We start from the raw sequence: 121,896 nt of genomic DNA, 5'->3' as shown, positions 1-121,896 counted from the left end.
AACCTGAAGGTTTGTTTTTTTAAATTTTTTTTTAATCTTCTGGTGTAGGCTGTGTGAACTGCAGGAACAGATGTTGCCCGGATTGAAAGCTGTTATGCCCAAAGAGGATAGAGTGGGACATAGTGGGAGTGTGGAGAACCTTAGTTCATTTTGTAACTTAGTAAACTGCCGACCGTATCTGTCAATAATTGGAGTACCGGTATGCTCTATTAGTTTATACAGAGAGTAGGTAGGCCCCCTACCTATATTTCTATATAAGTTATCGTAACGTATATAAATGTAAATAAACGTTTTAGTGATTCAATGTTGTACTATTACTTCGCGGTGAGGTTTTCTTTTCAGGGTATCATAAAATCTTAGTCGATGGTGACCGTCTTACACTGTACGGTACCGTACGATAGTCGAGGAAGATACAGTGACAAAGTAGTGAACTTTGCCCGCCAGCTGTATAAGATAAGATTCGGACCTACCAGGATCCTAATGTCATTGCGCCGTAAGATGTGTGTCGGAACAGACTTAAGGTCTACTATAGCCTACATGTGTTTCAGTTTGTAAAATATTTATTCACGGCCAGGACGGAATAGGTATAAATATTTAGTTCCCAATATTAGATTAGTAGGTACAGCTTTAGATACAAGCAGTTTGCATCGGCTAGCTTCTGCTACTTCTTTTTGAAGTAGAATTCTTCAAAATTATTATTATTATTATTATTATTATTATTATTATTATTATTATTATTATTATTATTATTATTATTATTATTATTATTATTTGTTGTTACAGAATTCATCTTATACTTTATTCATGTCAATAAGTTCATAAAGGTGGTATATACAGTATGTTGGGTACGGTACTCAGCCTGAAGGCTGTTTTGATCTTTAACAGTTCTGTCGTCAGCTGTTGTAGATGGTCTATGCATCACTGAAGAGGCATTCTAAGGAAGTGAGAAGTGAGGTTGTTTGCCGTTGTTTTCCTCACATATAAATTATACACATATGTTTATGATGTTATTAGTACCTACTGGTAATTCACAAAATGTTCAACATGCTCTCTCAGAATGTTCCAAGATTTTGATATCACTTGCTTTACATCGCACCAACAAAGACAGGTCTTATGGCGACAATGGGACAGGAAGGAGCTAGGAGTGGGAAGGAAGCGGCTGTGGCCTTATTTATGTACAGCCCCAGCATTTGCCTGGTGTGAAAATGGGAAACCACAGAAAACCATCTTCAGGGCTGCCGACAGTGGGGTTCAAACCCACTATCTTCCGAATACTGGATACTGGCCGCAATTAAGCGACTGCAACTATCAAGCTCGGTAACGTAAGATTTAAAGAAAACTCAGATATCTGTGGTACCGTAACGTATGAATGCTCAGAATAAAGAAGGAAGATTTCAGATTAAAATGTCAGGACCTAGACAGACTTCATTCAAACTATGGAGAATAAGTGATCTCCAAACCTTTGCTGCTTATGACCATCATCATAAATACCTAGGATTTGGTGGCATATGCTGAACCTGGAGTATGGATGTTCTGTTTTAAAATATATACGGTAGTCATACAATTCTTATAAGTGAAATATTGGGTCTACATTAACTGCCATTTTAAATATGCATTTAGTAATTCAAATTACATACCTCATTCCTTTAAACATTAGCTGTACTCTTCTTTCTTGTGATGTAAACTACTCAATCACAGCAATTTAAAATGAGTCTTTGTCCTTCATTTTGTGCACTAACTCCTTTTCAATTAATAACAAACTTAAGTTGCACAGTCCTTCTTGAATTTGAGTACTTCTTAAGTAAGTCTTGATTCGTCTTAATGCTGAAAACGAACACTCCAAAGAGCTTGTAGTACAAGGAATGATCAGTATTAACCTAGCAAGTTTATACACTTCACTGAACGCAGAAGAGAGAGAATTTTCATGTATAAAACTAACAAGTTCATGAACATCCTTTCCATGAAATTCAGGTGAAGTGTAGAGAACACTTAATTCATTCTTTAGTCCAATGCAATCAAATAAATTTCCATACTGAGTCAAAGGTTTCTGTACGAGTGGTTCGGAAAATGTTTTTCTATATTCAAAATACTTCTGGTAATGTAACAAATGAAAATATTCTAATTTATGAAGTTGATAAAATCTGCAATCAATCTGATGAATTAGGCAATCAATAATTTACAAGTACAGCCAGCGATAATTATTTTCATGTTCCACTTTATCTGGACAGTGTCACTTTGTTTTCACCTGACAGATTTCATCCTTATTCGAAATGGTATTGTTCCAAACTGATAAATAACAATGTTTCTATCATATTAAAGCTTATCTTTGATGTCAGTTACTTTTCTGCTACAGTAAAGAATATCAGAATGTTTTGTTTGTAAAATATTGTATAATATATCTGTGTAAGGAAGCAACATCAAAAATACTTTCAATAGAAATATAGTTTCAAACTCTTAAAGGAAAGCTAGGAAACCACATGATTTTATGACTGTCTCACTATCCTAGTTAACCAGAATGTTTGATAATATTTTCAAAGAACTGTCTGGCTCCATGGCTAAATGGTTAGCATGCTAGCCTTTGGTCACAGGGGTCCCGGGTTCGATTCCCAGTAGGGTCAGGAATTTTAACCATCATTGGTTAATTTTGCTGGTACGGGGCTGGGTGTATGTGTCGTCTTCATCATCATTTCATCCTCATCACGACGCGCAGATCGCCTACGGGAGTCAAATAAAAAGACCTGCACCTGGCAAGCGGAACATGTCTTCGAACATTCCTGGCACTAAAAGCCATACGCCATTTCATTTCATTTCGAAGAACTCACAAAGTTCAGATCTGTATTATTTTACAGTATGGCAAAGTCTTCATGTAATCTGGTTGCTGCTACAAAGGGAAATTTCTTTTGCACAAATTCATGCAACGCATATGTCCTTTTAGAGGATTTAGAAAAGAAAGCAGAGAGACCACTCAATGTTTGGAAAAATATTTTACATTCTTTAATAACTGATACACTCTGCTGGAGAACAAGATTTAGAACATGGGCATAACAGTGGGTGAAGATTGCATTTGGATAGGCTGATAAGACTTCAGATTGTAAGCCTTTCACACGACTGCTCATTACAGAAGCCCCATCATATGTCTGAGCACGACGTTAGAAGAAATTTCAAATTCATTAACTACTTGTGAGTAAATAAACCATCTGCTGTTCTATCAGCACTAACATCTACAAAGCCCAAGAATCTTTCATAGACAGTATCGCCCTTTACATAGCAGAGAACCGAGCTCGGTAGCTGCAGTCGCTTAAGTGTAGCCAGTATCCAGTATTCGGAAGATATTGGGTTCAAAAACCCTGAAAATGGTTTTCCGTGGCTTCCCATTTTCACACCAGGCAAATGCCGGGACTGTACCTTAGTTAAGCCCATGGCTGCTTCCTTCCCACTCCTAGCTCTTTCCTGCCCCATCGTCGCCATGAGACCTATCTGTGTTGGTGAGACGTAAAGCAACTTGTAAAAAAAGAAAAAAACATAGCGAAGAACTGTAGATAGTTGTGATTTGTTTTCAATATCAGAAGTTTCATCAAGGAATATAGCTACAAATGAAACTGAGTTAATTTCATTTTTTATTTCTTCTTTTACTATATCAGTAATAGCTTTGCCAGGCTGAGTGGCTCAGACGGTTGAGCCACTGGCCTTCTGACCCCAACTTGGCAGGTTCGATCCTGGCTCAGTCCAGTGGTATTTGAAGGTGCTCAAATACGTCAGCCTCGTGTCGGTAGATTTACTGGCAAGTGAAAGAACACCTGTGGAATAAAATTCCACCACGTCAGCATCTCTAAAAACCATAAAAGTAGTTAGTGGGATGTAAAGCAAGTGACATTATTATTATTATTATTATTATTATTATTATTATTATTATTATTATTATTATTATTATTATTATTATTATTATTATTATTATTATTATTAATAGCTCAGATGATATCATTTTGAATCAATGGAGAAGTTCCTCAAAACACTGTGGACGAATTTAGATGGTTTACTAAAAGTGAATCATATTTTTTTTCACACATTCAAAAATTCTAAAATATTTCCTTTGTTCAAAGACCTGTCTGATTCGTCATGTCCCCATAGAGGGAGCTTCTGGTTAGCTAGAAGACATATAGCATCAATAATTCATATCAATACAGCTCTATTTTTCTTTACCTCATCGTTGTGTTGACTGGTATCAGTTCTTCATTGATCATCAAGTAAAGTATCAATTTGCTGTTTGCCAGAAAGTTTTTATTTCAGGAAACATTATACTGATACATGAGTTCGAGATTTTGAATGTTTTTGCTGTGCACTAGATAAGTGATTGAAGAGACCAAGAAATAAAAACTGTAGAAAAATTTGAATATTTAGGTGAAATAATCACATATAACCTGAACGAGAAATCAGCATGGCAAAATAGAATAGATAAAGTTACAGCACAGCATGTTACAAGGAATACATATAATAAAAAATGTCTCTCAACAGCAACCAAATTGAAACACTACAAAAAAGTCACCCGTGCATGTGAAACATTATTCAAAACAATAAACACAGTTGCAATAGATAGAGCACTCAAGTTATAAAGGAGAATAGTGAGAACCTGTTTAAATAAAAATTATCAAGTAAACAGAATATGGAGACTAGCTTCCAATAAAACAGTTTATAAGGAAATAGACCCTGTGACTAGCACAATGAAAAGAAACAAATATCATTCTTAGGGCATCTAATACGGTCACCAGAAAATGGAATCAGTAGAAAAATAATAGAAAAATTATGGAAGAGTATGAATAATATTAGATGGATCACAGAACTTAAAGAAGACATAAGAAAGTCACATATTACAATAAAAAATTTAAAATAAGAAACAAATACACTCAAGATATTGAAAGATAAACACACTAGACTGCAGGCAAAAATCAACAAGTAGAGAGTAGGAAGAGTGATTCTAGAAGCAGAAAGAAAATTATGTTCAGAAAGGATGTAACGGTATTGGGCTGACAAAAAGAAGAAAAACCTCTATAAACCTGACTAAAGAAGTCCTATGTTGGCTAAAAAATTAGAATAATAATATGTAACCAAGACTATATGTAACTAGTGACTGAGAAGACAACAGTTTTGTAAAACATCTTTTACAGTATACATTTTTAAGTGCTATAATTAAATAATTAAAATCATTCACCTGCACTGGCTTACAACTATGAACTCTTAATAAAACCTAAACATGATTAATTCATTCAAACAAACAAACAAACAAACAAACAAACAAACAAACAAACAAACAAACAAACAAACAAACAAACAAACAAACAAACAAACAAACAAACAAACAAAAAAACAAACGTCAAACACCGTAGTCTATAACACTATACAATTGACGAGTGGAGCTGGCCGAGCTGCCTGTATACAGGACGACCTGCCAGCTTGAGGGAAGTGAGTATCTCCTACGCACCACCGTGCATGTGCATAGAGTTATAGCAGTAACTCACAACTGAGGATGTTCTCTTGTTTGGGCAGGATAAGCAGACCAGATACCTCATTCCACTTCGTCCGGCAGAGGCAAAGTGTACGTTATAAAACAAAAGCCGATCTGAGGTTGGTGTGCACATCCAACCAGCAGGCATTTAAAATATTTAAATGATAATTAAAATTAGTCTTGAAATACTGTATACACGTCAACTTCCAATGATATTACCACACATTTAAATTGTGATAAATTAAAATCTTGTTGCATCGCATAAAACAACTTAAAATTAAAAAATTATATTACCAAATTTACTGGGTGTCCAGCGCCCCCCTTAAACACCCACAATATATGCCCTTGCTAGGATTAACAGTAGCTATTGGTTTTTCATTACACCGACTCAGTCAGGTGTTATGGTGAAAATGGGATCGGATAGGGTTAAGACTGGGAAGGAAGCAACCACGGCCTTAATTAAGGTGAAAGGTGAGAAAATGGGAAAACATGAAAAATCATCTTTAGGGCTGCTGACAATGGGGTTTGAACCACCATCTCCCCCATGTAAGTTCACAGTTACGTGATGTAAACTGTGTAGCCACCTCACTAGGTTATTAACAATCTATATATATATAAAATTATGCCTTTGTAGGCAGGACCTAGTGTTTACAGTTCACTATGTCTTCTGGTATAGGCTAGAGCAATTTTGTTACTTTCATAGATCTGTCTTTGTCTTATCCTTGATTTTGACAATATGAAAGTGACTGAGGTATGAGCGATGCTAGTAATGCCAATCCTTATGCAGCCAGTCCCTGCTATGAATGGTGTGAAAATGTTGCTCATAGGGTTGGTTGGTGTAAGCATTTCAGTGGGCTCAGTGAGAAAAGCAACGGGAAACTACCTCACTCCTCATTTCCCTAGTACGCCTCTTCAGTGATGCCTAGACCATCTATGACAGGTGATGGCAGAACTGTTGAGGATCCCACCAGCAGAATTGCTGATTTACTGAACATACATACATACATACATACATACATACATACATACATACATACATACATACATACATACATACATACATACATACATACATACATACATACATACATACATACATAAAATTACATATTCTGACTGACTGACTGACTGACTGACTGACTGACTGACTGACTGACTGACTGACTGACTGACTGACTGACTGACTGATTCATCATCAGGGTACTAGTTTCGGCATCTGTAATATACCATCATCAGCCTCAGATGCAAATTGAAAAATTCCATATACATACCTAAAGCAACCTAAAACACATTATAAAACACATTACTAGCATCTCTAATGATACACGAAATGAGTTAAAATTATTGTACAATTTTTAATGAGTTAAAATTATGGTACAATTGAAATGCTGCGGTATAAACTGTACCATAATTTTAACTCATTTCATGCATCATTATAGATGCTAGTAATGTGTTTTATAATGTGTTTAAAAATGTGTTTTTGGTTGCTTTAGGTATGTAACTTATATGGAATTGTTCAATTTGCATCTAGGGCTGATGATGATATATTATAGATGCTGAAACTAGTACCCTTGACATGTGATTGACTCACAATAAAATATTACTGATCCATCATCGCCAGGTTTTTAAAATTCACCCCCCTTTTCACCCCCTTAATGACAGAATATCCTAAAATCCTTCCTTAGTGAGCATATACATTGTAATATAAATGTATCCTCAAAATTTCTTTTCGCTATATCCAGTAGTTTTGGCTCGGGGTTCTTGTCCTGAGAGGCAATTGATCAGAGTGATAAGTCAAAATCAGTTGAAAGTACTCCATCAAATAGTAAGTTTGGTTTAATTCTTTATAATTGTTATTTTTCCTTAGTTGGTTAACTTTTCATTCTGAAGGTTGGTTGGATTCCTGTCAGCAGTTATAAAGAGCCTGGGCATCACTGTAGAGCTTTGCTAAGGAAATGAGAGAAACGAAGTAATTTTTAGGTACTTCCTTAAAAGTATTATCATCACTAACATTCCTCATACCTCAGTCAGTTTATATTGTCACAGTCAATAGATGGTCAGACTGATGCAGGTCGATTACAGTAACAAACTTGTTCTCTCATACCAGTGGTTTACGTGGGTGGTAACATTCTCTCTGTAATATTGAAGATCCACCCTCAAAATTTTTGACCTCGGAAACCTGGATTTGCATGTAATCTCTGCAATGCTGTGACCCATGCGCCGTGCGGCGATGATCATCCCCATTCACAGTCGATTAACTCATGACGTGTGTCCATCTTCATGACACTGGTATCTGTGACAGACTTCTCAGCTATGCTGCAGCTAGCCGCAACGCTCAGGGATCACGCACGGCACATTTTCTAATGGAACACCCCTTCCCATGACTTTTGTCCACTCAGTGTATATCTCATCAGAGATTGATCTGAGTCATCTCAATGTAATGGATGTTGAAGTATTTATTTTCCTATTCTGGTTTTCAGACATTTTATCTTAGTACATAGGTTTGGTAAATCATCTTTTTGCTTCTCTGAGGAATATCCTAATTCCAGACAAAGATTGTACCACCCCTCAAAAATGCTTCTGCTTATCACCCACACTCATTTATCTCTCGGGAATTTCTTCCATCTTCTTTGACTACAGTTCATTGGTATCAGTAGGCCTACATGAAACTCTCATCATACTATTTCACCACTGAATATTGCATTACTGATGGTCCTTCAGGCTCTGTTCACAGTCTCACTCTTTGTTGCATTGAACCTTATTACTTACATTTCTATAGTTTGATCCAATATGTCCAACTGTTCTGGCCTTCTTCTTACCTATTTCCAAAATTACTATTTTCTTCACCTATTTTTCCTACTATCAATCTTATCCATAATACCAATAAAATTTCAATCTTACCTGGGTATTTGCACCAACCAAGTACCTACTACTGAATTATGATATTTCAGATAACATTTTATCTCATCCATTGACTAACCAGTTATTGATCTCAGAATTTTTCTTTTTCAGGTTAAGAAGTACTCCCAATCTATACTATTTTCTGCGTAATACATCAATATGGCACTTAATTTCTCTAAGAGCTATGTTAAATTTAGCTCTGTGCATTCATCAAGATTTGTTTCATCTGTGCTTATCAAGGATGGTTCTTCAAGTGTTCAGACAAGTTCTGGGGATGTAAAATCATTCAGTGAAATACCAGGACCATTAAGAATACCATTGTGGGGGAATTTACTACATTATAAATTTGGTAAGTACCATCTGGGGTCTTTCCTTCTATGAGCATGCTTTCCAGGATTTACAGAAATACTGATGAACAACCCATCCCACTTCAAGGTCAGGAAAGCACAATGTTGTTGATATCATTGAAAGCACCACACAATGTCCTGTCGGCATGTTCCACAGGTGAACAATGGAAATTTACCTTTGAATGGTGCAAAAAGCCAAAAGGACATATTTAGAGGAGGGGTCCAGGGGCTCCAGACCCCCTCCAAAATTTTCTCAGTCTGTTGGAAATTTCAATGTTATTTACAAGTACATACTTCACATTGCAAGCTGAAGTTACTAGCTTATCAATCTGGATTAGGATAGGCTTGTTTGTATAATCATAGGATGATTAACTACATTATTTATTTTACATTTTATGGCCTACATTGGACCACTCTAGTCTATTATATAAAGGATTTTTTTTTATTTCCTATCAGCCCAAAATTTTTTCATTCTGAGAGATGCTGCCTTCCTTTGTTCTGTTGGAAATACCCTCCGATTAGACCTTGCATTGATCTTGGTCTGTTGCCTGGTACGGTATGTGTGTCTTGAAGTATCTTAATTTTTTCTGTTTTGTTTTCGATATCATCTGTTGTTATTTGTAGTTCTTTAATACCTCCTTAATTTCTGTGATTCATTTAATCTTGGTCTTGCTTTTCCTATTATTCTTCTGCTAATTCTGGTGTCAGATGTTCTAATAAGATGCCCAAAGAATGATATACTTGTTTCCTGTTCATGCTCAATACTGGTTCAATTACCTTATAAACTGTTTTATTTGATGCTATTCTCCATTATCCATTAACTTTATACTGTTTATATATGCATGTTCTAATTATTATTTTTTCTGTCTTAAGTATTCTTTCTGTTTCAGCTGTATTAGTAGTTTTAAAAATGATTTCACTAGCCTAAGTTATTTCTGGCAGTGTGACTGTTTCATAATGTCTTAATTTTGCTGCTTCTTCTTCTTCTGTTCGATTTTGGCCACTATGGACCACGGAGTAACTACTATGGTATCCTGGATCATCTTTTCCCTCCTCTGGTTTTGCTCTTCTGCCAATATAGCTTCATTTGTTGGCTTATCTACTTCCTTCTTTCTTCTGAAAAAAAATCACTTTTGAAGATTTCTTTTCTCCTTCTTCTCAGAAGTCTCTGAAGTCTGAAACTAATTGTCGAAAGTCGTTTCTGTTTTGGATGTCTTCATGACTGATGTTCATTCTCTCCATATCAGCATGTACCTCCCTAAACCACTTGGAACAATCTTTTTCCCTTCGAAATGCGCAACGAGTTTTCGAGTCAGCCTTTCTTGATTTTGCTGCTATCGATAAGCTTTTTTTATTGTATGAAGTCTTGGTAATATAATTTGCTTTGTTTTATTTATTTATTCTGTTATGCCAAGCTGGTTTCTCATTAAGATTTCTCCTAAATACTTAAATTTATCAACAATTTTGATTTCTTGCCCATAATTGTTATTTTAATTACCAGTAGGGAATGTGTAAACATAGTTTTTTCAAAGGATACTGTAAGTCCTATTTTTTGTGCTATTTCCTGTAGAGATTTAATTTGGTGTCGAGTTTCCTGAATATTGTTGGACAATAGAGCAAGGCCATCAGCAAATCCTAAATAGTTTAAACTTAAATTTTGTTTGGAGCTTGCAACTTTTATATTATTATAAATCTAATGCACAATTAAATAGTAATGGTCTTGTCTTAAATCTGTTTTAATAAAAAATGGTTCAGAAACCTTTCCTCTGGAATTTCTATCAGTTTAATTAAATTAGGATGGAGTCCAAAATTCCATAACATTTTTAATATTGAAGGTCTATGTATACAATCATATGCATCCTTAAAGTCAACAAATGTTATTACTATAGGCTTGTTTTGTTTTCTGTAGTAGGCCATTATTAATTTTAGAGAGATGATCTTTCAGCACAAATTCTCCAGGGTCTAAAGCCTCCTTGGTATTCTCTTTTTCTAGTTGATCTTTAATCCTTCCATATAAGATCTTGGAAAAAATCTTGTATGTGCAGTCCAAGATAGACAATCCTCTATAATTATCCGGATTGCTCTTATCTCCTTTTTTATGAAGAGGGTGTGTTAAGGCTGTTCTGGAAACTGTTCATTGATCCAAATTTTTGTTAAAGTACTGTGTAAGGAAATCCGAACCATATTACTGGAATACTTCCACATCTCTACCGCATGCCTTATAATTTTTAAGTTCTTTTAGTGCTTTTTGTAAATATTGAAATGTTGGAGGGTCTGAGTTATTAAATTTAGTTTTTATTGGAGTATTTGTATTAATTTGTAATAGTTCCTTAGGTTCTTCACAGTTCAAAAGTTTACTGAATGTTTTTGCCATAATCTCAGCATTTTCACTACTGCTATGTGCCATTTTTCCATTTTCATCTTTCCACATTAATGTAGGAGGAGCATATTTCTGTAGTTGTCTTCAAAAAGTTTTATTATAGTCCCTAGAATTGGTGTTATGATAATTAACTTCACTGGAGTTCATTATATCCTTATGAAACTCTCTCTTAATTGTTCTAATATTTTGCAAGAATTTCTTCTTGATATTTTTTAGGTTAATAGCATTTTCTTCTGATTTATGGGCTTGGAACTTAAACCATGCCTGATGTCTCTCTTTATGAATTTCATCACATTCTGTCATCCACCAGGAATGTTTTTTTATGAGGGTTCAGTGGAGCTCAATTTTCAGCTTGCTTTTGAGAACTGGGATCAATTCTTCAAGATCATCTGTCAGTTTTATTGTTTGCGTGGCTTCCTTATATTTGCCATTTATTAACGGGTGTGGGTCGTAATTCCTCTTTACTTTGTTAGCTTTGATATTCTTCTTCTCAGTGGTGTGAATTTAAGTTTAATTTTGACAATGCAGTGATCAGTACCAGTATCTATTCCTCTTAATACTTTTACATTATAAATTTCCGTATGGAAAAATTTATCCATTCAAACATGGTCAAACTGCCATTCCCCTTTCCTCCAATCAGGATGCTTCCAAGTTTTAAGCTTGTTTGGTTTCCTTTTGAAATATGTTGACTTATATATAAGGTTGTGCTCTCTGCAAAGTTCAACAAGTCGTTGGCCATTCTTGTTTGTAAATTTATGTGGAGCCCATTTTCCAATTATATCTCTGGACTTTTTTCCCTTCCTAATTGGATATTAAAGTCCTCTAATAAAATTTTAACATTAGTTATTTACTTTGTTTATTATGTGTTCAAGGAGATCCCAAAATTTTGTCACTTCTTTCTTTGTTCGTGTTAGAAATTTTTTTTCATTAGTAGGGGCATGGACATTTATTATTGTATAAATTTTGCTTGTTGTTTTAAAGATGAGAGTAGAACACCGAACAGACTTGTCAGTCTTGTTACAATCAACTGGTTCACAAACACACAACAGTACACTTTTAACCCAGATCCAAGATCTTTCTTAAAGTGCCAAGTGTTTCATGTCATTATGTACATAATTTGTTATATGTTTTGGGACAACCTGTTGATAAGTATTTTAGGCAATTTCCATTGTGTGTATAATTGCGTCATGATTTTTTGTCAACCTATGGAGATGTATGTAGGCAATCCTCATGATGACTGTTATCAAATTCCCATTGATTTGATTATCTACAAGAACTGATGATGACTCCAAGGGAGTAAAAACTGGTCTTCACTTAATAAATTTCAAATATTTTACATTATGTTGAATGGTGGAACATCCCTCAAACTCTATTATATTAGTTATAAGTCAACACGGAAATGAAAATCATAACCTACTTGGGCTTATGGCCCGACGTTACAGAGGCTAAGCCTTTACTACGGAGGTGATGAGATGGAGAAAAATATTTAAGTTACAGAAATTACTAAATAGATTTTAAAGGTTACAAAATCATAGTCACCTCAATATGAAGTTGAAAGGGAATACAAGAGGGTTCCTCACTCTTTATTCCCTAGGTTCGAGTAAGTTATTAAGAAATAAAAGTTACATTGCAAAGGAAATTTTGAAACTTTCCTCTCGAGCTAGCTTTCAAAGACTATTATGTTGTTAAGCAGGATCTGCCATTACCTTGAGCTGCTGAACCTCCTGAAGATGGATGAGGGAGCCTTTCCCCCTGCCTCCGTTACGTACACACTCTAGACTGAAGTGATCACAAAAGACAACATGGCCCAAAATGTGCCAGCATTTATAGCTGAGAGGAAGGTTCCAGATTTCTCTGGACTGAAACCCTGACACACCCACAATTCCTTTAGGTTAATTTAATAAATATCAAAATTTTATGATTGGTTACTTAAATAAATGTACAAATGTTCTTATCTTAAGTTGACATGAAGATATAGAAGTACTGATAACTTTTGAACACCAAAAACAAAGTATTAACAATTCAGTTTAGGAAACCTTAACACACAAAATTTATCCTGAATTTTAATAGTTCATCTTCACCCCAGAGGGTGCAACATAAGTTGATAGTAGCGACATCTGTCGATAAATGTCCAAACTTCTTGTACTAGTAATTTCAAGATTTACGTTACAGATATCCTTGTACAAGGCGCTTAATTTAAATGCGCAGGGCGGGTGTACCTCCGGTACAACAACAACAATTCCAGTAATAATAATAATAACAACAACAACAAATGGTTCGTGGTGTGGGTTACTGAAGTCGCGTCCTATTTCGTGAACGATGGGCAATAGCTGAGTGGCCTAGTAAGTGGACCTGAGAGTCAGGATACCAGTTGCTACAAAATGGGAGTGGGCATCTTGGACATATTCTGAGTCCTGGCCCTCCTTGTCCTCAAGCGGCTAGGAATATACAATCCACCGTGGTCCCTAAGCTGTAAGAGGAGAGATCCTCATTTGGACTATTTGTAAGTAGGGTAGCATCCTGCTTCACAAATTTACCGAACTCAGAACATTTTAACCAAGCCTCGGACCTACTGTATGGGAGTAATTGAGTAAGGGGAGATAACAAGGAAGAGATAGGAGATTATAAAGTGTACTTGACAGGTGTTAAAAAGCAAAGGGCAGAGTGAGGGGTAGGAATGTTCATCAAGAATACCTTTGCATGCACCATAGTCTCTGTTAGGCATGTAAATGAGTGAATGATGTGGGTAGATTGGGCAGTTGGAGGAATTAGGACGAGAATTGTCTTAGTGTATTCACCATGTGAGGGTGCAGATGAGGATGAAGTTGACAAGTTTTATGAAGCATTGAGTGACATTGTAGTCAGGGTCAACAGCAAAGATAGGATAGGATAGGATAGTGCTAAAGGGCGATTTCAATGGAAGAGTTGGAAATAGAACTGAAGGATACCAAAGGGTGACTGGTAAATGTGGAGAAGGTATGAAAGCTAATAGGAATGAGAAGTGTTTGCTGGACTTCTGCGCTAGTATGGGATTGGCAGTGTTCAAGCATAAGGCTCAGGGGGGCTCATTCCTAACTCCTGCGCTTTTCTTCCCGCATAACATCGCCTCATGCTGACGTTACATGGAGGGCTGCTGTTGGCAGCTGTTGCGGTGAACTATAAGGAGCTTGCTTTCAGAATGGGTCTGCATTGCGGTACCCGGTCTTATAATATTTTCTTTATTTTGTTGATTGTTGTGTTAAACATGAGTAAGGATTCGAAATGTAGAGTTAATTGTGCTATGGCACAATGTACTAACTGGGGATAAAAAACAACTGGTGTCTTGTACCACAGATTTCCAAAACGTGTGACCAGGCAAATGTGGGTATTGCGCTGAAAGCAAAGTGACAAATTTAATTCTGATAACGCCAGAGGATGTTTCATACATTTCTGTCCAGAGGATTATGAACAAGATTTGAGAAATGAACTATTGGCATTACCTCAGAGAAAAATCATGCAGGCAGATGCTGTATCATCTCTGTCCATTGTAAATTTCCATGGTGTTAAAGCTTCGTGTTCCCAGCCAAACAGCAAACAGCAGAGTGGGTAGGCCTATTTGTCTAATACTTTTAATACAATATTTAATAAGTCGTAATTAATTTGACCAGCTACGTGGAAGTATGCTTGTAAGTCAATGAATAAACCGTTTCTGCCGTGCTACGGTGTTATCGAAAGCAACTTCATCGAGCTAGTCTATGTCACCTTCGATGCGTTGAACTCCTAAAGATGAAAAGACTCCCCTAAGGGTGCTCAAAGCTTTAAGTCACCATCCGACAGACGAATCACCATCAACAGTGTCATATGCTCTCACTCCATATGAGCATTGCAGAGAGGTTTGAAATTTAATCCTGTCTATTGGCACGCAATCTAGTGATTAGAAATTGTATACCACTACCTCCACTACGCTGCCTATCAACATTCTGATGGTGACATTTTTTCGACCAACGGGACTCAAACTGCTTAACCAGCTGCCATCTCCGGAAGTCCGGATTCAATTCCCGGCTCTGTTACAAAATTTGAAAACGTGGTATGAGGGCTGGAACGACGTCCACTCAGCTTCGGGAGGTCAACCGATTAGAAGGGGTTCGATCCCCACCTCAGCCATCCTCAAAGTGGTTCTCCGTGTTTTCCACTTCTTCTCCAGGCCATGGCCGCTTCCTTCCCTCATCCTTCCCTCATTCTTCCTTCCCTCATTCTTCCTTCATCCTTCCCTACTCCTTCCAATCTTCCCATCCCTCACAAGGCCCTTATTCAGCATAGCAGGTGAAGCCACCTGGACGAGGTACTACTGGTTCTCTTCCCCAGTTGTATCCCCGACCAGATGTCTCACGTTCCAGGACACTGTCCTTGAGGTGGTAAAGGTGGGAACCTTCACTGAGACCGCAGGAAAAACCAACCCTGGACTGTAAACTGATTATATATATATATATATATATTCTTTTTTTACAAGTTGCTTTAGGTCGCACCCACACAGATAGGTCTTATGGTGATAATGAGACAGGAAAGGGCAAGGAGTGGGAAGGAAGTAGCCTTGGCCTTAATTAAGGTACAGCCCCGGCATTTGCCTGGTGTAAAAATGGGAAACCACATAAAACCACATCTTCAGGGTTCTCTACAGTGGGGTTCGAACCCATTATCTCCCGAATACTGGATACTGACCGCACTCTTACGACTGCAGCTATTGAGCTTGGTGATTATACATATATTTATAAATGTGAAAGAGTGATGTAGACTCACTTCTACAATTAAATCACAATCTCCGGAACTTGACGAGACTATCATCTCTCTTTACGTCAGAACTATGACTTTCATTTAATACATCAACTCAACAAAAAAAAAAATCATCAAATAGATGTAGGCATCTTCAGCTTCTTCAACAACTTCTTATGTCATCAAATCATGAGTTCTGAATACAATTAAACCAACAACTATTCTAGTTTTTCTATGTATTGTTCTTAAGTCGGCTTTTAAGATGGAATTACTCAGGGTTGTTTCTATTATCTATGTACAGTATTATATGATGAATTGCAAATGGTAGGTAGTGTACCATTTTATTTGAATAAGGCCGACCTTTAAAATATTTATTACACATTGAATTTATTTATGGCATACAGGGATGCTGCAGTAGAAATAGCAAGGGAATGCCTAGGAACAACTGTGTGTAAAGATGGGAGAAAGTGAACATCTTAAGGGAATGATGAAGTGAGAGCAGCTTGTAAACTTTAAAGGAAGGCTTATCAGAAATGGCTCCAAACAAGGGCTGGTGCAGACAGGGAATTGTACGTAGATGAAAGAAACAGAGCGAAGCAAATAATTGTTGAATCCAAAAAAGATAAGAAGTCGTGGGAAGATTTTGGTAATAACCTGGAAAGACTAGGTCAAGTAACAGGGAAATCTTCCTGGACAGTAGTAAAGAATCTTAGGAAGGGAGGGAAAAAGGAAATGAACATTGTTTTGGGTAATTCAGGTGAACTCATAATAGATAGCAGGAAATCAGTGGACAGCTGGAAGGAATATTTTGAAAATCTTCTCAACGTAAAAGGAAATCTTCCTGGTGGTGTTGCGAACAACCGAGCTCATGGGGAGGAGGAAAATTATGTTGGTGAAATTACGCTTGAGGAAGTGGAAAAGGTGGTAAATAAACTCCATTGTCATAAAGCAGCAGGAATAGATGAAATTAGACTTGAAATGGTGAACTTTAGTGGGAAGGCAGGGTTAAAAATAGAGTAATAAGATTAGCATGAAGTGTTGTAAGGTACCTTCAGATTGCACAAAAGTAGTAATTGCACCTATCTATAAGCGAAAGAACAGGAAGGATTGCAACAACTATCAGGGTATCTCATTGATTAGTATACCATGCAAAGTATTCACTGGCATCTTGGAAGGGAGGGTGCGATCAGTGGTTGAGAGGAAGTTGGTTGAAAACCAGTGTGGTTTCAGACCACAGAGGGGCTGTCAGGATCAATTTTCAATCTGCACCAGGTATTTGAGAAATGCTATGAGAGGAATATACAATTATGTTTATGTTTCGTAGATCTAGAGAAAGCATATGACAGGGTACCGAGGGAAAAGATGTTCGCCATACTGGGGGACTATGGGATTAAGGGTAGATTATTAAAATCAGTCAAAAGCATTTATGCTGACAATTGGGCTGCAGTGAGAATTGATGGTAGAATGAGTTCTTGGTTCAAGATACTTACGGGGGTTCACATTTGTTGTTCATAGTTTACATGGATTATTTACTGAAAGGCATTAAATGGCAAGGAGGAATTCAGTTAGGTGGAAATGTAGTAAGGAGTCTGGCCTATGCTAATGACTTGGTCTTAATGGCAGATTGTGCCGAAGCCTACAGTCCTCTCGTAGCATTTTTCAATTACCTGGTGCAGACTGAAAATCTGATCCTGACAGCCCCTCTGTGGTCTGAAACCACACTGGTTTTCATCCAACTTCCTCTCAACCACTGATCACACCCTCACTTCCAAGATGCCAGTGAAAATGATTGCTAGAACAAACAGGTGGGAGCAATGGTATAATATAATTTCGTGTGGCTATTTCTAGCCGAGTGCAGCCTTCGTAAGGCAGACCCTCCGATTAGGGTGGGCGGCATCTGCCGTGTGTAGCTAACTGCGTGTTATTGTGGTGGAGGATAGTGTTATGTGTGGTGTGTGAGTTGCAGGGATGTTGGGGACAGCACAAACACCCAGCCCCTGGCCACTGGAATCAACCAATTAAGGTTAAAATCCCCGACCCAGCCGGGAATCGAACCCGGGACCCCCTGAACCGAAGGCCAGTACGCTGACCATTCAGCCAACGAGTCAGATGGAGCAATGGTAGGAGCACACTTCCAATTAGGAGATAAATAATAATGTTATTGTGTTTACGTCCCACTAGCTATTTTTTTTGTTTTTTGGAGAATTAGGAGATAAAGGTTAGTTAAGGAATGAACTTGATGGATAAAGCTGCGTGTATGAACTGACTTTGAATTGAATTGAATTGAATTTAATTGAATTGAATTGAATTGAATTGAATTGAATTGAATTGAATTGAATTGAATTGAATTTATTGATCATGATTACATGCCACTGAGGCTGAAAAGCCCCTTTATGTAGCGTCTTCTTATAATACAATACAGATTTATGATCACAGTAACTACATTTTTATAATATTAAAGTATTAAACTAAACATGAAACATAAAAAAATGAAAATACAGATACCAAATCCAGTAAGGTTAAGACATACATTATATAATAAGTAAGAAAGTAAATCATTAAGCCCTTCTGTTATTTTGGACTACATGGATTTAAAGAATGTAAAGCTAAGGCAGAGAAACAATTTTCTTCGAAATATACATATTTCTGATTGTTCGACACAAGAATGCCTGATCTCAGCCTCTTGCGTACTCCTCCAGAAAGATAGATGTTAAGAACTGCTTTAGTTGTGTACAGTTAGTGTTATTTGCGAAACGGTGAAGATTAAAGACATTAAAGATAGATAGGCTAGGAAAACAACAGATAGGGAATCTGCCACCTGGGCGACTGCCCTAAATGCAGATCAGTATTGATTGATTGATTGATTGATTGATTGGTGATGCAGTGCAAACAAAGGATTTGTTAAATCTAGTGGTACGATGAAGGGGAATTTGAAGGGTGGTTTTTGTAAACCTATTATCTCTGTTAGGTACCGAATCCATAGGTTTAAATGCATTATAAAGGTAGGATGGTGTCTTCAGTTTGAGAATTTTCTGCGTGGCAGATTTCTCGACGTTCATGGAGCTTCAACCATTGTAGCTGTATGTAATAGGGTGTTATGTGTTCATCACGCCTGGCATTTGTAACGTAACGAACACATGCGTTTTGTACCCTCTGTAGTTTTATGTTCAAAGTTTCAGATAAGTCGTTGTATACGACTGCACCATAGTCAATTATTGGAAATATAAGACTTTGAACAAGTAGTTTTCGCATGAAAGGTGGTGAACATGACACGTTACGTTTCAAAATATGCATGGATGACACAACTTTTCGGATTACATTTGACGTATGATCAGACCAGGATAAGGTTCTGTCGAAAATTAGACCTAGATTGTTAACAGTGTCACTATAATGAATATCTGTCTCTAGAATTTTTGTTGCTGGGAGGGATATGAGGTCAACAGTTTTCAGGAGTTTTGTGTAACCTATGCAAATAAGCTGGGTCTTAGCCACATTTAATTGGAGGTTATGATTTGCGCTCCATTCAATCAATCGAGAGATGTCATGGTTAAAATGCGTTATACAAGAAGATGCGAGAGTCAAGTGAAATACCTAAGAGGATAAAAGAGCAAAGGGAGACCTAGGCAACAATGATTAGACTTTTTTAATGATTTCAAAATAAGAGGTGTAAAACTAGGTGAGGCCACAGGGCTAGTTGCAAACAGAAGATTGTGGAGGCGCATAGTTCATTCACAGTCTGTAAGGAAGATGTGTGTTTATTATTTGCCAGACTGAGTGGTTCAGACAGTTAAGGCACTGGCCTTCTGACCCTAACTTGGCAGGTTCAATCCTGGCCTATCGTGGTGTTATTTGAAAGTGCTCAATTACGTCAGCCTCATGTTGGTAGATTTACTGGCACGTAAAAGAAAATCTGTGAGACTAAATTCCAGTACCTTGTTGTCTTCAAAAGCTGTAAAAGTAGTCAGTGGGACATAGAAACCAAAACATTAACATTATTATTATTATTATTATTATTATTATTATTATTATTATTATTATTATTATTATTATTATTATTATTATTATTATTATTATTATTATTATTATTATTATCTATATATTAAAAGAGTTTACTAAAAACATCTTTGGCAAATTCACCCATCCATTCTACTGGACCAATTTGCTTCATTTTTGTTCTAATCTCTCCTGATTACCTGCCGGTGAACCATGAGACATTGATAGGTCTCTAAGTTCAACCAACTTTCAGTAGTCATAAAATCAAATCATTAAATGATCACTCCAATAATTACACATGAAGGCTTACCTTAACCCGCAATACATTCCGTACTTAGCGGTTGCTAAGCGACTAACCCTTTCATTAATATTCTGATATAGCCTATGTGATTTTCATCCGTAGTAATGTCATTGCATGCAGCCATGTTTGATTACTACCTGTCAAGCCGGAGTGTATACACTTCCTCTAATCATGGAAGAATACTATACCCTGCTAGATACTCTTTGATTCTCTAACCTTTCCCAACTAACAAATATATTCAACAGATGGCAGAGCATTCCTAATAAGTTACATGCTGCTAAGAAAAAAAAGCGTATGTATATAAACAGACCCCATCATGACATATGCCTTCGACATTATCTGAGAATACCTACTGAACGATGATCTTGTTGCACTAGAAAGAGTGAAGGACATGTATCTAAAAATAAAATTAAAAAAAAAAAAAGTTCTCTGCCTGGCAAAAAATGCTCCTTCAAGATTAACCCATGAGCTCACAAAACAACCGTTCTATAATAATAATAATAATAATAATAATAATAATAATAATAATAATAATAATAATAATAATAATAATTTATTAACGGAAATACCATTTTACATAACAGTAGAGAAGTATAGACAAAATACAGCAAAAAGAAAGTTCAATGGAGTATAAGTAGAAAAAATATGTACAGATATATACACAGGATATATTACAAGTAAGCACAGGAAAGTAATACAAAAGTAATACAAAACACAGTAAAAAGAAAGTTCAATGGAGTATAAGTAGAACACATGTACAGATATATACACAGGTTATACTACAAGTAAGCACAGGAAAGTAATAGTCAGTTCTGGAGATTATGTAAATGAGTTCTAAATTTTGACAATGAGCAGTTAAATATATCAATATCCACTTTGTTTAGAGATCTTGACATTCGTTCAATTGGCCCATTGAATGCATAGTTAGTTCTATGCCAATTTGTAGACAATGTATTCTTGAACCTTGTGCGTCTGTCTGGTACAGGTTCGTTAATTTTTGCAAGGAGTTGTGGACAATTCACCAAGGAATGAAGCAATTTAAAAATGAAGAGTGTATCCAATAATTCACGGTGTTGTGACAGGCTATGCAGATTTAAGGACTGTTGTAGGGATGTATAATCAACATTATCATATGAGAATCCTGCTCTAAAAGAATATAGACAAAGAAATTTATGTTGTACTGAATCTAATCTATGGATGGAGGTCTGATGAGAAGGGTTCCAAACAGGTGTACAGTATTCTAGTATAGGGCGTACCATAGATACATACAGCAATCAATAGGTAGCTAAGTTTGAAAATTCCCTAGAATATCTAGTAATGCAACCCAATCTTTGAAATGCTTTCTTACAAATATTTTCAATATGTTCATTAAATGATAGGTTATAACTTAATAAAACACCAAGGTCATTAACTTGTGAAACAGGAGTTAGAATGTTGTTATTACTAAATTTGTACGGAAATGCTATTTTCTTCTTGTTTTTAAAAAACGATATTATTTTACATTTCTCATGATTAAGTTTCAACCCATTTTGAATACAGTACTTTTCAGATGATGTAAATCTTCTTGAAGTTTTAAACAATCAATGGACAATTAATTTGCATAAAAATTTTTGCATCGTCGGCAAACAAAAGCAATTTAGAATTCTTAAGTATATTTTTAATGTCATTTATGTAGAGAGTAAAAAGTAAGGGCGCAAGGTGAGACCCTTGAGGAACTCCACTGGTAACAATAATAGGCGCAGAAAAATGATTCCTTATTTTAACAATCTGCAGGCGATTTTTAAGATATGATTCAAACCATGAGAGGAGAGGCCCATGAATTCCGTACCCCGTTAGTTTTTGCAGCAAGATATCGTGATCGACAGTGTCAAAAGCTTTTGAGAAGTCTGTATAAATGCAGTCCACTTGGGAGTGGTTCTCTATTGCATCCAAGAGAAACTGATAGAATGAAAGAAGATTGCTACAGGTTGACCGTCCTGAAAAGAATCCATGCTGCTCATCAATGATGATGTTTCTAAAGAGAGGTGTGATTTTGTCAAGAATTATTGAGTCAAATATTTTGGAAACATGAGAAGAAATTATAACTGGTCTATATTGTTTTATGTCAGTTTTATCACCATTTTTGAAAACTGGACTAACAAATCCTTTCTTCCATTCCACTGGAAAAACACCTTGGTTTAATAATAAGTTGAACAGATAAAAGAGTGCTTCACATAAAATAAATGAGCAGTACTTGAGCAGGTAAGTTGAAACACCATCAGGTCCTACAGTTTTCTTTAATTCTAGAGATATCAGTTTGTTGTAAATTTCTGTCTTACTAATGTTTATAACTGATAGATTGACAGAGAAAGGATAATCATATGACATACTACTACTACTATTCTGATAAGAAGAATAAACAGATGAAAAGTGGTTAGCAAAAAGATTGACAATATTTTCTCCAGTATCTGCTGTAACTTCATTAAGATGCATTGTTAAAGGAATATTATTACATGACCTTTTAGAACTTAGATGTTGCCAGAATTTCTGTGGATTGGAAGTAATACTTCGTTCACAGTTGGAAACATACATTGTATAGCAAGATTTAGATTCACACTTGCATTCATTTCTTAATTTCGAGAAATGCTGATAATCACTATTGAGACCTGATATTTTGTATCGCTTATGTGCTTTCTTCTTTTCAATAATCAGTGACTTCAATTTATGATTAAACCACTTTGGGAATTTGGGAGCCTTAAAATTTCGTATAGGGATGTAAAGTTCCATGCCATAATGTAGTACTGAATAGAAGGTTTCTACGGCTTTATCAATTGATACATTTTGAAACATTACCTTCCAGCTGAACTGTGACAGATAATAATTTAGTCCATTGTAGTCACCATTTAAAAAGTCAAAATAAAAACTATCAGCAGGCAAGGAAGTGTATAGCTCATTTATAGGTAAAGAAATCTCTAAAGCTGGGTGGTGTCTATCGAGGGGGACAATGCTTTCATTACTAGATTTTACTTCAATGGAGCTGGAGCTACTGAAAACCAAGTCAAGAAAGTGATTCAGAAAATTTGGGATAGCATTAAACTGATTTAAACAGAGATAAGAAAAAGTGTCTATAACTAAACTGGACTGCATAGTGTGGTTACCTACTGACATAAGGCCAGGAGATGTTTCTTCATTTACTATCCAATTAAGATGTGGTAGATTGTAGTCACCAACAATGAGCAATAAATGGTTGTCGAGATTTGACATAATTTTTTCAACAGCACTGCAATGTTCGAAATATTTTTGGACAGGAGACTTTGGTGGAATGTATACAGCACCAATGATTAATTTTGTGGTGTTAAAAGTCAGGGACACAAACAACTGTTCAACTGTGTTACTGTACGGTATCAGAGTAGGTTTAAACCTTTTGCTAATGCAGATCATTACCCCCCCCCCCATGGGATGCCTTCATACTCATTAAAGAAGACCTATCACATCTGAAAATTGAATACGTTTTGAGTCCGAGTTCCACATCACTAATTTCATCATTTAAGTTTGTTTCGGTTAATACCATGAAGTCATAGTCAGCTAAACATGAAGAAATTTTAAGTTCAGTTAGTTTACTTGTAGAAGAACTGCAATTAAGAATAACATTGCCTTCTATGACACAATACCAAGCTTTACATCAAGAACTGCAGGATAAAAAAGCGAATATATGGATAGATTTTTACCAAACAGATGGTATGATGACGCCAGAATGGATAAATTCTGACTACGAACTGTGCCATACCATAACATGCTTCTTATTGAATAATATTACTTTATTAACAGTGATACCATTTTACACAACAATCGAGAAAAATAAACAAAACAAAACATACTAAAAAGAAAGTTCAGTAGAGTATAAATAGATAAAGATGCACAGATATATACACAGGTTGTATTACAAGTACGCACAGGAAAGTAATAGTCATTTCTGGAGATTATGTGATTTCTCAAGATGTAAATAAGCTAGAAGAAGTGTATGATGTGAGTAAGAGCAGACTGAAAGATACGGGAGGGGGTGCGGGAGGTATAAGAAGTGAAAGGGTGGGGTGGGACAGACCTACCCCAAGGTTAAAAAGATTAAGCATGTCCGCACGTGGGGAATCAGGAGGAGCAAGGGTGGGTGGTGACAATGTGAAAGAAAGGCGACTCGTATAAAAACAAGCTGGTCAGTAGATAAGAATGTGATGGGTCACATGATGGATTGGCTTCCACCTCATGTGATCAGCCACGCAAAGAATGGGAGAAAAACACATTGTCAGCTAGATACTGGTGGGGAAAGACATCTGACCCATGAGGCATGGCTGGGAGTGGTGTCACGGGCAGGACGGGCAGTTTTCTTTACCACGGGGATACCACAACCAGCCAGTTCTTTTAGATTAGTAGTAGATTTAGTTAGGGGTAGTGCCTCACATGGTGTCTGGTATTCCGCCCGTGTGGGGGGCCACCAAGTTAGTTGTAAGATTAGCGGGCGGTAGGGTGGGCCCTAGCATGTGGACTGGTCATCTGCCCGTGTAGGGGTCTGCTTAGTATTTTTAGACTAAATTAGTTGTAGATTTAGTTGTAGTTAAGCAGTTAATAAATTAGTTGTAGTTTTAGTTGCAGTGAAGCAGTTAGTCTAAACATGTAATATGTTTTCTTTATTTCCTTATACCGATGGTTTGTAACCATGGTGGGGTAATAAAGATGTAATGTAATGTAATGTAAGTTATCTCTAAATTTTGTCAATGAGCAGTTAAATATATCAATATCCTCTTTGTTTAGAGATCTTGACATTTGTTCAATTGGCCCATTGAATGCATAGTTAGTTCTATGACAATTTCTAGACAATGTATTCTTAAAACTCGTCTGTCTGTCAGGTTCATGTAGGTTAATTTTTTCAAGGAGTAGTGGACAATTCATCAAGGAGTGAAACAATTTAAAAATGAAAAATGTATCCAGTAATTCAAGGCGTTGTGACAGACTATGCAGATTTAAAGACTGTTGTAGGGCTGTATAATCAATATTTTCAAATGAGAATCCTGCTCTAAATGAATATAAATGAAGATATTTATGTTGTACTGAATCTAATTTATGGATAGAGGTCTGATGAGAAGGGTTCCATACAGGTGTACAGTATTCTAGTATAGGGCGTACCATAGATACATACAGCAATCGATAGTAATCTAAGTTTGAAAATTCTCTGGAACATCTAGTAATGCAACCCAATCCTTGTAATGATTTCTTACAAATATTTTCAGTATGTTCATTAAATGATTGGTTATAACTGAATAAAACACCAAAGTCGTTAACAGGAGTTAGAATGTTGTTATTACTAAATTTGTACTGAAATGATATTTTGTTCGTTTTTAAAATACAATATTATTTTACATTTTTCATGATTAAGCTTCAACCCGTTTTGAATACAGTACTTTTCTGGATGATGTAAATCTTTAAGTTTTAAACAATCAAGTGGACAATTAATTTGCATAAATTTTTTTGCATCGTCAGCAAACAAAAGTAATTCAGAATTCTTAAGTATATTTTTAATGTCATTTATGTAGAGCGTAAAAGGTAATGGCACAAGGTGAGACCCTTGAGGAACTACTCTGGTAACAATAATAGGCGCAGAAAGATGATTCCTTGTTTTAACGATCTGCAGGCGATAAGATACGATTCAAACCAGAAGAGGAGAGGCCCATTAATTAACGTTCATAAAATCATTTAAATGGGCAGGCAAAACAATACGACTACGACAGGCATATCAAGACAAGTCATCTGACCTATTTATATTGAACACAGTTGAGAAGGATGGGTCCTCTAGTTGTTGTTGTTGTTGTTGTTGTCGTCGTCGTCGTTGTTGCTGTTGCTTCTTATTCTTCTTCTTCTTCTTCTTCTTCTTCTTCTTCTTCTTCTTATTATTATTATTATTATTATCCAGTTCCTTGGCTGAATGGTCAGTGTCTAGGTCTCCTGTTAAGAGGGTCCCAGGTTCGATTCCCAGTGGCGTTGGGGATTTTAATCACATACGGTTAATTCCTCTGACCCTGGGACTGGGTGTTTGTGTTTGTCTCAGTATTCTCTCAACACATTACACTACAAACCACCATGGAAAACACAGAATAGTGAACACATCCCTTTGCATAGGGTTGGCATCAGGAAGGGCATCCAGCCATAAATCTGGGCCAAGTCCATATGTGCAACACAGTTCACACCTGCAACCCCACTAAGGTGTGGGAAAACTGGAGGAAGAAAAGGAAGAAAGTTATTATTATTATTTGAAGCAGTCCAAAATATATAGTATTATGTTCTTATATAACAGCTTGTTAAACTGCTTATTGTGTGTTAAGGATTCATTTATATTTCCATAATTGTTTGTTATTGTTTATGATGATGTTGATAATTTCCATTTTCAGGGTTTTACAACAGTCAGAAGTATCACAAAGTGTTAGAAGAACTTCACAAAAAGTATGGACCACTGGTGAAACATTTTTTGGGAAGAAGAACACAGGTGATTGTATTTGATCCTGAGGACATAAAGACAATCTATAAGCATGAAGGACCCAGCCCTCGAATTGCACCACTTCAAGAAACAACAGCTCTCTACAGAACAGAAAATGGTCTCTCCTTAGGTTTAGGAAACACGTAAGGCCATTATATCTACACATTGGAAAAATGTACACTTAGAATTCTTTTTGAAAATTCGTGATACACCAAATATTTCTGTATTTAAATATTTGGCTGTCCTTTCCAAGTTATTATAACTCATGAGTAGTATAATATAAACATACTGCTAATGGATATTGGCAGTATGGTCAGTGCTCCCCAGCTAGGCCAGGGCACCACAGATCAGATACTCTTAGCCAGTGCTGCAGTTGCGATAAAATGTTTGGGGGTTCTCACCCTACTTCAAGATCTTCCATGTATCCTCGTTTGTACGGTCACTCATATTTCACATTTCTGTATGTAATTTCATCTGTTGTTCTCCTCCTCTTCAAATCAACATAAACAGCTGGATCAAAAGTAGTTAAAGGTGGTCTAAACACAAGAAGGTTTTTTCAGTCTGAAGACAGTTCCTATTCCTTGTCAGTATGCTGGAAAATCTCTTGCATTCTGATGTAGAAGCAGGAACTGTCTGAATAAATTGTACGCTCACTAGCAAATTCATCTGGACACGAGGCAGTGACTCTGTTCTCACAGCAAGATATTTTGTCAAATTTCATTGGAACTTAATATTTTCTGGCTTGTAAAAAAATAAACATCTTCTTCTTCTTCTTGTTGTTTTATGACCGTATAGGATCACTTTAGACAGTCCATCGTTCAAGTCTCTTTGAAGGGATTATTTGGGCTTTGCGGTCCTCCCAGTACTTCTTCAGATGCTCCAATCTTCATACCCTTTCCTTGGTTGAAAATGTACATGTTGTTGGTTTGTTTCAAGTAAGGGTAAAGCGGAGGTTGGTATTCTTGTATTCAATATTATCTTATTTGTGGTGTCTTCTGTTGTAAGGTCTATTTATTTCAGATCCTCTCTTACTTCTCTGATCCATTTACATCCTGTTGTGGTATTTTTTGAGATTAGATTGTGCTGTACTAGTTGTTTCATAAGTCTCAAATCCTGCATCCTCATGATATGTCCAAAGAATCCCAGTCTCCTCTTATGCATAGTATCTGTAACGGGTTCCGGCTCTTCGTACACAACTTTGTTAGGTATTATCCATCACTGTCCATGTTTGTGGTATTTTTTGTTGATGCAGGTTCTTCCAATCCTCCTTTTAATTTTCTGAAGTCTGTCAGTCTTTGATTGTTTATTCAGGGCAAGGGCTGATGTTCGCAGAACTATTGCGTTTGCTCTCCAGCCAGTTCCTCTGAGCTTGTGCAAGATGTCATTCCTCGTTCTTAGCTTTGCAGTGGTATTTAAGAGGTGTTGCTTATACGACAGTGTCCGGTCTATTGTGGCGCCCAGATATTTTGGGCAAGGATTATATTTTAGTTGCTGGCCTTTGAATTCCACTTGGGGTACACAATTGGCTCATCAACTGTCTAGATGAAAGCAGCTCACTTCAGTTTTGTTCAGGTTAGGTTTAAGTCTCCAGGTGTTGAAATATTTGTTCAAGTTGTGGAGATCCTTGGTGAGTGCAGTTTCTGCTGTTTTAAAATCATTGGACTGGGCAGTCAGAGCTGTGTCATTTGCATATATGAACTTCCGAGAGACAATTGCTGGAAGATCTGCAGTGTAGGTGCTAAAGAGTAGTGGAGTGAGAACTGATCCTTGTGGTAGACCATCATTTAGTACATGTGGCTTGCTTACATTGCCATTTAGATGTACTTCAAATACTCTGTTGCATAACATGTTGTTGATAAGTGTTGCGAGGGTTTTACAAGGAATAATATTTAAGAATTTCAGTACCATTCCTTGTCGCAACACCGTGTCATAAGCCAATGTTAGGTCCAGAAACACTGCGATGGTTTTCTTCTTCTCCTGAAATCCATTCTCAGTGTGGTTGGTGAGTGCCAGTACTTGGTCACAGTAGCTTCTGTTCCATCGGAATCCAGCTTGTTCAGCTGGTATGAGTTGGAAGGCTGTGGCGGATATTCTGTTGTAGACCATTCTCTCTATTAGCTTGTAGCATATGCTTAAGAGTGTGATGGGTCGATAATCTTCTGGACTGTTTCCACTTTTCCCAGGCTTCAGGATGGCAACTATTTTTGTTCTCTTGAGCAGGGATGGGAGCCTACCGTTCTGTAAGATGTCATTACAGAATTTAACTAACCGGTCCAGAGTTCTAGGACCATAGTGTTTCAGGAACTCTGGATATATTCCATCTAATCCAGCTGCTTTACCTGTTTTTATTTCTTTCAGAACTGCTGAAATCTCTGCAACACTGAAGTCTCCCAAAAAATTGTGTGGTTGGTTCAGTCAGGAATAGTTTGTTTCTTAGTTCCTTCTTAAGTTTCTGAGTTTCAACTTTGTTGACATGAGGAGGTCTCTTGGAAAGACTGACAATTCTATTGGCTACATCTGCTGGAGATACATTTGAGCTCTTATTAACATATCTTGGAGTGCTACTTCCGAGTTTTCGCAGAAGAGCCCATGCTTTTCTACTCGAGTGTTGGAAATTCATGCTGGATGTCACTGAATTTCATTTTTCTTTTCTGGCAGAATCTAAGCAGTACAACTGTTTGTCGCAACTTCTGTTCTGTTACTTTGTTAGTATTCCTCATATAGCTCATCACACCATCTGTTTCACCTAGGGATATGTTCTTTCCTAAATCTTCTGGGAGTGTGTTTCTTTGCTACAGAGCACATTAAACCAACAAATCGCTCATAGTTGTCAAGTTTTGGTGGAATCTGCTGAGTGTCTAGGAATTCAACTTGGTCAATATTATTTCGTATGCACGTAGTGGTGTCATAGGTTTTGTGGAAGTTAGCCATAGCAAGGTTGAATCCTGGTGATTTACGTCTGGAGTGAAGTTGGGTTTCGTCTTCACAATGCATTTCTTGTAGTAACACCACATCTACATGATTGTTGTTTAGCACTTTTAAAAGGTAGTCACATTTAGATTGGCTTATACCCTCAATATTTAATTGGAGTATATTCAAAGAGGGGCTGATGTTTTTACCGATGTTGTTGTTTGGTTGTGAGAAGACTGTTTAGATTAAAATTATGTACCAAGATCTAGGTTGAAGTGTAGTGTATCCTCTGTTTCCTGAGATACCCATAAAGCAGAGCTTAAGGTCCAGCAGCCAAGTGCCGTTGCTTACTTAGCACCACCCGAGATACACGTGAAGGGTATTTTAAGGTTATACCTACAGACGTGAAGCAATGATTGTCTCCCAGACAAGTTGTTGATGGAGGGCAACTTTTGCTGATCTTCCTGCATATTTCCAGATTTCCGCAAAGGTCTGATCTTCTCCTGGCACTTTGTAGTTTTTTAATTTATTCAGTGCTTGGTAGACTTCCTTTGTTGTGCGGGGATTGATGTTCTCTGGCGGTGTTTTTATTGGGGTGTTGGTGTCCAAATGAAGGAGTCCTGTAGGTTCCTCAAAATTTAGAAGCTTGTTGAAATATTTAGCCACAATTTCTGCATTGTCTTTATTGTTATGAGCCAGCTTACTATTTTTATCCTTCATCAGTAGGGTCGGGGGTTCATATTTTTGGAGCTGTTTTCTGAAGGTTTTGTAGTAGTCCCGTGATTGAGTTTTATTGAATTCTTCTTCATTTAATTGCAGTGTGTCCTTATGATGCTGTCTTCTTATTCTTCTTAAGACTTGGGTAGTTTCTTTTCTCTCTTTTACTAGAATCTGATAGGATATTTCTGATTTTTGGACTGATGTAATACCCATGCCTGATGTCTTTTCTCCACTGTTTCATCACATTCACTGTTCCACCATTGGTGTTTTTTACATAGTTTAATTAGAGCCAGGTCTTCTGCAATTTGTTTAAGGTTGTGTAGTAAGTCTTCAAAATTTAATCTGTGATTTTTATTTTTTCACTTGCTTTTTGGTAATTTTCCTTGTTGATTATCTGGATAGGATCTATTTTTCTTTTAGTTTTAGGGGCTAGCTCTTGTTGTCTCCTCTGGAGAGTGAGTTTAATTTTAATTCTAACTTCATAGTGATCTGAACCTGTGTCTATTCCTCGGAGGACTTTGATGTTATAGATCTCTTTGTGGTGTATTCGCTCATGCAGATGTGATCCAGTTGCCATTCTCCTTTAGTGTAGCCAGGGTGTTGGAATTTTGTGGTTTTCTCATAAAAATGAAATGTCATGTATCATATCCTGTATATATTTTAAGGAATACAACATTGAGGTTATGTGTCGGTAACTTAGATAATTAAGTGGTTTATCTTTGTTTGTTTTATTCTTTGAACATTTGAATTGCCTGGTGTGTGTGAAAGCGTTGCGTACGTTATAATACAAGGCCTGGAAATAGAGCCCGCAAAACGCTATCGAAGTGGTCACACTGAAGTTCAATGCCGGACCGCTAGGATCGCTTTCTTGCCCCCTGTTAAAAGGTTCTCACCTTTAAAGGTATTAATTAACTGAGTTGGTTGTAAATGTATGGTCAGTAGATGCAGAGTGGGTTGCTGTCCCATATGCTCTGTACTCTGACCGGCCAACCGAGCAGAGCAAAGTTGGCCACAACTCTACCGTGGCTCTACGCCTCTGCATTCAGGATTAAGTAGATAAATTTCATAATAAATTTAATAAATTTAATAAATTGTAATCTGCATTCGGGAGATGAGTCTGGGGCACAGTGCTGAACTACATGCCTGGTCCCACCTGTCGGCTGTCCTGAGAGTGGTTTTCCGTGGTTTTCCATTCTCCTGCACTAAGGCGAATGCCGGGACAGTTCGTAGTATAGGCCACGGCCGCCCACCCTCTCACCTCCTCCACACATCTCCTTCACCGCAACAAATTTGATCCGAGTTACATGATAAGAAATGGGTGATCCCAAAATTTGTCACTGGACTTTTTTGTAAACAATGCTACCATGACCGGCGATCATTTGAGAGGCCTCTTCAAACACAGAAATCTTAAATTAGGAAACCAACCAGAAAAATAATTTGCCCAACAAATTTGGAGAAAATGAATGTAGCAAGAGCTAAAAATATTGTATTTTCCCCTAAAACAATCTCTGGTTTGAAAAGTACGGAGATGGTTTGTCCCGAGAGCATTAAATACAGTTTAAAATAATCTTCTATCTTCTTCTATCTTAATCGGTTAAGCCTTAATCAATTTTCCTCGGACTCAGCGAGGGATCCCACCTCTACCGCCTCAAGGACAGTGTCCTGGAGCATGAACAATTGGGTCGGGGGACACAGCTAGGGAGGAGGGCCAGTACCTCGCCCAGGTGGCCTTACCTGCTATGCTGAACAGGGGCCTTGGTGGGGGGATGGGAAGATTGGAAGGGATAGACAAGGAAAAGGGAAGGAAGCGGCCGTGGCCTTAAGTTAGGTACCATCCCGGAATTTTCCTGGAGGAGAAGGGGGAAACCACGGAAAACCACTTCCAGGATGGCTGAGGTGGGAATTGAACCCACCTCTACTCAGTTGACCTCCCGAGGAAAATGCCAGCCCTCATACCACTTTTCAAATTTCGTGGCAGAGCCAGAAATCGAACCCGGCCTTCGGGGTTGGCAGCTAATCACACTAACCACTACACCACAGAGGCGGACCAGTTTAAAATAAACCATTTGTTTTATGGAGCATTTTATGAAATTGTTTGATGCGCATGATATCTGCAACACCTCATATGGGACATATTCCAGGAATGAGAACAAACGGGCATCTTTTAGTACCGAAGATGAACGCCTCAGTTGGTTAATTAATGATTTCCTGTCATATATTAAGAAAATTCAAATGCATTCAGAGAAAGTAAAAATAAGATTAATGAGGGAAATGTATCAGGCATAAATCTTGACTACCCCATCCACCGTGGCCTGTGTAAAATACCCCATAAGTATACATTTGCATTATGCATTGACAAGGAACCTAACAAGCAATGGCATCGAACTCTTCTTCAGCTACCTAAGACATGTAGCTGTTTAGAACATATCTCTTCTCCAGCTACTCAAAGTACAACTTTGTGTCTTATTCGTTTTCAAGATCGAGGACCCTCAGATACCAAAAATCATTGTGTGTGGCACTTCTGCAGTGAGCGACGAAATTTGACACCTCCACTGCGCAGTACTTGCATCGAAGAGAGTTACAAAAAGGTGTACTTTTTTTTTTCTTTTCGAAAGACATGTTCATCAGTTAAATTAAGTGTAGAAAGTGTAAAGACGACAAGTCACCTCTTTTTCTACTATGAACATTTCTGAGACCTCTATTAGACAATATTGCTTCGAGCCACTCAAGTAAAAGAGAGAAAGTTTTGAAACTTGATAAGGAGCCCCTCAAAAGGAAGGTTTTGAAACTTCAGTGAAATATCCAAGTCAATGAAGCACCGCTCTGTAAATACTGTCAATACTCGCAAAAACATTCAGTTCTTTTTATTTAGGATATAATTTACTTAATGTCATACACGGCCATGCGAATACAAGGGGGCAAGAACGCGATCCTAGCGGATGAATGGTGAACTAGGATGCCACCTGTTTCCTTGAGTGCATTTCAAGGCCTTGTATTATAGCGTAGGCAATGGTGGAAGTCTGTTGTAGTCAACAGCTCGTAATAAGTGGATGTGTGTGAGGAAGTTGGTGTTTCAGTGGTATAATTTGATTACCTAAACCAGTGTAACGAGCAGAAATGAAGATATATCAACACAGGGTGTTTCCATGTTTTGAGTTTTTGAGATTTTCTCTTAAAACATGTAGATTTTGAGAAAAAGTTATGGTTTCTACACAGATCAACTAGTCTCTCTCCATTTTTATTTATTTTCTTGTGTGCTGGCCATTTTCTGATGATGTCACGGTATTTTCTTTCTCTGCCTAGTTGAGCGTTAAAGCCACCTATTAATCATTGTACATGGTGTTTGGGGATGTTATCTATGGTCTGGTCCAATAGGTTTCAAAATTCTTCTCTTTCTTCATGATCTTTTGACGAGTTGTTTTTATCATTAGTCAGAGCATGGGCATTTGTTATAGTATAGATTTTATAAGATGCCTTGAAGGTGAGTGTTGAGAGTCATGGAGACTGAAAACTTGAATTGAGTTTATTATTTTAAGGCTGACCAAAAATCCTGTTCCAAATTGTGGGACATTCTTCATCACCCTTTTCCCAGGTATACCTTTATAAAATCTGTACCCTTCTGATTCTAAGGCATCCTGGTCAGGGTTTCTCATTTCCTTCTAATCCCATGATAAGAATTTTGTGTTGGTCCATTATGTCCATTTTTAGTTTACCAGTTTGCATGAGTGAGTTTGTATTGTGTGTGGAGAAGTAGGTTATCTGCTTTGGTTTGAGTCTTGATTTTTTCTCATTCATATATGTGGTACTGGAGTATTTCCATGCCCCTGACTTCACGGTATCTTTAAAGTGGCAGCCCACTGTATCTGAATGCTGCCGTCTCTGAACTCTTTGTTCAGCTGGTGGAGTATTCCTTAAAAGACCTTCCATGGTTGACTGTGAAGGTGTCACCCATGTGGGACTAGGTCCTGAGTTACAACTCTGGATGTGATCCAGTGAGGTGATAATGAGGCCGCTTCTCTGGAGTACAGATGCCTTGTACAGCCACCCCTAACCTGGAGAACAGACACTGCATAATGGATTCCAGTGAAATTTCCTCTACTGTGGGGACCATAAGCCCACCTAAAGGGGCTCATTCGCCCAAAGCCGTTGGCCCCCTTAGGGAGTCAGGTTATTTCCTGCCGCCCAACACTCGGCGTTGGCAGTTTTACAGCTGGGTGCCAGACCAGCAAACCGCCCTCCTTTCTCAGTCCGGACTTGGGACCGGACAATGGCGGAATTAGTAAACACTTTATTCATAATTATCATTAATCATGGTTCTCAAAATGTACTGAAACTTAAGTTTATCATATTTTAAGAAAATAAAAAACAATCATAACACAAACAAAAATGTAATGCTCAATGGAAATGTTTCTATACCAAAGGTTAATCAATGAAATTTCAACCTACACAGATTATACAAGCACTATGCCACACCAGTAGCGTGTGTTGCCTCCTCAAGCTTGGTTGACAGTTTGTATCACTGTGGCATACTTCAAACTAATCACCAGATGACGTCCTATGGCAGGGCTTCCCACTCCTCCAGTATAACTGCTCACATTGAAACTCATATTCATTTACACTCAAAGTTCCACTCCTTCTCAGAATTTTAAATGAGATGCAATATGATCAAAGGCAGAAACTTGTTATCAAACTAATTAACTTGTAATGAAGCAGAGCATTGCTTCATGATCAGGTATCAGAAAAATTTGCCAATGAATGTGGTAGTATCTCTAGTTATCTTTTTTTTTTTTTGTTTGTGCCAATGAATTCCCTAAAAGAATTAATGTATTTTTGACTCTTTGGTAGTTGGAAGATTGCAATTACTTACATCGCTATTACCATATGTTTTGCTGGTTTCTGCTGGACATTATATATTTATTAACTACATATTTTCAAATAAAATTTTCCATTTGTGATTATTCTTGGCTGCTAACCCTATTTATGATTAGTCTTGGCTACTGAACTTAGACAAGAGTCCTGACTCTTTTCTTCTTCTTCCTGATACGTTTCTGCTTATGCAGGAGGCCTGACTAACATTATCAAGGCTTCAGATTTTCAACTAGACTTCTAACAAAATGATCCCTTTGTATGTACAATTTGACTGTGAGAATGCAATTGAACACCTTTGAAGATCTTACACTCTGCAGCCCTGTTGCCTCAATGAGAATTTTGAATATTTTTGAAAACATTTTATTTTTTATGAAACTAATCTCTTGAGCAAGTAGGCCCCCTATACTCAGAATATTTTGAAGGTAGTCTGGAGTATTGATGTGTATTCTTTCCCACTACAGTGTGCTCAAACGAGTGAGTTGGCCGTGCGGTTAGGGGTGTGCAGCTGTGAGCTTACATTCGGGAGATGGTGGGTTCAAACTCCACTGTTGGCAGCCCTGAATATGGTTTTCTGTGGTTTCCTATTTTCATACTAGGCAAAGTTGAGGCCACAGCCACTTCTTTCCCACTCCTAGCCCTTTCCAATCCCATCATCGCTATAAGACCTACCTGAATCAGTGTGACGTAAAGCAACTTTTAAAGAAAAAAAATACAGGCTCAACTAAATCACAGCTCTTATCTGGAGTTTATTTGTGATAGAATGGCCAATTCCTTTCCACTCCTAACCCTAACCAATATTTCTTCTCCCTTGAGCATTTTGAAGTGGCTACAATATCCAGTGTTGCTTAACTTCAACATGGATATGCCAATGATGAATATAAACCTTTATTAATTAAATGATTCTTATAAGCACCTGTGTCTTGTTGGAAACAGACTGCAATTTTCAAGTTGTAGATGTATGATTTGTCAGTGGGGTTGTGATGGCACAGTAGTCCAGCCATTTGAAACCGAACCCAAGTGTCCCAGGTAGGATTTTCACTTGAATCAGCATATTGGGACAGGGAGAGCACCTGGCCAGGTCCCAAATCGAACTTTGCTGCTCTACTAACCGCATAGAAATGTGAGAATGTACAATGAAAATGAAGAAGTGATTAATTTGTCACTCTTTTTTACTGATCAGAAGAGTCCATTAGATGACTTCACAGGGCTGTTATTGCACCAGACAAACTGTTAACAGCAATTTTACCCTCTCACTCTATTTACTACTATCCTCCTCTTCAACAAACTCCTGTGGATCCACTCTTGCTAGCATTTACAATCTGAGAATGCAGGTGCTAATATGTATCAGCTTGCTGATGGACATATTTCTCCATCACGCACCAGATGAGCTCAGTTGCAGTCAAGCCAGAGCTTCTTACCAGCCACATGAGGTGTTCCCTGAAACCCACTCAGAACTTAAGCTCTTGGAGTATGCTTCTCAGGTGCTCAATATGGACCACCTGTTTGGCTTTTATCATCTCCTGTCAAGGATGTGGACATAGAACTGAATGAGACTTCAAGAATAATTATATTCAGATGTCTCTAACCAATATCACTTGAGAAGATCTACCTTCTGATTAGAATTTATCCACCTTACATCCAAAGAAAAGTAGCTGCAGCATTTGAGAAGAAATTGCAAGAAAATAATCCATGATACCCACTGTTCAGAATGTAAAAGTTTCAAACAAATTTTACTCCAATACGGCTATCATAATGAGACTCACAACCCACTCTTCAACCGCCAAACTACCCAACAGAGACTTAAGTATGTAAGTATCTTGGCCCCTTTTTAAAAATCTGTATCTTTCCCCTTTTATTATTTATAGTTATCATAAACATATATTTTTTACATTTACTGATTTAACTTTCCTCTTATTCAGGAATGGTGAAGATTGGTACCGATTAAGAAGTGCTGTCCGACAAATGATGCTCCGTCCCAAAGAAGTTTATTATTATCTACCATTTATACAAGAAGTGGCATCAGATTTTGTTCAACAGATTGAAATAAAAAGAAATTCTGAAGGAGAGCTTGATGATCTAATCCTTGAAGCATCCAAGTGGTCTCAGGAATGTAAGTTCTACTGAATTCAATGTTCACCATACAAAACATAAATTTCATTATTCTGGTTAAATTATACAACTATGAAGTACATTTAAAAAGGGCTGAGTGGTCATTGCCAACAAGAAAGGAAGTTAGCAATTATTCATTAGTGGCTACAAACACTTGCAGTCACATTTTTTCCAAGCTCTTTTCATATAATGGGAACAAGCATTTTTATACCCTCTGGATAATAGTTGGCTGCCTCCTAGTTTAGACAGTCCTGCACTGCCATTTTCAGTACCTCAGTTTCTTCAGAATATTGATATACAAGCCACTTCTTTAGGTGCTGGAAGATGTAATGGTCACGGCTGTCAGAGACTAATGTAAATGTTCCCATCTGAACTTCTGAATTGTCTGGAGAGTGAAGATAGCAATGTGTAGTCTTGTGTTGTGATGGAAAGGAACAAATCCTGACATCGGCATTCCATGTCCTTAGTTCTGTATGGTGCATCTAAGTTTAGAGAGTAGTGTATTTCCCAGTTCACCTAGTTCCATGAAATCCACCAGAAGCATACCTTTTCAGTCCCAGAACACACTTGCCATGTGTTTTTGAACAAATGTTTGCTTGAAGTTTTTCAGTGGTAGTGAGTGAGAATGATGCCACTGCAATGGTTGCTGTTTGGACTCAACACTGATATAAAAAATCCATATTTCATTACTTACTAGTCACAATTTGAGGACAGAAATTCATCACCTTCTCTTGCCAGTTATTTCAAAAATGCCTGTGTTGATGTTATTTGTTGTATTTTGTGAGCATTTGTCAACATTTTTGCACACATGTTGCACCCAGTTTTCATGCGTCAGTACAATTCAGAACAATATTGTTGGTGAAGCTTTAGGAAATTGCATACCAAGAGCACTAATCGTGAATTGATTTTCTCTGTGACCTAACATTAGACTGTACTTTCTCAGCTAGTGGGATAATTTAATGCCTTGTAACACATATGAAACACTAAGCTGACTGATGAAGGTATGGTTGCTACATGTGTTAGCTTGATCTGCTTACTACTGTTCATGCCCAAGACACAAACAACACTGACTTGTTGAAATGGAGACGTGCATTAGAAGGAACTGAGGAGGGACGAGGCAGTAGTTGGAAGGGAGGGGTGGTTACGGCGGGATAGACAGATGAGGGGAAATTGGAGAATGCCAAGGGAGTGGCAGAAGGTTAGACTTAGAGTAAGAGTTTTGATTTTTATTTGAACCATGTTTATTATAAATAGGAATAATTATATCATATAGGATGTTAGATTTTTCTGAGATTTTCTGAGATTAAAATTAGGGTTTGCATATTGCTCCAGGTAGATGAAACAGTTTTCCAATGATGTTGAGTGAAGCACCCTTGTTAGCTACTTTGAGTATTTCCAAACCTCAAAATTTCAGCAGGTCATTGTTGGGGTGGGAAGACTTGGGAGGAAGGGGATCAGGACAAATTTGGGCAAATATTCACTGAAACATGCCTGGGATGCATTGAGGAGGTGAATTGCATCCCGCCAGCCTCCACCAAGGACCCTCCAAGACCTTTGCATTGCCCTTTCGGAGGAATGGGATCAACTGCCACAAGAGCTCTTGGACCATCTGACAGAGAGCATGCCACGTTGCTGCGAAGTATGTGTGGCCATTAAGGGTAACCATACACCCTATTAACAGCATATTTTGTTGTGGAAGACATTGCCAAGTTTTGTTAGTTGTTGTCAAAGGTGTATCTTAGCTCTCAGAACCTTTCTGACACTGGTTTTTTTTTTTTGGACAAGTTGTGTGACATATGGTGTGTGAGACAGCATCCATTTGTTCAGCAATCCGTCTGACATTCCTATCAGGCGGTATGGCCTCATTTAGTGATTATGCTTAACTTTTGGACACTAGTGTAGAAAGCTTATCAACAGGGTGAGAGCATGCATAGTGACATCAAGAGCTAAGGTCAAATATCAAGGACAACTGTCTAGGAATTTGACATTCACACAGGTCTGCACCAAGGAGATATCATATCACTGTCACTGTTCAACATCATCCTGGAGAAAGTCATCCAGGAGGGAAAGATTGTTAATCTCAGTGAGAAAGCACATTTACCAGTCTATGTGAACCTCGCCAGAGCTGGAAGAGGAAATGGTCGAAATGATTTTCAGATCTAGCCTAAGAAGGGTAGCAAATTTGGGCTGACAATAAATGCAGAGGAGACAGTGGTGATAGAACTGTTCAGAGTAGCCATACAGAATGGGCTGATGCAAGAAGGAGACTAGAAACTTACCAAAGTATAAAACTTCAAATACGTAGGAACGTGGTACAACACTCGCAATAACCTGAAAATAGAAATAACCAATGCATTGTCAATACATCTAAGATATGCTGTGGCCACAAGGAAATTGTATCACAAGCCAAGGAAAACTCATGGCGCAATAGCCATGGCCTAACAAGTGACTACTGTTCAACCCCAAGACCTACAGATTACGAGGTGTCATGTGGTTGGTATGACAAATCCTCTTGGCCGCATTTCTTGGCTTTCTAGACTGGGGCCACCATCTCACTGTCAGATAGTTCCTTAATTGTAATCACATAGGCTGAGTGGACCTCGAACCAGCCCTCAGATCCAGGTAAAAATCACTGACCTGACCAGGAATCGAATCTGGGACCTCTGGGTAAGAAGCAGGCATGCTATCCCTACACTGCGGGAGCGGCTCATATCACAAGCATTGTCAACAAAAACAGAGCTCAAGGCATATAACACCAGTTTTGTTCTACAGGACAGATCACTGAGCACAACAAAGAGTGATGAAGCAAAACTAAGAGCTTTGAGTGAAAAATCATGAAAAAAAAACCCATCAGACCAATGCAGGATGAAAATGACTTGAAGTGTGGGAAGAACCAGCCCAATGTAGTGCAAAATATGAAGGCAAGGAGATTGAGATGGGCAAGATATGCAGCACGCAGGCCCAAGAAACGATGGAAGGATGGTGTGAGAATGGATCCTAAACAGCTAAAGGCCATGATAAATGGATGCAAGTAGCACAAAATCAAAAAATCTGGAAGCAAATTGGGAAGATGTAGCATGATCTTCAAGGTCCTTGAGTGCAGAAAGTAATGTAGTAGCAGCAGTAGAAGAAAACAATTAAGACCAATATTCAAAGGGTTACTATAGTTATTATAAATTTCTAAGTCCCTTATTAGATTTCCATTTTGATTGATAGCATCTTTCCCAAATGGTGCTACTATATTTGGTATCGATGTACTGTAATATCATTTCTGCCATTCAGATCTCCCACAATCATAAACAGTCATTGTTGTTACACTCATTCAAAACATCTTGAAGTTTCTTGAAGTAACTTTCTGATTCATGTTCATCCTTCTTCTGAGTATAAATTCATAATATTCCTTAGGATTTTATATCTTTACTGTGATTATTCATTCACTGTACCTTCTTCTTATTATTTCACCCTCTTTGGGGTACTTTGAATCAATTATTTCTCTGGGTGTTGTTCTTTTCTTAGTGCCCAGTATTTTTTCATTCTTTCTGATCTTTGTTTCCTCTCATCTTCTGAGATAATAGGTTTGGCTTTTAATGTAGATTTGTCTTGGAACCTTATATATTTGTCTTTAGTTATTACTTTCACTGTTTGATCGAATAGTGAAATTTCTGTAATTTTTTATTCTACTAGGTCTTTGCCAGTTTCTTACACCAGTTGGGTTTTGCTTTGCGGTTATGGAAGAAGCCAAAGATTTGTTTGGTTAATCTATTAGAGTTCATTCTGAGAAGATAACCATAAAAATGTATCCTTCTTTTTTGCATAGTATCTGAGAGTTTTTTCAGTTTTCTTGTAGAGTGTTTCATTCTTGATGTACAGTATATTATCTTATTATCCTGACATTTTGGTTCTATTATCTTGCTTAAAATTTTCCTTTCTTTTAGCTCAAGTTTCTCCATTTGGCCTTTGGAATCCATGTTTAGTGTTTCAGCTGCATGTAGTGCTTCTGGTTTAATCACTGTTTTATAATGTTTAATTTTGGACCCCATGAAAGGGATTTCTTGTTACATGTAGTTTTTGTTAGCTGGAAGGCCAGTTCAAGTTTATTTTTCCTGGATTCCATTAGTTTGCATTCCACAGCATTCCAACTAATCCATTCTCTGAGATATGTGAATTCTTTTACTCTTTTAATCTTTTGTTCTTGGATTTTGAGGTATTCATGTGGGTATTTGTTGTTTGCCACAATTTTGTTTTTTTCAAAGGAGATGTGAAATCCTACTTTAGCTGTTTGTTTCTCTAGTTCAAGGATTTGCTCCTTTGCTTCCTCCATTGTTTCAGCAAACAAGGCCATATCTGCAAAACCAGTACAATTGTTTTTAAGGTTCTTCTTTTTGAAACCCAGTCTAATTCCACTCTTTAAATTTTTGTTCAATTCTCTAACTACTTTCTCAAGCACACAGTTGAACAACAACAGGGAAAGCCCATCCCCCTGTCACACTCCCATTCTTATTTTGAAGGAATCTGATAATTCACCCATGAATTCAACGTTTAAAAACATATTTGTGATAGTTGCTTTTATAATATTAGATGTTTTCTTATACAAACCCATTTCCTCCAAGACTGATAAAATGAATTCTCTATCAATCAAATCATATGCCTTTTTGAAATCAATGAAGGAGATTACGTGCGTCTTTGCCCTTAATTTTTGGTATGCCATAATGTTTTTGTTTTTTATTTTTTTGCTGTTTGTTTTATGTCGCACTGATACAGAAAGGGCTTATGGCAATGATGGGACAGGAAAGGCCTAGGAATGGGAAGGAAGTGGATGTGGCCTTAAGGTACAGCCTCTGCATTTGCCTGGTGTGAAAATGGGAAACCATAGAAAACCATCTTCAGGGCTGCTGACAGTGGGGTTCGAACTCACTATCTCCCGGATGCGAGCTCACAGCTGCATGCTCCTAACCACATGGCCAGCTCGCCCGGTAGAGCATGACTTACCCTTTCTAAAACCTCCCTGGTATTCCCCAAGTTGCGGATCCAATTGTGGTTCTACCCTGTTTAAAAGGACTTTAGAGAAAATCTTGTATGTTCCATCCAGCAATGATATTCCTGTATAATTGTTTGGGTCTGTTTCCAAGCCTTTCTTATGAATAGGGTGGATGGTACTTGTTTTCCATTCTATGGGTATTTCTTCTTCTTTTCATATTTTATTGGAAACACATTGAAGGGATGCAATTGCGTTTATTTCCACAAATCAGTCACTATTTGGTTTTCTCCAGACACTTTGTTGTTTCTTAGTTCTGAAATGGTCTTCTGTAATTCTTCAGTTGTCATTGGTTCTGAATCAGGCTCTTCAAAGTTATTTGCTGTACCATCTATAAGAGAGAATTATATTTTTTTTACAAAGACTGCAGCTACTCTTCTGTCAATAGAAAAGAAGTTCTTGTTACAATTCTTGAGTCTTATTGGCAAGTCCACATATACTGTACTGCAGGTTGCTATTTTCAGATGTTCCTCAATAAGTTACCGGTACCAAATTGTTTATCCAGTCCATTTACCAATGACATCTTAAATAATCCATCTGGTCATTTTATCTTGGGAGCTCCACAGGATGAGCATGATGACAGGGTTACCAGCCTCACTGCCTCCAGCCTGTACAGCTGTTCTTTAGGTTGCTGTTCCCTAGGTGCATTGCCTTCAATACAACTACAGAGTTGCACCTACCCTATTTCTTAATTTATATCAAGAGGACTGAAACTGCTGTTAATGTCTTAACTGTAACCCCAGCAAAGGGACTTTCATAAGGTGCTATAAGCTGGAGCTAACAGAACCAAGGCTTATTTCAGTCAGTCATCAATCTTCATCAATAATCTGCATTTAGGGCTGTTGTCCAGGTAACAAACTCCCTGTCAGTTGTTTATCTAGCCTTTTCTTAAACATTTTCAAAGAACTTTATTTATTGAACATTTCCCTTGATAAATTATTCCAATCCCTTACTCCTTGTCCTATACCAGTAAATGAATATTTTGGGGAGGTGTTACTTCTCTGTCACTCACCATTTGTGCTGGCTTGTGATAGACAGAGCATGATTTCCAAACTTGGGCCCAGGTTGACAGAATCAGTGCCTGCAAACAATTGCAGCTGTACCAGATATTTCTTTATATCTTTTTACTTTTAAAGTTTCATTATAATGCACAAAATAAGGATCAAGTAATGAAAAATGTTTTACTTATTTACTATGAATAATAATAATAATAATAATAATAATAATAATAATAATAATAATAATAATAATAATAATAATAATAATAATAATAATAAAAAAAATTAAAAGCAACTATTAAATGGGTAGAAGAAACAAGAAAAGACATGAAGGAAATCTTTAATATAGATACATTTCTAGCTAAAATTGATAAATTCAAGGGGTTCCAGGAAAAGCAAAATGAAAAGTCCAAGAACATGTGGCCAGAGGAAAGGAAGAGGAACCACAGTGAAATGATGAAGAAGTTCTGGGAGAAGAAAAAAGGACTAACCAGCAAGTCAGTTGTTTACTGTTGTCAAAAGTAGGCAAAAATTAAAGAAGAGAAATAATAATAATAATAATAATAATAATAATAATAATAATAATAATAATAATAATAATAATAATAATAATAATAATACATAATGATTAGGACCCAGAAGTTCATGCTCTAAAATTCCAGGAAATATGCATGCACATATGCTCTTAAAAATCTGAAAATTTGCCCAAAACATGCACCATTATTATTATTATTATTATTATTATTATTATTATTATTATTATTATTATTATTATTATTATTATTATTGTAGTAGTAGTACAGAAACTGTAGTAATAGCTACCTTAAAACCTCTTCCCATTTTGTCATGTGTGCCATAACAGAAATAATAAAATAAAACAAGTATTTTTACTGTTTCAGCTGCTGGTATAGTATGTTTCGAGAAAAGACTGGGATGTATGAGTGGTGGAAAGTCTGAAGAACTTGCACAATTAATGATTGAAACTAACAGAAAAATATTTACGTTAGCGGGAGAATTGAAATTTTCTCTTCCGATTTACAAATATTTTATGACACCAAAGAAGAAACAACTAAACAATGCAGAAAATGTGTACTACAGGTACGTGTCTCACTTTTGCCTTCTTAAGCAGGATAACCAATTCCAGCATTGTTGGGTTTTCTGACAATCTATTTTTTCATAGTGCATATTCTTGGATACAAAGAGGACTAATTCTTCATTTGCTAGCCGGTAGTGGGGATAGAAATTGGCTGTCCTAAGATGACTTGAACTTAATTCTTTGGTAACCTGCTTTCAGTTTTACCTAATCTCCTTTCACTTTTCTGTCCATGAAATATAATGTAAATAACCAAGTTGCCTCTACCTATTGACTGCTTCAAGTATTATATACAGCAGAGTTCTGTAATGCCTAAACTGCTCACAGACAAGATTGCTGGTAGCTAGCTGAACACTGTACTTGATGACAAACCTTAAGAATTTTGAGTGACAGGCAGTGGTGAGTAGCATTACCATGCAAGGATCTCATGCTACATTGCGATGCAACTGTAGAGGGATGACATGCAGTGTCTCAGGATGTCTTCAAGTCATAAGCGGTATGACATCTGATTTGAAGCTATGTGGAAATCCTTCATTGGTGATATAATTACAAAATAAAATCTAATTGTTTTTTTCATTGATGATTTATTGATAAACTGTATAAATCTGAGGTAAGATTTTTGCTAATGTTACAATACATAATGATTAGGACCCAGAAGTTCATGCTCTAAAATTCCAGCAAATATGCATGCACATATGCTCTTAAAAATCTGAAAATTTGCCCAAAAACATGCACCATTAAACTGAAAGAATTAATGTCCCTTGGCAGTATAAAAGACATTAGATTAATAAACTTACATTGTTCTCTTGAGGTTGAAGGACAAGTGGTTCCATGTTGAAAAACTTATCTTCACATCAGAGGAGGTTATTGGGGCATAATTAAATTCTGTTAACTGCTCCACTGAGAGAGATGAACCTCCTTTGGCATGACATATGTTTTTCCTTTGAAAATATCTCTAATAATGCAGATCTGTTTATAACCAGATTTTTTTGAAATTCTCTTTTCCTTTTTGTCCTATACTAGAACATAGATTACACTGTTTCTTCCTCTAAGGGAAATCCCACCACTTCCAGTAACGTTATGGCTGTAGATAAGAAAGAAAAATGGGCAGGTTTGAAAAACGAGAATCTCTTCCAACTCTACGCACGGCAGAATAATTTGAACTGTTTCCTTTGATGCAGCACCATTCAAGTCGAATGAATTAACAATCTTTTTGACATTCTATGTGCTGAGCATAACACAATGCCGCACCCAGCCATGTTCCCCAATAAGTTGACACTGGCACAGGAGAAAGTGGAATATAAGGTGCTGTTGATCTAAACAACTGGACTCTCAGAGAAGATATAAGAACAGTTTTCTTTTTAGAGGCCACAAATTGATCTATCAGTGGGAACAAAATGCATATTGTCTCAGCAATATAATGTAAAGCATGTGCTAAGCAAGTTATATGAATTAAGTTGGGAAAAAATATTTTTGAGCGTTTGTCGCGATTTTATCACGTAAGTACCTGCATTTGTAACAACTAAAAGTAGCCGGTAGTATTTGATACCAGATGGCCATAATAATTTCAACAAGTTCATAACAAACTGGGTCACAGTTATATTGATAGAGCGCCGGGCTGAGTGGCTCAGACGGTTAAGGCGCTGGCCTTCTGACCCCAACTTGGCAGGTTCGATCCTGGCTCAGTCCGGTGGTATTTGAAGGTGCTCAAATACGTCAGCCTCGTGTTGGTAGATTTACTGGCACGTAAAAGAACTCCTGCGGGACTAAATTCCGGCACCTCGGCGTCTCCAAAAACCGTAAAAGAGTAGTTAGTGGGACGTAAAACAAATAACATTACAGTATTATTATATTGATAGTGGCCAGCAATTCACACACATTAAGAAGATAAGTTATCATCTTTTGTTCCTTATTCAAGGCACCAACAATCACATTAAGCAATAAAATGGCCCTCAGAATCATCAACAGACAACCACACAAATTCATCTGCTAGTTCATTCTGTAAATTTGAGATTACGTTATTGTAACAATGTCTTACGTAAGTCTTACACTTGTATTTTCTTCAGGCATATGTTGTTGAATGTATTTGGCAAGAAAACATTGTAATATGGGGTTATTAATGTTTGACAAGGGAATATCAGCAGCTAAAAATGCTTGACACAAGTCATAAGAAAATTCTGTAACCCTACTTCCTACTTTTGAACAGACTCTTTATTTGTGAGTTTTCTGGTTAAATTCTCCTTATGTTTTACTGTGTTTATGTGCTTAACTACTAGAAAACTTTGCTCACTCCCTACATTTTCCTCACATGCTCCACAGAACAGTATCCTATTGTCTGTAGCATATTAAGTCACCTGAAAACTCTTTTTGTAAATTAGTTAATCTACCTCTTGAAGTCATCCTACTTTCGGCATTTAAAGGACTTTTAACACACCACAACAGCATTACTCCTCTCCACATGATGAGTTGCTTCATCGCTTGCAACATTACTGTCAATATGGTCCAGATGCAAAAGAATAAAATACCATCAAATTGTTAAAAATACGCCATAAAAACATTTAAAATATTGAAATATGATACATGTATCAGAATCACAAAATTAAAAAAACTCAAAACTTAAAATATGTCATATAGGCAGGGAAATATTGAAATTTATTGATTTATCAAAATCACAAAAATATGCAGTTATATGCACCATAAAATCATGTTCAAATAACTGAAAAATCCATAATTCATGCACATATATATAAAATAACATGTCCTGACTGACTGACTGACTGACTGACTGACTCATCATTGCTGAGCCAAAACTACTGGACATAAAGAAATGAAATTTTGGAGATACATTTATATTAGAGTGTAGGTGCTCGCTAGGAAGGATTTTTGGATATTCCTTTGCTAGGGAGTGAACAGAGGGGGTGAATTTTAAAAAAGTATCTCAAGAATTTAACAGTTTACACGTGTAAAAATTGATATTTGGAATCTCCTTTAAAAATAAAGGAACATGCATTTTTCTGTTTTTGGAAAATCCCCTTAAGGGGGGTAAAAAGGTGGAAAAGTGGTTGAATACCTTTTATGAGGATATTTACAGTACATTTCAAAAACTGAAGATGTTACAGGCATGATAATTGGTATTTGGAATCTCCTTTAAAAATAAAGAAACATGTATTTTTAAGTTTTTAGAAAATCCACTTAAGGGTGGTAAACAGGTGTGACAAAGGGGGAGAATTATAAAAATCAGTATATCTACAGTATATCCCCAAAACGTAATATGTTACGGACATGAAAATTGGTATTTGGAATCTCCTGTAAAAGTAAAATAACATGCATAATTTGTTTTTAAAATCCACTTAAGGGGAAGAGAAAGAGGGTTGAATTTTTAAAATGAGCATATCTACAGTATATCTCGAAAACTTAACATGTTACAGACGTGAAAATGGTTATTTGAAATCTCCTTTAAAAATAAATAAACGTGTTTTTTATATTTTCAGAAAAATGAGGTCTAATTCTTTTTATGAGGATACTTATATCTCAAAAACTGAAGATGTTACAGACATGAAAATTTGTATTTGAGATCATCTTTAAAAATAAAGAAACACGTAACTTTTCGTTTTTGGAAAATCCACTTAAGGGGGTTTGTATGAGGGACTGAATAAGGGGTTGAATTCTTTTACTAGCTACTAGCTAGTTGCTTTACATCGCACTGACACAGATAGGTCTTATGGCGATGATGGGACAGGAAAGGCCTAGGAAATGGAAGGAAGCGGCCGTGGCCTTAATTAAGGTCTGGTGTGAAAATGGGAAAACCATCTTCAGGGCTGCCGACAGTGGGGTTTGAACCCACTATCTCCCGGATGCGACCTCACAGTGGTGCGCTCCTAACCGCACGGCCACCTCGCCCGGTTTGAAATTTTTTTTAAAGAGGATACTTATATTTCAAAAATTGAAGATGTTACAGACATGAACATTTGTATTTGCAATCTTCTTTAAGAATAAAGAAACACATATCTTTCTGGTTTCAGAAAATCTGATAATGCATCATCTGATGGCCAAGCAGGCATCAATTTTTGGTAATGAGACAAAGTTTCTCATAGTGCATTGGCCTCCACGGTATGCACTAGTCATGCGTCTTGGTGGGTGGCTAGGTACCAACTGATGAGCCCAACTTAGCACACAGCAGCGAAACGCTGGCCACCAGGAATGAGTTCGCTGGAAAATTTATAATGTCCAATAACGGACCATTTATATTGGTATTATATTCTTGACATGGAAGAGGTGGGACATTTGTAAGCTACTTTTCCCCCTGAGCTACAGATACCTTTTGAGGACTTAGAAATTTTTGCCTGTAATATGATTCAAAGACAGTCCTATGAACATCATCTTTATCAGAAACATCTAACTGTGTTGTCATGTGTCTTCTGGAGAGGTCTGGTGCAGGTCTTTGTAATTGAAGTCCATAGGGAACTTGCATATCTCAGTGTGTGTGATGATAATTAACTACATAGCTTGACTGGTGTGCATGACTGTGAAGTGGCTAGGTGGCTCTAGTGCCATTGGTGCAAAAACTTTTCACCATAAGAATGTTGGCCAGCAACGTAGTAGAGGTGGTGGTATACAATTTCTAATCACTAGATTGTATACTGAAAGCCTATGCAATTTTTTTACATCACACACTTTAGCTCTGAAAATTTGACTCTTGGAGTAATGAGGTTTTGTTCGGTATTCTTCCCCAAAGGATTCTTCAAAACTTTTTTTAACACAAAAAATGATTAAGTAATAATAATAATAATAACTTAAATGTTTCCACCTTTTCAATACAATATATTCACAAAATTACAAAATTATACGGTACTAGTTTCGACCCATCTAGGGGTCATCATCAGCCGTATTGGAGCAAAGATCATTTGTGGCGAAATCCTAAGACAATATTATTTTAAAGAATAACAAGTGAAATGAGATGTTATGGTAATAGTTAATAATACAAGGAATATACATAATAAGAGGTTTTTAACAAAGAATAAAGTATAAATGGGGTGTTGTAAAAATTATAATCATGGAAATCAGTAAGTTCTTGTATTGAAATGAAATATGGCTTAGGAAGAGGGCTTAAGGTGGGGCTGAAGGGTGCGGGAGAAAGTGTAATTGTCTTGGAAAAGTACCTTTGATTAAATTTAGGATTGAGTTTAGGTTGGCTGCATTATTGTTTCTGAGGAAAGTGATAAATAGATCGAAGAGTATGTTGGGTTTCTCTGAGATTTCACTGAGATTGTGACTGGCATTAAAGTATTGGTCTAGGTGTATGTAGTAATTTTCCATTATGTTCAGTAAAGGGCCCTTGTTTGCTACATACACCTAGACCAATACTTTAATGCCAGTCACAATCTCAATGAAATCTCAGAGAAACCCAACATACTCTTCGATCTATTTATCACTTTCCTCAGAAACAATAATGCAGCCAACCTAAACTCAATCCTAAATTTAATCAAAGGTACTTTTCCAAGACAATTACACTTTCTCCCGCACCCTTCAGCCCCACCTTAAGCCCTCTTCCTAAGCCATATTTCATTTCAATACAAGAACTTACTGATTTCCATGATTATAATTTTTACAACACCCCATTTATACTTTATTCTTTGTTAAAAACCTCTTATTATGTATATTCCTTGTATTATTAACTATTACCATAACATCTCATTTCACTTGTTATTCTTTAAAATAATATTGTCTTAGGATTTCGCCACAAATGATCTTTGCTCCAATACGGCTGATGATGACCCCTAGATGGGTCGAAACTAGTACCGTATAATTTTGTAATTTTGTGAATATATTGTATTGAAAAGGTGGAAACATTTAAGTTATTATTATTATTATTATTACTTATATATTGTTCAATACGGACCAAAAACATGAAATTCATAACCATCAACAAAAAATGATGTTTTGAGACTGCTTACATAGCATTACTTTCCTTTCTTCACTTGTGTTACCAGTGTTCGTACTTTATTTATTCAGCAATATGTTTATGATTCAGACATACAAAATACTAGATCACTAAAATGCACAATACTTGCAAGAAAATTCTGTTATTTCCATTAACAGCAGTATTGCAGACTCTCTTGATACAGATTGAGAAACAGACCGAACCAACGGATGGTACCCCATTACCATAAGCAGCATTACAAGAAGTTATTAGAAGATGAGGAAGGATATATGATGACTATCACTTACCATTTATTTATAAATCTTTTATTGCTCACTGGTGAAACATAATGTGTGTCTGTGGACTTTCAGTCTTCATGTCCAGTTATCTCTTAGCATTACAGGGCTATAAGTCACAAAACAATGAACAAAACAATTTGGTGATTTCACCACTCCACTCCTTGAACTGTTCTCTATACTGATACTCCTCATTTTTCTTGTTATAACTTACCATTACTCTGTCTGAACAGGGATGATAATCATAATTATGCTTTGCAGTGAGGCACATTTCTCCATTCAGCAGGGCAACACAATGAACTTCCAATTCGTGAACACTGGGAGAAGTGTCAAGGTCAAAGCACTCAAGGTTTGACATATAGTGTTACCCAATGTAAATCATGTCAAATAAGTGTGGGAAGAGGGAACAACATTTTAATTTGTTTTTATAATGTAATAATTGAACTACTGAGGATGGCCTTTAGATTAGGCCAAAACGTATATAGATATCATCCCATCTAATATAGACGGTTGTTTTGTATTGAAAAGGAGGATCATATAAACACTTTTTTTATTTCTAACTTCATGTTAAAATATGTCAAGTACAGGCTTTTTTATAGATGGAATAATATTTCACTTCTGGCCTTTAATTGTATACTGGCCACATATATAACAGAAAGAGTTGGGATTGTTCACACATTTTCGCCTCCAAACATCACTGCCACTTGCCATTTTAACACAAAGTAACTCATACAAATTTTAGTGAAAAAATGGAAGAGTATGTATAGGTACTTTAAGGCAGAAACAGGTTCCAAGAAGGACATTCCAGGAATCATTAATGAACAAGGGGAATGTGTATGCGAGGATCTTCAAAAGGCAGAAGTATTCAGTCAGCAGTATGTAAAGATTGTTGGTTACAAGGATAATGTCCAGATAGAGGAGGTGACTAATACTAAAGAAGTATTAAAATTTACCTATGACAGCAATGACATTTACAGTAAGATACAAAAGTTGAAATCTAGAAAACAGCTGGAATTGATAAGGTTTCGGGGGTTATACTAAAGACAGTAGGTTGGGATATAGTACCATATCTGAAGTACTTGTTTGATTATTGTTTGCATGAAGGAGCTTTACCAAATGAATGAAGAGTTGCTATAGTAGCCCCTGTATATAAAGGAAAGGGTGATAGACATAAAGCTGAAAATTACAGGAGGGGGCCGATGACCTTCGACGTTAGGCCCCTTAAAACAACAAGCAAGCAAGCAAGTAACCAAGCAAAATTACAGGCCAGTTAGTTTGACATGCATTGTATGTTGTTAGATACTAATAGCATTAAGTTATGTAAATTGATAATATCTGTTGATAATGGGGGTTACATTGAGTGTGTCAAGGTTACAGAGTCAAAGGTTAACGATAAGAAAATGCGAATGCAAGGCCAAGTTATAAATCGGTATGTGCCTAGAAACAAAGCAGTGAGCCCAAGGTCGCGTGCAATAGAAAACACCAGGCAAGTCGTTCGGTGCGCACCTATAGCATTGGCAAGCTCCAGTACCAGGCGACATAAGGAAATAAAGTGAAACATATAATCAGAATAAACTCCAAGACATCAACAGAATTAGCGCAGGGATTTCTGGACCTTTGCCCAGGAGGTGTATCGTGGTTAGTACATAAGAAAAAGGAAGAGGGGAAGTAGGGATAGCAAGACAGCTCAAACAACAAGGTTCAAACCACAAGATGTATTAACAAAACCACCAAAAGGAAGCATTTTCACAATCAAGAAATTCTGATAATTATCAAAATCAGTTTTACAGTAATTGATCCATTTTCAAGCATAAGCTAAAATTTGACAGGTTACATGGGACTCATCAAGGGAAAAGTTGATTTGAGATCGTCACTAGAATTTTTCAACATTGCTTTGGCAATACAAAGAAGAATTTAAAGGGACGATCATTAAACTGTGACTAGACCTAGGTATAACCCTGTAACTGGAAATAACATATACTCCTGAGGAAACACTTTGTGAAATAGTAAGTAGACTCGATTGAAGTTAAATTATCTATCGACAATTAAGAAAGGATCTAACAGTAATCTATACACATTAAGAGAAAAATCACCATAATCACACACCATGTACAAAATAGTTAACAATGCGTAAAGGCTACTATTACAATTTAGAACCACGTAAAATTTATGAAATAGGAAGGAGGTCAGAGGGACAGAAAAAAATGGAAAAGGGAATGGGAAGCAGTGTTGACAGTGACAAGGAAGACAGGAATGGCAAGGGTGAGAGAGGGTAAAAATCAGGCTGCTATATCTATTTCAGTGATTTTGAATCACACGCACACAGGACGTATACAAAGTTCCGTATCAGTGAGAAAAGTTCGCCCAAGCACAAGTCCTTTGCACAAGAATTATGACCAAGTCTGAAGGATATGAAGTTGTTTAAATAAACAGTATGAAGTGCCCAGAATGGGCCAGAGTTCAAAAAATATGCAAGTTAAGGCCTGAGGGGCCAAGGAGTGAAGAAGCTCCAAAGTATCAGAATAATATAATACAAGTCTGCTCACCCTGCACAGAGATGAAATGATGTCACGTAGAACAAAAATTATATAAAATCGCTATGGGCCAGCCGTGCGAAAAAGTTTGTGCTTCCAACGCTCACATAGACTGAGAAAGCCTGACCAATAATGGCAAGGCAGCGGCGACTTTTATACCGGAGCATACGAGAAGCTGGTGACGTAGTAGAGTGCAGGCCAGGAAGGCAGAACAGCAAGCAGTCATTGGTGAGGTGAGTGAGCAGACAGAGCACAGTGAGTCCAGTTGGAATATTTACGGCAGCACGGTGGCAAAGTAGGCAGAAAGTAAGATGAAAGATGAACATAGTAGCTGTGATTTAGGGAGCATGTAACAATGTAAGCTTTGAGAAAGCATTCTTTCTGATTATATAAGACATGTTTGCGAAATTAATAACTGGTTTGATAGAAGGCAGTTTGGGTTTAGGAAAGGTTATTCCACTGAAGCCCAACTTGTAGGATTCCAGCAAGATATAGCAGATATCCTGGATTGAGGAGGTCAAATGGACTGTATCGCGATTGACCTGTCTAAGGCATTTGATAGGGTAGATCATGGGAGACTACTGGCAAAAATGAGTGCAATTGAACTTGACAAAAGGGTAACTGAATGGGTGGCTCTGTTTCTAGAAAAGAGAACTCAGAGAATTAGAGTAGGTGAAGCCTTATCTGTCCCTGTAATAATGAAGAGGGGAATTCCTCAAGGCAGTATTATTGGACCTTTATGTTTTCTTATATATATCAATGATATGTGTAAAGAAGTGGAATCAGAGATAAGGCTTTTTGCAGATGATGTTATTCTGTACAGAGTAATAAATAAGTTACAAGATTGTGAGCAACTGCGAAATGACCTTGACCTTGATAATGTTGTGAGATGGACAATAGGCAATGGTATGATGATAAACGGGGATAAAAGTCAGGTTGTGAGTTTCACAAATAGGAAAAGTCGTCTCAGTTTTACTTACTGCGTTGATGGGGCGAAAGTTCCTTTTGGGGATCATTGTAAATACCTAGGTATAAATATAAGGAAAGATCTTCATTGGGGTAATCACATAAATATGATTGTAAATAAAGGGTACAAATCTCTGCACATGGTTATGAGGGTATTTAGGGGTTGTAGTAAGGATGTAAAGGAGAGAGCATATTTGTCTCTGGTGAGACCCCAACTAGAGTATGGTTCCATTGTATGGGACCCTCACCAGGATTACATGATTCAGGAACTGGAAAAAATCCAAAGTAAAGCAGCTTGATTTGTTCTGGGCGATTTCCGACAGAAGAGTAGCATTAAAATAATGTTGCAAAGTTTGGGCTGGGAAGACTTGGGAGAAAGGAGACGAGCTGCTCGACTAAGTGGTATGTTCCAAGCTGTGTCTGGAGAGATGGCGTGGGAGGAGATCAGTAGATGAATAAGTTTGAGTGGTGTCTTTAAAAGTAGGAAAGATCACAATATGAGGATTAAGTTGGAATTCAAGAGGACAAATTAGGGGAAATATTTGTTTATAGGAAGGGGAGTTAGGGATTGGAATAACTTGCCAAGGGAGATGTTCAATAAATTTCCAATTTCTTTGCAATCATTTAAGAAAAGGCTAGGAAAACAACAGATAGGGAATCTGCCACCTGGGCGATTGCCCTAAATGCAGATCAGTAGTGATTGATTGATTGATTGATTGATTGATTGATTGATTGATTGATTGATTGATTGATTGATTGATTGATTGATTGATTGATTGATTGATTGACTTATTCCCTCAATCAGCTTCAAGTGCATGTTGTAACTTGTAGACAAAAGCGTGATACACGTTCTCAGATTCTCCTCTCAGATTAAGGAGAAACGTGATCTTGGCATTTTGACCTTGTCTGACACTGCGCATGCTCGAACTGCAACTGTTCTAATTGTTCCTGTATGATTACCTACTCCCCTCTAAAACAGAGCACATACAATATTTTTCTCAGACATGTCCATACCTGCATTCCATACAACCAATCCAAACCTCATTTACAATAACGAAGCTGCATTAGCATAAACATGAGATGGACATGTGACAAATCTGTATGTGATACGGAACGACTGGTATTATTTTTTACATAAGGACACTAAATGTAACGTATATCACATACAATTACTTTTGCCGGAAAATCATCGCAGGCTGGTGTAATCTGCCACCTGGGTGACTGCCCTTAATCCAGATCAGGATTGATTGATTGATTGATTGATTGATTGATTGATTGATTGATTGATTGATTGATTGATTGATTGATTGATTGATTGATTGATTGATTGATTGATTGATTGATTGATTGATTGATTGTATGGGAAATTGTTAGTATAATTAGGAAATTAATATAAAATGAAACCTTTATGGGAATAACTTGTGGTATATTGGGGTGTACAACAATGCATCAGGCACCAATTCATTGGAGATAGTTTCAGAATAATTAACAAGAATGCAATTAAGAGAAAATTATAAGAGTAAGTATAATGTATTTAAGATACAATGAAGGTTTATAAGGAGAGAGTATTAATGTGTAAATATTGTATGTATGCAGTCTTTCTACAGACATTCAGATATACAGCATGCAGTACTTGCCAGTTTTCTTTGTCCTCTTTCTCATTATTGTTCTCCATTCTCCAGTAATGTTGCTCTGTCTGAAAGATACATCATGATAATCTTCATGTAATTTTAGTATTCTGACAGCAAGTTGTTTTTCCTTTCTCACTGTGGTACTAAAATGATAAAGAACTGTCCTACATGTGGCTACAAAGATGTAATTTTAGGCAGGTCAGTAATATGTAATACTGCACCTTTCAACAGCATACTTCAGTCAAATTCAAAATTTAAAATAAATAAATTTAAAAATAAAAAAAAAAACAAGAAAAGACATGAAGAAAGTTGGCATCAATCAAAAACAAATCTTGAACAGAGATACATTTTGAGCTAAAATTTATAAATTCAAGGGGTTCCAGAAAAGCAAAATGAAAAGCCCAAGAACATGTGGTCATAGGAAAGGAAGAGGAGCCACAGTGAAATGATGAAGGCGTTTTGGGAGAAGAAAAAAGGACTAACCAGCAAGTCAATTATTTACCACAGTCTAAAGAAGGTGAAAATTAAAGAAATAATAATAATAATAATAATAATAATAATAATAATAATAATAATAATAATAATAATAATAATAATAATAATAATAATAATAATAATAATAATAATAATAATAATAATAATAATAATAATAATAATAATAATAATAATAATAATAATAATAATAATAATAATAATAATAATAATAATAATAATAATAATAATAATAATAATAATAATAATAATAATAATAATAATAATAATAATAATAATAATAATAATAATAATAATAATAATAATAATAATAATAATAATAATAATAATAATAATAATAATAATAATAATAATAATAATAATAATAATAATAATAATAATAATAATAATAATAATAATAATGGATCTGAAATTGCTATATGATGAAATATAAAAAAATTAAAAATCTAAATTATCTTGTATACTATTTCTGATATTGTTATAGCCACCATGAAGGAAGCAATGGCTTTTCACATCTTCTTTGTGTAGACTTTAATTTTTCTTGTTAATTTGTGGCGTGTATCCTCCAGAGAAGTCAGATGCACGTCTTTCGATTTAATGCCCTGAGCATCTGTGAGGATGGAGCCCTATATAAGATGAATTCTAATTATGAAGACAGCACAAACACCCTGCCCCCAAGCTACAATAATTAAGCCATGAAAGTTAAAATCCTTCAACCAGCTTGGAATCAGACCTGGGATGTCTTGGAACAAAGGCCAGCACACTGACCTTTTAGCCATGGGGACAGATGATTTTTCTTTTGAATCATGCAGATTCTTCAATATGTGAGAATGCCTGCTATAGTGTAGTTATTTTCAGTATTCAATTGAATAATACTTAACCCAGGAACACTGGAGTTTTCAATTTTCAATTTTTTAATTTTTATTTAATATTCCAAATTTCATATATTAGAGAATATTTAAAAGTAATTTTTCTAAAAGTTGGATGGTTGGTGTTTGACATAGTTTGAGGACCTGATACCTATGGTACCACACGGCGCATGACGTAGCTTTTGCGTAAAACATCACAATTGTTACCTCGTTAGAAAACTATGAAATTTGATGCTTAATATTGTTACAGAATATCACTTATATTACTTAGCAATAAATACAAGAACAAATGGTGTTTATAGGTTAATTTGTGTCATCTATTTAGGAATTCCAAGAAATAACATTAACACAGACATGAAATTGCTTTACGAAATAGGAATAATACTATTATGTACTTCAATTTTTTCATTTAGTCACCTATTTTCCCTTATCACTAGTGTGGAATGGCAAAAAGCAGTTTACACAGACGCTCACACTACAACTGACACATTCTGTGCGGACACGGGAATCATATCCCGTGGCCGCACAGCACTGCTGTTGGTTCGTTGGAGTGATGTAGTGATGTAGGCCATCGAGCCTCAAGGTGTCAGATACCAAGTGAGAACAACTACATTTGTTAGTCTTCAAAATACTACCAAAATATATCTAAATCATAATTAATATTTTGCACTTACCTTATTCTAATGGTGCTTCCACAGTCTCTCTCCTAAATTCCAGCTGCTTGATTTCAGCGCCTGATTTCCTCAACAGCATCCAGGAATTGTTTATCATGATGTCTAAAGCCATGTAAATATTGGCCACCACCACTTTTTACCACAGATACCAAACCTGTAGAGAGCTACATTTTTGTCCATATGATCAGTGCCAGCCATACAGCTGATGTACTTTCCAAATAGGTTTGGACTTGGCACTGAGATTTTATTCTTCTCAGCTTGACTGTACTGACTAACGTTTGACATAGATTGTATAAGATTGCAGGATGATACCACAGTAACAACCATGTTGTCAACCCTGCATGTGACAATTATCCCTCCTGCCCTTCCTCTTTATTTGTATTGTACTTGAATGTTCCTCATTTCTTTTTCCACTTCATTGGAAGAAGTCAATGGACAGTCTTTCGGGATTTGATTTTCTCGAATGGTCCAAGTAAATCCATATTCTCAAGAACAAACATGATTCACTAATTTGAAACTGGTGAACAAATTGTCATAGTAAGTTCTACAGGGTAAACTTTGAACAGCATCAGGTAGCTGATCAATCGTAGATACTATGGGAGCTGTAGCTTTACCAAATTTGGTTTCATGCTGTGTATTCACAAAGGGATTTTTCTTTGATAAACTTGAAAAGACACTAAAGTATCCAGAAACTGTGTTCAAACACCAGTTTGAAGCCAGATCTGATTGGGTTCCTCCTTATGAACTGTTTGCACCTCCGTCTCCCGTACTATGGTATCACGCACTCGTTGTAGGCAAGTTCTGTTCCACTGTAAAATACTGACTACATTTTTTCTCTACAATATTTATCAAAGGTCTGAATTTCCATATTTTGTCAAATGGGACAGTGAGGGATTCAAAACTCATCTGATTTAAACTGTCCCTCTTGAAGTAATCTTTATTAACATCCCTGTTAAAAATGGATAACCTTCGTACAAGATCTTTTGAAGTAGAATACTTTATAATCCATTATTTTCTTTTCTCTTTTTCTTTGTTAGGAAAGCTTTGGCATTTGTGAATGAAGCCATTCATAACTTAGAAGGATATGTGAAGGAGAATGGAAATCTTGGTGACAAATATAATTTCCTGGGATATCTCATGTCCAGAAAAGAACTAAGTCATAAAGATGTTCTCATCATAACTTTTTCTTTGTTTACTGATGGATTATCAACAGTGAGTATACTATGTGATTCTTTTCTGCTTTGAAATTGTTATAAAAATTACTTGCTATGTAACTCAGAAAGTGTACAATCACGATCACAAGAATTCTGGGTGGAAAAGGAAACTGGTAACATTTGGGTGAAGATTTTGGCCAATCCTGAGGATGAACGAGAAGTAACCAAGGCAACGACACATGTGTTCATCGTCCAGGAGGTGTGATCTGTCCCGTTAGGCACTCAGAGGTCACTCCCAACACTATTTTCTCACGAACTGATTAAGATGTTTCTATGGTTAAATATTTTGGCTATACTGGCTTCCCCTAATCAAGGAAAACAATTAATTAACTGTAATTTACTTGTGAAAAATGTGCACGATGTAATCCCACCCCAATACGTGTGGGATTTAATTGTTTGACCAGCGTTGACAATAAATCCATGGGAACAGTTTTCCAAACACCCTTGCTATTAACAAAGTAATGAAGACCATTCTTTCCATTTTCCCCTAATTAATTTCCTCCAATCATTTGAATTGATAGAAAATTATTATTTTTATGGAAAACTAGTGCACTGTTTAAGAGTATACAAATACAATTATTTTCGTGTTCAGGAAGCGTTTATTTTATTTTACATTTTTCTTACAAAATGCACTCCTTTGTTTCTTTTAAGACATTTTACTGTGATATTATGAGAATATCTTATTTGTATTATTACCTACCATTATTTTTTGTATTGTGAATAATATTCTTCATTTACATGTCTTTTAAATGTAAGCACTGTTTCTGTCTTGTATTTTTATATGTCATTTTATCCCATTTAATTTCTATCCCATTTCCCACAATTATATGAAGATAAATGAATGGTATAATGTTTCAGTAAAATGGTAGGCGCTAAATTTTTTACATGAAACAGTTACCTTCTTTCATCTTAATTTCTTGTGTTCAAATTTGATATCCGCATATATTTTAGTGCAAACTATATTAATTCTTCTTTTGACAGTGAGTGAGTATTAAAGTAGTTTCATTTAATAGGGCCAATATTGAAAAAAATGTGGGTCATTCTTTCTTACAGTCATTGAGCGCATTGATAATGAAGTCATGGTTGAGACTGCTATCATTTCAGCCAGCCTTCGCACACAAGAATTATGAAAAAACAGGGGAATTTGACCCTCAATGAGTTGATGTACACATTATGCTTGTTGCCTTCCAGGACTCCCCTCATTCCCCTCTCTCATCGTTGTCAAGCCAGTGGGGATGTGCGGGCATGCATGTACAAAGTACCGTTCCCTCCCCGTGTTTCGTTCATGCTAGATATCCGGAACTTTACTCTCTCCACCTCCCCTTCACTCTTCAGATATGTGCAAGTGTTGTGTGTCTAATGGATGTGACCACTGAGAGAGAATGTGTAAGCAGGTACTGGGCGGTTCTGAGGCCTGTACTGATTTCTTGCATGAAATGAATATTCGTGGCCATGAATTACTAAAGTTCTCAAGTGTACATGGGACACCTGGAATTAACACCACACAAGACAAAAGTGACCTTTACACATTCACTCTAAACATTGTCGTCATATCCATGTCGTTCCATCTATTCAATGGATCAATAAATAACGCCAATCCACAAAATGCAGTCCCTGTATTTACTGTTCTTACCATGTCATTAGCTGCCTCTGTGGATCAGTGGTAGAGTGTCGGCCTCCAGATCCCAAGATAGCAGGTTCAAACCCGGCAGAGGTAGATGGGTTTTTGAAGGGTGGTAAAAAGTCCATTCGACACTCTGTGTCGTTCAGTGTTGGCCTGTAAAAGATCTCTGGTGACACAATTGGTGTTTACCTGACAAAATTCATTAAATCTCAGCCATAAACTCCCAAGAGAGTTTCAGTTTACTCAGTCTGCCATCTAGTGGGCCTAGAGTAAAACAGAACATCAAAATTGATGAGCAGACAGCCAGATGGTGTCATATTGAAATGTCTGCACATGGTAGCTGAGGCCATATGATTATTATTATTATTACCATGTCATTGTAACTCTCATACATCTATCAGAGGATTCTGTCTGCATTAATTTATTGTATATGTCCAGATCATACAATCTCTGAGATGATATTACATTCTTTACCTTGTCAACTTTGGAACTTTCTTAACTCCATATTCTGGATCTTATCTCACCTTGTTTTGCTCTTGACAGACCTCATTTCTAGCTTCCTGATTTTATGTTCATTTTTTCCCCCTTAGGGTCCATATTTCATAGCCATATGAGATTAAAAACATCACTAGAATTACCATAAATTGCTTCTTCTTTTTTTCTCCCTCAGTTTGGTAGTGCATTTCTCAATAAATAAGAGGATCAAATGTACTGGTAAGTGTTATTTCCTTAATTGTTGGTATATCATTTTAGGGGTTTGGGACAGTTTGATCAACAACCCATTATGGTTAGGATGTGTGCAATATTTATAGAATGGCCTATATTATTGTGGTATCATACTATATAGCCTATATATTTGTAATTCACTGGGGATAGGATTGAAGTGATAGCAGATGTGGCCTAAGAGGAAGACACTGCGTCAGAATTTACCTGGGGTTAATGAAACCATTGAAAATAATTTCTAGGATGCCTTGGCCTGAGCTTTCTGAACTAGTGGCTCAGCCAGGCTTCACTGAGACCCCAAAGAATAAGAAATTTAACACTTCAACTGCCAAAGGTATGTTCTAATTCCGACCATGTGCATCATAGACAGTTGCATGCCATATCGACAGAAAGTGGTCTGTGCATCATACGAGTGCCTATTTTGTATTCAAAGGCACATGATTATCAGCCAGTCTAGAAAACCAAGAATAACGGTCAAGAGGATCTGTCATGCTGATCACACGACACCTCGTAATATGCAGGTCTTCGGCTGAGCAGCGGTTGCTTGGTAGGCCATGGTCCTTTGGGGCTGTTGGATCAGGGGGTTTGGTTTTTTAAATGAATATCAGTTTCTGGCTGGCCAGTGGGGTACAAGTGTTGGTGAATTGATGATAATGATGCTTGTTGTTTAAGGGGGTCTAACATCTAGGTCATTACCATTGAAGTGTTCAGAATGCCCTGTCAGTTTTTTTTGCAACACATGTTTTGTTTTAAACCCACACTGCTGTGAAATCATAGCAGACCTACTAATGGAAAATGCTTCTGTTCTTTTTCTTCAGAATGATACTAGTTTTTCCTTTGAAATGAAAAAAGCCAAACAAACAAAACTGGGCAATATTCTAATAATTATTAATTGTGGGGTAGGAGGAAACTTGCCATATAAAACTTTCTTCATCTTAGCACTTGTTCTTTCACACCCAGAAATGAATGATATACCCTATTTGGTAATTTAATTTCATGTGGCTATTACTAGCCGAGTGCAGCCCTTGTAAGGCAGACCCTCCGATGAGGGTGGGCGGCATCTGCCATTTGTAGGTAACTGCGTGTTATTGTGGTGGAGGATAGTGTTATGTGTGGTGTGTGTGAGTTGCAGGGATGTTGGAGACAGCACAAACACCCAGCCCCCGGGCCATTGGAATTAATCAATGAAGGTTAAAATCCCCGACCCGGCCGGGAATCGAACCCGGGACCCTCTGAACCGAAGGCCAGTACGCTGACCATTCAGCCAACGAGTCGGACCCCTATTTGATAATACCATAACTATATTCTGTTAAAGTCATATATAGAGAGATAGGAACACATCATAGGATGAACAAAATGCCAGGTAAGTGTTGAAAGAGGGAGTGACTGGAAAAGTACACAAGACAAACATGAAAATGCAAAAGGACAAGCACAATCTCACCTCTTCATATATTGCCATCTTCAAATAGATAGCCTCTCTCCTCATCAATCCCAGTTCTTCTGCATCCACCCTTCCCTTCTCAGCCCTGACAAGCTCAGTTCTGCTTCCCAGATTAATCAGGAGGGTGGGCTTCAACACTCACCGAGAGGCCATCTTAGCAGATCTTCAGTCTTGATGTGGGAAGTGTAGGATAAGAATCAATCAGAATTCAATTAATCACCCCTGATCTGCATTTAGGGCAGCCATCCAGGTGGTAGATTCCCTACCTGTTGTTTACCTAGTCTTTTCTTAAATGATGGCAAGGAATTTGGAAATTTATTGAACATCTCCCTTGGTAAATTATTCAAAACACTGCTCCTCTTCCTATAAATGAGTATTTGCCCCAATTTGTCCTCTTGAATTCCAACTTTATCTTCATATTGTAATCTTTCCTACTTTCAAAAACACCACTCAAACTTTGTCGTCTACTAATGTCATTCCATGCCATCTCTCCACTGTCAGCTCGGAACATTCTCTGTGGGAATCAACATTTATATCACATACCACTTAGTCGAGCAGCTAGTCTCCTTTCTCCCAAAACTTCTCAGCCCAAACTTTGCAACATTTTTTTTAATGCTACTCTTTTGTTAGAAATTACCTAGAACAAGTTGAACTGCTTTTCTTTGGATTTTTTCCAGTTCTCGAATCAAGTAATCCTGGTGAGGGTTCAATACACTGGAACCATATGGTAATTGGGATCTTACCAGAGACTTATATGCCCTCTCCTTTACAACCTTACTACAACCCCTAAATATCCTCATAACCATGTACAGAGAGATCTGTACCCTTTATTTACAATACTGTTTATGTGATTACCCCATCGGAGATCTTTCCTTTTATTAACACCTATGTACTTACAGTGATCCCCATAAGGGACTTTCACCCCATCAAGAAGAAAGCCAGATAAGTACTGGACAAAGATAAATACAAGTGTTATAAGATTAGGAACACAAAAAGAGAATAATGGGATAATGTAAGTATTGGGAAGGAATCTGCCTGCTGTCATTTCTTGATGGATGCAGTACTTTTGCATCCATCTCTTGGCACAGGCTATAACAAAGTGTAGCTTCCACTGAAGTCCCAGTCTCATCCATGGCTGTGACAATAGGGAAGCTCCTGGGGTATGGGTTATGCTGAGTAATGACATTCAGAGCACATCCAGTGCATCTGAAGGTTATGAAAGGTGTTGCTCATAGGGTTAGTCTTGCTACAATAGCACTGCCTGGCCCAGTGAGGAAAGCAATGGCAAACTACCTCACACCTCGTCTTGCCTAGTACGCCTCATTTTGGTGCTGTCATTGGTTTTTGTGGTTTTCCTATAGCTGCATAGCCTTTGGTGGCGCTGTTTGAGGATCCAACCAGCCTCTGGGCTGATGACCTAACAGACTGGGAAGGAATCTCTTTTTGTTGCTCCCTCTTCCAACATTACCTGCCATTTTTTTCATCATATTATGTGGGTTTTTTTGTTCCTCTCTCTCTACATATGACTTGCTTTGACATTTCTCCGTTCCTTTCCAGTACTTATATTCTGTAAACAGTAATTGTATTATAACCATATACTTTTACACCAGAAACTAATGATGTACCTACCCTATTTGATTATATTAAAACTACATTTTTACAAAGTCAAAGATTTATACTGTGCCGTGTCTCAGTTCCATTCTCCTGAAAGCTTAAGTGCATGTATATCACAGCCGATGTTTATGGCCAGGTTGAATCTCTGTTTGCACATTCTAATGAAAATTAGTCATGTGTATCACATTTAGTCACATGATTTTTAAAAAATATAGCAATTTTCTTCATCTCTGCTTTAATCTAAAGCATTAAATTCAATAAAAAGAACATGGTAAAAACATAAAGTTTACCAAAAGTGTACTGGCAATGAAAGTGTTAACAAATAAAAGTTTAGATAGATTTTTGTCATTTTTGTTTAGTTGTATCAAGCAAATCAATATATTTCTTTAGTAGGTTAACTGATTTACATATCAGCATGTTGTCTTTTTTATTATCTTTTGAGGATCAAGTCTGTACCTAAAGCAGTACCGGACTGAGGCACACTCACAAAAAATAGTAATGGATGACAAATGAATTTCTTGAGATAATGGCACACAGTTAAATTGATGAAGAATGTTCCTGAGATATACAAAAAATTACAGTGCCAGAAGCTTTCAAATTAAAATGTGTAGAGTTGAAGAAATTGCAATCTAAATATTATTTATTCAATATCCACCCAAAATAAAATTCTAGATTTTAGATACATAAGAAACTGTCAGTGCTTTTCTGTAATCAGAGGAAAGAGAACAAAAGTTCTCTGAAGGCCTAAATCAGAAGGGGGCTATGCTGAGAATTTTGCAAAAAAAGTAAGAAATCACAAGGTCCTGATACCATCCGTGTGGAAATTCTTAAAATAATCAATGAAAATGAAACTCAGATTTTGGGGAAGCTATTCATTGCCATGATACTGGAGACATTCCTTTTGCCTGACAAAAATCTATTACTAATATTACATTCCCCCCCCCCCCCAAAAAAGAGGCAAAAAGCACAAAACTATAGTGATTACATGTTAATCAATATCATGCGGCATGCATTTTAAGTGTTTCTGTAAGTATATAATGACCTTAAAGAGACACGGTTTAGTTTTGTAGTGAGTGTTACATAAAATCTTGAGAAGGTTTTAGCTTGAAGGGATATTCACTCATAAAACACAAGAAAGAAGAATGATGTAGATACTTCCCATGTTAGGTTGCAGAAGACACAAAACAGCCACAAGTATGCTGGAATTATATAATTCAACAGATTACCCACACATTTGAAGGATTAGCCCATAGGTAGTTTCAAAATGTCCCTTAAAAAGTGGTGAACTTTAAACAGTGGGTACAACTTAAGTAGATATGAAGAGATTATGAAACGTCAGTGTGTTCTTGACATGTAGACAAACTTCATATTTTTATGAAAATGGAGAATCCTGTTATTTAAAACCATGTCATTATAAATGAAAGACTGTGCATTGTGTAGTTCCTACATTATACAGTGTTCCAGGAAGACAGCACCAGTAACAGCAGTTATATTGGTAGCATGAACTCATGCTTTTAACAAAACAGAATGTAATTTATGTACCTTCTGCAGTCATAACAGATAATGGAAGTGTTATCCTCATTGTTGAAGGTATAGTTTAATCTGTTTTCACATATTGTTGAAAAATTACAGTAATGTTTCTTGCATAATCAACTGGGAGTGAAATTTCTAGATCCTAATGGGTGGGTAGGAGAAAGGGATCTGCGCTCGGATGGCCTTCATTTAAACCGCAGTGGTACATATAAGTTACGAAATTTGTTTGGAAGGGTAATAGGGAGGTACATTCAGGGAAACGGGATGGCCTAGGGAGCGGTGATAAGGGAACAGGGAACTGGAAATCAAGTAGGGATGACATAAAATTGTTAGTGCTGAACTGTAGAAGTATTGTAAAGAAAGGAATAGAATTAAGTAATTTAATAGATATATATTTACCAGATATTGTAATAGGAGTTGAATCATGGCTGAGAAATGATATAATGGATGCAGAAATTTTCTCACGGCACTGGAGTGTGTATCGTAGAGATAGGATGGGAAAGGTGGGAGGGGGAGTTTTCATTCTGGTGAAAGAAGAATTTGTAAGCTACGAAAAAGTTAAAGATGAGACACATGAAATTCTAGGTGTAAGGCTCATTTCTAAAGATAATAGGCAGCTTGATATATTTGGAGTGTACAGATCGGGAAAGGGTAGCACTGATGCGGATTTGGAATTATTTGATAGGATAGTCAGCTATGTGGGAAACGACATGGAAAGAAATGTGATTGTAGCGGGAGATCTGAATTTGCCAGATGTCAATTGGGAAGGAAATGCGAACGACAGGAAGCATGACCAACAAATGGCAAATAAGTTAATATGGGAAGGACAGCTGATTCAGAAAGTGATGGAACCAACCAGAGGGAAAAATATTTTGGATGTGGTGCTGATAAAACCAGATGAGCTCTATAGGGAAACTGAAGTAATAGTGGTATTAGTGATCATGAAGCTGTTTTTGTGGTAGTTAAAAATAAATGCGATAGAAAGGAAGGTCTTAAAAGTAGGACTGTTAGGCAGTACCATATGGCTGATAAAGCAGGTATGAGGCAGTTTCTAAAAAGTAACTATGATCGGTGGAAACGGTAAATAAAAATGTAAACAGACTCTGGGATGGGTTTAAAGAAATTGTTGAGGAATGAGAAAACAGGTTTGTACCTTTAAGGGTGGTAAGGAATGGTAAAGACCCGCCATATTATAATAGAGAAATAAAGAGACTAAGAAGGAGGTGCAGACTGGAAAGAAATAGAGTTAGAAATGGCTGTGGAAGTAAGGAGAAATTGAAGGAACTTACTAGAAAATTGAATCTAGCAAAGAAGGCAGCTAAGGATAACATGATGGCAAGCATAATTGGCAGTCATACAAATTTTAGTGAAAAATGGAAGGGTATGTATAGGTATTTTAAGGCAGAAACAGGTTCCAAGAAGGACATTCCAGGAATAATTAATGAACAAGGGGAGTGTGTATGTGAGGATCTTCAAAAGGCAGAAGTATTCAGTCAGCAGTATGTAAAGATTGTTGGTTACAAGGATAATGTCGAGATAGAGGAAGAGACTAAGGCCAAGTAATAAAATTTACGTATGATAACAATGACATTCACAATAAGATACAAAAGTTGAAAACTAGAAAAGCAGCTGGAATTGATCAGATTTCTGGGGATATACTAAAGACAATGGGTTGGGATATAGTACCATATCTGAAGTACTTATTTGATTATTGTTTGGCCGAAGGAGCTATACCATGTGAATGGAGAGTTGCTATAGTAGCCACTGTGTATAACGGAAAGGGTGATAGACATAAAGCTGAAAATTACAGGCCAGTAAGTTTGACATTCATTGTACGTAAGCTTTGGGAAGGCATTCTTTCTGATTATATTAGACATGTTTGTGAAATTAATAACTGGTTCGATAGAAGGCAATTCGGTTTTAGGAAAGGTTATTCCACTGAAGCTCAACTTGTAGGATTCAGCAAGATATAGCAGATATCTTGGATTCTGGAGGTCAAATGGACTGTATCGCGATTGACATGTCTAAAGCATTTGATAGGGTGGATCATGGGAGACTACTGACAAAAATGAGTGCAATTGGACTAGACAAAAGAGTGACTGAATGGGTTGCTATATTTCTAGAAAATAGATCTCAGAGAGTTAGAGTAGGTGAAGCTTTGTCTGACCCTGTAATAGTTGAGAGGGGAGTTCCTCAGGGCAGTGTTATCGGACCTTTATGTTTTCTTATATATATAAATGATATGAGTAAAGGAGTGGAATCGGAGGTAAGGCTTTTTGCGGATGCTGTTATTCTCTATAGAGTGATAAATAAGTTACAAGATTGTGAGCAACTGCAACGTGACCTCAAAAATATTGTGAGATGGACAGCAGGCAATGGTATGTTGATAAACGGGGCCCTAAGTCAGGTTGTGAGTTTGACAAATAGGAAATGTCCTCTCAGTTTTAATTACTGCGTTGATGGGGTGAAAGTTCCTTTTGGGGATCATTGTAAGTGTCTAGGTGTTAATATAAGGAAAGATCTTCACTGGGGTAATCACATAAATGGGATTGTAAATAAAGGGTACCGATCTCTGCACATGGTTATGAGGGTGTTTAGGGGTTGTAGTAAGGATGTAAAGGAGAGTGCATATAAGTCTCTGGTAAGACCCCAACTAGAGTATGGTTCCAGTGTATGGGACCCTCACCAGGATTACCTGATTCAAGAACTGGAAAAAATCCAAAGAAAAGCAGCTCGATTTGTTCTGGGTGATTTCCGACAAAAGAGTAGCGTTACAAAAATGTTGCAATGTTTGGGTTGGGAAGAACTGAGAGAAAGAAGAAGAGCTGCTCGACTAAGTAGTATGTTCCGAGCTGTCAGCGGAGAGATGGCGTGGAATGACATTAGTAGATGAATAGGTTTGAATGGCGTCTATAAAAGTAGGAAAGATCACAATATGAAGATAAAGTTGGAATTCAAGAGGACAAACTGGGGCAAATATTCATTTATAGGAAGGGGAGTTAGGGATTGGAATAACTTACCAAGGGAGATGTTCAATAAATTTCCAATTTCTTTGAAATCATTTCGGAAAAGGCTAGGAAAGCAACAGATAGGGAATCTGCCATCTGGGCGACTGCCCTAAATGCAGATCAGTATTAATTGTTTGGTACTCAATACAGGTTGAACAGTTGCTTTTGGATTATTTCCATACACCTCAAATTTTGCTGCACCCCAAAAGAAATAATCAGGTGGATTGAAATCAGGGATTGTGTTGGCTAGACTCCTTTAGTTATTATTCTTGCCCCAAAAATCTCACCTGAGTCCAAGCACTGTAACATTGTTCTGCTGAAAGAAACAGTCCTCAGTCTTGTTTGCATTCAGCTGAGCAATAAATGGATAAATTGTCTCAGAAAAATATAAGAATTCATGGAACTGTCAAAGATCGGTCCTATTATTCGTCCTCATGATATGGCAACTCACACACTGATTTCCTGTGAATGTCATATGCTCTCACTCCATATAAGCACCATAGAGAGGTTTAGAATTGAACCCAGGGTTTGACACATAATCTGGTGATTAGGAACTGTATATCATCACTTCTCCTATCCTGTCAGTCAATATTCTAATGGTGAAAACTTCTTCCACCAACAGGACTCGCATCAGCTAACTACAGTGTTAGATTGTAAAGGCTTGCCTTAACAGTTCATGGCCACCAGACAGGCTGTGAATGTAATGGTGTCTCTCTTATTGCCATGGAATTTTCTGAAGATCAAATTCATGAATTTTGAGATTTTACATCACTGAGCAAGTGAAATCATTCCCTGTCCATGAAGAAATTTTCATTTAAAACTTTGTTTCACTTTTTCTATAAACTGTGACAAATATGTTCCATCAAAAATGCTTTCTCCGTAGTAGTGAACATCATCACCACTATTTTGTTTAAATGCATGCACATTGCACTATTCACTAATTTTGATTATCTACCTTTCACATTTCCATTGCCTTTGCCATTCATGGGTGTGTCAAAGACCCACGTGGCTTCTGCTACCAACTATAACTATAACTAGGTTTTCTGTGAAGATAATTCCCTGAAATTCTTCACATAATTGACGATTATTAAATTTGTAGACTGTACCATAATTTAAAGAATCTTTGTATGGTCTATTGCAGCTACACATTGTTTAACATCAATAAATCATTCTTTTTAAATGGTTATTTTTATACTTGTTACAGACTGTTCCAGCTCTGATGTACAACTTGTACTGCTTAGCAACTAATCCACAGGTTCAAGAAAAGGCTTATGAAGAGATAACTTCTGTCTGGGAAAAGGGTAGTGCAATTACACCTGAAGTAATCAACCGCATGCCCTACTTGAAAGCTGTTGTGAAGGAAACATTTAGGTAAATGTAAACTGGAATTAATGCTTTCCTAGCAAGTATGGCTGACATCTTCAGTTACATCACTCCCCTATAATGATCTAATTACTGGATAGGTCGTTATAACTCACAATGGGCATCACAAAATATTCATAATGAAATTGTGCTTGCTGTTATACAACTCACATAGATTTACTTGAATGTATGTTCAGTCCTCAGCCCAAAGGCTGGTTGGATCCTCAACAGAGATCCACCGTTACCTGTCATAGATGGCCTAGGAATCACTGAAGAGGCATACTAGGGAAATAAGCAGTGAGGTAGTTTCCTGTTCCTTTCCTCACTGAGCCAGAAGTTGTGATTACCAGTAGCGGCGATTGGGGATTAATGGTGCGGGGGCAAAAAACTACAGACAACAGTACCCGGCTTTGTGGAATATAGCGAACGTGGAGGGGTTATATACATCAAAACCGAACAAATGCTATAAAATGGTAAGATTTTTGATTCTCTCTGAGCAAATTTTGACAGAGAGGTAAAGGTTGACAGTTTACCAATTTAAGTGTGGTAATAATAGTTTTTGAGATTTTGATTCAATAATATACAATGACACTTTCACCAAAGGAACAATATTACACATTTATTACAATTAAATAGAAGTACGGCGTGATTGTACAATTAAAATGATTTAGTATTTGACTACACACTAAGAAACCAACAGACACTAAAGAGACTGCCAGACTGATCAGTGCACGCGGCAAGCAGGTGAATCATACCTCAGTGTCCATGACCTTAGCAAAAAAATGTACCCCTGCTACCCTTCCTCACAGTATGTGCAAAGTCTCCACTACTTGCTGTGGCACTATACAAATCGGTTACCCGGGACGAATGATATTTTGTGGGTATTTCCGCTAATAATTTTGTTAATAATTAAAGACATTCTTTCTTTCTTAATCTGCTTACCTTCCAGGGTTGGTTTTTCCCTCGGATTCAGCAAGGGATCCCACCACTACCTCCTCAATGGGTCCTGGAGCGTGAGACATTGGATCAGGGTTACAACTGGGGAAGATGACCAGTACCTCACCCAGGCGGCCTTGCCTGCTATGCTGAACAGGGGCCTTGGTGGGGGATGGGAAGATTGGAAGGGATAGACAAGGAAGAGGGAAGGAAGCGGTCGTGGCCTTAAGTTAGGTACCATCCCGGCATTTGCCTGGAGGAGAAGTGGGAAACCATGGAAAACCACTTCCAGGATGGCTGAGGTGGGAATTGAACCCACCTCTACTCAGTTGACCTCCTGAGGCTGAGTAGACCCTGTTCCAGCCCTGGTACCACTTTTCAAATTTCGTGGCAAAGCCAGGAATTGAACCCGGGCCTCTGGGGGTGGCAGCTAATCACACTAACCACTACACCACAGAGGCGGACATTAAATAAATTAAAGCAAATAATTAGCTGATAAAACAACAGGACTTTTACAAATTGTTTTTTTTTTAAATAATTCCTATAATTCTTAGTTTTAGCTGGCTAAAATAGAATACAAATGTAATATTTTTTGTATAAAGTGGACGAGGGAGGCAACTGCTCCCCTTGCCATCCCTAATCGCCGCTATTGGCAATTACATATCAGTCTACCAAGCCCAATGAAATGCATGCACCAACCAACCCTGCAAACAACATTTTCACACCATTTATAGCAGAGACTGGCTGCATAAGAAATGACATTACTAGCATCGCTCATATCCTAGTCACTTTTATACTGTCAAAGCCAAGGATGATTGAGACAAATCAGTGAAAGTAACAAAATTGCTCTAGTCTGTAAGGTACTAGAAGACATAGTGCACTGTAAACACTAGGTCTCACCAGCAAAGGCATTAGATTTACTTAGGCCAGCAAAAGAAAAAAATGCACAAGAATTCATCTAAATCAGCCAGGAAGAATGCAAAATATCTAGATTCATTTCCTACTTCAGTCCCTACCATTTTTCTCTATTATTTCCATCTTTGGATAGTGCCTTACAAACAAACAATGAACGGAGCATTCATAAATCAAATGAAAAAAAGGAATGGATAAGTGTACAAATATAAATCAATGATACTTGAGAAAGCTGGAAGGAAGGATGGTGACACATATATAAAAGCTTAACATAATTACTGTCAATAAAAGTAAGGGAAAGGAAAAAAGAGTGATAAATCAAATCACATATAGAAAGACAGGAACATAAAAGGAACACATAATAGGATAAACACATAAACAGGTCAAGTCTTATAAGGATAGAAACATATAAAGGAACACAAAAGAAATAAAACCTAGAACATTTTTGGTGTAGACTCAGAGCCTTTGTGCACCTCCAGATGTAGAAATCTTGTTTCTATTTTCGGTATTCCTGAAGGAAAATCGAACCATTGTCCTTCCAGGTAAACCGAGCACACCTTTACCGCCTCGGCCAGGCAGCCTCTGAAGTCAGTGTGGAAGATGGAGCAACAAAAAAAGGAGACATGGATAGACATGAAGACCCAAAAGAACAATTTCCACATCTTCATGCACTGCCATCTTCAAATAGATAGGGTTTTCCCTCACCAATTACAGTTCTTCTTCATCTATTCCTTCTCAGTCCCCATCCCCACCTCTGATGAGCTCATTCTGCTTCCCAGCTTAGTCAGACAGGTGGGCTTCAACACTAATCGAGAAATCATCTTAACAGATATTCACTTTTGATATGAGAAGTGTAGGATAAGGTAAAAGTTGGATAAATATAGGGAAAAAAAGGAAGAAATGAAGATAGGTACATGTGGTAAAAGTCTTGGAGAGATAAGTCGAAAATGGTACCGTTAAATGTAAGTAATCTAAAGGAAGAACCAAATGTTTGTTTCTTACCATTACATACATTGATAGGTCAGTGTGGGAAGAGGGAGCAACAGAAAGTGGTACAAAGACAAACATCAAAACACTAAAGGACAAAAACAATCTGCACATCTTCAAATAGATGGGTTCTCTCCTTATCAGTCACAGTTCCTGTACATACATTTCTTTTCAGCCACCACACTGAACTTGTATCCGACAGGCTGGTGAAAATAGAGGGAACAACAGAAATAAAAGACAAAGACCAACATATAAACCGAAAGAATAAGGGTAATATCAACACGGGCTTATTCACCTTCAAATCCAATTCAGAGTTTTCATAATTTTAAAATTGTCACAGAGGTAGAAAGTCCTGAAATAGTATGGAGGATACCTTGATGAATAAAGATTTTCTGTCTAAATATATAGTGCTTTTTTATACTTCCAGTTTCCATCTATCTTTCCACTTAATAGAAAAGTCAGTGCAGCTGCATTTACATCATATAATTGCCATTAAATAACCAATTTTCAGTTCATTATTCTACCTAGAATGACATGATGAGATATTAGCAATTTATTAATCCCCTGCCTGTGACTGCGGAGCCTCTTTCCAGTCAGTGCAGCACATTATTGAGGAGTCCTTTCTGAGGAAGTATGATGGACCAGCCCGAGATGTCATCAGTGCTACGCCTCACTTCTTAGAATGGCTACAGCAACTGGACATTGATTTGTAAATCTAAACGCTACCAACATTCTTGTCCTTGTATATATTGTAATTTTTTTCCTTTTATATACTTGCCATACGATAAATAACAAAAAATAAAGCAATTTATTTATATCTAGAGAGATTGTTGCATTTGACACATATTAAAAGTGTTATATTCTATTGGTAAATAATTGCTCTGTTTCCACAAATTATTATTTACCTTTTAAAAAATCAAAATGTTGAAATCCTCATATTGGTCACTGGAGTGTGAATTACAATATAATAATACAACACTGAATAAGGTTTGAGAAACTATTTATATTTGTGATGCTTTTCACCACTGTTTGAATATGGATACTAGTATTTCTAAGTGCCTCCGTGGCTCAGGCAGCAGCACGTCGGCCTCTCACCGCTGGGTTCCGTGGTTCAAATCCCGGTCACACCATGTGAGGTTTGTGCTGGACAAAGCGGAGGCGGGACAGGTTTTTCTATGGGCACTGCAGTTTTCTCTGTCATCTTTCATTCCAGCAACACTCTCCAATATTTCATTTCATCTATCAGTCAGTAATCATTGCCCCAGAGGAGTGTAACAGGCCTGGGCAGCCGGCACAATTCCTATCCTCGCCGCAAGATGGGGGCTTCATTCATTCCATCCCTGACCTGGTCAATGACTGGAAAACAGGTTGTAGGTTTTCATTCGCTAGTATTTCTAAGTCAGGAAGTTTGCAGGTAATAAGAACAAAGTTTTACTTTTACTAACATATCTCAAGTTCAGGAGCCAACTGCAAAGATGAGTGTCCTCCATTTCTGTCTGCCCCTTGCATCATCTTCCCAAAGTCCCTTTTCCTAGGTAAACAGTTGATAGGGAATCTGCCAACTGGACAACATTCATAAATACAGATCAGTGATAATTTACTGATTGCTTTAGGTCATTCACAATTCTACCCCTTCATCTCAGCTTCTGTCATCCTGATCTCCTTACTGGTACTGGTTTATTCCATGCTGTCTTCAGGGTCAATGTTTTCACGCTTCTTACAACATGTCCATACCACATCAGTCTACTTTCCTTTATCTTTCCAATGATTACAGTCCTATCAGTTCTCTCCTAAATAACATCCTTTATCTTCCTCTCACTGATACACCTATTCTCAATCTTAACATCATCATGTCAATTCTTTCTAAGATCTCCTGTTCTCTTTTTCAATTGTCCACGTTTTTGCCCCATATATTAAAACAAGTCATTTCTTTGACTGTTGTACCATATTTTTTTTACTTTAAGTTGCAGAGTTTTCTGCCACTTTGGTTCTCTATCTCTCACATCCTCTTCCTTCACCTATTGCAAATCCAACATTCTCTGCCTGACAAAAATTGAAGCACCCAGAAGAAATGGTTGGCTATCATTGTAACTTTGTACATGTACACAGCATCGGCGAATATGTAAATGATTAGTTACAATTCTCTATAACATGCAAAATGGCCACCAGAGTGCATTAGTGTTGTTTCCAGGCCTGGTATATAAGGGCTGTGAACAGCATCAGATGTTGAGTGATCACTGTGAAGAACATGGAGATGCCATGTTCTTGTGTGAGACACTTATCAGCACCTGACAGAGTTTGAAAGGGGCCTCACTGTTGGTCTCCATTTGGCCGGCTGGTTGAATTATGCAATATCGAGGTTTACGGGGCATTCGGATGTGACAGTGACCCGATGATGTACTGTACGGGATTGTAAGGGCAGGCATACTCGTTGTCAAGGTTCCAATCAACCACAAGGGAGTATCACTGTATTGTGCACCAAGCACATCATAACCCCTTCACATCTGCGCCTGCCATCCAAGAACAAGTAATGGACTCCCTGCAACATTCTGTGTCATCCCACACCATTGGTCGAAGACTAGCAGTAGCCGGACTAGGGAATTACTGTCCCATGCATAAGCTGCCATTAACACCACAACACAAAACGGCTGCATTTGGAGTGGTCCATGACCGGGAAGCATGGACTGCTGATGAATGGTGTCTCATTGTGTTCAGAGATGAATTGCAGTTCTGCACTACCCCAGATGACCATCGTCTGTGAGTATGGCAGCAACCTAGTGAGAGGTCCTATTTTCCCAATGTTTTGGAGAGGCACAGCATTGTTACTCCTGGCATTATAATGTGTGAGGAGCCATTGGGTATGACTTCAGGTCATGGCTGGTAATGATTGAGGGAAATCTCATGGCAAAACGGTACGTCACGGACATCCTTCGTCCTCATGTGTTACCTCTCATGTGACAGTATTGTGGTGCCATTTTTCAACAGGACAATGCTCGTTCACACATGACACGGGTCTTCATGAACTGTCTGCATGATGCTGGGGTACTCCTATGGCCAGCACGATCCCCAGATCTGTTCCCAATATCACGTGTGGGACCAGATCGGATGTCAACTCCATCCCAGTGCCAGTATTCAGGATATCAAGGATCAGTAACCACAGTTTTGTGGGCCACCTTGCCTCAGAAGAGGATACAATGGCTTTAGGACACGTTTCCCAACTGAATCAATGCATGCATCCAAGCCAGAGGGGGTGCAATGTCATACTGATAAGTGGGCCTATACTGCCAAGTTCTTTGTAAATTTGACTTGATTTATAATCACTGAAATAACATCACATACCCTCTCAACACATGAAATTTTATTTCGCTTCCTCCTCCCTTTCTGGATGCTTCAATTTTTTTTTTTTTTTTGTCAGACGGTGTATATAAAGCTTTTTACTTGGTTTGACATTTTTCTCCTTTTGTCTGAAATTTGTATCCTTTCCTTTCCTTGCACTGCTGTGTTTTCTGTAATCACTTTCAGTCCCCTTTTCCCGAGTCTCTTACTATTGCCATTCTCTGTCTTCCATTGTCTGCTTGGATGTCCAGATCATCTCCAAAGGGTTCTTCCCAATGATATTTCTCTTGTAAGTTCTCTTTGAAAACATCTAGGATTTCAATTAATAAAACAGACTTAGTGCAGAACCATGTTGTAGTCCAACCTTAACATTTTCTCTTTACGAGCTAAGCCTGTTTTAGTTATAAGCTAGAATTTGGGGGGAGAGTTTGTATTTAGGATAAAGTCTGGAGTCAGTCATGCTGTTACAGACTTTGCAGTATTTTGCCATCATGTGGAACAAAGTTACCATCGAATTCCTGTAATGCATGGAGTGTTTGAATGTATCTGGTGGTATGCATTTAGGCACATGGTGGACAGTTTGAGCACTTCTTATATTAGAACGCAGTATTCCTGCTAGTACACTAAAATGGAGACACCTACTCGACAGGGGATGTGCCAGGTAAAACTATTATCAATACTCCCTGTACAAAGCTGGAAAGATTGTAACTTGTGAACGATTGACGGTAGGGCATATGTTCATCGAAACTTTTTGTGTTGTTTTGGTGTTATTCACCCCCAGCTACTTCCAACAAGTTTGGGAACACTGTATAAAGAAGTGTTTTGTCAACCGTACAATAGAGTTAAAACATGAAGAAAATAAATGATGGTGCTTTACTATTCCCTCATTTTCCCACTCATTCTTATCAAAGAAACCACATAAAAATCTTACAAATATAAACTTGTGCCCTTGAGATCAGTGACGAGAACTATCACAGAGGTGAAAGCTAATTTTGTTCATACTCATAAGCCAACCATATTATTAAACTTTTCAAGTTAAAGATATCTATAGAATTGTAGTTTTCTGCTGGCTCCTTAATTGTTTCAGTTGTGTGTGAACTGCATGCTAGATGCTCCAGACTTAAATATTCTATGGAGTTTCAATATTAATTTACCCTATTCTGCATGTCTTTATATTATGATTTAACTTGCTTCATAATGAATGTTTCAGATTGTATCCCATAGGCACAGAGACTACCCGAATTGTCCCAAAAGACTTAGTTCTTTCTGGATATCATGTTCCATCTGGGGTAAGTGAAAATTTAAGACATGATTTAGAAATATGCATCCATAATTAATATAAACTATCCTAATTGTGGTGCAGTTGAGTGTTACTGTTTCCTCCTAATTTTAGGCAAGAAACAATGTCCCATCCTGCATGAACAATAGCTATGCCTGGCATATCTATTCCATTTTACTTCCTGACACTCCAATTCCTAACTTTTCCTCCTAATGAAAATGGAAACACACTAAGACAGGAATGTCATAGAAACAATATCAAACAGTAACCAAACAATTTTTAAAACACCAGAATGGTTTGGATTTTTACGATGTGTAATTAAAACAGAGAGAATATTGATGATGGCATAAGTGATGTCAACAATTTTTTTTACATGAATGCAGTATCTACCAGACAAATGGAAATATATAGATGGGGAGAGTAAGGTGCTGTGAACTGTATAAATAATGCAGAGTAGGTTTAACAGGTATAGGATATAAAATGAGGAAACTATCAGTCATGAAATCCTTGTGCTATATAACGTTTATTCTCAAAGAGAACAATAACCTTTATGGTAAACCCTCCAAGTAGTCCCCTATGTTGTCCACAACACATTGTCAGTGTTGTAGGAGAGGTCAAATAACAGTCACCTCACCCTATTTGAATTTTGCAATCTCATGTTTCACAGAGCTGGCAGTGCCCTTGTGTGTCCCAAACTGTCCCCCACAAAAGGGTTCTTTCACTTTGGGGATGAGGTAAAAATCGCACAGAGACAGATCTGGTGAATATGGTGGGTGTTCCATTACTTCCCTCTTCACATCCATTTTGCACGGAGCCTGACTCACTACTGCAGCCCCATCACCCTGTGCCTGATACCTCCCACCATCTCATGCTGTGTCCATTTACTATGAGTGTCATGATTTCCAGGACATATGACTATTGTATGGCAGCACCATGAAAATGTGAGAAAAAAAATAGTTGCCATGTTCCAATTAGCCAACCAGAACAAATCGAGCTGCTTTTCTTTGGATTTTTTCCAGTTCTTGAATCAAGTAATCCTGGTGAGGGTCCCATACACTGGAACCATACTCTAGTTCGGGTCTTACCAGAGACTTATAAGCCTTCTCCTTTACATCCTTACTACAACCCCTAAACACCCTCATAACCATGTGCAGAGATCTGTATCCTTTATTTACAATCCCATTTATGTGATTACCCCAATGAAAATCTTTCCTTATATTAACACCCAGATACTTACAATGATCCCCAAAAGGAACTTCCACCCCATCAATGCAGTAATTAAAACTCAGAAGACTCTTCCTATTTGTGAAACTCACAACCTGACTTTTAATCCCGTTTATCATCATACCATTGCCTACTGTCCATCTCACAACATTATCGAGGTCATTTTGCAGTAGCTCACAATCTTGTAACTTATTTATTACTTTATAGAGAATAACATCATCTGCAAAAAGCCTTACCTCTGATTCCACTCCTTTACTCAAATCATTTATATATATAAGTAAACATAAAGGTTCAATAATACTGCCTTGAGGAATTCCCCTCTTAATTATTACAGGATCAGATAAAGCTTTGCCTACTCTAATTCTCTGAGATCTATTTTCTAGAAATGTAGCAGTCCATTCAGTCACTCTTTTGTCTAGTCCAATTGCACTCATTTTTGCCAGTAGTCTCCCATGATCCACCCTATCAAATGCTTTAGACAGGTCAATCGCTATACAGTCCTACAAGTTGAGCTTCAGTGGAATAACCTTTCCTAAAATCAAATTGCCTTCTATTGAACCAGTTATAATTTCACAAACATGTCTAATGTGATCAGAAAGAATGCCTTCCCAAAGCTTACAATGCATGTCAAACTTACTGGCCTGTAATTTTCAGTTTTATATCTATCACCCTTTCCTTTATATACAGGGGCTGCTATAGCAACTCTCCATTCATTTTGTATAGCTCCTTCAACTAAACAACAATCATGTAAGTACTTCAGATAGGGTACTATATCCCAACCCATTATCTTTAGTATGTCCCCAGAAATCTTATCAATTCCAGCCACTTTTCTAGTTTACAACTTTTGTATCTTATTGTAAATATCATTGTTATCATGTGTAAATTTTAATACTTCTTTAACATTAGTCACCTCCTCTATCTGGACATTTTCCTTGTAACCAACAATCTTTACATACTGCTGACTGAATACTTCTGCCTTTTGAAGATCCTCACATACACACTCTCCTTGTTCATCAATTATTCTTGGAATGTCCTTCTTGGAACCTGTTTCTGCCTTAAAATACCTACACATACCCTTCCATTTTTCACTAAAATTTGTATGACTGCCAATTATTTTTGCCATCATGTTATCTTTAGCTGTCTTCTTTGCTAGATTCAATTTCCTAGTAAGTTCCTTCAATTTCTCCTTACTTCCACAGCCATTTCTAACTCTATTTCTTTCCAATCTGCACCTCCTTCTTAGTCTCTTTATCTCTCTATTATAATAAGGTGGGTCTTTACCATTCCTTACAACCTTTAAAGGTACAAACCGGTTTTCACATTGCTCAACAATTGCTTTAAACCCATCCCAGAGTCTGTTTACATTCTTATTTACCGTTTTCCACCGATCATAATTTTTAAAAAACTGCCTCGCCTGCTTTATCAGCCATATGGTACTGCCTAACAATCCTACTTTTAAAACCTTCCTTTCTATCACATTTATTTTTAACTATGACAAAAACAGCTTCATGATCACTAATACCATCTATTACTTCGGTTTCTCTATAGAGCTCATCTGGTTTTATCAGCACCATGGCCAGGATATTTTTCCCTCTAGTTGGTTCTGTCACTTTCTGAATCAGCTGTCCTTCCCATATTAGCTTATTTGCCATTTGGGAAGGATCTTTTAAACTGTGAATCTCCTAAAGAACAACTCACCTTTGAAAAACCCTTATCTAATTAAGATTCAGAACCCCCCAACACTGGAAGAAGTCAAAGAAATAATCCATGGACTCAAAAATAACAAAGCCCCAGGGGAAGATGATATAACTGACAAAATGCTGAAGATAGGAGGTGACAGTGTAGCCTGGAAAATCCACTCAATTCTTGAAAACATCTGGATCAGTGAAGAAATCCCGGAAGATTGGAAATGTGTGCTAATCCATCCACTACACAAGAAAGGGGATAAAACGAACATCAAATATTATATAGGAATTAGCTTGATACCAGTTGCTTACCACTAGACTTGAGAAACAAACAGACCTTCTAATTGGTGAATATCAGGCAGGTTTCTGAAAAGGAAGATCTTGTACAGAACAAATCCTTAATCTCAAAACTATCCTCCAATGTGCAAAACTAGACAAACAGTCATTACTTTTGTAGATTTCAGAAAAGCATATGACTCTATAGACCGTCAAATGATTTTCAGTACTCTAGAAGAATTTCAATTGGATAAAAAACAAGAGAATTAATCAAACAAATATTAACTTGCACTACTTCAAAAGTTAAATTCCTAGGCAAAATATCTGAGCCTTTTCCTGTTAACACGGGTCCATCAAGGGGATGGTTTATCGCCGTTACTGTTTAACTTGGTACTTGAGAAAGTAATCAGGACCTGGGGAAAGGAAACTAAAGGAATAACCCTTGGAACACTACGTAAAGACAGAATTCACGTGCAATGTCTGGCCTTTGCTGATGACATAGCAATCCTTTCCAATAATAGGCATGAAGCAATTCATTCCATTGAAAAATTACATGAAATTGTCATCAAAACGGGACTTCAAATTTTGTATGAGAAAACTCAGTACATGGAAGGAGCGTCATGATACTTAGATGGACAAACTATGATAACTAAATTTGGCAAAATTTTCAAGTGAACCAATTTAAATATTTGGGAGACATTATTCAGTCCTCTTGTTTAAACCGAGAAGCAAATAAAGAAAGAATTTCCAAATTACAGAAAGCATACAGGATCACTTGGAACAGGTATAATAAAAAATCAATATCTCGGAATGCAAAACTTAGACACTATAATACAGTGATCAAACCTGAAGCATTATATGCCTGAGAAACCTTTATCATTGGTGGTGGATCTTTAATCAAAGACATTGAGAGACAAGAAAGGAAAATTTTACAAAAATTTTTTGGCCCAGTTTGTATAGATGGAATATGGAGAAAAAATCATCCCAGGAGATATATTGTCATTCTGAAAAAGTTTCTCACACTTTTCAGAAAAGATGATTGAAATTTTATGGACACATTAGCAGAATGAACACTAACAGGCTAACTAAAAGAATTCTCAACCTGGCCCTTTCATTAACAACCAAGAACAGCTGGATTCGTGAAATTGAAACAAATCTCCAGGAAATCAACATCTCAGAAAACATTGTACAGGACAGATGTAAATTCAGAACCAAAATCGACAATCACCACTTTGAAGACAAACCCAACGCCAGAGCTACTAAAACTTGAACAGAAGAACCAGGAAGAAGCTCAGTGAGAGGATGAAGAGATTTTGGGAGGAAAAGAAGGCCAACACATCAGCTAAGCAAGTTCAACTGTGCTCCTGAGTAGAGCATAACGATGTAAAAAAAAAAATTAAAAAACTAACAATAACAACAACAACAATAAAATATTAGATGTACTGGAAAGAAAAACTATATGGAAAATACGCGGTCCGCTTAAAACTATAGAACTCTGGAAATCAAGAAGTAATGATGAAATATACCAGAACATAGAAAACACAACAGATACAATGCAAAAGAAGCGATTGATATTTTTTAGGACATTCATACAGAATGGATGGCAACAAGTTAACCAAACAGATTTTCAAATATCTTGTTCCAAAGTATTTTCCATATAATTTTTTTTCCAGTACTTCTAATTTTTTATTATTATTATTATTATTATTATTATTATTATTATTATTATTATTATTATTATTGTTGTTGTTGTTGTTGTTGTTGTTAATACAAGAAATCAACAACAACCTGGATTCATAAAGTCAAGAAACATTTGGAAGGAAACAACATAAGGGAAGAAGAAGCAACAGAGATTTTTAGAAAGAAATTGTTAAAAATGGAAGGATTCCAAGGCCGGAAGGGAAAGAAAACGGGCTCAAAATGGTCCTAGGAGAGGAAAAGAAGATATAGTGAGCATATGAAGGAGTACTGGAGGAAGAAAAAGGAACAACAAAGGATGAAGCATTGAAATTGTCACGTGGTGCGTAGAAGACCCCAACAGAGAAATAATAATAATAATGACAACAACAAATTCAAATTAAGAAATTGCTCCAGAGGATAGCATATCTTAAAGTGGTCTTGATTCTGAGGTGAGGAAACTAAGAAGCTATCATCTAAACCACCCTCTGTTTGTTTGTTTGTTTGTTTGTTTGTTTGTTTGTTTGTTTGTTTGTTTGTTTGTTTGTTCAACCATTGTCCCGAATCTGTTGTGGGCGGTTTTTACGACCAGATGCCCTTCCTGACTCAACCTCATCAGAGGAGTTAATGAGATGAAATGAATAACGTGATATATGATAGTAGGGAGAGGGTGAAACCCGGTGCCGGCACATAGCCTACTCCTGTTGAATAGCACTAAGAGGTCTGCTCAAGGCTTAACGTCCCCATCCGACAGATGAATCAGCATCAACAGCGTCATATGCCCTCACTCCATATGAGCACTGCGTAGAGGTTTGGAATTTAATCCAGGCTTTTGGCACGCAATCTAGTGATTAGAAATTGTATACCACCACCTCCTCTACCCTGCCGGCCAACATTCTGATGGTGAAAATTTTTTCGACCAACGGAATTCGAACCGGCTAACCTCGGTGTCAGACCATTTAGACTTCAGCGCCTTAACGATCATGGCCACCAGGCAGGCTATCCTCTAAACCAACCTCTAAACTTTAAAAATTTTCTGGCATTGGTCTACTGACAGCACTCTGGTACCATCAAATTGTTTCATATTAATTCACACGTTGCCAAGCATTTGTCCCTGAAGGTCACTAATTTGACTTCAAGGAGCTAATTGTGTCTCTGCCATGTGTTGGTTGTTGTTGTGGAATGGTTAGCGTACCCATCCGGAGACCGGGACATTCAGTTTTGAGTCTCAAGGGTGGTCACATTTTTAGTTATTTTGTCTTTGCATAATAACAAATCAGTCTTACAGTTTTACATGACTATGATATTATAAAGGTAAAAAAAAAGTAATCTGCTAATTTTGCCCTCATTGTGGGCTTCATCAGTGTTGCAATATTTCTACTGCAACAATTAATTCAAATATGTCAAATATATCACTATCAATATAGGGAGTAACCATAAAGTAAAATATAAAAATGAACTAAAAAAAGAATAAAAGAATGTAGTGAAAATAGGAGAGTGAAAGTCCTTGCCTCGAAAACTTGATGTAACTTCGCTATTGTAACTTAAAAAGTACAAAAAACTATTTACATTGTTCGTTAACAGAAAATATATACTACTCAATTTAGTAATTTATCCAAAACTGAATTACTGATAGCTTTGACATCACCGATATCCGCGCCCTCCGAGCCTACTATGTATCTTGCATCCTACCGATTATTGAATTCGCGTCTCCCATTTGGTCTACCTCTTCACCCACTAATCTGAATCATATTGACCGCGTGCAGTCATTCTTCTGTGCCATTGTTAGAGCCAGAGTATCTGATTGTCGAAACTTGAGCAGTAATCAGATACTAGACAAGTTAAACCTTCACCCGTTATCTAGTCGCAGGAATGTAGCCGACCTTAGATTCCTATACAACGCTGTTAATGGTTTATTTCGTTCTCCTGAACCTGCATCCTTCTTTTCCTTACATGTTCCAACTCGCAAAACCAGGATTACTCCGCCCCTTCATATTCCGTATTCCCGCCTCTCTCTCGTTCAAAGAAGTTTATTTATCCGCATACCAACCCTCCTTAACTCTTTATCTTCTGACAGGAACTTGGACGTTTTTTCTTCGTATGCCTCCTTTAATCGATTCTTCCTTAACTTAACCTAGTTCATTTTCTTCATATTCCTTCTTTCTCTTCTCATTGCTGTCCTCTCTTTTGTACATAATATAATATTTACTTATTTTTTACTGTACTATACAATTACTTAAGTGTTATCTGTATTTATCTTACTGTGCCTAGCTATAAGTTCTTCTCTTCATTTTACGTTCATCAATTTTTCTCGTTGTTTCTTTAGCCTTTATTTTTTGTTTTTATATGTTGTGTCTCTAATTTTGTTAGTTTTTAATTTTTTCCTCTATTTTTATCGTTAGATGTTTTTTCGTCATTATTCTTCCACTTTTCTTTATGCTTGCCTTGTGCTACTCTATTGTAAATATGTATTTCATTGCGGAACTCTGTAATTCGGCTTCTCGCTGTTTTGGTTTCCCAAATAAATAAATAAATAAATAAATAAATAAATAAAGCTTTAACAATCAGATAATGTTGAGGACAATGGGGCACAGAAGTGTCAACCAGCACAGGATGGAAAACGCGCCCACGCGGGTGTGTGTGTGTGGGGGGGGGTGTGTAAAATATTTTAAATGACAGTAGATATTAATTATTATATTTGAATTTCTTTTCTTTCAGACTGAATTGCATTTAAGTCCAAATGTTCATTTCAAATCTCCTGAATACATTGAGAATCCAAATGAATTCTCTCCAGAGCGCTGGCTACGAGGTGGGGAAACCAGCATTCACCCTTATCTCCTTACTCCATTTGGCCATGGAATTAGAACCTGTGCAGGTAACTCACTTATTGTCAACTGTAGTTTTTTCATATCTTACTCACAGTTCTGTTTATTATATATAAATGTTTAAAAAGTAAACATATTTGCTAAATTTTGACCCTTAAATGCGTGGTGTAGTATATACATCTTCAACATCGTTTTAAACATGATTTGTGTGCATCTCAAGTGAACTAGTACATGCATCCCATATGCTCATAATGGTATTAGGTAGGATGTCCTCGGCATTGGTTATTCAGTGGTTGTCTGAACAGTGGGTTTACAGTGGTATCTGCTGATGAGCAGGAATAGGTTACATCATGCTGTATTGAGTTGAAGTTTGAAATTCGTTTTGTCTCACTAAAAGCCATTTTTAAAGACTCAAGACTCAACTGATCACTGGCGCAAGTGGAATACTGACTGAACGAGTTGGCCATGCAGTTCATGTCACGTGGTTGCAGACTTGCATTCGGGAGATGGTGCATTCAAAATTCACCGTTGGCAGCCCTGAAGATGGTTTTCATGGTTTCCATTTTCACATCTTTCATCTATAAGAACAAAGAAGGCAAAATTTTCTGCTTTGGCTGGCAATATCATGTGGATACCGGACCTCTGGAATTGGAGTGGCTACCAGCTGGACCCCAGTGTTATGATACCTTAAAGAAACTCTGAACTTAGCCTACAAGGAATACAAAGCCTGTTCACTCGCAGTGCTCTCTTCAGAAACGGTGTCCGCCTGGCAGTACGCGTCTTGACCACTGCAGCGCTAGTATACCACCTCACATCAGCACTCACTAGCATTGCTAACGGGAGTTAAAACCTGCACAAATTTACCTCTACTCTATACTTCCTGTATATTATATACATTACTGAGCAGAATGAAGTAGAAAATAATAAATCACCTTTTACCCCTAGGAGTTCAATTCAGTTGGGGATTTTCATTTCAGATAACACACATAACTGTCGAAATTTATGTCTGTCATTTAAAAGGATATAAGGTCTGCACCGTAGATTTTCAGTGAAAAGGAACGACTTTAAACATTTTTCTTCTTCTCATAAATTGTTTTTCTTCTCGAGAATTATTCTTGGCGATACTCATCTGTCATGCCATTAGCGCATTAGCGTAGTTAGTGACAGAGGGGCACAGAAACTTCTGCAGTATTATTCTGCTTAGTTCCTCAGGATAATCACTTTTGCCACACTGTAGAACAGGATTTTTAGCAACACGTGGCAACAGTATTTCAGTTAATATTTGTGCTATTTTTGGACTGCACAGTGTTACCGATAACATTTCGTCCCTTACTTGCCCCAGTTTCATCAGCAGTGAAACAGAACTTGGCTTTGGATACCTGAGACGTGAGAAAACCTCTGTCTTTGATTTTTATTAATGACGTTAGTTGAGATGGACTCTGGATACTACTAATTTTATCAACACAGTCTTGACATGGCATGTGGTCTTCGACAACTCTTACCAAATACCGTACAATATATGCCATTGCAGCACTCGATGGAGCAGTCACTAGGGCTCCATAACTTATCTTTGGTATCACCTACACAACAGAATAAGGAAATTATTATCATCAGAACAGGAGCAATAATAATAAGTAACCTAATTTTTGCTGTCACATGGTCTGTGTATTTACTGTACCATACCTTGTCTGCTTATTGCTTTAATCCATAATTCCCTAGTTGACTCTTGGCAAGGAAATTCATGGAAACTACTTCCAGGAACTTTATTTCTAGAGCCTTGTTTACAAAATGGTATGCAGCAGTACACCAGTGTAATATAATTGACGTATTTTAACAATACCATTTTCCCGTTTTGTCAGTGTGTGAATTAAGCCGAAAGTGTCAGGTTCCAAATCATCCTCAATTTACAAGAGTTTACTCATTTCACATCTGATGGTAAAACTATATTCTGTGATGTTTGCAGCAAAGAGGTGAGTGAAACTTGTCTTATATTTCCCCCTAACGAATTATAATGAATTTAGAAAAATCAACATGGTATTTTCAATAATGCATATTAAGATAAGTAAAACTGCAGCTGCCTAAAAATATTGTAGAGCCTATTTGAGAGTCTGTTTTAGGCAGCTAAAATAACATTTTAGCACCTAAAAATCCGAAGTCTAGTAATCAATATATCAAGTTCCTGTGGTGGTTGGAAGTGTAGTGTGTTGTCTGAATATGAAAGGAAAAGTATTGGAACAAGCACACACACCAGTCCCTGAGCTAGAAGAATTAAATAGACGTGATTATAATCACCAATTCGGCCGGCAATCGAATCCGGGGCCTTCTAAACCGAAGGCCTCAACGCTGACGATTCAGCCAAGGAGTCGGACAAAATAAAATCATTATTGAGTTTCATTATTTCTACCAGTATTTTTTTTTTTTTTTTTTTTTGCTAGGGGCTTTACGTCGCACCGACACAGATAGGTCTTATGGCGACGATGGGATGGGAAAGGCCTAGGAGTTGGAAGGAAGCGGCTGTGGCCTTAATTAAGGTACAGCCCCAGCATTTGCCTGGTGTGAAGATGGGAAACCACGGAAAACCATTTTCAGGGCTGCCGATAGTGGGATTCGAACCTACTATCTCCCGGATGCAAGCTCACAGCCGCGCGCCTCTACACGCACGGCCAACTCGCCCGGCCAACTCGCCCGGCCAACTCGCCCGGCCAACTCGCCCGGCCAACTCGCCCAGTCCTCTACCAGTATTAACATTCAACTTTCGTAGTAGACGTCACCAGTAGGCATACAAGGTGTAGAAATACCGCCAACCAAGGTGTTCATGTGAGGTTGAATTGCAGCACCTCTAGCGGCAAATATAGCATCCATAGGGCGGACAGCTATGAGTGGCTATTGGGCAGGCTTTATATTCCTTGTAGGCTAAGCTCTGAGGGCCATCAAAAACAGAGGGCCAAGAAAACTAACAGAATGAGTTTATGCTCCACAATAACACACATCCACATGTTGCCAATGCAACAATGGATACTTCACATCACTTTTGCTGAGATCTTATGGATCACCTGCCTTAGAATCCAGACATCTCTTCTTGTGACTATCATATGTTTTGTCCATTTAATTAGGCCCTGAAGGTTAGACATTTTGCCTTTGATAATGGTGGGAGAGCAATTATTTGTAGACTCTCTTGAACTATCATTGTATTATACGTGCATGTTGTCTAATTCATAAAGTATAAGTTTCTAGACACTAGTCTATGTTTCAAATGAATAACCCTTACAGTGAAACTTCTCCTAACAGTCACTTCTGAATAGCGGACTCTTCTAGATAATGGACGCATTTAATTCTCTGTCAGAAATACATGGCATTTAGAAAAAAATTGCAACTCAGTTGTGGACATTCTCAATAATGGGTACAGACAGAACAAAATAAGTATCTATATATATAAAAGCAAGTCGGGCTGGAGCGATGTATATATAAATATTTAAAAATGAAAAAAGACGTGAATTAATGAGGCACTTCCAGAAATCTCAGAAATTTGAAACTTGGTACGAGGGAAACTGATGACCCCAGGATCCCTAGAAAAATCGGAAATTCTCAAAATTCCCTGAAGGGGGCACGCTGGGGGGGCTCAAATTTTGGGCTCAGCATAAGAACACAGTCGTATAGTATATCCAAAACGATAACCTATAGGTTCCGTGGGCTTAAAAATTTTCGGGAATTTCCTCATTTTTATCCCCCATCCCCCCAAATCAAGATGGCGGCACAACCTGCGAGACGAGGTAGAAAATTGAAATTTGGTGAAATTATAGCTTTTGGTCCCTAACCGACGGGAAAATTCCAATGTGTTCAAATTTTTCACTTTTTAACCCCAAAGATATCGAAATATGAAGGCAATTTTAATGACTGCGCAGACATTCCTTTTGAGTTATTTCTTGGCTAAACGGTAAGTCGTATCACAAAACGGATGGCTCAATGTCCCTTCAATTCGGAGTGATCTACAACTTTGGTCCTGTGACATTTTGTCGTATCTCTCTCCCTTATACGTTAAATTTGGCCGTATTTCTGGATTGTTCGTAAATTTGGTGATTTTTACAAGTATATTTTATTGTTTGACACACTTATAAGAATGATAGGATTATCACGTTGTGTGCGCACATTGGCACGATTAAGGGACATATGTGTACCAAATTTCATGATTCTAGCTTATATAAGTAGGCAAAATGAAATGTAAAATGTTAAAAATGCACCCAAATTTCACCCTATTCAAAATTTGAACTCAATTTACCCCCTTAATATGGGAGATACTAGGAAATGGTTTAGAAACAAACATGTAGAGCGATAAATGAGGCGTCTGATGGCGCAAACCGTTTCTTAATATCATAAACCGTTTAGGAGATATGAATCTCGAAGTGGAAGTCTGCACTTTTCAACGTGCTCATGCTTATCCGTCATCTATATATATAAAAGCAAGTCGGGCTGGAGCGATGTATATATAAATATTTAAAAATGAAAAAAGACGTGAATTAATGAGGCACTTCCAGAAATCTCAGAAATTTGAAACTTGGTACGAGGGAAACTGATGACCCCAGGATCCCTAGAAAAATCGGAAATTCTCAAAATTCCCTGAAGGGGGCACGCTGGGGGGGCTCAAATTTTGGGCTCAGCATAAGAACACAGTCGTATAGTATATCCAAAACGATAACCTATAGGTTCCGTGGGCTTAAAAATTTTCGGGAATTTCCTCATTTTTATCCCCCATCCCCCCAAATCAAGATGGCGGCACAACCTGCGAGACGAGGTAGAAAATTGAAATTTGGTGAAATTATAGCTTTTGGTCCCTAACCGACGGGAAAATTCCAATGTGTTCAAATTTTTCACTTTTTAACCCCAAAGATATCGAAATATGAAGGCAATTTTAATGACTGCGCAGACATTCCTTTTGAGCTATTTCTTGGCTAAACGGTAAGTCGTATCACAAAACGGATGGCTCAATGTCCCTTCAATTCGGAGTGATCTACAACTTTGGTCCTGTGACATTTTGTCGTATCTCTCTCCCTTATACGTTAAATTTGGCCGTATTTCTGGATTGTTCGTAAATTTGGTGATTTTTACAAGTATATTTTATTGTTTGACACACTTATAAGAATGATAGGATCATCACGTTGTGTGCGCACATTGGCACGATTAAGGGACATATGTCTACCAAATTTCATGATTCTAGCTTATACATAAGTAGGCAAAATGTAATGTAAAATGTTAAAAATGCACCCAAATTTCACCCTATTCAAAATTTGAACTCAATTTACCCCCTTAATATGGGAGATACTAGGAAATGGTTTAGCAACAAACATGTAGAGCGATAAATGAGGCGCCTGATGGCGCAAACCGTTTCTTAATATCATAAACCGTTTAGGAGATATGAATCTCGAAGTGGAAGTCTGCACTTTTCAACGTGCTCATGCTTATCCGTCATCTATATATATAAAAGCAAGTCGGGCTGGAGCGATGTATATATAAATATTTAAAAATGAAAAAAGACGTGAATTAATGAGGCACTTCCAGAAATCTCAGAAATTTGAAACTTGGTACGAGGGAAACTGATGACCCCAGGATCCCTAGAAAAATCGGAAATTCTCAAAATTCCCTGAAGGGGGCACGCTGGGGGGGCTCAAATTTTGGGCTCAGCATAAAAACACAGTCGTATAGTATATCCAAAACGATAACCTATAGGTTCCGTGGGCTTAAAAATTTTCGGGAATTTCCTCATTTTTATCCCCCATCCCCCCAAATCAAGATGGCGGCACAACCTGCGAGACGAGGTAGAAAATTGAAATTTGGTGAAATTATAGCTTCTGGTCCCTAACCGACGGGAAAATTCCAATGTGTTCAAATTTTTCACTTTTTAACCCCAAAGATATCGAAATATGAAGGCAATTTTAATGACTGCGCAGACATTCCTTTTGAGCTATTTTTTGGCTAAACGGTAAGTCGTATCACAAAACGGATGGCACATTGTCCCTTCAATTCGGAGTGATCTACAACTTTGGTCCTGTGACATTTTGTCGTATCTCTCTCCCTTATACGTTAAATTTGGCCGTATTTCTGGATTGTTCGTAAATTTGGTGATTTTTACAAGTATATTTTATTGTTTGACACACGTATAAGAATGATAGGTTCATCACGTTGTGTGCGCACATTGACACGTTTAAGGGACATTTGTGTACCAAATTTCATGATTCTAGCTTATACATAAGTAGGCAAAATGTAATGTAAAATATTAAATATGCACCCAAATTTCACCCTATTCAAAATTTGAACTCAATTTACCCCCTTAATATGGGAGATAATAGGAAATGGTTTAGAAACAAACATGTAGAGCGATAAATGAGGCGTCTGATGGCGCAAACCGTTTCTTAATATCATAAACCGTTTAGGAGATATGAATCTCGAAGTGGAAGTCTGCACTTTTCAACGTGCTCATGCTTATCCGTCATCTATATATATAAAAGCAAGTCGGGCTGGAGCGATGTATATATAAATATTTAAAAATGAAAAAAGACGTGAATTAATGAGGCACTTCCAGAAATCTCAGAAATTTGAAACTTGGTACGAGGGAAACTGATGACCCCAGGATCCCTAGAAAAATCGGAAATTCACAAAATTCCCTGAAGGGGGCACGCTGGGGGGGCTCAAATTTTGGGCTCAGCATAAGAACACAGTCGTATAGTATATCCAAAACGATAACCTATAGGTTCCGTGGGCTTAAAAATTTTCGGGAATTTCCTCATTTTTATCCCCCATCCCCCCAAATCAAGATGGCGGCACAACCTGCGAGATGAGGTAGACAATTGAAATTTCGTGAAATTATAGCTTTTGGTCCCTAACCGACGGGAAAATTCCAATGTGTTCAAATTTTTCACTTTTTAACCCCAAAGATATCGAAATATGAAGGCAATTTTAATGACTGCGCAGACATTCCTTTTGAGCTATTTTTTGGCTAAACGGTAAGTCGTATCACAAAACGGATGGCACAATGTCGCTTCAATTCGGTGTGATCTACAACTTTGGTCCTGTGACATTTTGTCGTATCTCTCTCCCTTATACGTTAAATTTGGCCGTATTTCTGGATTGTTCGTAAATTGGGTGATTTTTACAAGTATATTTTATTGTTTGACACACTTATAAGAATGATAGGATCATCACGTTGTGTGCGCACATTAGCACGATTAAGGGACATATGTGTACCAAATTTCATGATTCTAGCTTATACATAAGTAGGCAAAATGTAATGTAAAATGTTAAAAATGCACCCAAATTTCACCCTATTCAAAATTTGAACTCAATTTACCCCCTTAATATGGGAGATACTAGGAAATGGTTTAGAAACAAACATGTAGAGCGATAAATGAGGCGTCTGATGGCGCAAACCGTTTCTTAATATCATAAACCGTTTAGGAGATATGAATCTCGAAGTGGAAGTCTGCACTTTTCAACGTGCTCATGCTTATCCGTCGTCTATCTATATATATAATAGCAAGTCGGGCTGGAGCGATGTATATATAAATATTTAAAAATGAAAAAAGACGTGAATTAATGAGGCACTTCCAGAAATCTCAGAAATTTGAAACTTGGTACGAGGGAAACTGATGACCCCAGGATCCCTAGAAAAATCGGAAATTCTCAAAATTCCCTGAAGGGGGCACGCTGGGGGGGGGGCTCAAATTTTGGGCTCAGCATAAGAACACAGTCGTATAGTATATCCAAAACGATAACCTATAGGTTCCGTGGGCTTAAAAATTTTCGGGAATTTCCTCATTTTTATCCCCCATCCCCCCAAATCAAGATGGCGGCACAACCTGCGAGACGAGGTAGACAATTGAAATTTGGTGAAATTATAGCTTTTGGTCCCTAACCATCGGGAAAATTCCAATGTGTATAAATTTTTCACTTTTTAACCCCAAAGATATCGAAATATGAAGGCAATTTTAATGACTGCGCAGACATTCCTTTTGAGCTATTTTTTTGGCTAAACGGTAAGTCGTATCACAAAACGGATGGCACAATGTCCCTTCAATTCGGTGTGATCTACAAGTTTGGTCCTGTGACATTTTGTCGTATCTCTCTCCCTTATACGTTAAATTTGGCCGTATTTCTGGATTGTTCGTAAATTTGGTGATTTTTACAAGTATATTTTATTGTTTGACACACTTATAAGAATGATAGGATCATCACGTTGTGTGCGCACATTGGCACGATTAAGGGACATATGTGTACCAAATTTCATGATTCTAGCTTATACATAAGTAGGCAAAATGTAATGTAAAATGTTAAAAATGCACCCAAATTTCACCCTATTCAAAATTTGAACTCAATTTACCCCCTTAATATGGGAGATAATAGGAAATGGTTTAGCAACAAACATGTAGAGCGATAAATGAGGCGCCTGATGGCGCAAACCGTTTCTTAATATCATAAACCGTTTAGGAGATATGAATCTCGAAGTGGAAGTCTGCACTTTTCAACGTGCTCATGCTTATCCGTCATCTATCTATATATATAAAAGCAAGTCGGGCTGGAGCGATGTATATATAAATATTTAAAAATGAAAAAAGACGTGAATTAATGAGGCACTTCCAGAAATCTCAGAAATTTGAAACTTGGTACGAGGGAAACTGATGACCCCAGGATCCCTAGAAAAATCGGAAATTCTCAAAATTCCCTGAAGGGGGCACGCTGGGGGGGGGCTCAAATTTTGGGCTCAGCATAAGAACACAGTCGTATAGTATATCCTAAACGATAACCTATAGGTTCCGTGGGCTTAAAAATTTTCGGGAATTTCCTCATTTTTATCCCCCATCCCCCCAAATCAAGATGGCGGCACAACCTGCGAGACGAGGTAGAAAATTGAAATTTGGTGAAATTATAGCTTTTGGTCCCTAACCGACGGGAAAATTCCAATGTGTTCAAATTTTTCACTTTTTAACCCCAAAGATATCGAAATATGAAGGCAATTTTAATGACTGCGCAGACATTCCTTTTGAGCTATTTTTTTGGCTAAACGGTAAGTCGTATCACAAAACGGATGGCACAATGTCCCTTCAATTCGGAGTGATCTACAACTTTGGTCCTGTGACATTTTGTCGTATCTCTCTCCCTTATACGTTAAATTTGGCCGTATTTCTGGATTGTTCGTAAATTTGGTGATTTTTACAAGTATATTTTATTGTTTGACACACTTATAAGAATGATAGGATTATCACGTTGTGTGCGCACATTGGCACGATTAAGGGACATATGTGTACCAAATTTCATGATTCTAGCTTATACATAAGTAGGCAAAATGAAATGTAAAATGTTAAAAATGCACCCAAATTTCACCCTATTCAAAATTTGAACTCAATTTACCCCCTTAATATGGGAGATACTAGGAAATGGTTTAGAAACAAACATGTAGAGCGATAAATGAGGCGTCTGATGGCGCAAACCGTTTCTTAATATCATAAACCGTTTAGGAGATATGAATCTCGAAGTGGAAGTCTGCACTTTTCAACGTGCTCATGCTTATCCGTCATCTATCTATATATATAAAAGCAAGTCGGGCTGGAGCGATGTATATATAAATATTTAAAAATGAAAAAAGACGTGAATTAATGAGGCACTTCCAGAAATCTCAGAAATTTGAAACTTGGTACGAGGGAAACTGATGACCCCAGGATCCCTAGAAAAATCGGAAATTCTCAAAATTCCCTGAAGGGGGCACGCTGGGGGGGCTCAAATTTTGGGCTCAGCATAAGAACACAGTCGTATAGTATATCCAAAACGATAACCTATAGGTTCCGTGGGCTTAAAAATTTTCGGGAATTTCCTCATTTTTATCCCCCATCCCCCCAAATCAAGATGGCGGCACAACCTGCGAGACGAGGTAGAAAATTGAAATTTGGTGAAATTATAGCTTTTGGTCCCTAACCGACGGGAAAATTCCAATGTGTTCAAAATTTTCACTTTTTAACCCCAAAGATATCGAAATATGAAGGCAATTTTAATGACTGCGCAGACATTCCTTTTGAGCTATTTTTTTGGCTAAACGGTAAGTCGTATCACAAAACGGATGGCACAATGTCCCTTCAATTCGGAGTGATCTACAACTTTGGTCCTGTGACATTTTGTCGTATCTCTCTCCCTTATACGTTAAATTTGGCCGTATTTCTGGATTGTTCGTAAATTTGGTGATTTTTACAAGTATATTTTATTGTTTGACACACTTATAAGAATGATAGGATCATCACGTTGTGTGCGCACATTGGCACGATTAAGGGACATATGTGTACCAAATTTCATGATTCTAGCTTATACATAAGTAGGCAAAATGTAATGTAAAATGTTAAAAATGCACCCAAATTTCACCCTATTCAAAATTTGAACTCAATTTACCCCCTTAATATGGGAGATACTAGGAAATGGTTTAGCAACAAACATGTAGAGCGATAAATGAGGCGCCTGATGGCGCAAACCGTTTCTTAATATCATAAACCGTTTAGGAGATATGAATCTCGAAGTGGAAGTCTGCACTTTTCAACGTGCTCATGCTTATCCGTCATCTATCTATATATATAAAAGCAAGTCGGGCTGGAGCGATGTATATATAAATATTTAAAAATGAAAAAAGACGTGAATTAATGAGGCACTTCCAGAAATCTCAGAAATTTGAAACTTGGTACGAGGGAAACTGATGACCCCAGGATCCCTAGAAAAATCGGAAATTCTCAAAATTCCCTGAAGGGGGCACGCTGGGGGGGGGGCTCAAATTTTGGGCTCAGCATAAAAACACAGTCGTATAGTATATCCAAAACGATAACCTATAGGTTCCGTGGGCTTAAAAATTTTCGGGAATTTCCTCATTTTTATCCCCCATCCCCCCAAATCAAGATGGCGGCACAACCTGCGAGACGAGGTAGAAAATTGAAATTTGGTGAAATTATAGCTTTTGGTCCCTAACCGACGGGAAAATTCCAATGTGTTCAAATTTTTCACTTTTTAACCCCAAAGATATCGAAATATGAAGGCAATTTTAATGACTGCGCAGACATTCCTTTTGAGCTATTTTTTGGCTAAACGGTAAGTCGTATCACAAAACGGATGGCACAATGTCCCTTCAATTCGGAGTGATCTACAACTTTGGTCCTGTGACATTTTGTCGTATCTCTCTCCCTTATACGTTAAATTTGGCCGTATTTCTGGATTGTTCGTAAATTTGGTGATTTTTACAAGTATATTTTATTGTTTGACACACGTATAAGAATGATAGGTTCATCACGTTGTGTGCGCACATTGGCACGTTTAAGGGACATTTGTGTACCAAATTTCATGATTCTAGCTTATACATAAGTAGGCAAAATGTAATGTAAAATATTAAATATGCACCCAAATTTCACCCTATTCAAAATTTGAACTCAATTTACCCCCTTAATATGGGAGATAATAGGAAATGGTTTAGAAACAAACATGTAGAGCGATAAATGAGGCGCCTGATGGCGCAAACCGTTTCTTAATATCATAAACCGTTTAGGAGATATGAATCTCGAAGTGGAAGTCTGCACTTTTCAACGTGCTCATGCTTATCCGTCATCTATCTTCTATCTATATATATAAAAGCAAGTCGGGCTGGAGCGATGTATATATAAATATTTAAAAATGAAAAAAGACGTGAATTAATGAGGCACTTCCAGAAATCTCAGAAATTTGAAACTTGGTACGAGGGAAACTGATGACCCCAGGATCCCTAGAAAAATCGGAAATTCACAAAATTCCCTGAAGGGGGCACGCTGGGGGGGCTCAAATTTTGGGCTCAGCATAAGAACACAGTCGTATAGTATATCCAAAACGATAACCTATAGGTTCCGTGGGCTTAAAAATTTTCGGGAATTTCCTCATTTTTATCCCCCATCCCCCAAATCAAGATGGCGGCACAACCTGCGAGACGAGGTAGACAATTGAAATTTCGTGAAATTATAGCTTTTGGTCCCTAACCGACGGGAAAATTCCAATGTGTTCAAATTTTTCACTTTTTAACCCCAAAGATATCGAAATATGAAGGCAATTTTAATGACTGCGCAGACATTCCTTTTGAGCTATTTTTTGGCTAAACGGTAAGTCGTATCACAAAACGGATGGCACAATGTCGCTTCAATTCGGTGTGATCTACAACTTTGGTCCTGGGACATTTTGTCGTATCTCTCTCCCTTATACGTTAAATTTGGCCGTATTTCTGGATTGTTCGTAAATTTGGTGATTTTTACAAGTATATTTTATTGTTTGACACACTTATAAGAATGATAGGATCATCACGTTGTGTGCGCACATTGGCACGATTAAGGGACATATGTGTACCAAATTTCATGATTCTAGCTTATACATAAGTAGGCAAAATGTAATGTAAAATGTTAAAAATGTACCCAAATTTCACCCTATTCAAAATTTGAACTCAATTTACCCCCTTAATATGGGAGATACGAGGAAATGGTTTAGAAACAAACATGTAGAGCGAATAATGAGGCGTCTGATGGCGCAAACCGTTTCTTAATATCATAAACCGTTTAGGAGGTATGAATCTCGAAGTGGAAATCTGCACTTTTCAACGTGCTCATGCTTATCCGTCATCTACCGTATCTATATAAATCAAATTGTTCGTGTCTGTTTGTTTGTCTGTCTGTTTGTCTGTTCCACCATCACGTCGAAACGGCTGGATAGATCTCAATCAAACTTCATATTTAGAGTATACTCATCCCGGGGAAGGTTTCGATATGCATATCATCTTATAATCTTTGAATACACGGGCGATTTATAGGAAAACCAGAATAGTTTTTCCACCATCACGTCGAAACGGCTGGATAGATCTCAACCAAACTTCATATTTAGAGTATACTCCTCCCGTGGAAGGTTTCGATATGCATATCATTTTAAAATCTTTGAATACACGGGTGTTTATAGGAAAACCAGAATGGTTTTTCCACCATCACGTCGAAACGGCGGGATTGATGTCAACCAAATTTCATATTTAGAGTATACTCATCCCGGGGACGTTTCGATATGCATATCATTTTAAAATCTTTGAATAGACGGGGGTTTATAGGAAAACCAGATTGGTTTTTCCACCATCACGTCGAAACGGCTCGATAGATCTCAACTAAACTTCATATTTAGAGTATACTCATCCCGGGGAAGGTTTCAATGTGCATATCATTTTAAAATCTTTGAATAGACGGGGTTTTATAGGAAACCCACAATGGTTTTCCTCCATTTTCTCTTATACTATTGATTTTCTGTAAACTTCGTTTACCGTACGTGAAACGTCTCTTCATTATAAACAACTTTCGTTATGTTCATAATTTACCTTACTCTTTACATGACGGAGAAATTTACAATTTTCTGCTGGTACCATGCTCTGCATTGAGTGACCGACAGACCGACAACGAACCTACAGGTTACCATGGCAACGTCTCTGACTGCATGCCAGCAGGGAAGTAACTTATTGCCATTTTCCTCATCATGCTTTTAAATTCGTGGTTGTTCCTTGGGTAGAAGGCAAGAGAGGCGTCAATCGGCCTATCTTCGGGATATTGGCGGAATATCGTTGGATGTTATAACCGCCTTCGAATAGATTAAGTAATAACACCATTAGTCATCTTCTTATTTTTTGTTTACCTAGGAATCACTGGACCTAAATTTCTCCTCTGTTACCGCTTTATTATATCCATAACTCACACTAGCATAATTTATTGAGGGGCATTTGATTTTCCAATACATTAACTTGGTATTTACATATTTGTCGTTATCCGGCTGTCCTCAGTTATAATCCATTTTCTATTACTTTCAACTTTCTTAACTCTATTATTTTCTTCCTTAATTACGCCGTATGTACGCGAGTGCTTCAAACTACTGGATGTATTTCCACCAATACTCATATTTAGAATACACCTGTCCTTGATAGGTTTTAGGGCAAATATTGTTTCTAAATCCCTGAACTGACTGGGGGTTTATACGAAACCGAAACAGTGATTTTGCACTTCCACAAAATATACACAACCAACGTTAATTTAAATCTACCTGCCTTGGTAGAAATTAATTTCTAAACCTTTTTTCTCATGTGCATCATTTCGATACGAGGATTAATAAGGGATATATCATTAACGGACCGTTTCTTTGTACAAGTCCCATCGGACTTAACTCACGAGCGGGTGCGTGTAAAGCGTATTCCTTACAACTTGAAAACTACTGAAGACATTCGAACCAAAATTCATATTTAGCATCCACCTGTCCAAAGGTAGGTTTTAAACGTAAATAACATTTCATGTTCCGGAATGGACTGGCGGTTTATAGGGAAAACAAATGGTGATTTTACTCTTCCACAATATATACAGAACAAGACCAACCTGACTGGAAATCGACCAAACGTCATGGAATTCCACCTCTAAACCTTTTTTTCATGTGCATTGTTTCGTCAGGAGGATTAATAAGGGAGATAGCATGAATGGTCAGTTTTGCAGGTTAAGTCCAGCGGACATAGCCAAAAAGGTGTTTTACATGGAGCAGATTCCTTATCTATATAAGTCAAATCGTAACGACTGTGTGCCTCTACACTGACTATTTTGGCGAAATTTTCGTACAGCTTTCCGTTCAAGGGGTAATAATGACCATCTGCATAATTTTTGGTTTAGTTTCCTGAAAGTCCTAATTTTTACCCGCCTTGCCCAAAATCCAGATTGCGGCATAATCTGCCAGAAGAAAAAGAAGATAATTGAAATTTGACAAAATTATACGTTTTAGCCTCTAACGAACGGAAAATATCCAAGATCATTAAATTTTTCACTTTTTATCCCCGAAGAATATCGAAATATGTAGGCAATTTTAATGATGGTGCAGACCTTCGGAAATTCCTAACACATAACAGATTGCACAATCTCCGTTCAATTTGGAATGATCTACAACCTTGGTCTTATGACTTTTTGCCGTATCTGTATCCCTTTTACGTTTGATTTTTCTCTATTAATGGATGTTAAGTCAATTTGGAATTTTCACATGCATAATTCATACCTTCGATTACTTATATGAAATACAGAATCATCAAACTCTTCACGAAAACTGGCCCACCCAGTAGCCATATATGAGCCAAATGCTATGTATGTATCCGAAAAGTAATGTAATGTGAGATAATCTTACAAGAACGTTACCCTGTTCCACGTTTCTAACTCAATCTGACCCAAGAATAGATGACATATCATAGGACCAGCCATTTAGGCCACTAAATCCGGGGTGTCTTATGGTATAATCCTTTGTCGATATGACGTACGTTTAGTAGCAGTTAATCTGTAAATGAAGGTCTTCAATATTCAATATTGTAAACACGCATATACTTTCGTATGTCGATCTATATATATTCACTGATGTCGATTTGTAGCGATCGAGAAAGGGTGGGTCTGCTATTGTAATCAGTACTCCCCACACCGACTTTGACTGGCAGTATGAAAGGGTTCCTTCTCCAACTCCTGTGTAACTGTCATTAGTAAGGAAGGTCTACAATTGTAATGAATAGTTCACTTCTCGATTTGACTTGCAGAAGGCAAGTGAGCATGCAGTTTTGTTAAAAACTCCCCTACCCGATTGTGTTTGGCAGTAGGCAAGGGTGTTCGCCATTATAAAGAAATGTCCTCATCTAAAATGTGACTGGCATTAGGCATAGTGGCCTGCTATTTTGATGGAAACTCACCAACTTGGTGTGACTGGCAGTAAGCTGGCTGGAAGTAGGAAAATGGGCCTGGCATTATAATGATAACTGCACAACTCAATTTCGAGTGATAGTAGGGTAATTGCCTGCCATTATAATAAAAACTGTAATCTGTGTGGAAGTAGGAAAGGGGGGCTGCCATTTTAACGAAAACTCCCCAAATCGATTCTCTCCGCATAGTAGGCAATAGGGCCTGCAATTATAATGTAAACTTCCCAACTCGATTGTGAATGGCAGTAGGCAAGTGAGCCTGCCGTTATATCACATATCCATAACAAACACTTTACATTGGAAACAACGTACGGGGACCTCCCCATGCTCTTTCTCGGATAACGCTAAGAGACATGCAATTTTAAAACAATCTTATTTACTGCATGCACACTATTTACTTCGATATTCGAATACAATGTAGAATACCGTAGCGAAGCACGGGTACATTCGCTAGTTATTGGATAAAGTTTTCTGTGTAACAGATGCAGACATGGTTCTAGAAATGATGAAAGTGAAAATGAAAGAGCTAAATCTAAACTTGGCAAGCTTTTGAAAATAGTTTGTTGATGATGCAGTGGACTTTGAATCCATTGATGTCCCTGTGTACACACAGCTTCCATCCATGGATGTTGAGTGTCTCGTTCAATATGTAATTGCTAATACTACTGCATCAAACAGACAAGGATGAGGATGAAGCATTGGAAACAACAGAAGCTCACAAAGTGATCTCATGAAAGGATGCCTTTAAATGAAAAATCCAGGTGCTTTCTCAACATAAACTCTCATATCAGATTTCTTTAAAAGTAAAGAGGAAAATTAATGTCATGTCTTTTTATTTTGATCTAGGACAAGTTCTACTTTAGGCTATTCCATTACTGCACTCTATTAATGTACTCCACACTAATTGTGTTGTATTTCTGTATTATTATTGATGGAACATGGCTTATTCTTGGACTACAGCTGTGAGTTTTTATATGGAAAATGTGTCTCCAAATCTGTTTTATATTTACTGAATAATAGACAGTTCATAAATCCCGATGGATGTCCACTAATGTGACACCAGTATATATGTGTGTGTTTTAGAAAAAGTATTGTACGCGCACTTTTTAGTGATAGATTTTTGTACTCGTTTGAGGAGTAAGAAGGGAGCACTGCCGGTTCCGGTAGTACTGCCAACTGAATGGAAATGAATTCTGAATTGAATCAATAATATGATCGATCGATATGAATTTTCTAAACCTTTATTATTTAATGCCAACAACTGTGTCACACACACAATATATATACTATACAGCATTTCCCGATGCAAAACTTGTTCCTAGCTTAAATTCTATAGTTTGCCTTTGCTGTGTAAACAACAACAGTACGAGTACTTAAAGTGTACACCAGATGTCACACAGCGATGATGAGCGATTCTTAGTTTGTGTTTCAAAGGTTGCCAATACGAATCTCGAAGATAACCGAAGTCAACCGATTCAGCACTAGGGTGTAAATCTACCACTAAAAAGTGTGCAGATGATAATTGATTTAGTTTTCTGTTTCTTGGTTTTTAGGACGGCGGTTTGCAGAGCAAGATCTCTATGTTGTCCTTTGTTGTATTCTCCAGAAGTTCAAACTGCAGTATCCAAAGAGTAAGCCCTTGGAGCAGGTTTTCAACACATTACTCTTTCCAGATGGACCAGTCAGAGTTCAATTTATTCCAAGAAAACAATAAGATTTATATTTTTTAGAATGTGTGTTATGTATCTTTCCCCCTCTCCAACCAAGTGTTTAAATGATCAAACCATAATCTCACATACAACAAGTAGTATTGAAATACTGAGATTCTATAACTGATTGCATAATTTGTGTATGTTAAAATAAGTAATAAACTGAAATATACAAAAGCAGATCTAGATTCATCCATTCACTAGTTAACACTAGCTAAGGTGGCAATTTCATTGCTAATTGGAGGACTTGTGATATCACAGAATGAGTTTCAATACCCTTAATGAACTTTTGTCATACTTGGACTGATAAAAATATAGGTACTAGAAAAAGGAGGAGAAATATTATTCTGCTGCAAGAGGCAGTCAATAGTCTTAATGTAGTGAGAGGAAAAATGTCAACAGAAATACTTCATAATTGCACTGAGTATTTTTTTCTTGATTTTTGAATGGAGAGTTGCTGTAATAGCTCCAGTGCACAAACGAAAGTGTGATAAACATAAAGCAGATATTACAGGCCAGTCACCTTGACATGTGTTGCTTGTGAACTCTGAGAAAGCATTCTTTCTGATTATATTAAACATGTTTGCAAAATTACTAGCTGGTTTGATAGAAGGCAGTTTGAGTTTAGGAAAGGTTACTCCAGTGAGACTCGACTGGCAGAATTTCAACAAGATACAGTAGATATTTTCTATTTAGGAGATCAAATGGATGGTATTGCTACTGACCTATCCAAGGCTTTTGATGCATAGATCATGAGAGACTACAGATGAAAATGAGAGCTATTGTTCTAGATAAGGTCATACTCAGCAATTTTTTGAGCGGAGGGAGCTCAAAAACTAAAGCTATAGTAGCAATAAAAAGATCCTGTGGATGGACGTGGTAGAATACAACCACGGTATCCTCTCAATTTGGGAATATGGGTTGGCACGCACAGATTTCCTAGCTGAGTCTGGCATTGCTTCCACTTGTGTTAGGCTCCTCACATTCATCTTTTCTATCTGATCACCCTTGGTCAACATTTGTTCTCCTCCAACTGACGGTATTAAGTTTGCAAGGCCTAGGGAGTCTTTCATTTTCTCTCCCTTCATGGACCTTTCCTTTCTTTTGCCCATGCCTTCAATTCTTCAAAGGTAGGCATCTTCCACATTCCCTCTGATTAGGTTAATAGAAGCTGGTTGCCCAGTGATAATAATAACTATGGCGCATGACCTCTGGAGAGGCTTGGTGCAGATTATTTAAGATGATGCCCTATAGGTGACCTGCCTTTCTAATGCTGAAGACAATACAAACACCCAAGAGGGTTAAAATGCCTGACCTGCCTGGGAATTGAACCTGGGACTCCTTGCTTTAAAGGCCAGGATGCTAACCATTTAGCCATGGAGCCGTACAAAACTCGTATCCTTGTCCTGAGGTGGTGCAGCTCTTTACAGGCACACCCCAATGGACATAAGCTATATGTGGCATTTTAACCTTATACCAGTCCTCCTAGTAGGATTGGGAAGTGAACCCAGGCCTCTGATGCCTGTAGCTAGTAACACTAACAGTTACGCTATGAAGGCGGACGTTGCACAGTTGAACTTCTTCTTAAAGCAATAATCAGCATCAGCCAATAAAAACCCTATATTTTTTTGTTTTGAAATAGATTTTAATGGAATAAAAATGTGTCATTTGTGTAAAAAATGGAGGAATGAAATTTTTTCACTATAATTATTATAAAAGATGTTTACAGATTTGGAATGTTAAAAAATCTTTAGCACCTCGATAAAATGAAAATATTTCTGTATGATTGTTAAAAATTATGCCACCCATGTGTCATATTTAATAGTTTGTTGATATTTATATACCGTATTTACATGAATTTCATTAATTTACAATTTGTACTTACAAATGTTTTAAAACTGCATAAAAGTAATTTCTTTATAATATTTTGAATTTGCTGAGTTACCTACTGCCAAAATCTATTTTGTTTACTACTACTTAAGTATACAATATGTGAATTTGGGTAATGTTGGTGAAATAGGGGGCCACTTCACATATACTGACTCATTTATATTATCATTTTCACTTTATTCTTCAAGTCTCCTATGATTTTTTTTTTTTTTTTTAATATGTGTAGTAAGGACATTTTTCTCTGTAAGTGCTAAATGTTGTCTTTTGATATAATATTGTAACCAATAATTTGTTCATACCAGTTTTGAGATTTTAGTACAAATATATTTACTAATACCGTATGTGCATTTTTAAATGGGAAGGATTATACTTTTTGTTCATATAGAAGAAACTTTGGTAAGAAAAGGTTAATATTTCATCAGTCATGTACACAGCTGCCTCTGTGGATCAGTGGTAAAGTTTTGGTCTCTGGATCCCAAGTTAGCAGGTTCAAACCTGGCAGAGGTAGTTGGATTTTTGAAAGGTGGAATAAAGCCCATGTTGTGTGATGTCGGCACGTAAAAGATTTCTGGTCACACATTTGGTCTTCACCTAACAAAATTCATTACACTTCAGCCATAGATGCCCAAGACTGATCTGGTTTACTCTGCCATCTAGTAGGTCTAGAGTCAAAACGGAATGTCAAAATTGATGAGCAGACAACCAGATGGCGTCAAATTGAAATGTCTGCACACTGTAGCTAATGCCATACAATTATTATTATCTTATTATTAGATGCGAAAAAGACCAGAAAACTGATCACGCAAAGCTCACTTAGAAGTTGTGAATTTCGTTCTTTGCCAGGCAGCCTTCAATTTTTCTCTCATCGTGGTTCTTCGTTTTTCTGTCCACCTGGCTCCTGTCTTCTTCTTGTAGTTTCTCTCTGACTCTACTTCCCACTTGCTGATTTTCATTCTGTAGTAGGTTTGGTCAGCAATGTCGGTCACTTTGATTCCTGATTTTTCCAGGTCCTGGCAGATTTCCAGTGTCCACCTATTTGTTTTGATGTTTTCTGTTGCCTTTAGTAAGATTCTTGTCAGTCTGTTTTCTGGAAGGTATTTGATGTATCCATAAAATTTCAGGCATCTTTTTCTGATGCCAGCCGCATGGTTTGAAAGCTCCTTTTGTACAAGAATGCAGTCATTATCCTTCGTCAGTCAGTTTTGGGCCGAGAATTTTTCTGATGATTTTACGTTCCTCTTTCGGGATATCTTTGAGTACTATTTTTCTGTGGAGATCTAGTGTTTGACTCATGTATAGTATTTGAGTTTGATCACAGTGTTGTAATGTCGAATTTTGGTGAAAATTGAAAGGCATTTTTTGTTGTAAATGTTTTGTGCTTGGCCAAGGGCTCTCTTCATTTTCTGGATGCGGACCTTGAAGGCCTTCTGTTCTTTTCCTGTTGGTACTAAAATTTCTCTGAGGTATCAGAACTCAGTTACTTTTTTGATTGTGCCAAATTTCGCGTTCAAATTGTGGAGGTTGCAGTGGTTGCACATGACCTTGGTTTTTGAGAAAGGTATTTGCAGGCCAAATTTTTCTGAGCATTTCTTGAGGGTTTCGATTTGGCTGATTGCCTGTTATTCGTTTGTTGCAAGGATCATGAGATCATCTGCGAAAGTGAGACAGGAGATTTTTACATATTTTCTTGTCATATTTAATGGTTGCCAATTTCCTTGAACTTTTAGAGCTTGTTCCTATTCTCTCATGATTTTGTCCTGGGCTATGTTAAAGAGTAGTGCAAAAAGTCCATTTCCTTGTCGGACACCCGTTTTTATCTGGAATTTTTCAGGTATATTTCCCATGAATTTTACTTGGGAGGTTGTGTTGGTGAGAGTTAGCCTGATGACTTTTTGAGTCTTGTTGTCCAATCAATATTCACCCAGTGTTTGGAAGAGGGATTGGCAGTCAATGGAGTCGTATGCTTTCTGGAAGTCCACGAAGGTGCGGATTGTAGGTTGCTTTCTGGTGTGTCGTAGTTTCAGGATGGTTTTCATATTGAATATCTGTTCTGCAGAGGATCTGTGGGGCCTGAAGCCCACTTGGTATTCGCCTATGAGTGGTTCTAGTTGTTCCTGTGTTTTTTGGAGGAGGGCTGTGGAGAGGATTTTGTATGTGACTTGCACCAGGGAAATTCCTCTGTAATTGTTCACATATGTTCGTCACCTTTTTTGTGAAGTGGAACGAGGAGGGCATTTGTCCAATTTTCTGGCAGTTTTTCCATTAATAATTTAATTTTGTATGGCTATTTCTAGCCGGGTGTAGCCCTTGTAAGGCAGACCCTCCGATGAGGGTGGGCGGCATCTGCCATGTGTAGGTAACTGCATGTTATTGTGGTGGAGGATAGTGTTATGTGTGGTGTGTGAGTTGCAGGGATGTTGGGGACAGCACAAACACCCAGCCCCCGAGCCATAGGAATTAACCAATGAAGGTTAAAATCCCCGACCCAGCCGGGAATCAAACCCGGGACCCTCTGAACTGAAGGCTAGTACACTGACCATTCAGCCAACGAGTCGACAGTTTTTCCATTGCCCAAATTTCTTGTATGATTTGTGTGAGTTCTTGGAGTGAATTCTTTCCTAGATGTTTAAGAAGCTCTGTTACAATGCCGTCGTCTCCGGATGCCTTGTTGTTTTTGAGTCATATGTATCGGTGTATTTCCTCTTGTGTAGGTGGGGATGAGTCTGGGTTTGGGCTCAGGTGGGGTTTATTTGGAAACCTTTCTGTTGATCTGGGCAGTTGAGTAGTGACTAAAAGTATCTCGCGAGTTCCTTGGTGTTTTCATCATTTGTGAGTGCCAATTTTCTGTTTTGTTTTCTGAAGCAGAGGTCTTGGCTGTGTATCCATTTAATCTGCTGTGGAAGATGCTGTAAAAATCTCTGGTGTTGTAGTTGCAGAAATCCTGTTCGGCCAACTTCAGTTGGTCTTCCAGGTATTTCTTCTTGGTTTGTCTGATGAGTTTAGAGGTCTGTCTCCAGACTTTTTCCTCGTTTTCAGGTGTATGGTTGCTGATGAACTTCTGGTATGGTTTTTTCTGTTCAATATAGCTTGGTCACATTTGGTGTTCCAACAAGGGTGTCTGCTCTTTTTCTGTGGTGCGATTTGTTCTGATGCACTCTTCATGATTTTGCCATGGAATTTGTTCCAAGTTTTTGCTGGGACTTTTTCTCATGCTTCCCTGAGATTTGATGTTTTTATTTGTGTTATGTCCAATTTTTTGTTTGCCTTGGATTTCTGGTAGAAGCGTTTTGGGGTAAATTTCACTTTGATTCTTGTTAGATGATAGTCCGAGTCAATGTTGGCTCCTCTGCGGTGTTCCAAAAAGGTTGTCTGCTCTTTTTCTGTGGTGGGATTTGTTTTGATGCACTCTTCATGATTTTGTCATGGAATTCATTCCAAGTTTTTGCTGGGACTTTTTCTCACGCTTCCCTGAGATTTGATGTTTTTATTTGTGTTATGTCCAATTTTTTGTTTGCCTTGGATTTCTGGTAGAAGTGTTTTGGGGTAAATTTCACTTTGATTTTTGTTAGATGATGGTCCAAGTCAATGTTGGCTCCTCTGCGGACTTGGACATTGTGTACTTCTTTTTGTGCTGGGAAGGAGATGGCGACATGATTGATCTAGTGTTTGCTGCAGCAGGTGGGTGATTCCCATATGAAGAGTTTATTGGGGTTTTTCCATAGGGATGTTGACATGATTTTTAGGTCGTGTTGTTGACAGAGCTGGATGAGGCATTTGCCATTTTTGTTAGACTTTTTGCATGCTGAGAATTTTCCTGTTGTTTTTCTGTAGCACTTTTCTTTATGAATTTTACCGCTGAAATCACCGAGGAGGGATTTTGATGAGTGTGGTTTCAAGTTTGTCCCAGAAGTTTTCTGTTTGTTTCTGATCTTTGCAGTCATTGGTGGGTGCGTGGGAATTAATAATTTCGTGTTGCTATTTCTAGTTGGATGCAGCCCTCGTAAGGGAGATCCTCCGATGAGGGTGGGCGGCATCTGCCATGTGTAGGTAACTGCATGTTATTGTGGTGGAGGATAGTGTTATATGTGGTGTGTGAGTTGGAGGGATGTTGGGGACAGCACAAATACCCAGTCCCCCAGGGAATTAACCATTTAAGGTTAAAATCCTCGACCTAGCCGGGAATCGAACCCAACCAAAGGCCACCACACTAACCATTTAGCCAAGGAGCTGGACGCGTGGGCATTTATGAAGATGTAGTGGCGATCTGCACAGCGAAGTTGCAAGGTCATTAGTTTGTTGTTTATGGGTGTGATCTCTTCTACGGAGTTCACGATCTTTCTGTGTACGAAAAAGGGAATGCGTAACATTGCTGTGGCTTTTCCTACTGTTCATGTAGTTTTGCTCTTGAAAATGCAGTAGTTACCATATTCCGATGTCTCCGAGTCAGTGAGTCTGGTCTCTTGTACGGCGAGTAGCTGGATTTTTTGCTGATCTTATTCTGATGTTAGTCTGAGAAATCTGCCTACTTGCAGGAGTGTGTTGATGTTTAGCGTGCTGATGTAGAGGGGCGTTTTGGTGGGAAGTTTGCCAGAGAGCTCCGACTCTCTCTTTCATGCAAGCCCGACTCCTCCAGAAACTGAGTGGCCAGTTGCTGCCTCTGTTTTCATTTGGCGGGTCGATTGGTTACCACCTGGAGTAAAATTATTCTTACTTGCATGATTCATGGTGTGCTTGTTCTCAAGCGACTGGGTTGATCCTGAGGGATCGGAGTACAATCAGGTGGGTGAGTTCCTGAAGTTTTTCTAAGGCAGCTGCTCAGACTCAGAGTACAGACGCCGACTAGTTTCTGCACCAAATAAGTGAACAGACGCTACTGGATTTATTGTTATCCTATGCCGTTGGCCATCTAGGGGCTCTTCCGCCTTTAGGGGCAGTTTCCCACCTCAAGGGCAAGAGAGTGCCCTGAACCTCTACCCGCTCACCCTTCCTCCGAAGAGGCCATTGGAACTTGGTAGAGGAGGACCCCTTATACTGGTGGTCACTCGGTTTGTGGACGCAATTTAACATCATGCCTCTGTCGGTCTGTATTGGGGTAGTTTCATGAGTGGTTTGCATCATGCTAGGGAAAAGGTGCCGCCCCACATCTGTTGGTTTTTCCTCCAATTTCTGTAGCTCTAATTCTGTACTACATCTGTTAGTTTTCTTCAGGCTAGATGTTCCCTTTGCAAGCAATTATTTTCCTGCTTCTGAGTCAAGGATTGGCCTTTAGTTAATCAGGTGACACAAGTAAGGGTTTTACAAAATGCAGTTTTTCTGAGGAAAATTCAAACGGATGAATTTGTTTAGTGACTTCCATGAACTGCTGAAAAATAATTTTTATTAACTTAAAAACTTAAATTAACAATTTATAACAACTTATTTATGACAACTATTCTAGACAAAATCTAGGACACTGAAAAATTTAAGACTAAATCCAAAATCCAAATATTTTGTTAACAAAAATGAATCAGTTATTTAAGTTCTTTGCTAGGTATTATTGAAAATTCTCTTAAGAATATTTCAGACTCTTAAGTATACCAGGTGAGTTGACCATGCAGTTAGCGCCGCACAGCTGTGAGCTTGCATCTGAGAGATGGGTGCGAACTCCACTGTCGGCAGCCCTGAAAAAAGGTTTTCTGTGGGTCTCATTTTCACACTAGGCAAATGCTGGAGCTGTACCTTAATTAAGGCCACATCCATTCCTTCCCATTCCTCGGCCTTTCCTATCCCATCGTCGCCATAAGACCTATCTGTGTCGGTGCGACATAAAGCCAATTGTAAAAAGAAACCTCTTAAGTATATCTGTAAGTCCAGCTCTGAGGATGAATTGTCAGCACATTGGCATAGGGCCCCGGTTCCATTTCAAGGATGGACAGAGGGTATTTACCATGTTTGGTTAATTCTTCTAGCTTGGAGATTGGGTGTTTATGATCATTCTACTACATCTTCCCCTACACACAACATATTACACTACTAACCATGACAGAAACATGCAATAGTAAAGAAATGCCCCCCACATAAGGCTGGCTTCAGGAAGGGCATCTTGGCATCTGTAAAACAGGGCTTAATCCACATTAATGTGATCCCAGATAACTGGGGAAAAGGCCAAGAAAGAAGAAGAATCTCCTGAGTACAGTATATTTGAAACATGACTCTACATAAACTGATAAGAAATGTGTCAAAATAAGTAGACTATCGTAATTTTCTAGGCATATATCATTCACATATATGTATTTCAACACTTATAATATTAAAACAATATACTTTATGTTTTCAGTTTTTTACTTGTATAATGTTAATAAAAGGCCAAGCAAACCATAATTGAATGATAGTGCAACATTTATTAAAAACAAGCAAATATTGCAAAAATAAAAATGTTAATTTATTTTTTGGGGTAAATTTAATCTGGCTCAGTGAGGAAAGCAACAGGAAACTAACTCACTCCTCATTTCCCTAGTACGCCTCTTCAGTGACGCCTAAGCTATTTATGACAGCTTTTGGCGAAGCTGGGGAGAATCAAACCAGCCTTCGGGCTGAATACCCAACATACATAACTATATTCATAGAGAAACATTTAAAGGTATTATAGGTTAAATTCAATTGTTTTATTGTCCAAATTCCTGACTTCATAATAGTTTTGATTTAATGGATTGAATTTTCTAAAACCTGTACTTGCTGTTTAAATTTGTCAAGTCATTCTTTATTTTGGGAGGGGGGGGGGAGGATGAATTGAACCCCTTAACCCCCAACTTCACCCTGAGTATGGCCTTGATTCTAGACAAAAGAGTGATTGAATGAGTGGCTAAATTCTTAGAAAATAGGACGGAGACTTAGAATAGGTGGAGCATTATTGGATCCTGAAGTGATTAAGAGGGGATTCTGCAAAGCAATATTATTGGACTTTTATGTTGTCTTGTGTTATACGTAAATGATATGAGTAAAAGAATTGGAATTACAGGTAAGTAAGTTACGGGATTGTGAGTGACTGCAAGAGGACCTCAACTATGTTGTAAATGGGCAGCAGACAATGGCATGATGGTGAATGTGGTGAAAAGTCAGGTTGAAAGTTTCACCAAGAGGGAAAATCCTCACAGTTTTAATTACTGTGTTGATGGAGTGTAAGTACCTCATGGTGATTGCTGTATGCACCTAGGTATTAACACAAGGAAAGATCTTCATTGGGATAATCACATTAATGAGGTTGTAAATAGAGGCCACAGATCTCGTCATATGGTTCAATCAATCAATCAATCAATCAATCAATCAATCAATCAATCAATCAATCAATCAATCAATCAATCAATCAATCAATCAATCACCACTGATCTGCATTTAGGGCAGTCACCCAGATGACAGATTCCCTATCACTTGTTTACCTAATCTTTTCTTAAATGAGGGTATTTATTGGTATAAAGGAGAGAGCATGTACAGTAGGTCACTGGTAAGATCCCAATTAGAGTATGTTCCAATGTATGGGACCCTTACCAGGATTGCTTGATTTGAGAACTCGAAAGGATCCAAAGGAAAGCAGCCTGGGCGATTTCCAGCAAAAGAGTAGTGTTATGAAAATATTACAAACTTTGGGCTGAGAAGACTTGGGAGTAAGGAGACAAATTGCTCAAGTATTAAGTATGTTCAGAGTGGTTAGTGGAGAGGTTGCAAGGAATGACATTAGTTGACAAATAAGCTTGAAATGAGTGTTTAAAGGTAGGAAAGATCAGAATGTGAAGATAAAGTTGGAATTCAAGTGGATAAATTGGGCAAATACTCATTTGTAGGAAGAGGAATTAGAGATTGGAATAATTTACGAAGAGAGAGAGAGAGAGAGAGAGTTGATAGATTTCCAGCTTATTTGAAATTGTTCAAGAAAAGGTTAGATAAAATATTAGTTGGAAGCATCTGCCTCCTGGGTAACAGCTCTAAATGCAGATCAGTGGCGACTGATTGATTCATTGATTGAACGATCGATTTGACTTTACAGCCTGTTTAAATTATTTTGAATGTTTTATTTTGTGATACTGATAACTATATATATAATTTAAACTGTAATGCAATATTGTGAGAAAACCACAATACAAATACCTATGTGTTATACATCAAAAGAAAGATCTTCATCTCTGGATTACTAGAAAAATATTATTTATTTTATTAATTCCTTTATTTGCATAAAATAGTCATTTATTTGAATAAATCAATGCTGTATGAAAGTTACTTCCACTGAAGTTTCTATTCCATCCCAATAGAAAGGTGAAAGTTGTTTATGCATATCTTTCTATGTTAATCCGATAGATGGCTCTGTGAAATTGAGTCAGAATATATTTTTGATAGAAACTCCAGGAGGGTGCAGGAAAACATTTGTTTATTCAAGTTTAGTATACATGATTAGAAGAAGAGGTGAGATTGCAATCGCTGCTGCTTGGACAGGAATTGCAGCTTTATTATTACCAGATGGAAAGACAATTCACAAAACTTTGGATTTGCCTGTTCCAGTAACAGGAAGTTCAATTTCGTGTATTAAATGAAACAGCTCAGAAGCAGACATTTTACAAAAATGAGCTGTTATTTATTATTGATGAATCTTCAATGATTCCTGCATTAGCAGATTATATTCTTGGCATATAGTGCCTGACAATTCATTGGTAAGTCATGTTTTTGGCAATTGTGCAGACTCAGCTTACTAAAACAGAGCAATTGTAAGTCCCTTCAATGATGATAGTAACAGGATAAATGAAGACATAATCCCGGGTAGTATTAAGGAATATAACAGTGTTGATACTCTTGACAGATAGTGATGCTGACACAGATTTTGTAAGTAGCATATCCATAGAATATCTACACTCCATTGTGCCATCTGGAACACCTCCACATGAATTAAAATTACAAATTGGTACAGTTGTAGTGCTTATAAGAAATATGCACATGGCCTTTGGTTTAATAAGTGGAGTGTGTATGACAGTTTTTTTTTTTTTTTTTTTTTTTTTTTTTGCTAGGGGCTTTACGTCGCGCCGACACAGATAGGTCTTATGGCGACGATGGGATAGGAAAGGCCTAGGAGTTGGAAGGAAGCGGCCGTGGCCTTAATTAAGGTACAGCCCCAGCATTTGCCTGGTGTGAAAATGGGAAACCACGGAAAACCATTTTCAGGGCTGCCGATAGTGGGATTCGAACCTACTATCTCCCGGATGCAAGCTCACAGCCGCGCGCCTCTACGCGCACGGCCAACTCGCCCGGTGTGTATGACAGTTAGAGAAATGAAAAGTCCTTACAGGTGCTTTGAAGAATCAGGATTAATCTGGTGTCTACTAACAGTAACCTGCCTTTCACATTTAAAAAGAGGGCAGTTCCCATTACGTCTTGCTTTTGCAATGACCATTAACAAAGCATAGGGTCAAAGGTTCGACATGGTAGATATTTACTTATCTTGGTGCACTTTCAGCCATGGTCAGTTATATGTGGCATTTAGTAAGTTTCATCACCGCGGCAGGCCACTAGTCTAATATACTCATATAAACATTATACACTACAAACTTTGGTAGGCTTGATTACAACAGGAATGAGATTTGAACCACCAGTACCTCAGTCTTCTCTGTTGACAACACACATGATGTGTTTGTGTGTGTATTTTATTACATACTAGCTGCTGTATACCTGCTGTTGATGGATTAGCTTTTGTATAATTTTGAAGCAGTAATGCCTTCTAGCAAAAATGAGGAGCAGCAGTAAAGACAGAGCACAACTTAATTAATAATAACTGTCAGTCAGTATGATGTTATTGTTGATAAATTTTAGGGGTTTAAAAGACTATCATCTCAAATTCACAATATGAAGGCATTCAAGGCCTTGGGAGTCTTTCATTTCCCCCCACCTCATTATGATTCTTTTTCACCATCATTCTTCAAGTGGCCATTTCTCCATGGTTTCACATTTTCCTTCTCATTTAGATAGTATCTCCATTATATTCTTGGCACATAGTGCCTGATGATCATACAGCTTTTTAACTTATAAAATGTATACAAGAACTACCACCATTGCCAGCCAACTCGTTACTGTAATGACTGAATACTTCTTTGTCAATAATGCTTGTCATTGATGGACTGACTAATAGAAATGAAAATTAGTAATTATCATAGCTTGTTCAGTAAATATGAATGAGACATAGAAGATTGGAAATTAAATTTGCTATAATTTCTGTTATGGACTCTCTTTAGAGTGAGCTAATGTTTTTGAATACACAGTATTTGGAAGTTTATGAAAAATGTAATTGCAAATATCTTTGTAACCATTCTTTGTATGGTAGAAAAAAGGTGAGAAACACAAAAAGTTGGAAATTGTTATTGCACATTTTATAGTGTACAGTTTTTTTGAGACAGCAAATATTACAAGAGAAATTTGACACTTCCTATTTTGGATTTGGATTTGGATTTTGAATTTTGATTTTACTGCCCTGCCCTCAGAACCCAAGGGAACTGTTGCTGAGAAGTATGAAAGTAGGATGAAGGGAAAAGGTAGGAAAGGGAAATGTAGAGTAGAATATAGGAAAAGACAGGTGGAACAGGGTCATGGCGGGAAGAAAAGGGAGGAGGAAGTAGCTTCTGCAGCTGTCAGGAAAGATGGGGCTGACCAAGAGGAGAGGGGATCAAATGAGGTGGGTATGGTTGAGGCTCTGGTCATGGGGGATTCCATTGTTAGACATGTGAGGAAAGTGTGTGGAGGAAAGGGAATCAGGGTAGAGTGTTATCTGGGAATTAGGTTGAGGCAGATGTTGAAGAAAGTAGAAGAGAAGGAGGGGAGAAAGAGAAGTTGGTAGTGTTTCACGTTGCTACCAACAACGTAAAGCAACCAGGTATAAGTACCGACATAGTTGGGGATGTGTGAGGTCTGGTAAATGCAGCATGGGTGAAGTTTAAGGAAGCGGAGATTGTTATCAGTGGAATACTTTGTAGGAGGGATACTGACTAGAAGGTGAATGGGGATTTAAATGAGACTATGGAGTGGGTATGTGGGAAACTGGGAATTAAATTTCTAGCTCCTAACGAGTGAGTAGGAGATAGGGATATGCACTCAGATGGCCTTCACTTAAACCGAAGTGGTACGTATAAATTAGGAAATTTGCTTAGAAGAGTTATAGGGAGGTACATTCAGGGAAATGGGGTGGTCTAGGGAGCAGTGATAAGGGTACAGGGATCTGGAAGTCAAGTAGGGATGACATAAAAATGTTAGTGTTGAACTGTAGAAGTATTGTAAAGAAAGGATTAGAATTAAGTAATTTAATAGATATATACTTGCCAGATATTGTAATAGGGGTTGAATCATGGCTGAGAAATGGTAAAATGAATGCAGAAATTTTCTCACATGGGGAGGAGGAAAATGATGTTGATGAAATTATGCTTGAGGAAGTGGAAAGGATAATAAATAAACTCCATTGTCATAAGGCGGCAGGAATAGATGAAATTAGACCTGAAATGGTTAAGTATAGGGGGAGGGCAGGGATGAAATGGCTTCATAGAGTAGTAAAATTAGCGTGGAGTGTTGGTAAGGTACCTTCAGATTGGACAAAAGCAGTAATTGCACCTATCTATAAGCAAGGGAACAGGAAGGATTGCAACAACTATCGAGGTATCTCATTGATTAGTATACCAGGCAAAGTATTCACTGGCATCTTGGAAGGGAGGGTGCGATCAGTCGTTGAGAGGAAGTTGGATGAAAACCAGTGTGGTTTCAGACCACAGAGAGGCTGTCAGGATCAGATTTTCAGTATGCGCCAGGTAATTGAAAAATTCTACGAGAGGAATAGGCAGTTGTGTTTATGTTTCGTAGATCTAGAGAAAGCATATGACAGGATACCGAGGGAAAAGATGTTCGCCATACTGGGGGACTATGGAATTAAAGGTAGATTATTAAAATCAATCAAAGGCATTTATGTTGACAATTGGGCTTCAGTGAGAATTGATGGTAGAATGAGTTCTTGGTTCAGGGTACTTACAGGAGTTAGACAAGGCTGTAATCTTTCACCTTTGCTGTTCGTAGTTTACATGGATCATCTGCTGAAAGGTATAAAATGGCAGGGAGGGATTCAGTTAGGTGGAAATGTGGTAAGCAGTTTGGCCTATGCTGACGACTTGGTCTTAATGGCAGACTGTGCCGAAAGCCTGCAATCTAATATCTTGGAACTTGAAAATAGGTGCAATGAGTATGGTATGAAAATTAGCCTCTCGAAGACTAAACTGATGTCAGTAGGTAAGAAATTCAACAGAATTGAATGTCAGATTGGTGATACAAAGCTAGAACAGGTCGATAATTTCAAATATTTAGGTTGTGTGTTCTCCCAGGATGGTAATATAGTAAGTGAGATTGAAACAAGGTGTAGTAAAGCTAATGCATTGAGCTCGCAGTTGCGATCAGCAGTATTCTGTAAGAAGGAAGTCAGCTCCCAGACGAAACTATCCTTACATCGGTCTGTTTTCAGACCAACTATGCTTTACAGGAGCGAAAGCTGGGTGGACTCAGGATATCTTATTCATAAGTTAGAAGTAACAGACATGAAAGTAGCAAGAATGATTGCTGGTACAAACAGGTGGGAACAATGGCAGGAGGGTACTCAGAATGAGGAGATAAAGGCTAATTTAGGAATGAACTTGATGGATGAAGCTGTACGCATAAACCGGCTTCGGTGGTGGGGTCATGTGAGGCGAATGGAGGAGGATAGGTTACCTAGGAGAATAATGGACTCTGTTATGGAGGGTAAGAGAAGTAGAGGGAGACCAAGACGACGATTGTTAGACTCGGTTTCTAACGATTTAAAGATAAGAGGTATAGAACTAAATGAGGCCACAACACTAGTTGCAAATCGAGGATTGTGGCGACGTTTAGTAAATTCTCAGAGGCTTGCAGACTGAACGCTGAAAGGCATAACAGTCTATAATGATAATGTATTTATGTATGTATGTAAATGGAGTGTGTATCATAGAGATAGGATAGGTACTCAAATGTGCCAGAATTGTACCTATCTTTAAATCAGGAGAAAATACAGATCCATCCAATTACAGGCCAAATAGTATATTATCTGTGATTGGAAAACTCATAGAAACAGTAGTAAAAACTAGATTGGTAAATTTTCTATGTAAAACTAATTACTTTTCTGATAATCAATATGGGTGTCTTCCAAATAGAGGAATGGATAATGCCATATTTGATACAGTAACGTATGTTCAAAAGACTTTAGATGAAAATAAATTAGCAGCAGGGATACTCATAAATCTTAAAAAAGCTTTTGACCTGGTTGACCAAAAAATACTTCTGAACAAGTTAAAAACAGGAGGGATTAGGTTTTAGCACACAAATGGTTCCAAAATTATTTATCAAACCAAACACAATATGTGATGATTAATGATACTGAAAGTTCTAAGCAACAAACAAAAACGGGAGTATCACAGGGCTATTTTTGATTTATATTAATTACATAACACTAAAGAGAAAATGTAAATTATTTGCCAATAACTTATAAAGGACTAAGCGAAACACAAATTATGGAAGATATAAATTGTGACTTGAACAAGTTATCGGACTGGGCTTTATCTCAAAAAGTGATCATAACTGTAACTAAAACAAAATACTTAATCTTTCATAAAACAGCCCATAAGATCACAGCAGCTAACACTGTTACCCTAAAGATCCAAGTAATAGAGAGAGTCAACTCAGCTATGTATCTTGGTATACTATAGACTTAGCACTTTACTGGAAAAGCCATATTGATTATGTAATCAGCAAAATTACCCCTTTGATAGGGATAATGCACAGATTAAGATACAGTAATTTCTCCCACCAACAATTGAAGTGTATATATTATGCAATGACCACACACATCTAACATACATAAGCTTCATTCAAGGAAGATGTAGGAAAGATTATGTTAATAATTAGGAAATCCTACAGAAAACGCCATCAAAATCATTTATGGATTCCCTTTCCTCAAACCGTCACATGAAGTTTTTTCAGAGTCAAATATTCTGCCATTCCATAAACAAATTGCATTTTCATCATCAGTCTTTATGTATAAGCTAGACAGGAAATTAACCCAACTGCTATTTAACTTCTCCCATTTTAGTGAAATTCATAGATTTGAAACTAGAGGATCATTAAGGATATATCCCACACTCCAGTTCAGTAAAGTATGTAGTGAAAGGCATGGAATCATCAATGTTTAGGGAATATAAGATATTGCCTCCTGTTATAAAGAACTCTGAATCGGTTAAAAGTTTTTAAAAAAACTGAAGGAATATTACTCTTATACAGATATCTTAATATAACCTTTATATAACTTACTTTAATTAATATATTAATATATTGTCCATATTTAATATCTTGCAGCCATGCAATATCTGAATATACTTCTGAAAAACTATGATGCTAACATGTTAAAAAAACCAACTACCTATGTCTTAGTTATCCAAAAATGTACTTGTCACTTTACTGAAAAAGCTGTATTATATGAAATGTAATTATTGTGTCGTCTTAACAAAAGTATGTACTGTACTGTCTCTATCACGAGCCAAAGGCTCATGGGACCTTTTGTCACCAATAAATAAATAAATAAATAAATAATGATAGGAGCAGGAGTATTCATTCTGGTGAAAGAAGAATTACATAAGCTACGAAAAAGTTAAAGATGACAAATATGAAATTCTAGGTGTACGGCTCATTTCTAAAGATAACAGGCAACTTGATGTCTTTGGAGTGTAGACCAGGAAAGGGTAGAGCTGACTCTGATTCAGAATTATTTGATAAGATAATCAGCTATGTGAAAAACGACATGGAAAGAAATGTGATTGTAGCGGGGGATGCGAACGACAAGAAGCATGACCAACAAATGGCAAATAAGCTAATATGGGAAGGGCATCTGATTCAGAAAGTGATGGAACCAACTAGAGGGAAGAATATACTGGATGTGGTGCTGGTAAAACCTGATGAGCTGTATAGAGAAACAGTCATAGATGGTATTAGTAATCACGAAGCTGTTTTTGTCGTAGTTTAAAATAAATGTGATAGAAGGGAAGGTCTTAAAAGTAGGGCTATTAGGCAGAACCATATGGCTGACAAAACAGGCATGAGGAAGTTTTTAAGTAGTAACAATGATCGGTAAAAAATGATAACTAAATTTGCAAACAGACTCTGGGATAGGTTTAAAGCAATTGTTAAGGAAGGTGACAACAGATTTGTATCTTTAAAGGTGTTAAAGACCCACTTTATTATAACAGTGAAATAAGGAGACTAAGAAGGAGGTGCAGATTGGAAAGAGTTAGAAATGGCTGAGGAAGTAAGGAGAAATTGAAGGAAATACTAGGAAATTGAATCTGACAAAAAAGTCAGCTAAGGATAACATGATGGCAAGCATAATTAGCAGTCATACAAATTTTAATGAAAAATGGAAGGGAATGTATAGGTACTTTAAGGCAGAAACAGGTTCCAAGAAGGACATTCCAGGAATCATTAATGAACAAGGGAAGTGTGTATGTGAGGATCTTAAAAAGGCAGAAGTATTCAGTCAGCAGTAATTAAAGATTGTTGGTTACAAGGATATTTTCCAGATAGAGGAGGTGACTAATGCTAAAGAAGTATTAAAATTTACCTATGATAACAATGACATTTACAATAAGATACAAAAGTCGAGAACTAGAAAAGCAGCACAAAAGCTGAAAACTAGAAAAGCAGCTGGAATTGATAAGCTTTCTGGGGTTATACTAAAGACAGTGGGTTGGGATATAGTACCATATCTGAAGTACTTACTTGATTATTGTTTGCATGAAGGAGCTACACCAAATGAATGGAGAGTTGCTATAGTAGCCCCTGTGTACAAAAGAAAGGGTGATAGACATAAAGTTGAAAATTACAGGCCAGTCAGTTTGACATGCATTGCATGTAAGCTTTGGGAAAGCATTCTTTCTGATTATTAGACATGTCTGCAAAATTAATAACTGGTTCGATAGAAGGCAGTTTGGATTTAGGAAAGGTTATTATACTGAAGCTCAACTTGTAGAATTCAGGTGGTCAATTGGACTGTAATGCAATTGACCCATCTAAGGCCTTTGATAGGGTGGATAGGGTGGATCATGGGAGACTACTGGCAAAAATGAGTGCAATTGGACTAGACAAAAGAGTGACTGAATGGGTTGCTATATTTCTAGAAAACAGATCTCAGAGAATTAGAGTAGGCGAAGCCTTATCCCTTTCAGACCGAGTACGCACAATTGTGCGGGTTCGTATTTTAGTTATCCCTGACCGTATTTGATGTTTCTTCGGCGCTACACCGGACTGCAGTGATAGTGCAGGACACGTGGCGTGTATTTCAATTGATTTTAGTATGCGCTTGACCGCCAGGGCGAAGGAAGAAGAGTTTAAAAAGCACAGTTGATCGGCGAGATGGCAGGAAGCAGTAGTGCCGAAAGTAAGTATTTATTTACTGCGTTTATATTAATCTAGAAGCTTTACTGAATACCGGAATATATTCAATGAAGTGTGTACATTGGTTAGTGAACGTAAATTTTGAAGCTACACCATCGTACGTGATACAACGGGGCTTTGAATTTTGATACGCACAATTGTGTGGGTCCTGTTTTTCGGATGTTAGTTTTTATTTTGTAAAATAAACTATTAATATGTGTATTGAGGAGCATTTTAGTCAGTTCTTGACGTACAAACAAAAATTCACACCTCCAGTTTTCTTTCAGGTCTGAAAGGGATAAGTGACCCTGTAATAATTACGAGGGGAATTCCTCAAGGCAGTATTATTGGATCTTTATGTTTCCTTATATATATAAATGATATGAGTTAAGAAGTGAAATCACAGATAAGGCTTTTTTGCGGATGATGTTGTTCTGTATAGAGTAATAAATAAGTTACAAGATTGTGAGCAAGTGCAAAATGACCTTGATAATGTGAGATGGACAGCAGGCAATGGTATGGTGATAAACAGGGTTAAGTCAGGTTGTGAGTTTCAAAATAGGAAAAGTCCTCTCAGTCTTAATTACTGCCTTGATGGGGTGAAAGTTCCTTA

At 37.5% G+C, this 121,896-nt stretch overlaps 1 protein-coding gene across 2 annotated transcripts; it reads left to right on the top strand.

Moving 5' to 3' along the window:
- Positions 1 to 455: 455 nt before the first annotated feature.
- Positions 456 to 103,097, top strand: LOC136874857 (probable cytochrome P450 CYP44). 2 transcript variants are annotated; one of them, XM_067148539.2, is made up of 10 exons: positions 456 to 584; positions 8,513 to 8,750; positions 26,588 to 26,816; positions 37,092 to 37,282; positions 44,214 to 44,412; positions 58,827 to 59,001; positions 70,151 to 70,317; positions 77,690 to 77,768; positions 85,339 to 85,495; positions 102,762 to 103,097. In XM_067148539.2, the coding sequence occupies exons 2-10, from the start codon at positions 8,561 to 8,563 to the stop codon at positions 102,920 to 102,922; spliced, it is 1,548 nt and encodes a 515-aa protein (XP_067004640.1). In that variant the 5' UTR covers positions 456 to 584; positions 8,513 to 8,560; the 3' UTR covers positions 102,923 to 103,097. The 2 variants fall into 2 exon arrangements, with proteins under 2 accessions (XP_067004640.1, XP_067004641.1); XM_067148540.2 differs by lacking the exon at positions 456 to 584 and adding an exon at positions 598 to 615.
- Positions 103,098 to 121,896: the final 18,799 nt, after the last annotated feature.

This window comes from Anabrus simplex, chromosome 5 (genome assembly GCF_040414725.1).
Source record: "Anabrus simplex isolate iqAnaSimp1 chromosome 5, ASM4041472v1, whole genome shotgun sequence".
NCBI lineage: Eukaryota > Metazoa > Arthropoda > Insecta > Orthoptera > Tettigoniidae > Anabrus > Anabrus simplex.
This window is presented reverse-complemented; position numbering and strand designations above follow the sequence as displayed.

Bases quoted from the DNA above. Each gene is read 5' to 3' on its own strand.
- LOC136874857 (XM_067148539.2), top strand. From the start codon at position 8,561: ATGGCACTTAATTTCTCTAAGAGCTATGTTAAATTTAGCTCTGTGCAT. The intron at 70,318-77,689 runs GTAAATGTAAAC...TGAATGTTTCAG, and splicing joins GTTGTGAAGGAAACATTTAG to ATTGTATCCCATAGGCACAG. The intron at 77,769-85,338 runs GTAAGTGAAAAT...CTTTTCTTTCAG, and splicing joins GATATCATGTTCCATCTGGG to ACTGAATTGCATTTAAGTCC.